Source organism: Semicossyphus pulcher, unplaced genomic scaffold, assembly GCF_022749685.1.
Source record: "Semicossyphus pulcher isolate SPU_LCO1_2020_fin unplaced genomic scaffold, fSemPul1.0.p SCAF_13, whole genome shotgun sequence".
NCBI classification, from domain to species: Eukaryota; Metazoa; Chordata; class Actinopteri; order Labriformes; family Labridae; genus Semicossyphus; species Semicossyphus pulcher.
The window spans coordinates 10,837,361-10,981,539 of NW_027211637.1; the positions used below are offsets into that span (position 1 = coordinate 10,837,361).

At 39.1% G+C, this 144,179-nt stretch overlaps 3 protein-coding genes across 9 annotated transcripts; all 3 read left to right on the plus strand.

Moving 5' to 3' along the window:
• Positions 1–4,349: 4,349 nt before the first annotated feature.
• gnb1a (guanine nucleotide binding protein (G protein), beta polypeptide 1a) lies at positions 4,350–71,731 on the plus strand. Its single transcript, XM_069659487.1, has 11 exons — positions 4,350–4,713; positions 40,306–40,412; positions 42,867–42,905; positions 45,167–45,273; positions 53,473–53,536; positions 54,820–54,982; positions 57,021–57,087; positions 57,567–57,768; positions 64,245–64,461; positions 69,232–69,347; positions 69,660–71,731. The coding sequence occupies exons 2-10, from the start codon at positions 40,356–40,358 to the stop codon at positions 69,336–69,338; spliced, it is 1,023 nt and encodes a 340-aa protein (XP_069515588.1). The 5' UTR covers positions 4,350–4,713; positions 40,306–40,355; the 3' UTR covers positions 69,339–69,347; positions 69,660–71,731.
• Positions 71,732–72,741: 1,010 nt separating this feature from the next.
• Positions 72,742–100,836, plus strand: nadka (NAD kinase a). Of its 7 annotated transcripts, none has more exons than XM_069660189.1 (12): positions 72,742–72,766; positions 74,172–74,348; positions 82,698–82,781; positions 92,067–92,196; positions 92,532–92,640; positions 92,756–92,841; positions 92,936–93,038; positions 93,157–93,302; positions 94,225–94,324; positions 96,292–96,449; positions 98,238–98,320; positions 98,733–100,836. In XM_069660189.1, the coding sequence occupies exons 2-12, from the start codon at positions 74,197–74,199 to the stop codon at positions 98,869–98,871; spliced, it is 1,290 nt and encodes a 429-aa protein (XP_069516290.1). In that variant the 5' UTR covers positions 72,742–72,766; positions 74,172–74,196; the 3' UTR covers positions 98,872–100,836. The 7 variants fall into 7 exon arrangements, with proteins under 7 accessions (XP_069516290.1, XP_069516289.1, XP_069516287.1 ...); XM_069660188.1 differs by lacking the exon at positions 72,742–72,766 and adding an exon at positions 73,174–73,217; XM_069660186.1 differs by lacking the exon at positions 72,742–72,766 and adding an exon at positions 73,209–73,317.
• Positions 100,837–113,284: 12,448 nt separating this feature from the next.
• Positions 113,285–142,781, plus strand: LOC138589195 (solute carrier family 35 member E2A-like). Its single transcript, XM_069659388.1, has 9 exons — positions 113,285–113,532; positions 114,059–114,514; positions 122,086–122,221; positions 123,537–123,664; positions 139,356–139,476; positions 139,550–139,603; positions 139,700–139,772; positions 140,074–140,219; positions 140,841–142,781. Exons 2-9 carry the CDS (start codon positions 114,235–114,237, stop codon positions 141,049–141,051), a joined length of 1,149 nt encoding a protein of 382 aa, XP_069515489.1. The 5' UTR covers positions 113,285–113,532; positions 114,059–114,234; the 3' UTR covers positions 141,052–142,781.
• Positions 142,782–144,179: the final 1,398 nt, after the last annotated feature.

Here is a 144,179-nt window from a genome sequence, read left to right on the forward strand (position 1 = left end):
GGACAGGATCTCAAGGCGCAGCCAGTGGGAGGAGGGTTTTCAGTTTGTGGACCTAAGAATTTCATCTCTGCTTTTTGCAGATGATGTTGTCCTGTTGGCTTCATCAAACTGGGACCTCAAACAGGCATTGGGGCGGTTTGCAGCCGAGTGTGACATGGTTGGGATGCGAGTCAGCACCTCCAAGTCTGAGGCCATGGTTCTCTGCCGAAAAAAAAGTGGATTGCTCCCTCCGGGTGGGGAGAGAGTCTCTTCCTCAAGTGAAGGAGTTTAAGTATCTTGGGGTCTTGTTCACAAGTGCGGGTAAAATGGATCGTGAGATTGACCGGCGGATCGGTGCAGCATCAGCAGTAACGCAGGCGTTGTACCGGACTGTAGTGGTGAAGAGGGAGCTGAGCCTGAAGGCAAAGCCGAAATGAGTTTCCTTCGGAGGGTGTCCGGGCTCAACCTTAGAGATAGGGTAAGGAGCTCAGAGATCCGGGGGGAGCTCGGAATAGAGCTGCTTATCCTTCACATCGAAAGGAGCCAGTTGAGGTGGTTCAGGCATCTGGTTTGGATGCCTCCTGGGCACCTCCCTTTGGAGGTTTTCCAAGCGCGTCCAACTTGGAAGAGACCCAGAGCTTGCTGGAGGGATTATATATCCTGTCCGGCCTGGGAACGCCTCGGAATCCCCCAGGAGGAACTGGAAAACGTTGCTGGGGAGAGGGACGTCTGGGTCACCTTGCTGAGACTGCTGCCACCTCGACCCGGCCCCGGATAAGCAGAAGAAAATGAATGGATGGAACATTGGTTGTAATATTCGTTGTTGCTGATGATGATGATTGTATTTCTGTGAATTATATATCAGTAAGTACTTTTAACAATACAAGTACATGTCTTGCAACACTGTTCCATTTTCCTTGTTAAATTTCTATTTCCCTTATTTATTAAAATTGACTTAAACAGATTAAAACAGAAAACAATTAACACAGTGTCACTAGAGTTTTATTTGAGCTGCGTATCTCTCTTCAAACATGTTTGTTGCGACTAGCCAATATAGCATGTTATGATCGTATTTTACAACTCATAGTTAGACCATTTCATATTTAAAAACCCTAAAAATAATAATACAAATTACACGTGATTGGCATGGCACTCCAGAAATGTGTTCTTACATGATGAGAAAGGTATTGGAAGAGCCTTTGGAATAATGAGATTAGCAGCAGCATTCTTTGCTTTTAATTACCCCTTGTCTTGTAGATATTCTTAATGGTTATTAATTAAGATAAAGATGTCTCTTGTTTTTTGAACATTATGGACTTCAATCTGTCCTCAGGTTAGCACTGCCATCCAAAAGGCCTGCAGACTGAGCCTGGTATTATGCTTTTTTGTAGCACTTACAAGCACCAGGCATGTGGAGCTGACTTTCCAGTTATGCTAGGGAGTACAAGTATATTGTGCACACGTTACTTCAATAGGACTGAAGAATAACCCATTTTAACTACTTTGATTCCTTTTATTTTAAACACTCGCAAGGTTACAATGTTACAATGTCACAACTTCATTTAGCAGACGCTTTTGTCCAAAGCGACATACATCTGAGAGTTAATACAACACAAGCAACGATCAAGACAGGGGGGAACGAGGTCAGTAAGTGCCAAAAAACAGCTTCAAGTGCGATAGGACACTGGTGCCATTGGACAGTGTATAGGGCGTTTTTTGTTTTTTTTATATAATAATAAATAAACTAAAATAATCATCATCAGCAACACCAACAAGATCAGTATAGTCATCATCATCATCATCATCATAAAAACTACATCATTGATGAAAGTAACAATGACCTGTGCACAATATGAAAAAATACTTGCACATTGCTATCTTGCTCCCTTATTCTGATTTTGGTCTAAAAGGAAATGATAATGTTTTATGCAAGAAACAAACTGAATACTTTTAATGTATGTACTTAACATACATTGTGTAAAGGGAGAGAAATAGCATTTTACAATTAAAATTACCTTATGATATTTTATATTTTCTCACATTTATTTTTGGTAATAGTCCTGAAGTTGAATAAAGCAATTCATTTTTTTCTCAAATAGCAGCAATTGTATGAACTTCAGTTAAAGGGGGTATGTGTTGAGTACCTACAGTTGATATGGCTGAAATGAGGCATTTACAGTTTTATTTTTTTGTCCTTTTTTTTTTAAAATCATAAGTATGTTAAACATTTGGGAGAAAATATTAGGAGTTAGTCAATGGAGTTTTCATAATAGATGCCTAACAGTTTGCAACTCTATGAGAAATAGGCCATGTGTGAACAGCAGATGTTAGTAAAGCTTCAAAACAGACCAATAGGCTCTGACCTGTCTCACAGATACATGCTGTAAGCATTTATCAGAGATTGTAGGGGATTATGCTAAATCAGATTACTGTATTCCAACCCGCCTATAAAAACCAAGGTCATTATGAGCTTAGCCTCATGTAATGTCACTTGTTTTATGAAATGTATGAGATCATATTAGGCAATATTTGTGTTGCTGTTTTTCCTCTCTTCCTAATCTGATTTCTCCACTGATCTCTTGCTAATACTGTGAGATATTGCCACTTAAGGTCTCTGCTTTACTGAGGTATATGAAAGTGTCCCTTCTGTCTGTCTGTCTTTATGCAAATACAACCTTTTTAGTTCGGGAGTGTTACTTTATAAAATAGTGAAGATAAATGCTCCACTTTGTTGGTGACCATACACATGTATTCCATTTACAGAGACAGTGACTAAGGCCGTAGTAGCCCTAGTCTCTTGAACGATCTGACTGTGAATCTGAATCTTTCATTAACAATTTTAAAAGAAACCAGAAGATATATGGGCCTGGTCAATAAATATTTTTTAAATCTTAATTGTTGTTTTTCAAGATATTTTTATTCTTTGTGTTAATTTGTGTCATTTTTAATTCTGCAACTTCCTTTTCATTGTTGACTATTTACCTAATAGTTTACCTATTTACCGGTTAACCTGTACTAAAGAAGCTACACAACACATGCATGCAGACAGGCGGGGATGTATCCAAGGGCAACTTAATCTCAGAAGCATTGCCCTTAGCAGATGAGCCCCATTGGAAACCCAGAAATCTATCTATCTCTATCACTTCATTCACACAAATGACTGTCTATGTTAAAATATACATAATAATAATGATAATGCTGGCCCTTACCTATTTCATATTTCATTTTAACTTAGCCACAGCAATTACTGTCAGTGTAATTTGTCAATGAAAAGACAGAACAACAAAACAGATCTACCAAAAACATTACATCCCTGTTTGCCGAACCACAGTAGACAGAACAAAACTCTCTCAGGAGCATTATTCATCCAAAGCATAGTTGATGATGCTTTTGTCTTTCCCCATTGGACCAAGCCCATACACAGGTTGTTGTCTCCGAGGACACCAAAGTGTTCCATGTTTCCAAGAAACGCCTTAACCCATTGAGCACAAACCCCTCCTCTAAGATCAGTTTATCTAGACTAATGGTGATCAAGTAATCTTTGAGCTGCAGCGGTGGCACAACCACAAATCTCCAAAAGTAAATACACACTGATTTCTCAGATGGGACTAGAGACACTGTAAATTATGGCACAGTTAATAATTAGAGAATATGACAGGTGCACAAAAATTCCATCTTTAACTGATATTGACCAATGCCTGGAGACAATGACAGTGACTTGTGCCTGTATAAATTTGACATTAATCATCAAACTACTTGTGTTGGGCCTAGCCTATGTATTTTTTCTACATAGAAATGCCTGTCAGACTCATTCTGACTCTCAATTTTTTTATGATTATTAGTCTACATAATAAAACAAAAGATTCACATGAAGACTTAATAAATTAAGCTCTAATATAGAAATGTACATTTAATAAAGCTGTTTTTTTGCTGTTCATGTTGACTGGGGAAGTAGCATACCTGTTTGTTTAAATTTGTATGTCTAATTTGGTTTTCAAATGAGACAGTTTTGTAACTAGCGGTTGTTGTACTGACATTCGAGTAAACGATAGCTTTGCTATTTCTTTTATGAATTATCACTGGTTAATTGTAGTGAAAGTATCCCCAAGAACCTGTAGGCCTACAGCTATTTAGGCCAAGGCCCCTGTTTCAGAGACACTGGTATAAACAGGGACCATTTTAAATGCTCAGTTTTCAAGTTAAGGATTATGCAGAAGGCTGTTTGATGGTATTCAAATGTTATCTAAGTTTGTAGGTGTCAACATACATGGCAGTATATTTCCTGATCTGTTGGAGTGGTCGCCGACCCTTTGCTGTGCGTTACGACGCTGCCGTAACGTGGGGTTTCCCAGACGTGAGTGCAGGGTTACCGCGCCCATCTCTGCTGTTTCATGGCCGCAGGAAGAAGCGACTGAGGTCCTGGCGTAAAGGAAGAAAACAGAGGGACGACGACAGTTGGAAAGACAATACGGGATTTTTGCTTTTATTTGGCTATTGCGCTGAAGTGGAAGCACCCTCAAACTCTGAAACGTTTATCTGGTGAACACTGCCTCATCTCTGCGCCTCTGTGCCGGTGTGTCTCCCCCTCGGCGGGTTAAAACTGGGTTTGGGGAGTGCCTTTCCTCAGTAGCTAAACTAGCTAAATCTGAGCGCCTGGGCGGAGAGAGGCGAGACAAGGTTTTGCCTTTTCCAGTCAATGTGATATAAACATCGGATACCCTCGACTGAAAGCGGGTAAGGCTGTGTATTGATATTTGAAATTGCGCTTTAGGAAATGCATGAAATGTATGTGCAGTTAACTAGCATGTCAAGCAAGGAAAATGAACGAAAGGGGTTAAACTGGGTTGTGTGGCTCCTCCGTTAGATTTAGCCAGCTACCGTTAGCCTTTTGCTAGCGAGTCATTTCTGTCAATAAAGTGGGTGGGGGTCACTGTTAGAGAAACTAAACACACTGCGTTAACCCAAGTTTCAATTGACCCGAAGAGCGTTGTACTGATATTTATACATATGGGTTCATGAACGTTTAATCCGGCAAGATGATAATTAATGGCCACTGCTCATGTTAATTAGAAGGTTAGCTGGGGATAGCTCAGTTGGTTCGCCAGCAGCCCCCTGCAAAGTCCGGGAATCGTATTCCTTCTCTGATTAAAATAAAAAAGCGGTGTGAGTGAAACCGTGCCAACTCTGGTGAAATGTAATAGCCCAATTATATGATCATTATTTGAATTTGAGGGTCAATCAATACGCAATATTAATACCTTTGCTCTAAAGGTAGATATCGTCTTACCTGGGAGGCTAACTGTTCGCACATTTGCTACTTTTAGTTTATTGTTGACTAACCTAGAAATCATAGTTACATAGTTGCAATCTCTTGCATAACTCATAACACACGAACAGCATTTGGATTTATTTCCTCTTAAGTTGGAAATTTGTAGCATCATGCAATTGACAACGACATAAAAAATGGCTACTTGACCAATATGATCACCACCACCCCCACAATTTCGTAGCCGGTCCATTGAAGTTAACTTTAGCCAGCATTGGCTACAGCCCTCATCTTGGTATCGCTGACCCGGGTGTTAACATCCCGAACATAGCACACCGAACTACTTTTTTCTAAGTAAATATGAACGGGGTTTTTATTGAGTACCGCTTTAATGTACAACTCCTTCATTGTAACGTACGTATTGTCATTGGTAAATATTTACCTATTTCAGAATTTCTCTGCTGTGGACATGTATTTCACGAGTTCTATTTAAACTGTTTTCTTGAGCTAACGGGTTAATTTTGTGAATCGAAACCAAAAAATCATGGATTATGGCTACTCTCTGTTAGGTTCTCGTTTAGTCTGCAAAGTTAGTCATCCCCTCATATACTTAGTGTTGAAAAACACTTTTTTTTAGCTCGATTCTTCCGAAGAATGTGTATTGCATAAAAATGATAGAAATTTGCATCTCTTGACAAGTGACAATACAACTGTAGCTGTACAGCATGGGGGAGACAGTAAGCAACGCTGTGGATCTCATAGTGGCTGGCAATAGTAATTTGGTTTTATTAAGTGTGAAACCAGCATCAGTTCGCGAACACACAGTAAGGCCTTAATTTGAACTTCTTCTTTTAATTGTGTGGAAACGAGATTGTCTAATTGGATTTTGACAATCTGTTTATCTCGATCACGGGTCTGTTGCAAGGCTGTTGTTAGCAGCTTCAGTAACCATGGCCGCTTTGCTGCATAGCATTTCAAGCTGTTGCTATGAAAACGTCAAGCACTACACACGACAAAGCATGAATCTAATCCGTACACCACTTGTATGTGTTAAGATGACGAGAGTAGTTCCGACTTGTTCATTTAGATTTACATATTACGATAGATTGTTTAGCAACTAGACGGACGTGCGGTCGCATGACTTCTCGCTGAGCTCCTCCTCCTGGACCGAGGCAAGATGTATGCCTATCGCCTTGACGAAGTTATGGACCAGCAGCGTTAAGATATGTGTTCTAAATAATACATAATTAAAAAATGCAATATATAGTTGTTTTCTTAAAATCACAGCGTTTCCCCATAGAGCTATATGTTTTTACTGGTTGTCTAAGATGAATTCATTTGCCAGTGTGCCCCCTCCCTCCGCCTCCTCGAATGAATGGGTTCCTGTATTCAAGGCCCAAGCAGCTGCAATGAACAAGATGGCGTTCAAAGCCTTTTTCATCTAAGCTTTTTCTCGGACTGATAGAGACAGCTGCCGAGCATCGGATGGGTCATGGCTTGACAGGCTAGATTTCTTTGATTTCCTCATCGGACAAATATACATAATGTATTTGTTTTGAAAATGTTATAATGCGGAAGGTATTCCTAATCTGATGATGAATCCAGGTACAGGACAACATAGTAGGGAAGGGGTGTTGTACAGCTTCACTGTGAACATGACTACTAGGGGAATAGGAAAAAAAAAACTTAAATTAAATTATATTACATTAAGGGCCTTTTGAAATAGTAGGTAGACATACTAGTTTCCATTGAAAGTTATTTATGCTAGATCATTTAACCTGTACCTTTTTTAATGTTGGCTAGGTAGTTTATTCAGGGTTGAATTTGACCAAATTTGCAACCATGCTTGATTTCCAAATTATGTTTAACATTTAATTTTCAAGTATTGGACTAAAACTCCCAATACTAGTTTTCAGTTTTAGATATCAGTCCAGCGCTTCCAAGATTTTTTTTCAGCAGCAGGGGTAGAGGGTTTTGTTATACCTGGGTCGTGCGTGCATGCACAAACAAAAGTGTTTAAATAATGCCACCTTCCCTGATTTTACCCCCACCACCACCACCACCACCACCACCCTTTTTTTTATTTATTTATTTTTTTTTAAATGAACTTGTCCAACCATCGACTGCATAAAAAGATGAACAACATGACTGCTCCCTAAAAGTAAAGCCAAAACATTTCGAGCGCCCCCCGCTGACTGGCTGCAGTAAGTCATAAAGCCCGCCTCCTCCATGTTAACAGATGGGACATGAGTCTATACTATATAAAATCAAAATACACACCAAATAAATGTTTCTCAAACATGGTTTCTGTCATTATACCTAGTCATTATCATGCTGATGCCCAAGTGTTCATTTTTCTGCCAAGTTAATTTTGTATTAGTTAATTGATGCTGTAAAAAGGATCATCGACAGCTCTGTTGACAAATACGGCTCCTTCAGCCGATCTGTTCCATATTAGCAGAGAAGAGGACAAACGGTGAGAAGAAACATAACTAAAACAATCACTACAGTCAATGAAGTTCCCATATCTGTGAACGTGAGCTTCAGACCAATGACTGTATAGATGGACAACGCGTCTCCATCTACTCCCATTGTACGAAATTGATTCTAAAATAGCCCCTGTGATAGGCGCAGCCATCTTGCGATGGCGACGTCATATGGAGCCAGAGACTGCGCAGTAGAGATTGGCGAGTGAAGCGGCCGTAGCCACTTCCGCTAACCCAAACACACACTTAGCTTACCAAAAAAACAGCAAGGGTCCCGCACGCAGGCGTGTTTAAAAGCATAATAGCTTCTCTGTGTTGGTCTGAGGTTAATGTCACAGGTATGCAAACTTCAATGACTGTAGTGATTGTTTTAGTTACGTTTCCACTCGCGGATCGTCCTCCGCTCTGCTCACCCGGAAGTGATTGGCTGCAGGAGCCGAATTTGTCAACAGAGCTGTCAATCATAATTTTGACAGCATCAAATAACTAATTAAAAATAAACTTGTCAGAAAAATACTTGGACGTAATTCAGCATGATAAGAACTAGAGCCCGACCGAACTAGAGCCCAACCGACATTGGATTTTTGGGGCTGATGTCGATTCCGATATTAGGGAGTAAAAAAAATTCCGATATCGATATATCGGCCGATATATTCACATATGTTCAAAATGTACCTGAAATTAAAATATTAAAATTCCAAATACGAAAATTTATTGTCACATTTGCATGACATACAAAATTCAAATAAAATAGTGGTTCTGTAGCAGCTCACATAGCACTAAAATACAATATCAAATTAAATACAAGTGAGTATAACACAAAAACACACAAAAGTAGGAACAAAAATGATTTTCTGTTTTTTCCACCTTCACACAGTGCTGCTGAAGATAAAAGTCACTTAACACAGACCAACTCATTTGACATATACTGTTAATAATAGTAATAAAAGGTTTAATAAGCAGGATTTTCCATATTAAATATTCCCTATTAATCAACATCATAATCCAGGTGATGTGTGAGCTGGAGTCTGTATCTGCAGAGGATCTGCCCTTCGTCTGTGTTTCTATTCTTATTATTCTGCTCTGTTTGGGGCATTTTGGACTATCTATGGACTGTCTATCGCGGGGCAGTGGTCTGGAGCTCAGCCAACAGTCCGCAGGTCGGGACTCAATCAAAACATAGCATCACGGTGACATGGCTGTCTCTCTGCTCTGGCTCTCTGGCTGTCTGTAGCACCGTAACATCGTAACTTTCTCATCTTTATGAGACGTGAAAGGGACTTCACAAAACGTCTTAATTTGCCGTTCTGCGAATGAGAAAAGTCTGCGCGCGTGTCTCACTGCTGTAAGGAGCTGCAGGTGTGACGGAGGGCGGAGTAGACAGACGCACACACCTGGCAGCAGCGCGACGATGGCTTATTAAAACAAAATCCTGTATCTTCCTGTGAGGTTGTATGGAGGTGTAGACGTGTAAGCTTGTTGTTTAGAGCGTAACCGCCGTGAAACTAGCAGACAATAAAGCTTAAAGCCCCTGTACCTTCATTACTATCGAACTCCAAACTGAGAGCCAGACTGTACACACGGGATCTCGTCTGCGCAGTTTAGATGCGCAGAGGGTAGACATAGCTGTGATCTGAAAGCAAGCTTTCTTTGGCTGATTACTGTGATTTTAACATGAGTTTGTTGTTCACAATGTTTCGTTCTGTATGGGAAAGATCATGCTTCCTAATGCTTCCCTTCGCTGTGTGTGCTGCTCTGCTCAGCTGTGACGCGCACTCTGGCAGCGATAGTGACGTCCGCATTTCCCATCATGCTTGCCGCCTAGTGCTAACAGTGTAGTTTAAGTTGTTAAGTTTGCTATTTATGTTCCAAAATGCCAAAAAATATTTTGTTATTGTTTTTAATGTGTCTGTTTAGAACATATGTTCTGCATATGTTGGTAATTGTCATTTTTGTGCTGGTTTATAGTTGTAATCATGAGTGAGGTCTCTGTTTCATTTCTTGACTTCAGCTGTATTTTATTGAAAAGACTGAGAGCCTGGCTCTCATGCTGTCAAAATTAATATTGCACCCTCTGCTTGTTAGGAGGTGCAATGGCTTTTAACCCATAGCACTGCAAAAATGTAATTAATAAATATCGGAGCATATCGGAGGACAAATGCGCCGATACCGATATATCTGCGAATTGCGAATATCGGCCGATAAAATCGGATAACTGAGAAATCGGTCGGCTCTAATAAGAACTAGCTATAATGACAGAAACCATGTTTGAGAAAAATGTATTGGGTGTGTATTTTGATTTTATAGTTTGACCCATGTCCCACATGTTAACATGGAGGAGGTGGGCTTTATGACCTATACTGCAACCAGTCAGCAGGGGGTGCCCAAAATGTTTTGGCTTCACTTTTAGGGAGCTGTCATGTCGTCCATCTTTTTATACAGTCTATGCTTCAGACCAACACAAAGAATCTGTTCTGTTGTTAAACATGCCGTCTTGCGGGATCTTTGAACGTTTCTTCCCGGTAATTTAAGTGTGTGTTTTGCAACTCCACCCGCTGATCTCAACTGCGCAACTCTGGCTTCAAATGACATCACCATCACAAGATGGCAGTGATGACGGTATTGGGCAACTAGTGTTTAACTTTGGACAATGGTATTGGCCTAACTAGCAGTGATAACTAAGACATTTAAAGTGTAAATATGTAGCATATGAAAATACATTCTTAACAGGCTCGTGGCAGTGATCAAGTGCTATCTATCTATCTTTCTGTCTGTGACATTTGAAAACAGAAGCCTGTCAGCATGTAAAAGGGCTACAGATAGTATTGTGCTCTCTCTGATTTTAAATGCCAGCTTGTAAAGTTTATAGCCTACCATGATGCTGCTCCTGCATTGCACTGTGGCAACTATATTCATCTCAGAAAGCTCCCATGGCTTTTGCCTCATAAATGTAAGTCTTGCAACTGCTCAAAGCTCTTTAAACTACATGCCAAATTCATACACCAGTGGTGTAGTCTGCAATAATAGCGGACGACTCGCCTATCAGGATGACCTGCTAAACAGGTCTTGGAGTTGGATTTGTTAAAAGATCGGATGGCAGCTGAGTTTGATCTGTATCTGAGGAGTACTGATTATCATAAAAGCTGTGATAGCACCATAGTCAGTCCCTCCAGGAACTTGCGAAGTTGTGATTCACAGAATTCACGCAAATTCAGCCAATCTCTGCAACTTTTCCGCAAAAAATCCACCTATTTCCCCCATTGCCGTCAATGTGTACATCACCAAATATTGATCCTCATAGGTCTGCAATGTTGAATAGACATCAAAGAGTATTGTTTAGTGTTCCTTCAGTAACTTCAGAATGCTGCATGCTAGAGACCTAGACTACTTTTTTTATGCTGTGAAGTAGACAACTGTGGCGTTCTGAAGAGGCTCTGGTGCGATTGTCTCTGTTTAATGAGCTACCTGATCCTGCCTCAAACTATAGTCTCTTAAATGAGAATATATGCAGTTAGTCCATAATGGGGTGGCTGTTGCTCAGTTGTCTCTCAATAGGAAGGTTGGGGGTTCGATCCCTGGCAGCTACAGTCACATGTCGGATGTATCCTTCGGTAAGACACTGAACCCCATATTGCTCCCAAAGGCATAGCCTTAGGGTATATATGCATAGGTCCTGATTGGAGATTGGCACTTAGGTCATTGCCATCAGTGTGTGAATGACTGTGTGGATGGGTGTATGTGACATGTAGTGTAGAGGTCTTCACGGGTCTACCGGAACCTGAGGATCTGGGATCCGGCTGGGTTCGGGTCCATGTATTACGTGGTCAAATGGGTCCGGGTTGGGACTCATTCTATAGTCCTTGGTTCCGGGTCTGTTCAACATTATGTGTAATACCCGAATGGATCCGGGAAGACCCGGCCGTGATTAGATTGGAAAGGATTCATGATCAAAGTGCTGTGTGTGTATTCCCATTGAACGTGAGGTTAATAAAGTGGGAAAAAAACTAAATTAAAGCCAAAGACTGTAATGATGGATTTTTATGAACTTTCTTGGCGGAGGATGGATTATATGCATGGCCAGGCACAGGGGAGAAGGCTGCGTCACACAGGTAGGACAAAAAGGTTTTGACAGCTGACTAACAGTCAATTGTTGATAGTACCAGCTGTGAAGTCGGTGCTGATTCGGTCTGTTTCGCCCGGCCGGGGTCGGGTCTGACATAACTCAGTTCAGGTCCCAGCTTTCAAATAATAGACTGGTCCGGTTTGGTCCCGGGTTGCACAATTACGGGTCTCGTAGGGCACATAATTTCGGACCTCTAATGTAGTAAAAGCGCTTTGAGTGGTCTAAGACTAGAAAAGCGGTATATAAGTACTGTCTATTTATGTCATTTTGTGATTATTTTTTCATGTTGAAACCTTAGCTGTTCACTAGGGGTATTGCAGCCAACAATACGTCTATTTAAAGAGAGCTATATCATGATTCCATGTTAACATTCATCTTGAGCTGCACGTTTTAAAAAGTCGGCCAAAAAATACAATTCACGTTTTTATTTTTCCCACCCGCAATCTCGTTTTCACCGCACTGGGTGAGGAGGTGTGAAGGAGGCTCTCGACGTAACGAGTCGAAACGATCAAACCCAACTAATGAGACCGACACTACACAGCTGCACTTAATCTTTTAAAACAGAATAATAAAGTCCATATTTAACAGAAAACGTCGCACCTCAAGTAAGTAAGTAAGTTAATAGATCATGGATGACTATCTTTTTGGCAGATAAAAAAGATACATGTCGGAATTAGTTGGCAAATACTATATACTCACCGCTGGGAGGGACGTGTGAAAGGGCAACTTTTTGGGGTCAGATGGTCCTGAAATTGTCAGGAAAATGTCAGGAGTGCATGTGTGAAAGGGGCTTGGGACTCTGAGGCTGCACTGTGGACATACTAGCAGTAAGGCTAGCAACGGAGTTAGCATTAGCTGCTTTGCTAAAGCAGTCAAACATGCTGCACTGCTTCAGATTTATGGACTGTTGGTTGCTGATGTTACCCACTTAAGATGCAACTACCGTTTTACATAAATCAGTGCCATTTTGAGGAAGAACGTACCAGCAGAAGTGTGTGTCTGTGTTTATGTGTGTGTGTGCCCATGTGCAGTATTCACATCACAGGATGTGCAATATTGAAGCAAATTAAGTTAAATATGTCAAGCTTCTACTTTATTGTTGCTCGGTGCAAAACGAAAACTCGCCAGTTTCTCGTTTTCAATGACTAATCCACAGGAATAGTCCCTCTGATATAGGGCTGCTCAATTATGGCAAAAAACCATAATCACAAGTTTGTTGTCTGTTGAAGTGTAAAATGCTGCTGTTAATATGAATTCAGTGAGTATAAATTGCCACCACTAATAGCACCATGAATTGCGCATCAATTGCTCCCGCGATCTGCTCTGTCTCAAGGTCTGATTCCCAAATCATATTGTGTTAATGATAATCAAGCACAATGACGACCATAAAATATTTCTACTCCATGCAATTTGCTCTTGTTCTGTGTCAGATTGCACCTCCACCCTCTGCTGCACAGTCTCTCATCCTGACAGAGCTCAATTCTGTCACAGCCTACAGATGATGAGCTGAATGGGGAGGGGGCGCGTCCTGCTAGTTTATTGTGAAGTTGAGGCTTGATAGATGTGATATATGTTTAACAAAGATTTTTTTTTTAATCTAGAATGGATTGTGTTCCATTTGCTTTTGCTCTCCACATGAACTGTTTTTCCTGCATACACCAAAGCCTGCTGATACTTGGTTGGCCAATACTACTCAGGCTACAATAATATATTTTTATGTAGAATCTGTAAATGGGGGAATACTGTAGATAAGGACATACCACACTACTAGTAGGTAAGAAGTGATGATGCGAGGAATTAATTTTTGTTTGTCTGTTTTCACAGTTTTGAGTCACAAATAATTTGTTATTTCGGTTTTATTTTAATGTCAAATTCTGCTGTTCTCCTTATGTAAGGGTTCTTATTACTGAATATGTATTCAATTGTGGAACTATTATAAACCTATACCTAATAATCATAAGGGTATAAAGAGGCTTCTTTTACCACTCTTGGTTCAGCAACTCTGACACCCGCATAAATAAGTAGTAATAGCTGCAGGTACGTCACTTTTAAGGTCTACCTACCATTTCTGATGCTTGTCAAATGTATGTTTGATTAGCGTGATCAGCCCGTGAGAGTAACTTTTTGGAATGAAATCTTACCGTCTCCTACTTCCTGTAGCTGTTAAAAGCAAACAGTCTGCGGCACGTCCGGTCCATGAATGGTCCGTTTATGTAGCCACAGCGCTAATGTGCACCGGGACGAGGTGCCGCTGATAATGGGAGTACACACACTTATTGCCACTTCACGTAACTGCCAGTCTGCCTCGATCATCCCGCAGGTGCATCTGTGATGGCAGGAGCATCACGTGCATGTTTACAGTTTACAGGCAGGTGACAGTGACACACAGACTCTGCATGCACAGCGGTCAGTTTACTGATAGCACTATGTGTTATCAGATGGACTTTTCCTGTTGTTCTATGTGTGGTAAACACTACTTTGGGTGTTAGTTGAGCTTTGGGGGAAGTGAATCTCCCTCGCATGTGTACGAAAACTAAAATTTGTGTGTTTATACTAGTCCTTGGTAGCTTTCTGACGCCAATAAGCGTGATCTAGAATGACGGCTGCTCTGCCGCGAGTTCAACGAGTTGTTGACAGCAGTAGCCAAAGTGCCTGCAGTGATGCTGACATCGGATGGAGATTACTGCGAGATTCTGCATAGAAAGTAATTAGTCCTATCCATCGGGACTGTGAATCTCGGGAGGGCTATTATATTGTTTACATTGTGGGTTTGTGGATCCTACTGGCACACCGGCCAGTTACATGTTTAATCTACTGGCCCTGGTGGTGAAAAACTTATGTCGAGCCCTGGATGGGCAAGAAATAGGCTTTACCGTGTGGTTATTTCGTATAGACAAATTATTTGTTAAATTACCGGGAAACATGCTATATCGTGTTTATATATATATCGTTATCGAGATATGAAAAATCCTGTATCATGGAATAGGAATTTGGCCATATCGCCCAGCCCTAAGTACACCCCTTCTTGTGAACAGTATTTGACCTGACCTGAATGCTGGAAGTGTGCAGTGAGTGAGTGGTCGAGCAAATAACAGAGAGCCACAGAATGATGGTAAATGCGAGCGGAGCAGAGAGAAAGGTTAGGAGTAAAGGTGTCCATCTGGCAGCAGCCTTATATTAAACAAGCTACCTGGGGCTACATTCAAAACGCTTGAGGCTCGAGCCAGCACCCCCAGGAACGGACCGCCTTAACTTCCTTGATGTTTGCATGCGCAACTCTCAGCAGAGATAGTAAGAATGGGAGATAAATCGCCCCTCAGCAACTCGGCTCCAGAAAACTTGAAAAACAAGCACCGTGACATAATCAACTAATTATTGACAATATAATCCTTTGGCAACAAATTTTGTCCTCACGTTGTCTTAAGTTTTTGGACCCAGCACAATGCTGTGAAACTGGCTTTGTGTTATAAGGGGAGGGTACCATCAAATCCTGTAAAGATGGACGAGGCATTTCTATCTCCTGTCGTTCAAAAAAGATCCAAAAATAACCCCCAGCGTGGGTGCAGCAGTGTTCGGCTGGTGGAGACACGGTATTGCCGTTCCACCCCTTCCGCTACCCAACACCAACATAAATAAAACAACAAAGATCCCCCCCATAAGCACAGTTAACAGCAGAATAGATTCTGTTGGTCTGAAGCAGACATTCGCAGTTATAAAAGTTCAATGATTGTAGTTATTCTTGTTACGTTTCAACTCGCTGTCCCTCCTACTCTGCTACTCTAGTATAGAATGCTGCAGAAGCAGTATTTGTCAACAGAACTGTCAATCATGGTGTTGGGCACCCGTTTTAAAGCATCAAATAAGTAAATAAAACCAAAAAATCCATTCATCCATTGGACCATAATAACTAGAATAACTAACAAAAAAAACAGAAATCATGTTTGAGTTTTTGATGTGTATTTTAATTTTGTTTTATTTTTGACCCATGTTACATCTGTCAACATGGAGGAGGCATGCTTTATCAACCATACTGCAGCCAGTCAGCCGGGAGGGATTGAGATGTTGTGGCTTCACTGTAGGGGAGCAATCATGTTGTCCATCTTTTTACAAAGTTTTACATGGTTAACATCTACAGACCACAGCGAGCTGTGGATCAAAGTTAAGCAATGTTGCATAATGTTAAGAAACACATTGTTGTCACAAGCAGCCAACAGCTGATGAAAATTAAGATGACACAGTTTGAGTGAACATATTATTTGAATCAAAGCAGACAATGTAGAGTGAAATATCAACTCTTTATGACCAATTTCTGTATAAAAGGCTATGCACACCTCGTGTAAAAATATCTGAAGAAGACTAGCCCACTTTAATATATTGCTGCAGCATGTGCTAAGCAAACTTTTTTTCTAAAATTCCCAGTTATGTTTTTTCAGTGCTGAACCATATATTTAACCAACGCAATTGTGATGTGCAATATTCACATGGCAGTACTTGACCAGCAAATGACCTGAAACACATCATGCTTCTAGTTTTTTGTTGCTTGATGTGAAAGGAAAACTCGCCACTTTCTTGTTTTCCATGACTAATGTACAGAGGAAGTCCAACTGATATCATATTAGTAAAAGCCTGAACTAGAGCACAGAGCTGAACTGATTGCTGTGTATACAGAGTCTCTGTGTCACCTGTGGAGTTCTCAGGTGCTCTAACAGTGGTGAAAAACTGAGTGCACAATACACAAGCCTTTACGTCATGAAGAGTAACCCTTTATGAGACCGGACACTTAGACACATAGATTCACTGACTGCGCAGAGGACTAAGATCTTCTTCAGAAGTGGGTCAAGAATATTATAATTATTATATTGTTGTCAAGGATCAATTATTATTATAGTAATTTTGGCCCTCTCTGAGTGACCTGTACATAGGGATGCAACGTTTAAAGATTTTGATGGTACGATTATATGGTCTGACAAATAATCACGGTTCTATGATTCTTATGCATTCATTAATTTCACAACATTATTGATGTATAAAATCATGTTTTATATATTTAACAATCATGTTTTATATATTTAACAATCTTTAGAAATGTTTATGTGTTATAAATAATATAACATTAACTTTATTGATTACCCTGGTGAGCAGGTTAGCTGCCTCAGCCGTCAGTGAATGAATGTGTGGGGCTTTCTCAAACCACCCCCTGCACCCTTTCTATGTTCACCTTCACTCTGCTTGGTTTGCCACATTAAGTGCAATCCAAAACCCCTTAGGCTGGAGTGGAAGTGTGTTTCTAAACCCTCCAATAGCAAGTCTAAAACAGTGAGATGTTTTGTTCGATGTGGAAGACACTCTGAAAAGAAAATACTGTGTAATTACCCATACCTACGTTAACTGCTTGTGTTAACCAAGATAAACATCGAATAGTATCATACAAATGTTAACATTATACGATTAAGAAAATGTCAAACTTATAAGCACTTTTACAATCAAATGAACAAGTCTACCAGTTTATAGATGTTGTATATTTACAGGGGCTGTGTGAATACAAACAGAGTGAATAATGAATGAATTATGTGGAGTGAATGAGTCTGCGTCACTATTATTTATGTTTCCTGTTATTAGTTGGGTAAAAGCCATGGTAACAAAAAGGTTCTGATTCCATAGGAGTGAGGGGAGCTCGTCCAAAACTTGCAGCTGTATATCATACCCTACACCGCAAGGATTGGTGCCATATTTAGCTGTGAGTGTGACTACAAACTGAGTTCACTCATTGACAGAGTGTGTGCAAGGAGGGTCGGCTTTGAGGAAGGCCCCAAGTAACTCAAGATGAGTAACTGATGTCAGGAATATTACTTGTTTTTAATTTTACATTTTTTGTTTTTTCTCAGTGTAAGATTATTGAATTCTAACTCAGACATGTAAACATCACTGTCACTGCCCTTGAAACATCCTTTAATTGTATTGAAAATATAGGTAATTCCTTTTTTTAAATGTATTTTAATAGAAATGATTAAGTAATGACAACCAACCCATAAGACCATTGATGAAGAACTGAAAAGGAGTATAAATCTGAGAAGAAGAATGTATTAACTTCCACATCCATATTTATGAAGGGATGTTTTTGTCTCCTCCCCTGGCATGAAATCAAGTTCAATTTCCTAGTAGAATTAATCAGTGACTAATTGAAAATATGGAACAGTGTTATTTATGGGCAGAAATATCAACGTCAATAGTATTTCAGTCCGTTACGTTTGAATTTAAATGCGCGTTAGAAACCACTGTGAGGAGTAAACGGGTCCCGCTGTTGTTTATTTGGTTGCCACGATTTCACGTGTGATTGATGTCCTGTGACTCCTGTCACTGTTTTCAGTGCTCTTCTTCAGCGAGGAGAGCGGGCGACCATTAATTTGGTGCGGACATTAATTGCAACTTCAGGACACGTTACAGAAATCTGAAGCAGCGGCGGCAATAACAAAATGTATGTAGCGGAAACACTCGTATGTGTCTCAGTAAACTGAAATTGAATTAAAAAAACTGAATTTGAATTGTGAGACATGAATTAGAATTGTGAAAACTAAATGTGGAATTTGAATTTTCAGAGAAACATCTGTGTTCTTGAATCTTTTTTTTAAAATTTGTTTCTGTAAAAATCCCCCTCATGATCCAAAGGCTCAACATTATGAAGGAAATTATCCAGTTTACCCAATGTGTGTACTTCTGTGTAGTTTGTAACTGAGATGCATGCATAGCTTGTCACCACTAACAGAAAGGTCGAGCCACTGTTTTGAATAGAAAAAGTAAGCAGCACCAGGACTGCTTAGTGACCCACACCAAAGACTGTCACCACTCAGACTGTTTTGCCGAGAGCCCATAAGAAGCCCTAGCGGTGCTTTGCATGTGCACCTCAATACCTGCTCTTCTTTTGATAGTGATTGTTTCTCTGCTTATTTAAATTCTATTCCTTACATTTTATTACCAAAGGGAAAATATGACCAAACCTAAATAATGTGATGTGAGAAGGAAAACACAGTCAATGTTTGTCTTTTCTTCAGTATTTAAAGCAAGAATGACCACAGTCACTTGCGCAGAACAGTGGAGTAGCTGTCATGTGATTCTTCACACACTTGTTCCTCTCTTGGAAGCTTGGAAGGAAAATATGGGGGGAGGGGTATTATTTTTAATGCAATCAAAGGAGTGTGTCTCATGTTTTATGCAAAGTCATGCTTTTGGCTTTGGGCTAGCCTAACATGTCTTTGCTTGTTTTAATTTAGGCCTAAGCACAAAACATAGATCAATGTATGTTATTGTTTGTTTTCTTTTTAACATGGATTTCTTTATTGTTTTCATGCCATTGTATTTACAGATATTCTTCCAAAAGTGTCTGGCATAAGTCTTGCGTTTCTGTTTCTGTTTTTTTGTGTTGTAATTGTTGTTATCAGATCTATTTTAATTCTAGCTAGTTTTGCCTTTTGCTAGTGAACTCTACAATAGTCATTTACTGCAATCTCTAGCACACTACATCATGGAATGTTTCACTAAACAATCAATTTAGCGACACTGTCAGTCTCGTTGATGTTATGTCCCCTATCGTCAGATAATACGAACAGCAGGCATGCACATTCAGGGAGCACTCACAAAATCAGCCTTAGATCCCACAGGGCCTTGCTCTTGAAAGTTGCCACTGCAAGCCTGAGTTGCTCAATTCAGATTTACTGCTCACATTTTTTTTTTGTTTGGCTCTTCCGATTTTTTTAATGTGGCCTATATTATACCCCCTTCCCACCGAAATTAGCGTGTTGACACAGGTTTTTCAGACCCGGGAAGACCCGCTTATAAATGCCGATTGTCTCTTACCCTATTGCAATTGAAGTATACTTTATTCAGTCTCATTTCTGAAAACAGTTTAAGTAAACTGTGAAGATGTTGCGGTGGTTAGGTCTTCATTGTATCTATTACTTATTCAGTGTATTTATCAAACTCAGCGCCGACTAATTTGGAACGATGTTCGAGCGCTGCTTGGACGGAGATGGATGGAATTTGTAGCTAAGATGACTAGAAGTGGCAGAAGTTACCGACAGAGCATAGCATCGCGCCGGAAAGGGGTAGGAGAATCGCGTTCGACACGGGTTTGGTGTTCCCAACAATGCCGATCAGAGCCGAGGCGATAATTACCCGGGTCTACTGCAGAGTAGGGCTTGCACAGAAAAGTTGACTCATCGATGCGTCAACGCCACTACCACAAGTCGACGCCTATTGGGTGATGTTGACGAGTCTTGACCATGTGATTTCACACAGCGTTATTTTTTTCCCCACCCATTTCTGCCAAATAATGTGCGCATGCACACTACAGCCAATAGAAAAAGAAGAACACACAGTACTGCGCCTTAGACCAACAAAAACCTGGTTTAAAGTCTCTGGTGCAGTCTGTCTCTGCTATTTAGAGGGCGCATTATGGACATACATCAGAGAGTTCACAACAGGAGTCTCTGCTCTGTTACACACACGGGACGCACAGCAGCGCCTATAAGGAAAAAGCAGTGTGTTTGCAGATACAGTGAAAAACATTGTTGAAGGGACTGCAAGCTTTTGTTTCCCTTGTCTCCTTAAATTATGATACTGCTTTCTAGTTGTTACCGCTCTGCTGAGAAGTGCTGGAAGACGTGGACAAGCTCACTGCTGCCTCCACACATACCTGCCTCACCTCATGAAGCCCAAAAACTACAGAGACCGACACCAATCCACTCCATCATGCGCGCTCATTCTGACGTATGCTCCATCTAATGCACGCGAAACAGACACACTCAGAAATATGAGGTAAATATAAAACCATACTCAAACATAACTACCTGTGGCTCCGACAATCTTGCCCAGTTATTAATAAACTGTCCAGAGTCAATTACACACACAGGAGACAATACAGCCATGTGATCCAGCAGCAACAATAAGTAAATGAACATTACAAGTAAACAAAGCCTCCCTTTCTTTGATGTTCAGCACACAGAACTTTAATAAACATAAGATCCTGTCTGTCTGGAGATTTAAATAATTAATGCTGTAAACATACACAGCGTTAATGTACGTCTCTCTTCATTTTCGTTTCTGCTGGACAGTAGGATTGCTTTGGCGGATGTAACATCAATCCGTGCTTCGACATGTATCGTACAGTCACCTGGGTTTTTTTCGGTGTGTTCAAGGACACACAGTGGAAAGAAGTGGCCGGGGTCTGGTTTATATAAGAAGAACGACTGAAATCCGCTGTGTAAAGAGCAACATGCCTGCCTGCAGGCGCTCCGGGCCCTAAAAGGGAATGACAGCTGACACTCTCATTGGTTTGATTCATGTTATGCCGAAAACACGCCTATGAATAATCCAGGGAATTAAGCCAACCTCTTTACGTCTTGCGCCTTGGTTTGTGCCCAGATTGAGTGCCCTCTAGCTAGCAAAAGTGGGTCAGACGCGCCCTAAAACACTTAGCGCCATGCGCTTTAGTCTGTGCGCCTTCCATCGTTCAAATAGGGCCCTCTGTGGTTTTTGGAGGCGTGTGTGTGTGTAATGATGTCATCAACGATGTGTCGAGGTCATGTCGACTTTATTGATGGAAAAATCGACCTGCAAAAAATCAGAAATCATGCAACCCATACTGCAGAGTCATTTGACCTGGGTCTGAATGTTGATCGTAACCTTTTCCACTAAACAAAAAAGCTGGGTGTTAGTGGGTTTTTTGAGTGGGAAAAGGGCTTTAGATAATGTTGTGAACTGGCGCTGTTCCTGAAGTGACACGCATGCACAAAAGAACCATAGCAAACAAGGCCTAATTTTGGGGAGGAGGGCAGGTATTGCAGGCAAGATAAATTATTTGTTTTATAGGCTTGCTATTCCACACACATGCTCTGGTATGTCACACAGCTAGTGGTGAAATGGATCGCAGTTGGTCCGTAATGTGTACGGATCATCCCCCACGGGTTTGGCACACAGGTGATTCACACAGGTGTTAAATAGAGTTTTAATTCCACTAAATTGCAGATGCTGACGATAATGCATTGATGTAGTGACAGAAAAAAGTTTTGGTTTAACAAAAGCGAAAAAACGTTAGCTTAGCAGCTGCTGCAACTCTAACTCCACCGCAGTGCTTTACCGAGTGTGAGAGCAGCAAGGAGATGTGCTACAAAGAGCTTTTCAGTCTATAGAGATCCGACCTGTAACAAAAACATTGCCAGGCTTGAACTCCTCAAACACAAACTCTATTTCATAGCGCAGTGCTGGGTTATAAAACTGAAGACATAATCGCAAAATGAAAGCTCACCCTTTGCTGTTTTTTTGAGACTCATGCAAAACGTGCTGCACGCGAAGCAAAGATACACAGAAATCCCTTCAATGAATTGTGTGCATGTTATCTGTTCACTGTAGACTTACTGCTATGTGAAAATTTTATTTTATGACCTCCCTGTTTTATTTTTGCTGCCTATACGAAGCACTTTGTAGCTTGGATTTTGAAAAGTGCTCTATTGATAATCGTTACTATTATTATTATTATTATTATTATTACTAATTTTATTATTACAGCAAACTTGCAGTTAGTGCTGCACGATTAATCGAAATAAAATTGCGATCTTGATTCATACTTCTACGCAATCTCATTTCTAAATGACAATGATCCTGCCACATTTTCATTTAGGACATCAGCTTCATCAAAACAAGCGCTCCCCCTTTCTCCCTAAAAAATGACAACGCCACGCTCTACCACGTGATGCAGAGCAGCAGTGGCTGGCCATAAAAAACCCATGTGAGAAAATGACAGTGTGAGTAAAGTTGAGTGAGGAAACCTTACATTGCCTTACTGTCCTTACTAAGGACAAATAAAATGACAAAATGAATTCAGAAGATGATGGTGAGACCAATAAGATATGGCTCAGCATTTTCTTGTTTTTGTCGTGTTTGGAGTGCTTTTAACGGTCCGAAGCTAGCCAGGGCTCCATTGTTTACACCAGGGATCAGCTGATTCAACTCCGACACAGCGGCGTTATCGTTATCAAGTGACCTGAAATCCCCAAGGAGCTAAGAAGGAAATACTAGGGCTGCAGAGCCGGTAGGAGGCGATGGCTAAGGAACTGTAGGCTCTGTGAACTGTCCGTTTGTGTAACCGCAGCGTTAACCAGCACCAGAACGAGGTGCAGCTGTTAAAAACCACACCGTGTAACGGAGCCTCGATCGTCCCGCCAACATTATCTATAATGTCAGCAACTCCGTTACGCGAGGTGGCTTATAAGTGAGAGTATTCCCGTTAACAGCGTCACCTCGTCCCGGTGCTGGTTAACGCAGTTCACGGAGCAGACGTGCTGATTAAACATACATTTGATCATCATTAGCAATGGTTGATGACATACCATATTAATATTAATAACACAACTGGAGCCCACAAGTCTGTTAGTATTTGTTTTACAAAGAACGTGTCCATCCAGCTGTACTCTCTACTTTTTCATGCAGGCGTCAGTCTGAACCAAGAGTGATAAAAGTAGGAGGGTGGTTTGTTTTATTATCAGCAAATAGACTTAAAAGTCCCAAATAATAAAAAGTATCATTGTTAATTGTTTATATATAAGTTCATATTAGGGCTGTCAATGCGCACATTCCCTTTAATATTATTTCAACGCTCGATTAATGTTCTATTATTATGACCCTCTGCCCGCCCCATAGTTTCAGAAATCAGGAAGCGATGCAGCCGCAATATTGTGGATAGCATGCAGAAACAAACCTCTGTGAGCAGAAATGGATAAAGAAAAGTGCCTTTTAAATGGCAAGTTCAGTCTCAAAGCCCTGCTAGATGGTTCTATGGACAAGACAAAAGTTATTTGTATTTACTGTTGATGTGAATGGAGTTACCACAGGCAGTGTTTCCGCTACATACATTTTTCCGCAGCGCCGCCGCTGCTAGGAACGGTAGTTCGCCCGCTCTCCTTGTTGAGGAAGAGCACTGAAACAGTGACAGGAGTCACATGACATCAGGACGCTCTCTGTCCGCACACAATCATATGCAGTTCTGTAACACAATGTAAACATTCCTACTGTGTATCTCCATATGTCCCTATTGTAAATGCATTGACTGTCGCTGTTTATAAAGCTTATAAAAGGTCCAGATGTCATTTGGTAACGATCAATCGTTTTTATTCCTACCTCATTAATAACGTCCCTCGTGCACACGCGGCTCACGTGCTGAGAGAACTGAATTGCGAGAGAAAACATTTAACTTCTGTGACTTAATTAAACAGACTGCCGATGAAGACAGTCAACACATCAGACAGAGAGACAGACAGAAAGAGGGGGCGGGGCCAGAAGCTGTGCAGAGAGCAGAGGTGCAGGTGTGTTAGGGGACTGAAGCAATGCAAAGTGATCAGATTAAAGTAGTTTGTGAATTAAGGTGAAGAAGAGAGTACAATTAAACTGTGGAAGTAAGAAATAAGCATCTAGAAAGAGGGTAATCCAGACTGAGTAAGTCTACATGTGATGTGCTTCTCACAAAAATCATTGATATATGCGATGATTGCCATGTTATGCTTTCAGCATATTTTTTGAGCATGCAGTACCTTTGAGGTTATTCTGTAGAATATTCTGGACAGTATTTGTCATTGTTTTGGAATGTTTCAATAATAAACATTTGCATAAAGGAAGCATACTTGTTAATTCCCGTGTTGAAAAGAGTATTAAAAAGGTAAAAAAAATATCTCTTTTAAGGTACATTTACAAAAGGTAAAAAATGTGAGATTAATTTGCGATTAATCGCGAGTTAACTATGGACAACCATGCGATTAATCGCGATTCAATATTTTAATCGATTGACAGCCCTAGTTTATATGTATATAACAAAAATGAATGGCAATGTATGCTGTTTCCAATGCAGCCCTAATTCTGTTCTGTTCTATTGTTTTCATGTTCAGTTTTAGATTCATGAAGCGTTTGCATTCCCGTTCTGTTGTCCAAAATTGATGTGCAGGTCTGATATCAGGCACCTTTATATTTTTTACTGCATTTCTTTTTGTATCAGGTGAGCGCAATAAACACTTAGATTGAGAAACAAATTGTGAGAGAATCGTGATCTCAATTCTAAACAAGAAAATTGTGATTCTCATTTTATCCAGAATCGTGCAGCCCTACTTGCAGTGCACTACAAAAGGATCTGTTTATTATTTTAAATGTGTTTGTTCTGAGATGGGCCACACAGATACAGGCATGAAAATTAACAATTTTTTTTTTATATTACTTGTTTTTTATTTGGTGATCTGAAAAATGATCTGATCTATAATTCAAAACAGTGAAACAATCCGACGGAGTTTTGAGATGTGTACAAGACAGACTGGCTGGAGGTGCGGCATCAGAAGGAACAACTCTAGGCTGGAATCCACACCAGCTCTCTCACAGCCTGACAACAGACCATTGTACTTAACTTTATGGTAAATGGACTGTACTTATATAGCACTTTTCTTGTCTTGCGGCCACTCAACGTGCTTTTACACCACATGTCACATTCACCCTTTCACACACACAGTCTTACACTGATGCCAGAGACTGCGACGTAAAGTGCCCAACTGTCAATCAGTCATCACATTCACACACTGTTCAGTGTCTTCCCCAAGGAGGAATCAGTGGAGGAGCAGGTAACGGCTTTCTTTCTTGGCAAAAACATTGATATAGACAAAAACACTATTGAGGCCTGTCGCATACTGCCAACAAAGAACCAGAAGGACAAGCCTGTTGTAATTGTACGTTTTGCTAACAGGAAGCACATAGTTGATCTGCTTAGGCAGGTGACATTGGACCTCATTCACGAACAGTGCGTACGCACAAATCTGTGCTTGAACTGTGCGTACGCACGTTTGACGCACAAATCTGGGATTCATCAATTTGTTCTTACCTAAATTTCTTTGTACTCTGCAAACAAATTTAGAACTCCCTCAGACCATGCGTACGCTCAAGTGATGAAAGAAATGTCCTAGGAAATGTTAACACACACCCTTTTAACTAAATGTATACTATATTAAAACTTCATTTATTGAAAAAAAAAAGGCTTTTATAGACAACGATAATTGAATTTACTAATGTATGGACCAAACGTAAATGCCGTGTCATCCTCATCATTTATTGTCAAATAATTAAAATCTTCAATTATAGCAGTTGAATTAGTTTATTAAGTTTACAATGCCCGTGCACGCTCCGGAACAGTGTGGCTTTTCTGGCCTCCACCTCTGCCACAATTGTTTCAATTTCTGCTGATGTGAAATTTTTCTTTTTACCTTTTGAGGCCATCTTTCACGTTCTTTCAGCTTCTCCGTAACACCGCTCTCTTCATGCGGCACCAAACAGATGTCCTTATATAGAGAAATACAGGCGTGGCAGTATGCTGATTGCAGATCGCGGACACGCTCCTGTCAATTTAGAATGGTTCTGATTTACTAACATACGCACGGTGGTGAGAACAAAATTGGCCGGTACGCACGTGTCATAAATCCGACGGTGATATTGCGCAAGTACTTACTTTTTGCGGAGAGTAAGAACATTTCTGCGCAGATATTAGTGAATGAGGCCCATTGTATGCCCAAATGTATTCTCATTGTATTATATTGGATATGTTGTTCTCCTGGTATTTCATTATATTTCATTACACTATATATTTCATTATGATGTATTCCATTAATATGACATTGCTTTATTATAGATATGCTAGAAATTGAACAAGACATAGATCCAGAACTTAACCTTCTTGATAATATTAATACAAACTGCTGCTATTATACGGAGCCGCAATTTCATACAAAAATTAAATATGAGCATGGAATATCTATCATTCATTTCAATAATAACAACATGACAATTAAAGATATGAATGACGTGGTTGACAGATTCAACAACTTTTTGTAAATGTGGGACCAAAACTAGCAAATGAAATACATTTTTGTGGAAAAGAGATCTGCTGATGAGGACGGTGAAGAGAGAAACCCATATTCAATTATTTAGGCAACTGTAGAAAAAAAGGAAATTATTGATATTGTAAATAAGTGTAAGAAAAAAACATCCACAGATTCGAATGATATTGATATGACTCTGGCTAAGAAATTAATAGATGGAGTCGTTGATCCACTAACACATATATGTAATTTATCATATAAAACAGGTATATTCCCAGATAAAATGAAAGTTGCCAAAGTCATTCCATTATATAAAGCTGATGACAAACATCTTTACACCAACTATAGACCGGTTTATTTACTTCCTCAGTTCTCACAATTTCTAGAAAATATCTTTGTGTCAAGACTTGACAATTTTATTAAAAAGTATAACTTGCTAATGGACAGTCAGTATGGTTTTAGAGCAGACAGATAGACTTCTCTGGCTTTAATGGAATTAGTGGAGGAATTAACAGGATGAACAGAAAATAAAAAGTATGCCGTCAGAATATTCATAGATCTAAAAACAAAAAAGCGTTTGATACAATTGACCATGAGATATTGCTCAAAAAGATGGATAGGTATGGTGTTAGAGGAGTGGCTTTAGATTGGCTAAAAAGTTATGTAGGAAATTTGAGGCAATTTGTACAGATTGGTCATCACAAGTCAAAGTGCGTAAACATTAGCTGTGGTGTCCCACAGGGCTCAGTCCGGGGCCCTAGATTATTTATTTTGTACATCAATGATATGAGTAAAGTATCAAATGTATTGAAATCTTTTGTTTTTGCAGACGACACAAATATTTTTTGTTCTGGGAAGGACTTGCAGCAGCTTTTGGAGGTGGTTGCAAAAGAAATTAGCAAACTGAAATGTTGGTTCGATACAAATAACTATAAATATTGAAGTGAAAATTGAGAATGTGGTAATAGAGTGTATGAAAACAAGTTTTTAAGGGTTATAATAGACCACAAGCTCAGCTGGAAGCCCCATATACAATTTCTGTGCACAAAGGTTTCAAGAAGTATTGGAATATTGGGTAAAGCAAGACACATTTTTGCTCAGGTAACACTTCATACTCAAAAAAGATAGAACAGTGCAAAAAAGAGCAATATGGACAGTAAATCATGCTGGGTATCTTGAGCACACTAATCAACTATTTTTATTGTCACAAACCTTGAAATTTATGGATTTAGTAAAATTTACTACAGCACAGCTTATGTATAAAGTACTACCAAGTAACAGTCAAAAAATGTTTATGGAGAGAGAGGAAGGATATGATTTAAGAGGAAAACTTAATTGAAAGCAGCCTTATGGGGCGGCTGTGGCTCAGTGGAAGAGTCGGTCGTCTTTCAATCGGAAGGTCGGAGGTTCGATCCCCAGCTCCGTCAGGCTACATGTCGAAGTGTCCTTGGGCAAGACACTGAACCCCAAATTGCTCCCGGTGGCATAGCCAACAGGTATGAATGTGGTATCTGATTGACAGTTGGGCACTTTACGTAGCAGCCTCTGCCATCAGTGTGTGAATGTGATATGTTGTGTAAAAGCAGCTTTGAGTGGTCGCAAAGACTAGAAAAGCGCTATATAAGTACAGTCCATTTACCATTTACATTTATGTCCGTACTACTCTTAAAAGCTTGTGTATTTCAGTTTATGGGGTAACCCTGTGAAATAGTTTGGAGGAAGAAACCAAAAGAAGTAAGAACATTGTAAAGTTCAAGAAGAGATATAAAGAAAAACTCAATGATTACAAAATTAAGGAGCTCTATAATTATAATTAGTTAATGAATAGATGTTATTTTTCATTTTGTTGATAATTATATATATATATATATATATAATTATCAACAAAATGAAAAATATACATATATATAAATTTTAGGCTGCTAAAATTTTTTTATGTATGGTATTGTGAGGAAGTGGCCGGATTAGATAAGCATCTGTTTCTTTCTGCTCCTTCTCGCACCCTTTTGTTGTGTGTTATTTTTTTTAATTTTTTTTTTTATTGACTGTAAGATTTATCTGTTTATGTTTGTATTTTCTTTTTATTATGTCATTTTATGTGGTTGATTGTTCAAGATAAATAAACTCAACACAACGATACTTTGACATGTAGGCTGAAGGAGCTAGAGATCGATCCGGCAAGCTTCCGATTGAAAGACGACCGACTCTACCACTGAGCCACACCCACCCTTTAGTGCACATACAACCCCTTAAAGCATTTTTTTTTCAGTTATAAAACCTATTTTAGCATTAGTTTAACACACCAGAATTTTGTAAATGTCTAAACACGAGTTGCCATGTGTTTATGCCCAGCACAGATCTGTGTTCTTTTATTCTGAGTCGGGAGCTAATAACACTGCTGTCTTAAACTAAAATGTTTCTGGTTCAGCTGCTGTGCATCTGTTTGTGGCTGACTCTAGCTAATTTGCCAATTGATTTGCCAATGATTAAATACATAATTCAACTTTTACTGTAGTTCTCTAATGGCAAAGGCTGTGGGTTTTAGTCTAGCGGTCGTTTCTTGCAAAGCTTTCCTGAGAATAGTCTTAATAAGTGTGCTCATCGTGTTCAGTTTATTCCAACAACACAGACGTAAAGCTGAACAATAGAAGAGGCACATCCGCTGATGTGGTCAGACAAACAGCTCCTTCAGAAATGCTTTTTTCTAATGCCAGCCCCTAGCCTATGAGGCCTCATCTCATAAATTGCAAGCATATAAAGCAAATGCGTGTCAAGTATTTTGTTAATGCATTTGTCATACTTATGGGCCCATTTTTCCTGCATGTGGCCAAAAGTTTACATGCCAAGTTTTAATGTCTTATTTGTACAATTCCACACTGATTTTGAATTACATTCCTCCTACAGCTATTAAGGTAAATAGCAAGGGTAGTTTTGTCATTTGAGAAAGTTGCTGTGTTGTACTATTTCATTTTCATTTTCTGTCAGATGAATTGTGCAACAGTATTATCAGAACGATGTTGACTAATGCTCAATCGTTTGTAGCCCTAAGATTTTGCTCTACTTTCAGTGGAGCAAAATAGGTTATGGTGCCTGAGGCTATTAATTTTTAATTCAGCTGTTCTTCTTTTGGGAGTGCTGGGCAGGAAGCGTGATGTATGTTACGCAGTTTAGCGGGTTTGTTGTGGCAATTGACTCGCTCTCTGTGTGAGAGAAGTACCAGAACATTATTGTTGCTGCCACGTGAGATAATTATAAAGCCCCTCTTTATGCCATGATACTTTAAAGTTTACATGGTAAATTGTGATCATTCCACAAATTATTGTTAACATTGAGTGACAAGGCTTCTTTTTAAAGTTCTTTTTTTTAATTGTGCACTTGGTTGTGTAGGTCACATAATAAAATGATGTGACATGATCCACAATATCGACTTTGATGACTGACATGAAATACATAATTAGACTTATGGGGCGGCTGTGGCTCAGTGAAAGAGTCGGTCGTCTTTCAATCGGAAGGTTGGAGGTTCAATCCCCAGCTCCCTCAGGCTACATGTCGAAGTGTCTTTGGGCAAGACACAGAACCCCAAATTGCTCCCGGTGGCATAGCCAACGGGTATGAATGTGATATCTGATTGACAGTTGGGCACTTTACGTAGCAGCCTCTGCCATCAGTGTGTGAATGGGTGAATGTGATATGTAGTGTAAAAGCAGCTTTGAGTGGTCACAAAGACTAGAAAAGCGCTATATAAGTACAGTCCATTTACCATTTACCATTTATGAACGACTGGCTTAAACAGTGCTGCATTTGAGCTGTTTTGTCATACTATCTGAACTGTTTTAATCCTAAAACAATCTACTAAAAAAATACTTGTTTTTGTATTGAAACTCTTGGATTTGACACCATTGTTAAAACATTTTTACAAACAATAATTCAGGATTACAGACGGGAAGAGTAAAGATTCACTTTCTACAAAACAGAAGGCCTCAAGACAGCTACAGGGAAGAGAACACCACATATATATAGCATGTGTGTTAGAGAGAATGACAAAGTGAGAAATATTGGACAGGGCTTTTAAGAAATGTCCTGGAGCAAACCCTTGTTCCAGCCTTCTTTGTGATCGGGTTGTGTTTCAGCTACATTTACCATGCATCACTTCCCCACAGCACTTAAATGGACAATGATCCCTCAGCCACAAATGATACACAAAAAAAAAACATGGACACATTATGGCTGCACGATTCTGGATAAAATGAGAATCCTGATTTTCTTGCTTAGAATTGAGATCACGATTCTCTCACGTTTTTTTGTTTCTTAATATAAATGTTTATTGCACTCATTTACCTGATACAAAAAGAAATGCAACAAAAAATATATAGGTGCCTAACATTGAAGCAGCACATCAACTTTGGACAACAGAACGGGAATGCTCCTGTTTTAAGTGGTTAAAGGTGCTATATGTAATTTTCAGAAAATTTTCAGTTTGCCAATTAGCTCTAGCAGAACTACACTGCATGGATCTGGCATTGTGCTTCGTAACCAAACGGTAATGCAATGATAATGGCTAATAGAAAACAATCGGTAGTTATACACATTTGCTTTGTTTGCTTTGTTCAGCTACATCATTTACAAAATCAACACCATTTGTCATGTTAGTTGTCAAGCTAGACTGACAACACTGATATACACTCTCATATTAGTATGTACGTATTAGATTTTGGTAGTCATAACGTTAGTGAGCATGCGAAGGCTAGCCAACTAGCTCTAACATAAATACACTGCATGACTCTGGCATTGTGCTCCGTAACCAAACGGCAAATTACTCCGGCGAACCAGCAACTCATCACAAGCATTAGCGAACATTAGCCGGGCAGGGCGGCTGGAGATAGCTGGGATGAAGCACTTGTGCTGTGAGAGAAAAAAAACGCTGCACACGGTGAGAGAACGCTGCACGTGGGATTTTGTTTCTATGACAACAATAAGTTGTGGGTCTGTTTTGATCCCCAAAAGCAATCGAAGGTCTCGAAGATTCGCATGCCCTGCCGATGTTTTTGCTGACTCTAGTTTTCCCCCTGACGTTGATCGTTGATTTGGCCAGATGGGCTTCACTAGATAAAACGTATTTTATTCTTGTGTGTACTTCGTGTTGGTGTTGATGTGGGTGCCAGTCGTTTGTTGGTATTATCCATCTCCATTTCACAGCTTGTGTTGTCTTGTGTTGCACACTGTTGACTGTAGTGGTGAAGTATGAGCTCTCAGCAGAGGTATTCGTGAACGCACAGATACGTCACATCCTCTTGTTTCCCGGAAAAAACGTCCCGAGTGCCTTACATGATTGTCATCCCTGTCAATCCCTAGAGATGGGGTGCTGGTTTAGCTCAATTGGTAGAGCATGCGCCCCATATGCAGAGGCTACAGTCCTCGTCGCACCGATCGCAGGTTCGACTCCCGGTCTGCCGATCATTTGGTGCATGTCTTCCCCCACTCTCTCCTCCCAACGTTTCCTGTCTATCTTCAGCTGTCCTATCAATTAAAGTTAAAAAGCCCTAAAAATAATCTTTAAAAAAAAAAAAATCCCTAGAGATCGCCATTGGGGGCGTTTAGGTGCCGAGTGATGTTAGCTCGTCTATCTTATTAACCAGTGATCTTATGTTTCCTATAACGATGGAGGGGAGATACGGTCGGTATCTCCTCTTCCGTAGCCACCGCCTCCTACTGGCTCTGCAGCCTTAGGACCTTGGGGATTCCAGGTCCCTCACCGGCCACACCGCTTTGTCAGAGTCCCATCAGCTGATCCCTGGTGTAAACAATGGAGCCCTGGTTCGCCTGTGCCAGGAAGCGAATCGGGACCAATAAAAAGTACTCCAAACACGGCAAAAACAAAAGAGTGCGGAGCCACATCTTTCTACTTTCCAAAAAACATTTCTTATTGGTTGGTTCTAGGTTGGTAACATTCTTCATCTCGTTCTCACCACCATCAGCGGGGCTTTCTTCCGGATTAATTTTGTCATTTTAGTTGCCCTTAGTAAAGACAGTAAGGCAATGTAAAGTTTCCTCTGAATCGCTTTAACATGGGTTTGTTTTCCTTTTTGCCAGTTACTGCCGCTCTGCATCACGTGGTGTAACGCTGCGTTGTCATTTGTTGAAAGAGAAAGGGGGAGCACTTGCTTTGATTCAGATAATAGTTTAATCAAATACTCTGATCATGCTTATTACCTTGTATGCTGATCAGTGTCTTATCATATTTAGAAACTGCTTATACTGAATATGATTTTATTTTTTGTACACCTTCAGTGCACATTTTGTCTACATTTGTCTGTTAGCATAAGCTTGCTTGTAAGGATGTCCTTTGTAAATGTTATTTTAATGAATCTGATTGCAGAGTCTGATTATGATTCTGGATGGATACTGGCATGTGCAACTGTAGTTCCAGAAACCACAGAGCAAATGGATTTGTAAAGTGTGTGCTGTTTAGGGCTGCGCGGTATATGTGGTAGACGGTAGAAATGATATAAAATTGGCCTTCGGTAGAGATTTGCGCTCTACCGTCCTATCGTCAATGACGTCATCGCACCTGCCTCAACATGGCTGCAAGCACAGAGGCAGCTGAGCAGGAGGAGTTGGTTAAAAAAAAACGGTGCTACGTCCGTGATTTGGACTTGGTTCGGATTTAAAAGATCGGATGTTGAACAGAAAACAATACTTTGCAAGATGTGCCGAGTGACGGTGACGGCAAACAAAGGTAATACGAGCAATTTTATTTTACCATCTGAAGACGAAGCGTGTGCTCGAGTATGCAGAGAGCCAGAGGCTGCGCTCGGCTCAAACACCTGCTTGGTCAACCAACACGGGAGGAAGCAAAAAAGTTTTCCCCCGCTACCCAACAGCAGACCTCCATTGCGCATTGAGAGTACGGCTTATGAGAGAAAGAGCAATCGCTGGAGTGACATAACAAGAGCCATCACAACGTACTTGTGCAAAGACATGGTCCCTTTCTATACAGTGGAGCGCAGCAGGTTTAAAGAAATGATTAAAACCCTTGATCCACGTTACGAACCTCCGAGCCGCAAGTATTTTAAGACACAGGAGTAAACAGTAAAGTTCCGTGTTTGTGTTTGCAGCTTGTGATTTTAAATTTGAAATATGCTGCTTTTTGTTTCTTTTTTACTGAAAAGATGCTAAGTGTACTGTAAGTGTTTCTCTTAAAAATATCTGCAGCTGCAACTTGAGAAATGAAGTGTTCAGTGACACTTTTGCACTACAGAACAAAAGCCTGTTCTGTGTACTTAAAGTAGTGTTATTTAGAATATCTATTTTATTTTTGTGTTCTTAAAGATGTGGAAAATGTAGTGTTTGGTAACTTTTGCACTATTTTGGATTACAGAACCTTTTCACTGTTTTTGCCGTTTGCCTTACAGAAAACTTCTCTTACTTGAAGTACTGTTTACAATATCCACTTTATTTTTATATTATTGAAGAATTGAGAAATTGTTTTTGTTGAAACTGTTTTGCAATATAGAAAACTATTTTGTTCTTCTGTTATATGTTATTTGTGTTCGTTTGCACTATTTTGCACCATAAAGTGCTGGGTTTAATTTTGAGTTTTGAGTTCTGCTTTCTGCACAACAAATGCTCTAAAAAATATTTTATATCTTTGCTTTTTATTATAATTTTCAACCTTAAATTTATACCGCGATATATACCGTTACCGTGAAGGGATTCAATTTATACCGTGATATGAATTTTAGGTCATACCGCCCAGCCCTAGTGCTGTTGCTGTATGCGCTGAATGTTTTGACAAAGGAAAGAGAAATTATCACAACTAGGGAAACACCCTGAACAAGAACACCTCTCCAAGCAGGGTTTTCTTTTTTAAGGTTGAAGCAGCTGGCTGACACAGATGATCAGTAGCTGAGCACTGCCACAGCAAGCTAATGACTTACTTGTGACAAAAAACAGTCCCTTTTATATATTGCTGTACCTCTTAATTTGTGTGTTTCTATGAGCAGCCAATCCACTGAAACCATATTAGCCCTCTGAAGCACTAAATTCCTGCAAAGAAGCGAGTGAGCAGCAACAATCAGATGGCAGGGGGCAGCTGGTATCCATGCAGGAGGGCGTAAATTATTAAGCCTTTCAAACACTAAGTTAGTTCAATACCATAGCTGTGTGTCAATGTCTCACACTCCATCATCTCCTCATCTCACCCGATGTACATGCCATGTCCATATAATTTTTCTTATCACTTGGCATGTTCAAATCTCCTTTTTTTATCTTTAACTATTCCCTGCCGTAACACCTACCCCAGAGAGGAAAAAAATGCAGCTGATGCCTGCAACTATTCACTACATTAGCATTTTCAACTACAGTATTGTTACTTGGGCCTCTGTTTTTTTTCACCCTTATTTGCATCCAGCGCAGTAAGTTTTGTTTATGCAGTTAATCAGTTTGTTTGGTCTGTGTCATTTTAAGACATGTTTGGTAAAGTTTACTGCTGACCATGCGACTGCTCTTGTATACGTTTGTTCAATGACGCAGCTTAAAATACAAATGTGAAAATTGGATTAATGTTTGAGATCAGTGTTGATCCGAGGTGGGACAAGACAAGTGAGAGAAAGGAGATTTTTATAACATTACCTGCAAGTTGCCTTCTTTAGTGTCAACTAGAGGAGTTTACTTAAAGCAAATGAAATATATCAAGTCCTTCTTTAAAGAGCTGGCTCTACGGAACCTAAAAACCCTCGGTCTGAAATGATGTGTATCATGATGGTGGATATCAACTTTCCCTGTTAACCCTGGCTTTCTTCTTGAGGCTTTGTGCACTTTCCCATAAAGGCGGCATTTGACATATATATCATATGACTCTACTTTGACGCAACTGGGAGCGATAGTGTTGCTACTTACTTCAGTTTGTTCCAATAAAAAAGCAGTAATTTATATTTTAAAAAGGCTAAAACATCACTGTTGCTGCAAATAAAGCAAAATATGAATGTTAGCTAAAAATGACTAATAGTGTAAATAAATACATTCATAATTAATATAAAATTAATATTTTACAACATTATGCATGTATGGGCTTCTGATATTTCTAACATGACAACTGCACATTGTAGAACGCCTAAATTATACACATGATATAAAATGAATTGTCAAGACTGCATTTAGGTCTGACATTTAATGAAGGAAACATCCCTTTTAATTTTTGGTTGAATCAAAGTGGAAAAAAAAACGTTACTACACAGCTTTGTTCTGTGGCATAGCTAACATAACATTACAATTCACATGTATTTCCTTAGCTGAAAATCTATATTGCTCGCTGAGAATATTGTCAGGAATAGATTAAGTTAAAGGGTAGAACTTCTAGCCGTTTTGAATCAAAATCCTTCACCATAACCTTAGGTGTGCAGCAAACCAGTGTAGCCAGGTTAAGAGACAGCCAGCTTCATGATGCTGAAAACTCATAATGCTCAACATACCACGCATAACCATAAATGTTGCTTCGTATCACGTCCCTCAGGTCATTCCCATGATTCCTGTACTAATAATTTAGTAGTTCCAGTTTTGTAACATTTCTTCGGGCCAATCTGAACTTTTTTCTCTTGTATAATGTGATGCTGCTGGAGGTTTCATTTTTGAAGCTAACATTAATGTATTGTAACATATTGCTATTGTCATGCATTGATCATGTTCAGACTTGTCATGTTTGTAGGCAACAGTGCGAAAACAAGAAAATTATTGTCCCCAGCATGCAATAATTTTCCATTAGTCAACTTTGTCAACTTCGGCAGCCAAATAAACCTTAACCTAGGAAATAATCTATTTTTGGGGAAAGACACCCAGGGCAAAGTAAGTTCAGGCCTTTTCTTCTCCTTCTCTAATGCTGGGAAGCTAACCAAGCCTTGTTTCCTTTCACCAAGAAGTTATTTAGCAGCTCCCCTCCCAATTGTCCTCTGCTTGTTCACTCTCATTAGTTTAATCTGGCTCTGTCCTCTAGCTTGCTTCTATCCTCTTGTGCACCAGAACATCTCACTGCCTACTGCACTCCTTATGTCATCAGGGTGGAGCCTTTTATCTCTCAGAAAAATCTGCTGTCAAACCCCTGTGGACAACTCCGTGTTTAGTTTTTCTACACACCTGTACATGAACATTATGGTTTTTTTTCTTCTAGTAATAATTGGCAGATTAATCAATAAAGAAAATAATCATGAGTTACAGACCTGGAGTCAACCTGGTTGATGCAACTAGAGACATTATATTGGATAGATTTTACATTTTATACAGTATAGGTAACTATTTTAATAGGGATAAACATCCTTAAAATTAGTTTTATGAAATCCACCAATACACATAATACTTAACAACCCTTGCTCCCTCGCACATTTATTTTTTCATTCTGCGTCGTGTATAAAGAAACATTATCTGGTTAAGAAGCCTCTTACAGGTCTGTATGGTTAGAGTGAATGATGCATATATAATATTTGCCCTACTGAAAGGAGAAATATCTATGAAGTATTTTGTCTGTGTGAAGTGTAATTACACTTCCTCTCTCCTTGTTGCTGTGCTGTGCTTAAAATGTCGGAGCTGATGGGAGTGGCTGGAAAAAGTGAAGTCTGCCTCCCTCCTCCTTTTTCTTCTACTCTCCCACCACCTCTCTAAAAATAGCTGCCAGAAAGAGAAGGCGAAGGGAAGTAGAGGCTCTATTTGTTGGGCTGCCTGTAGTTTCAACACATCCACTATCAATCAACACAAGGGGGGGGAAAGTCATCTATATCACATCTCTAACACTAATACTAACTACTTATATTCCATATCCCTAAAATCTGTGCATTCTGTTTTTTTAAGTCAATAATTAACAAAAGTACTGAATTTAAAAAGTCTGAAAATCTAATTCTTATTCTTCTAAATAAACATACTTTTTTTTTTTTAATCTGAAATGTAGAAACATGAATAAAATGCCTTAATACTTCATTAAGTATTTGAACTTTATACATATTTTAGGGTTTGACAGAAATACAGGTATACACATATACATTGGTATTTTCACTTATTGTGTTGTCATTTAAAGTATATTCAAATTGTTTATATCCCTAAAATCTGTAGTGGTTTTTAAACAACACTATAAAGGAGCAATGGCTGAATGTAACTAATGACCAGATTTTTTTCTTTCCATCCATCCTTCACGTCCACCATTGTATTTTCATAGGTTATATCATATATTTACTTTTGAGAAATTTGCATTTTAACCACTTACTTAGCAAATTGTGTGATCATATATTTCCACAAAAATGACCAGGATGGCTTGATCCCTTGTTGAGCAAATGTACAAGCTCACAAAGGGCTAAAAAATTGTACACCAGGTATAGCCTCTGCTGTGTTATTATTGGCCAGGACAAATTGTGACGAGAGAATGGATGGGGTTAGCATATTTTTAACTTTCACTAAGCTTGTGTGACGAGTGAGATACCTGCCAAGATATTATGAAAATAAAATACTCATAGAATTTGACTCACCATAACACTGAAACACATACTTAATCAACGGTTTGTGATTACAATTAACTGCAGAACAAGCTGTAACATTTGTCCAATACTTCAATGAAACATTTTCCTAATAAAAACGTCAAGAGCCAAGATACAATATTAAGTTCAGTGACTAGTTACAGCCTAACCAACAACCAGCAGCACCCATCTGTCACTTAAATGGACCTGAACTCTACTGATTTTTTTTATATTATCAATGCACAGCTGTCATAATGGGAAAAATAGCTATAAAGATCCCCTTATTGTATGCTTGTTTAATGCTGAATCCATGTGAGCGCAGCTGCAACAAAAACAAAAAGCGCATATGGTGATATAAAAATGATGAGCTTCTTGTTGTCCAGATCGCCCATGTTTTCTTGTTGTGATAGGGAGGTACTTCACATCCGTTGTAAATTCCATTGCGGAGGACGGCAATAAGTTCAAACAATTTTAACTTTGCACGGCAATGCCGTCTACCGTTACCGTTGCCAGCGATCTCTGCCGGCCTCACTACATTTTACCGTCCTGCTCTCGTCCACTAAAATGACATCCGGTTTGCCGTCTACCATCTGCCTGAATCCATGTAAACGCAGCATTAGGCTGAGGAGTTTTTTTTTTTGGCTTTGAAGATGCCGCTTAATGGTGCATTTTTCTAAAATGTTTGAATAGGGCAAAAACATGGAATTAGAGTGAGGAGCAGAGTTATTTTAGCAGTAAGGTTTGTAATAATTTTGAAATGGACAGAATTGTAAGCAGTAAATGTGTTGTGATTGAGATACTTGTCCACTGCAGTGTATGAGTCACTGTAACCTAGACTTAATCAACTTGTTGAACATATCCTTGGTCTTATACACATTTGCTCAGGTTTGCCAGTTTGGTATGTTTTTAGGTTCTTTTTTTGAAAGACCACTGATGGATTACATTACTGCTAACACAGAACACACTTATAGAGTAGGCAAACACTATGGGTTAAGGCACCTTGCTTGGATGCAGACTGGCCAATCAGGCGTTAGGTAGCTGCAGAGATGTCAGGCAGTTAAAGGATAAGGTGTTCCTTCAGAAGGTCTCAACACTCAGTTGGAGAAAGGACCTATATTGAAACACAGAAGAAAGGGAGGTAAGGTGTGTTTTCAGCAAAATGGTACTGTAGTTAGATTGTATTTGACAGGTAATAGGTTGAGTAGTCGTTATGTGGAAATGTACTTCTACAATGGCACTAGAATGGGTGAAAAGAAGAAGGTTCATTCACTTATGTAAGAATAAAAACTTCTCTGGAGTTACGGAAACTGGTCTGGAATGTTTTTTCTGCAGACTTTATGTGAAAACAGTATTTTCCCTTTTTTTGTAAATTGTCTACTTCCTACAGAGTGTGAAAGTTTCAGGGCTAAGAGCGTCAACCAGAGGATTGGGGTCAGCAGGATAGCCACTGCTTTTAGGATCATCAGCAGGTTTTGTCTTAACCCGATTTGGCTGGAGGGAGCTGAATCAACTGTGTCCCAGGATTACAGGGATGACATTGGAGGAGAGTTTAGAGTCCAGAGGCCATAGCATCGGCAGTTTCGTCAAACCTTGCCCATCATCCGAGCAAGTTGGTTTTCCAGTACTCGCAACAAAACCCAAGCTGGTCTCTGGGTCTGCCTCTTTGCATTCTTGATATCTGGACTTTTAATCCTTCCTTCATTGTGATAGTCAGCAGAGGGTATGCTATGGTCTTTATGGCTAAGTGAATTTTTTTTTTTAAATGTTTGAGTTATTTATATGTGCACTAACTGTTAAGGACTGGTTGTTAAAAGCTCTGTGTGGCTAAGTTTTGCCCAGGGGTCTTATTGTTTGGAATGGGAGAAATAACAAATGCAAAATAATCCTTGACCTGTGTACTGGTTGAGCTGTTGTCATTCCCTGGGACTTTGACTTTGCCTTACAGGTTTAATTTAGGGGACAGCTGGATTTTGTTTAAATTTACCCTGTCCCCAAATTTATTACAAAAGATAAAGTATTTAATGTCTTTACACTAATTTAGCCTCTAATTTCTTTTCTTCTGCAGATCAGCAAGAGTCTAGGCGGCGGAGCGAAGCACACCATTAGCAGAGGAAAATGAGTGAACTGGATCAGCTACGCCAGGAGGCTGAGCAGCTAAAGAACCAGATCAGAGTAAGGCCTGTTTTTTAATTTTTCAATTAGTTTCCAAATTCAATTTCATTATATTGTAAATTAAGTTATTTGCTTTATAGACTTGATATTTCACTTTGCAGTGAAGCCTTCTATTTTGATACTTCTTATTCAATTATTGTATAAGGCTAAAGAGAAATTACTGTTGTTTTTTTTTAGTTAACCTGTTGAATATTTTTAATGTCTTGATTTAAGAGTGTGAAGATTAAATCGATCAAATTCACCAAACCGTTTGCCTGCAGTGTTTTAAAACAGCCGCCAGTGATAATATAGGCATGGCAATATTCCATCTTGAGTCGCTGTAGTACATTTGACAGGAGTTAAAGCTGTATGGGCTGACCATTTGCATCATTATGATGTGATATGGAACCCACAAGCCTCATTAGCTGATATGATGCATGGATGACCTTGCTATTTTTTTTACCTGTATTATTCCATTAATGCATAATGACCTATATATTAGTATTAATTAATCATATAATAATTATATATTGATTATTATATTCGTCATAGCTCTTGGATTTAAAGCTGCAGTAGGTTAGATGGAGAAGAGAGCGGACTTTGCTCCAAAATTTGATAGATTACAACCTCCAGGTCCCTCCCCCTCTCTCTCCGCGACGCTCAGTCCTGCCTCCAAAGCCCTCCCCGCAGAGGAGGCTATCATGCGCGTGCAGGCTAACAACCACAGCAACTGAAGGAGCCAGATATACACTATGTAAAACTTGAAATGACAGCAACCTCAGCCGTTGTATTACACCACCAACACCAACGAAGCAGATACACATCAAACCAGCGGTAATCAGTGTTTTTACTCTGAACGGTAATCTACAGCTAATTCTATTTAGCAAAACCATAACAGAAAACAGAGACTGTGGAAAAACAGTGCCAACTAAGCTGTATTTCACTGATGTTGTGAACATTTAGCCATGACAGCACAGGCACACAGAACTATCAGGAGAAAGTCAGAAACGGTAACACTGCCTGACAACTTCACAAAGATATTTTCAGCCACACTGCTATGAAACAACGCTTAACAGAAGCCACATTGAGAACAAGTTAACGTTAGCCCGACTGCAACACCTGCGTAACACAACGTCACACTAACCACAGACATCGTAGCAATGTGAAACAAATACAGCAGAAATGAAGCTGGGGAAATTACCTGTCGAGCAGAACTGTCTAACTCAGCATCACTTCTTTATCCTTTCAGATCCCGTAGCGCTCTCCACCTAAGAAATGTCGCTCCAATGTTTACTCTCGTTTCATTTGTGTCTCGGTCCAACTCTTTCTTTTTAGCTTGCTTTTCCTAATGTTTCTTCTTCGCGTTTAACGGTCCTTGTAGTATAAGCTATTTGGCAATGGAGGGATGGGCAGTTTTTTCATTCCCTATGGTTGTTTTTAAGCCTTTGTGGACACAAACCGGCTGATGCTGCGCACAGTGAAGAAATTGAGCTTGACCGTGTGAGCATGCACAGAGTAGTGGTGCTGGCTGACGCTGCGCACACTGAAGAAATTGGGCTTGACTGTATGAGCATGAGCGGGGTAGTGGTGCTACGCAGCGTGTGATTGACAGCAGACTGAGAGACTGCTCGGCTCTGACTGGTCGTGTGTTTCGGGAGCGTTGGATTCTTACAAATGCCATTAGGGGCGGCTGTGGCTTAGTTGAAGAGTCGGTCGTCTTTCAATCGTAAGGTCGGAGGTTCGATCCCCAGCTCCCTCAGGCTACATGTCGAAGGGTCCTTGGGCAAGACACTGAACCCCAAATTGCTCCCGGTGGCATAGCCAACGGGTATGAATGTGATATCTGATTGACAGTTGGGCACTTTACGTAGCAGCCTCTGCCATCAGTGTGTAAATGGGTGAATGTGATATGTAGTGTAAAAGCAGCTTTGAGTGGTCGCAAAGACTAGAAAAGCGCTATATAAGTACAGTCCATTTACCATTTACCATTAGGAGCAGTAGGAGGAGCCAGAGGAACATGATTTATTTTATTTTTTTTACAGATTATCTCTCTCATGTACTACTGGATGTTTAAAGTGACAGTTTGAGCAAATATGACAAAAAGTTAGTTTTAATAATGTTACCTACTACAGCTTTAAGTTGAAAAAGCCTCTGACATAAAGGAAAGTGTTATCAGGGTGAAACTCTCCTGTTTAAATGCAATTCAAACACCACTTACAATAAAATGAGTTTGTGACAGAGACAAGCTAAACTTTGTTGTTGTTATTTTGTGTATCGGTTATGTAATGTGAATGTTATTTTTAGTGCTGAAATTATACTTTTTTCATTGCAGTTGGGCTTTAGACACAATTTAGTTTATTTTTTGGCACTCAAACTATTGTTGTTTGGGACATAGACATATTGATTCACTGATGTTAAACTAATTGTGAGGAGTTAATAAGATGAATCAGTTATGACTTGGTTGTTGTGTTTCAGGATGCCCGGAAAGCGTGTGCAGATGCTACCCTGTCTCAGGTAAGAAATATGTATTCCTACTATGATTTTCACTCGCCACTATTTTCGATTTAAATGTTTAAAAAATATATATATTTAATAGGGCTGTCAAATTAACCTGTTTATTACAATAAATCACCGTAATTACAGAAAAAAGGTATTAACCCAGATTAATCACACTCTATTGTCTCCCCTGACCTCATACGTCACTGAGCATACAACTGTATACGGCAGCTGTGAAAACATGAAGGAAACACGACACAGCGTCACCTGGCTTTTGATTTTTTATTATTTTATCAATCTGACATCAATCAATAAATCAGTGGATGATCTGCCCTCATTCTCTCCCCCTCCCAAACCTGTCGTGAGCAGGCTCTACACACGCTCTGCAGAGAAACACACAGAGACTGTTAATTAATTTGAGTGGCAGTCTTTTCTTTTGAAAATAAACCTACTTTTATTGCTCTTTTAAAGCTTGTTAAAGGTACCGATGTCATTTAGTCACGATCGATCGTTTTGAGACATTAAAGGGGCTATATGTAAGATTTTACATATATTAATCAATCAAATATAAATTTTGCCAATGTGTGAAGAGATAGTAGAGAAACAGATAAATTGAGACCTTCCCCAACTTCCTCCATTGCCCCTAACAACCTGTGGGCTAATTTTATGTAACACACTCTGGACGATTTTTCGGGGAAACAAGAGGATGTGACGTATCTGTGGGTTTGCGAGTACCTCTGCCTAGAGCTCATTCTACGCCACTACAGTCAACTGTGTGCAACACGAGACCACGTAAGCTGTGAAATGGAGATGGATGCCAACAAACGACAGGCACCCACGACAACACCAACTACACACAAGAATAAAAATCAAAATATGTTTTATCTAGTTAAGCCCGTCTGGCAAAACAGGAATGTGATCAACATCAGGGGGAAAACTAGAGTCAACATCGGCAGGGCATGCGAATCATGGAGACCTTCAATTGCTTTTCGAGATCAAAACAGACCCATAAATTTTGTCATAGATACAAAATCCCGCATGCAGCGTTCTCTCACCGGGTGCAGCGTTTCTTCTCTCACAGCACAAGTGCTTCATCCCAGCTCTCTCCAGCTGCCCTGCCCTACCTGGCTAATGTTCGCTAATGCTGGTGATGATTTGCGGGTTGGCTGGCTTAATTTGTCGTTTGGTTACGAAGCACAATGCCGGAGTCATGCAGTGTATTTATGTTAGAGCTAGTTGGCTAGCCTTAGCATGCTCGCTAACGATATGACTACCAAAATACTATCTAAGTGTGTATGTCAGTTATCTAGCTTGACAAATAACTTTGCCAACTAACATGACAAACTGTGTTGATTTTGTAAATGATGTAGCAGAACAAAGCAAATGTGTATAACTACCGATTTTCTATTAGCCAATATCAATGCATTACCTGCCTAGGCTAAGGTTAGCCAGCCAGCTGTAAGCTGACAACAAGCTACCATTAGCTTGTCTGCTATCGCAGACGATTTGCCAGTTAGGCAACGTGGCAAAACACCGTCGAGTAGATAACATCTGCTAACTCACGCAGAGTCCTGGGGCTGATCTGGCTGGTAATTGAGTAATTTGCCATTTGGTTATAAAGCACAATGCCAGATCCATGCAGTGTAGTTATGTTAGAGCTAGTTGGCTAACCTTAGCATGCTCGCTAGCGTTACAACAACCAAGATACTATCCGAGTGTGTCTGTCAGTGTTGTCAGTCTAGCTTGTCAAATAACTTGCCACCCTAAGATGATATTAACTTCGGTATTATGACAAACAGTGTTGATTTTGGACAACATCATACCGGTCAATGAACACAACTCGTCAGTAAAAAGTAAACAGCCGGTGAGTTCCGAGATTGAGTATGCTCAGTTTCGTCTGTCTTCGGCAATAACCCCAGATGCTCGCTAATGTATGCGAGCGCGTACATGAAGGTTGACTGCAGTTCCCTCAACGGCCGATCATGTCGCTAGGAGCGAGGATTTTCTGAAAGTTACATATAGCACCTTTAATAACATCCCTTTATGAATTATGACTTAATAAGGTGAAGAGAAAAGTACAGTTTCAGTGTGAAAGTAAGATATAACCATCTAGAAATTAGGGAGTGCAGACTGAGTAAGTCTACATGTGATGTGGTGCTTCTTACAAAAATCATTGACTTTTATATCAATGCCACCCAGCAGTGCAAAATATTTGTAATAACACAAGAAACATTTTTTGCATCCTTAAATGACTTTTTTCTCATGTTAACCTTGTTTAGATCACAGCTAACATCGACCCTGTTGGCAGAATTCAGATGCGCACTAGACGGACACTGAGGGGGCATCTGGCTAAAATCTATGCCATGCACTGGGGCACTGACTCAAGGTAATCTCCATCAACTCCATTCTGACCATAAACTAAATATTCATTCCATCAGCCAATCCTCTTGCCTAAATGCTGCAAACAGATATTCTTCATTGTCTTCAAGCAAGTTATATTTGTTTAAGGTCCTGGTCAAATCCAGAATTCAACCATAGCTCTCTCTATCCAAAAACAGGTCTTTTCCAAAGTAATAAGATTAAAATAAATTCAGTGTTCTATCACTTAGACAGTGGGATGTGTATGCACATGAACAATATGTCACGCTTTTTGTAATGTTCACACACTCAGCATAACTTTCAGTGTGTCTACTGTGTTGTGTGTCTGTGTGTGGCTAGATAGCCACTCCTCACTTCATCAGATAGCCTCTCCTATGTCCACCGCAGCACAGGTGAAATAACTATATCTGCACTGAATTTATTTGTCATAAACATCGTAAGCGACATAATTTATATCAGGGTTTCCGTTCGGTCCATGTGTCCTGGACGATTTCAATGTTCCCGACAAATGGGTGAAATTACAGTCAAATATTATCTGCATTTGTTTAGCTTAAGAACAATTGATAGGCAGGTTATTTCAAGGGTGTAGAATTGGGTATGGAAATTAGTCAATTGTCCCTACAATAATTTTGTCTAAAAATGAATACGCGTAATGTTGCACTTTCAACCTGCGGAGTAGTCGTGCATGAGACAGCGATCACTCTCTCACTCTAAACAAGGACTCCTGTCTACAGTTCACAGGAGCGAGTGCACCAGCTGGGCATGAAAAATCTTTATCTTTTACGTCCAACTTGACTATGACCGACTTCTTGATTGGAATTTATACCGAGTGCAGCTAACTGACACTGGTCGTAGCTGCGCCCACTCTTATGATGCCTGTCCATGTGAACAGCTGACATTATTTCAGTGATGCTCTTGTTAACACAGGTGAGATTTTTGACGAGGACAAGGCTGGAGATCACTCTGTCATGCTGATTGAGTTAGAATAACAGACTGGAAGCTTTAAAAGGAGGGTGGTGCTTGAAATCATTGTTCTTCCTCTGTTAACCACGGTTACCTACAAGGAAACACGTGCAGTAATCATTGCTTTGCACAAAAAGGGCTTCACAGGCAAGGATATTGCTGCTAGTAAGATTGCACCTAAATCAACCATTTATTGGATCATCAAGAACTTCAAGGAGAGATGTTCAATTGTTGGGAAGAAGGCTTAAAGGGCGCCCAAGAAAGTCCAGCAAGCGTCAGGACCGTCTCCTAAAGTTGATTCAGCTGCAGGGTCAGGGCACCACCAGTGCAGAGCTTGCTCAGGAATGGCAGCAGGCAAGTGTGAGTGCATCTGCATGCACAGTGAGGTGAAGACTTTTGGAGGATGGCCTAGTGTCAAGAAGGGCAGCAAAGAAGCCACTTCTCTCCAGGAAAAACATCAGGGACAGACTGATATTCTGCAAAAGGTACAGGGATTGGACTGCTGAGGACTGGGGTTAAGTAATTTTCTCTGATGAAGCCCCTTTCCGATTGTTTGGGGCATCTGGAAAAAGGCTTGTCCGGAGAAGAAAAGGTTAGCGCTACCATCAGTCCCGTGTCATGCCAACAGTAAAACATCCTGAGACCATGCATGTGTGGGGTTGCTTCTCAGCCAAGGGAGTGGGCTCACTCACAAAAGAAAGAACACAGCCATGAATAAAGAATGGTACCAAAACATCCTCCGAGAGTAACTTCTCCCAACCATCCAAGAGTTTGGGGACGAACAATGCCTTTTCCAGCATGATGGAACTGTGCTAACTAAGTGGCTCTGGGAACAAAACATCAAAATTTTGGGTCCATGGAAACTCCCCAGACCTTAATCTCATTGAGAACTTGTGGTCAATCCACAAGAGGCGGGTGGACAAACAAAAACCCACAAATTCTGACAAACTCCAAGCACTGATTATGCCAGAATGGGCTGCCATCAGTTAGTATGTTGCCCAGAAGTTGATTGACAGCATGTCAGTGCGAATTGCAGAGGTCTTGAAAAAGAAGGGTCAACACTGCAAATATTGACTCTTTGCATAAACTTAATGTAATTCAATAAAAGCCTTTGACACTTATGAAATGCTTGTAATTATACTTCAGTATACCATAGTAACATTTGACAAAAATATCTAAAAACACTGAAGCAGCAAACTTTGTGAAAAAAAACCAATACTTATATAATTCTCAATACTTTTGGCCATGGCTGTACATCTTACGGATAGTGAAATGAGGAAACATAAATAATAAAGCATGCCGTTGTTTGATGTACATTTTTCATGTCTCCCTCAGTGTTTTGCCCTACTGGCACAAAATCTGAGCTCATCAGCACCTGCAGGGTGGGGACAGTGCCGCGTTTCTGTCCGACACATGCTGCAGTTGAGGGGAGACCTCTTTAATTAATTCAAACAGGACTTGTCTGTCAAAACGAAACCTATCGATCAACTTACTGTCCGATCATGAATGACGTTCTCTCATTTAAATGCCCTTTATTTAAGTCTAATCAAAGTCTAACTGGTGCACAGAGCATAATTTAAAGTCTATTGTAACCTTCAGCTCTAAGTGGGACGTAACGTTACACCCAGGAGTACGCCCAGCTTCAATAACTTCACTAAACTGAAATTTACAATATGGGCTACAGCAGAACATGTCTCATGCTCAAATGGCCACTTTCTGCACTGTGTCCGTGCAGTCCTTATGCATGCACTATCTCTCTCTCTCTCTCTCCGTGTACAGTTTGTTATACATACTAATAATAATGAATATATATGAATCGGGATATATTCAACTGAAATCCCTGATGAGGACTCCACAGGCCGTGGATAAATTCCAGCCACCATAGCCATGGAGTGCTGTCAACACAGCGCTGGCATCTCGTGCACTTGTGGCATCGGTGAGAGGAGCTGTGGCTGATGCTGCTGACGCGTCCTCGTCGGTGATTTCTTTACCAAAATGACCAATAAAGGTTTGGATGGCTGGTTTAGCATATTCCTGAAGCACTGAGGGGATGGAGTTATAATGAATCGGTGATATTTTTTGTTGTTGTTGCTATTCACTTTTCCACAAATGTTTGACTGCATCACAGTTACTCAAACAGACCTAGTGAATGATGAGCAAACAAAAATTGGGTTGTTCAGATTTGAAAGTGATTTAGAGAAATAACCTAGATAAATACAATAGGCTTTATTTGTTCACCTCTCACAGCCTTGAGTGTCCCTTGTTTTCTTTTATTCTGAGCACCATTCTGACTAGAAAGTGAGCACTGTAAAGTATTGCATTATCTTCTCCGAACTGAGACACGGCAATGCATACACACTGCATTGATATGAAATTCATACACCTAACTTTTTTTCACCAAAAAATTCTCAGCACAGACCTTTCTGTCCCTGGCTTGTCTGCTGCAGTGTGCGCCTGTGTTCCCACCTGGCTGTTAGTTAAGATTTGCAAAGTCCCAGCAGTCCTTGGTGTGTTCACTCCTGTTCTTGTTCCAATGTGCATTGGGGCCATCACTGTGGTTACTCCAGTTAGATGAATCCAGATAGCAGAAATGAGCTGCAGAGGTACCTGAGAACTGGGTTTGTAATTTTTAACCTGTGTTTTGTATGCACATAAAATTATGTTAGTAAATAAATTGTCAGTTTCTTTATGACATTAAACACAAAAAAATCAGTACGTTTCAGTTCAATGTATCAGTCCATTTTAGAATTTACACTGTCCATTCTTAGGAATAAGTGGATGCTGAAAAAGCCTGGGTAAATATGCACAGTGTTTTCTGTAGGATTTTTTTCAGCAGTGGGGCGAGAGGGTTTTCTGGTACCTTGGTGGTGCGCCAGTGCCACCGGACACCAGTGTCCCGAGTGAATGACAGTTCCTGACAGTGAGCTAAAAGTTTGATACAGAGCGCACAGCTGATATAGACACGTGGGTTGTTTACAATGCGTAATAGAACTGCATATGATTGTGTCTGGACAGAGAGCATCCAACGCCAGTGATACGGAGCGAACCCTCGCTTGTGGTTAGAACACTGTGTGAGGAGTAAACTGGTCCCGCTGTTTTTGATTTGGTTGCCCTGACTTCGAGTGATTGATGTCCTGTTTCAGTGACTGTCACGTTGAGCTGGAGATGGTTCTGCTCACAACATGTGACAAAGACCCTGAGCCGGAACTGCTCTCCAGGGTCTTGATGATGATGTGGGATGTCAATGGCATCGGTCTGCAGTCGGTGGGTGCTCACTGGGAGCCACTGGGTGTCTTTGGCACAGAAACGAAGCAGGCCGTCTTTCACAGCACAGGGACCCTTTGAAGACTAATACTCATGTTGAACACACAGTGAAATGCTCCACAAAGCTGGGGGGCACAGGCTTTGAGCTGGCTCTGGGGCCGACACCATCGAAGCCTGCAGCCTTGCTTGCATGGAGTCTCGCTGTCTTCTAACAAGTTCAGCTGTGAAGCACAATGTAGAGGTGACAGGAGTGGGGAAGGGCTTGGAGTCGTCAGCTATGAGAGGGCTGTTGGGACGCCAGAGGAAAGGGGTTGAGAAGGACCGTTACCTGAGGATTGGGGGCTGTAAGGAGGAGGTGGTGAAGTAGCTGGCAGGCAGACAGCAGATGAGTCGGAGGGATGGGCAGGAACCGTGTCAGATATGTTGAAGAACAGATTAAGTTCGTCGGCCAAGCTGACTTTAACTCCTCTGCTGCCAGTCGGCCTAAGAGTGATGGTCTTCATGCCACTCCGGACCTTATGTTGTTCTCCTCCTGTAACTGTCTTTGGCCTCCCTGATCTTCACTTTCAGGTCCTCTTGTAAAGTCCTCACCTCCTCCACATTGCCATCTCTAAAAGCCCTCTTCTTTGCGTTCAGGATGGCCTTCATGTCCTTTGTTGTTTTTGGAAAAACAAAGGACAGTACTGCAGCGAACAATACATCACCCTATTTTTAAAAAGTTATATCGTAATTCCATGTGCTTCATTGTTCTCCACCATAGTGTTTGTTCACAAAAATACTTAATCTGCTCACCTTGCTTCTCTTCAGTTATTTCTCCCCACTCACCTTCACCTGCTGTAACTGCACAGCGGCTCTTTCTGTATCTCTCTCCCTATCCATATGCTCTGTTGACATTCATCATGAGCTGCACGTTTTCAAAGTCAACTCACGTGTTGTATTTTTTCACTCATGATCTCGTTTTTACAGTAGCAGGTGAGCCGCGCGTGAAGGAGGCTCGTTATTGTGAGCTAATATAATATAATATAATAAGCTAATCGCTTGTGGATGACTATCTCTTTGACAGAAAAAAAAAGACACATGATAGAATTAGTCGCCAAATATAACTGCATTCCATGATGAAAAAAACAACAACCAATGAAAGCATTTGCATTTGCAGTATATTGTATTTTTATGGACTGGGTGTCTGTGGCGAGGTTTGTGAAAAAAAATCAAGCTGCGCCCAATTAGTTACTTTTCCAGCATCCTGGCCCGAGGGCTTAACCATCGCCAGTTCATCCAGCTACTGGAGGAAAGTGAGACTAAACAAACAGACGTGCTTTACCACTCAGATGTTTGCTGGCTAAGCCTGGGGAAGGTGTACTGTGTGTGGGAGTTGAGAGGAGAGATAGGGACGTTTCTGGTGACTGTTGGTAAAGCTGACGAGTTTGCAGAGTTACAAGACCCAGACTGGATATGTGAATTTGCATTTGTGGTGGATGTAATGAGCCATCTGAACTACCTCAGTCTAACGTTGCAGGGGAAGAATTTTGTTTGTGCACAAGCTTTATTCATATGTGCAAGCATTCAAAGCCAAGCTTACCTTTTTTTCCCGACAAAATTACAATGACAATAAGTGCTTCACACATTTCCCAATGCTGGCTACCCTGGATGTGCCACCCTGCCACACCGACAGATACACCACTACTCTTACAGACCTCCACACCGAGTTCAACCGGCGTTTCTCTGACTTTGCTAAGATTGAAGGAGAAACTGGAGCTGGTGTCCTCTACCCTTTCATTTGACAGCGATAAGGCGCCCCCAGATGTGCAACTAGAACTGATCAACACCCAGTGCAACCCTGTTTTGAAACTAAAGTTCATTCACTCACTGAAGGAAACGCAGTCAGAATCTTGTTTTGTTTGGCTCCACTTATGTGTGCAAACTAACTTTTTCTGTGATGAACTACAACAAGTCACATTACTGATAAACATCTGTCCTCTGTGCTGCGTATTTCAGCATCAGACATGACACCAGACTTTGATAATCTTGCAAAGAGAGGTGACCGTCTTGGTTGTTCCCACTAGGTTAAATAACATGGGTAGGCAATGTTTTTCATGGCACACACTGTCATTAATAAATAGTTATTCACAGTTATAATTCATTCTCAGAGGTTAGTTACAGTTACACAAGTACAACAGAACAGAAAATAAATGAATGTATTCATGCATGAGACAATGTGTTTTTTTCATAAATAATTGACATTCAGTGATACAGGTCTGTACTGCAATGGCATTAAAGCTTTAGGTAGTTACACAAGTAAAAACAATCTCACACAGTTACAAAAGGTATAACAGAACAGAACAGAAAATGATATGAGTTAGGTTAATTAATGAATACATTTATTTGATGCAGTTATGTACTCTAATGGTAAATATTAAATTCTGATGATTGCAAAACAGTCCACCTTGAGTCCATATTAATAACAAAGTACAATTTGTCTCATCAGTGACCTCTGCAGGGGTGCATATCAGACAATGTAGGATACAAGATGTAGGCTAATTTAAAAGCTGATACTGCATATAAGTGGATTGTTATATGTAAGTACATGTAAGTATATGTTTTTTCATCTTTTTGTAAGCTCAGAGTACACTAGATTAACACATACATACAACTCCTATTTTCTATGTGTTGGCCATACTGACTTGTAACCCACAGGTTTGTACGGTAGGCACTAGGCATGATGGGTGTGTCACTTCTTCCGCCTCTGTTCTTACCCTGATGTGCCCATCACTCTAGAGCAATGGATAAAGGTTATGTGGTCTGATGAGTACAGATTTACCCTGTCCCAGAGTCAAATCTTTATGCTCCCTAGCAAATTGAAGCCTTTTCTTCCAATTAGCCAAGTGGTTTTATTAAGGCTACACAGCTGTTTAGTCCCAATCCCTTGAGTTATCTTGGCATTGTGTGTGTGGAAATCTGACTTTCACTATTAAACATAGCCGTGAGTTCTGCTGTTGATTTTTTTACAATTTGATTTCACCAAACGTTTAAGTGATCACTGTTCGCAATCATACAAGATTTTTTTCCGACCTCATTTCTGCCTTGAAGAAGATGATTCACCACTATCCTTTCAGGTTTGAATAATGCGTTGGACAGTTCTTAATACAATTTTAGTAGTTTCAGCAATCTCCTTAGTTGTTTTCTTTGCTTGATGCAGGTCAACAATTTCCCCCTTACAGAGTAACATCTTTTCCACGACCACAGGATATGTCTTCCGACATGGTTGTTTAAGAAATGAGAAGCTACTCACTCCATCAGTTAGGGTTAAATAACTTGTTGCCAGCTGAAACATATTAATCACAGCAGTAATTTTCCAATGGAAGGCTTTTACCTATTTGCTTAGTTAAATCCAGTAGTTGACCTTTTTTTTTTGGCCAGGCAGTGTATAAACATCCTCAACAAGACCCCAATTTTCCATCCATACAGTAAATGAAGACAGCAAATTAGATCTCCTGACTTAGTAACTGTAGCGGTCAGTCGTCATGGTTGTTTTTCAAAAGTAAGTTGTCCAGTTTGTTTTTTCAATTGTCAATAAAACGAAGAACACGTACGGAAAAAAAACAAGCCTTATTAGTGGGAGATGAATAAAATGTCCACAAATCAGGAAGAAAAATTATGAATATTATGACATTTGATTTAACAGCTTATTGGCTGCTAAAACAAGTTATGTGCTGCCATTCTAAAGCCAGCCATTAGAATAATGACTATGGCATACAAGGTTAACATCCTCTAACACAATTGATCTCTTCAAGTGGCTTATGTGCTGTGATAAGCAATTGTGAATGGAAAGCAAATTTTCAAATCAAATTCCTCAATTTCGTACTTGTATGAATTGCTACTTTTTTTCCGCAATTGTTCAGCAGAACAGAGCAAAGATGGGGCTCCAGTACAATCTGAAATTGTTCTGTATTTTGACCTTTCTTATCTTTCTATTCATCAGGCTTTTGGTCAGTGCTTCCCAGGACGGCAAACTCATTATTTGGGACAGCTACACCACAAACAAGGTAAAAACACAGATTTTTCTGATGGCACTAGCTTGATTTGCAGTTACTGCTAAGAGAAGTTTAACTTTTCTCATTTTCCTGCATTAGAAAAGCAAACATAAAAAATATCAATACTTAGAATCTCAAAGTTTGACGTCCATATTAATAGTCACTATATTACCCACAGTAAATGGCGCTTAGCAAAGCCCTAGTTTGGAGTCCCCCGGCAGAGTACAGACATGGAAGCAAAGCTATCAGTCAATCAATAAATACATTTTTATTTATATAGCACCAAATCATAGCCAAAGTTATCTCAAGACTAAAAAAAGTACGGTCTAGACATGCTCTTTTTGTAATTTACAGACACATAGCATTAATCCAACATATGCAAGTGCTTGGCAACTTTTGGCAACTGTGGCAACAAAAAACTTACTTTTAACGGGCAGAAACCTTGAGCAGAACCAGACTCATGTTGAACAGCCATCTGCCTCGACTAGAAGTGCAGAGAAAGTGGGATAAAAGGAAATGCAAAGAGAGAGAGATGGACAGAGACAAACAAACAAAACAACAATAGATAAAACAGACTTATGGCTACAATGCTAACAATAATGGTAAAAAAAAAAAAAAGTGTAATGTTATATAATATTTAGTATTACTAATATTAGCAAGAACAGTTAATTGTAACCGTTGAAGTCAACAGGTCTATTATTTCCATTAACAACTATAATAATGATAAAGCTATGCAACGCTCTAGACCAGGTCAAATACAAAACATATTTTAGCCTGCTAATGAAGGCCAACCTAAATTGATCAGTTTTAGGTAAAGCCAAGGTTAAAATGCCTGTGATACAGTATTGCTTAAAGTTCCTCATCACCATGCCTTTATCTTTAAATCTAAAACTTAAATCAGGCAGGAGGTGTAAGATGTATCTTCACACCAGTGCAAAACAAAGTGGCAAAAAACACACTGGAACTGATACAAAAATAAGTCGAGGAAATCTAAATATGAAAAAATGTGTCAGTCAGGAATTCGATAGACTTCCAATTACCTAAAATAGTCGTTTGGCAAGTGGTTGTCTAATAAAATATTTGTTGTCTCTACTTTTCCATCAAAGTTTAAATGAGCAATAAGTGTATAATAAATTAATTCACAAATGTTTGACAGTGTTAAATAAAGCTATTGTTAGTGTGTAGTGTGCCATTGAAAGGGTAAGTACATATTGGGAACCTTTGAAACATGCCCTACCCCTTTTCCCATCTGTCATTGCAAACTGTTTAGTATCACAACTTTTCCTGTCTTCCAGGTCCATGCAATCCCATTGCGCTCCTCCTGGGTAATGACATGCGCCTATGCTCCGTCCGGGAACTACGTTGCTTGTGGAGGCCTGGACAATATCTGCTCCATCTATAACCTGAAGACACGTGAGGGAAATGTGCGTGTCAGCCGTGAGCTGGCAGGACACACAGGTAGGCTGGATACATCCATTACCATGTATATAAAATAATTAATAATAATTCATCTGTAAGCATAGTTTTACATACTTTTGTGGAATCTGTCCATTAGGGAACTGTGTAAATCACAGTGAGCTGACACTGGAGAGATAATCCAGAAATAATAAACCTTGTAATATATCATCCAAGTCACCAAATTCAGTGAATAATGTTATGTGGTGGACAAGTTATGAAGTAATTTTTACAAAGCAGTCAATGAGGCCACCTCCAGTAATACTCTGGCGTACACAAAAAAGCAAATTGATTTAAATTCAGTAACCCTTTATTTCCAAGCTACTGAAAAATGTTTCCCCTAGAATTTTCTTTGAGTTGGAAAAGATTCTGTATGCTTTGGGACGATATAAAAGGTGTGTTTTATACTTCTGCATTAAAACTTCGCCTTTGGTATGCTGTAGCCATGACGTGCACCTCCTCAGAAATGTAAATACAACAGCACACACACTCCTTTCCCACATTTTCTGACACTGTCCTATTATATAAAGCCAAAGGCCAAAATTTTTTTGTATTTTTAGCCACAGTGGCGCCGACAGCCATAATCCCTGACGCACTGTGCGTATATTTTATTATAATTTTTTCTTTGAACATAAAACTGTGACAACAGAAGATAAAATTATGTTGCCAAATGATGAAATCAATCGCCTGCTTAATACCGACTTTTACTTGTGTTCCTCAGCAATATCTGTAATGGTAGGCTGTTTAATACTACAGTATATTGTAGGGATGAGCATTTGAAGGCACATAAATATTAGAATATTCTATAGTGTCACTCCACATCCCTCCACTGGCTCCCAGTTGCTGCTCTCATCAAATTCAAAACCCGGTTCATCCCGGTCTACACTCCCTCCCGCCCAATACACTGCCAATAAAAGGCACCTGGTGATGCTGCTGATGATTATTATAAAGAAAATTAAATAAAAATAAAAAAAACACATTGCCTGTCAGCACCAGTGTCCGGTCGCACTTGAAGCTGTTTATTGGCACTTACTGACTTTGTTCCTTCCTTGTTGCTTGTGTTATATTAACTCTTTGATGTACGTTGCTTTGGACAAAAGCGTCTGCTAAATGAAATTGTAACGTTGTAACATTAAACAGAACCTTGGACCTAGGTAGCATTTAACATTCTTGCTGATAATTACTTATACTATGCTAAGCAGTAATTCTAGAAAGAGTTTTAGTCACATGCTAAGTGAAATGTTTGATTTCATTGAATAAATGTTGGATTCACTTAAAAATCAGTACACTTTCTGATCATGTTTACCCAGTCAGTTTGCACTTCTGGGTAGAGCATACAGGAGTAGGAGGAGTCTTCCATAATGGTGACTGTGACTGACACTACAATATGCATGAGGACGTACCCACAATACAAACAAAAAGTGGAACAGAATTTTTATGTAATTTGAGGCGAGCAGTAAAGGGTATAAAGCAGAGAAACTCCAAACAACATGAACGCCCTCGCCCACTTGCTCACTCTGAGTAGCCTGGACAATTACCTGCTGCATCTGCACATCACGCTGACTTCTGGGGGGCTGTCAGGAAAAAGTCTGTTTTAAGTTTCGGTCTTTAGATTGGATCCTGGTGAGCAGGCTGGCAAATATGGCATGCTCTGCCAACAGTTTATGATTTTGTGTTTTAAAGTGTCAAAACACAATCAAAGTACTCAAAGAAAGGCCCTATGTAAGTGTATTCTGTTAAACATTTTACCTTTTACCAATTATTGGCTTCTTATTTGCCGCTGCAGGCCTCTAAATTATCACTGCAGGCTTGTCATTGACCAGATCAGTAGCTGGCCTTGGCAAGGATAAAGTGACCACAGACTACTAAGTAGCCTTAAGTATGACCTTTACTCTGGGCTATAGTCTCTGGGGGTGTAGTAATAAAGAGATTGCTCCCGCTTTGCAGACTTTAAGGTGACGAAGCCTCTTCTTCTTTATACTGTACAAACAACAGTCCGTTAAAAATTTGTTATTCAATCAGTGTGTTTGATTACTGTCAGGTTACCTGTCCTGCTGTCGCTTCCTGGATGACAACCAGATTGTCACTAGCTCTGGAGACACCACCTGGTGAGTTGTAATACTGCACCCAATGCAGCTCAGTACAACACTACAAGATTATTTTTCTTGAAGAGTTAGCTCAACAACTCCCTTACACAATAAAGCCAAAAACTGACAATTTTAAACTGCATATATTGTATTAGTTGCAGGGCTATTATAATGCAAGGTGTTCCTACATTTAGTACACTTCTTGTTTGTTTGTTTTTTTGTTTGTTTGTCTGATTGTTTAAAACGTCATAGCCTTATTGAATTTTAAGATTTACTTTGGCAATGTCTGCCATAACTGCTGAGCTACAGTTAAAAGCCAAGTCTGACGAAAGTGCCAAGTGCTAGGTCTGCTTGGGCTAGATAGACTTCATACAACCCCAGGCATTGAACAACGAGTTTTTTTTATTGAATTACACTTGCATAGAGTAAAAGTAAAGTGCTTTAGATATGATTTGTATATTTCAGCTGTAAATTGACATGGACCTTTCTGCTTTCTGCAGTGCTCTGTGGGACATTGAAACTGGTCAGCAGACAACTACATTTGCTGGCCACACTGGCGATGTCATGAGTCTGTCTCTGGCACCTGACACCAGGCTGTTTGTCTCTGGAGCCTGCGATGCCTCTGCAAAGCTCTGGGACATCAGAGAAGGAATGTGCCGACAGACTTTTACTGGCCACGAGTCAGACATCAATGCAATCTGTGTAAGAACACACAAACACACTCTTTTACATACTTAAAGCTTTAGGGTTTTAAGTCTCAAGTCACTTAGGGCATGTCCAAATCAAGTCTGTAAGAGCAACTGTGGTCATTAAGAGCACATTCAGGTAAGGTCAAAAGTAATCTGCATGTTTTTAGTATCATCTAGAGCATGCTTTGCTTTTGTCATGTTTGAAGGATGCAATGCACAATTGGGACTGATTATTTACCTTTACTTTCATCACTTTACTTCGGAAGCTACATTTTGTTTTAATCTTTCACTTTTTTTCTGCTTTATTGCTTTATTATTTACCAGTTACTTCAGATTCAGATAATTAATCCAAAGTATTTGTTTAAATATATTATAATTTGATTATGTTATATATTATCATGTATCAACTATTGTTGTCCTGGGGGTAAATTCAAAAGCCACCCAGCAGTATGTTCAGTAACATATAAATATATATAGACAATTTTAAATCTATTTAAATTGCACCTTTACCAGCTGCAAAATTTAAGAGATAAACACATGAATGTACCAATAATTGCACAATGAGTACAATCCCATGCTAATACTTTTGCACCAAAGTAACATTTCAATGCAGGACTTCAATTTGTAACAGTGTCAGTGTGTCCGCTACATACAAAATGATGGCCGCCACTGCTTCAGATTTATATAACGTGTCCTGAAGTCACAATTAGACGACTCTGCAGAGATTTCCGCTCCAAACGAATGATCATTCGTCCTCCTCGTTGAGGAAGAGCACTGAAACGGTGACAATGTCACAGGACGTCAATCACTTGCGGAGTCTTCGCAACCAAATAAAAAACAGCGGGTCCAGTTTACTCCTCACACAGTGTTAAAATGGCAAGCGAGGGCCCACTCCGAATCGCTGACATCAGACGCTCTCTGGCCAAACAGAATGCAGTCCTATTACGCAATGTAAACAATCCACGCGCCTATATCAGCTGTGCGCTCAATTTCAAACTTTAAGCTCCCTGATGATCTCCCTCCAGCCAGCTGCCACAATATTGTAGTGAAATGAGGAGGTATTGTGTGTCTAACTTCTTATTTCAACTAGGCTACATAATCAGCGGCACATTTTGAGCTGACCTTTTTAGCTGTCAGGCGCCCAGTTCCTATTTCTGTCACTTTGAAAACATCGCAATGCACGAGAAGCAGCTGATTAAGTAAGTTGAAAGATACCCCCCTCATTGTGGAGTCTCCAACATGCTCTCCGGGCCCTGACTGGTAAAGCCTCCAGATATATAAGCTACAAACAAAACATAGGCTATATGAAAAGTATAGAAAATAGGGTGTTTTGTTTACGTTGAACAATTTTTAATATAAAAACATTTCATGGTTCCAACATCCCCAAAGTTTTACTGTTTTTCCTTTAAAATATTTTACATAAATTCATGAATAGGCCTCATAACCTATGATATAATCAGGTTGCGATTAGTGAAAATATTTGAGGGGGTTGCTTTGGACACTCGTGAAAATAAATCGTGAATAACCTCATGGAGATTGGAAATATATGTGTGGGGTTTGGATTAGGACCAGTTGACCTTGAGACTGTCACCGAGACAGACAAAGCGGCCGGTGGTGTGTCATTGCGTGTCACCAGGAATGCGTGCACTGACTGATAGTCCATTACAAATTTTTATCTTTGTTTACATTATACTGTAGATTGTTCTTATGTTGTTTTAACTGGATATCTTTTTAAATATAGGCCTATTTTATTGTAGGTATTATTAGTAAAGTGGCATTAATCACTTTTCCTGCAAAATAGCCTATGCTTTTCAGTTCAGATCAATTATTTGCAAGGAGGCAAAATGCAACTGGATGCAACATGCAAAATAATACCCTGCCCTGACATCTGATCGGAAACATTCTAAATCTGGGCCATTCACAGCAAAGCAACGCACACAGACCCAGATATGTGTTTTAAAGTTTGTTTGTTTTGCAGTCATTCTGTCATTAACTCCGAACACTGGAGTCCAGTGGCATGCACACACCACCCTGGTACAACAAAACCCTCTACTCCCGCTGCTGAAAAAATCTAGGAAGAAACACTGAAGAGTATTTCAACAATGTGATATTTCTTGTTAAGACTAAGTAAAATACATGACTACTTCTTCCACTGTCAATTACTTATTTATTTATCATATTTACAGTTAGATGCCAAGTCATCAGCCCTCTGAGTTCCAAGTCACTGATTGCTAGCTTTCAGCGGCATATTAGGTTAACACATAATCCATGACCAGCAAGCACTGTTTTAGCAATTACTAACTACCCTTACATCTAACTGTTAGCCAACCAATGTAAAACTAAACATACCAATTTTTTATGTCAGGGATAAGTGCTGGTCGTCACTCCTAAATCCCATTTCATAATATCTTGAGACAAATCCATCATTCCAGCTCTGACAATCTAAACAAAAAGTGAAGCCAAGGCAAATCAACACAACAGAAATGTTACAGCAATTTAACAGTAACAAACTGAACCAAAGCCAACATGTTTATATTTGAAACAGAGAGGTCACACAAGCTAACCCAAAATAAGGCCCTGTGAATTCTGCAGTCATCATATATTAATTACTTGTTGCCAACTTACCTTATCCGTTTGAGTCATTTTTTTTTAGTGAAGCAATCTAGTTTGGGGAAGCAAGATTTGTACTTGAGCAGTCAAGGTCCTGTGATTTGTCCACATTATATTGATATTTATATTGTAAATTAAATATACTTAAATTAAGTTTGCAATGAGAATAAAAGACAGTTGTGACAAATCCATCAGGTGTTCTGCTAAATGCATCGACGCAAAGTAAGTCTGCCATGTGATTCCATCTCAGAAAGACAAATTTGTTTGACATATCACATCTACTGATTCATATATATTGGTTAATTAACCTTAAAGCAGCTGCAAGTGAGGTTGTCTATGTTGCCTCAGAACTGGAGATTGAAAAAACAAGTAGCATGACATTGTCTGTTTCATAAATTGAAAACAGCATTAAAATAACCTAAAAGAAAACCTACAACCGAATAGCTGTTAAAAAGCATATTCTGCCTTTTACACTATATTGTTTTTAAGTATTTATATGAAGTTCTAGCCTTTCACTTGATTGCTGTATCCCAGAACAGCAATGGTTATATCTGGGTTGGTGGTGACAGAAGTCAACATTGTATGGAGTCAAATAATGGTCAAAAAGATTTTAAACTTGTAAAATAATGTACACAAAAAATGTCATAATCTGCAGTTGTATTTCATGTTTTGTGTGCATGGGGAAAAAAATTGCATGTAAGTATCTTAATTTGTGAATGCATAGGAAATTTGTGTCTGATTTTGTGAAATCTCACGGTTAAAAATATTGACACAAATTTTAAGTACACTTACAGAGTTTCTCCAGCTACAAAAGCTTTTTACACGTGTAAATCTTATCTGTGTCCACACACAATATTTCTACACCTGCAAAAACTTTTTTTCAAATTCACAAACTTGAATGTGTGAGGACACAAATATAGATACTTTATGAGCACCTTTTTCTCACTTGCACACAGAACATAAAGTACAAATATGGGCTGTGAATTTACAGTACTGTGCAAAGGTTTTAGGCAAGTGTGAAAAAATGCTGTAAACTAAGAATGCTTTAAAAAATGAAAGTGTTAATAGTTTATTTTCATCAATTAACAAAATGCAGTGAATGAACAGAAGAGAAATCTAAATCAAATCAATATTTGGTGTGACCACCCTTTGCTTTCAGAAAAGCATCAATTCTTCTAGGTACACTTGCACACAGTTTATAAAGGAACTCAGCTGGTAGGTTGTTCCAAACATCTTGGAGAACTAACCACAGATCTTCTGTGGATGTAGGCTTCCTCAAATCCTTCTGTCTCTTAATGTAATCCCAGACAGACTCAATGATGTTGAGATCAGGGCTCTGTGGGGGCCATACCATCACTTCCAGGACTTGTTCTCCTTAACGATGAATATAGTTCTTGATGACATTGGCTGTATGTTTGGGGCCCGTTGTCCTGCTGCAGAATAAATTTGGGGCCAATCATACGCCTCCCTGATGGTATTGCATGATGGATAAGTATCTGCCTGTATTCCTCAGCATTGAGGACACCTTTAATCCTGACCAAATCTCCAACTCCATTTGCAGAAATGCAGCCCCAAACTTGCAAGGAACCTCCGCCATGCTTCACTGTTGCCTGCAGACACTAATTATTGTACCGCTCTCCAGCCCTTTGGCGAACAAACTGCCTTCTGCTACAGCCAAATATTTCAAATTTTGACTCATCAGTCCAAAGCACCTGCTGCCATTTTTCTGCACCCCAGTTCCTTTTTTTTGTTGCATAGTTTAGAGTCACTTGGCCTTGTTTCCATGTCAGAGGTATGGCTTTTTGGCTGCAACTCTTCCACGAAGGCCGCTTCTGGCCAGGCTTCTCCGGACAGTAGACTGGTGTACCTGGGTCCCACTGGTTTCTGCCAGTTCTGAGCTGATGGCACTGCTGGACATCTTCTGATTTTGAAGGGAAATAAGCTTGATGTGTTTTTCATCTGCTGCACTAAGTTTCCTTGGCCGACCACTACGTCTACAATCCTCAACGTTGCCCGTTTCTTTCTTCTTCAAAACAGCTTGAACAGCACATCTTGAAACCCCAATCTGCTTTGAAATCTTTGTCTGTGAGAGACCTTGCTGATGCAGTATAACCACCTTGTGTCTTGTTGCTGTGCTCAGTCTTGCCATGGTGCATGACCTGTGACATGAAACTGTCTTCCACAACCTCACCTTGGTAGCAGAGTTTGGCTGTTCCTCACCCAGTTTTAAGCCTCCTATACAGCTGTTTCTGTTTCAGTTAATGACTGTGTTTCAACCTACATGTGAAATTGATGATCATTAGCTCCTATTTGGTATAATTGGTTGATCATACACCTGACTATAATCCCACAAAATCCCTGACTTTGTGCAAGTGTACCTATAAGAATTGATTTTGATTTTTCTTTTGTTTCGTTCACTTATCATTTTGTAAATTGATAAAAAAATAAACAATTATTTATTATTTATATTTTTGAAAGCACTCTTAGTTTACAGCATTTTTTACTCCTGACTAAAACGTTTGCACAGTAATGTATGTGTGGAAATAATTTTACAAGATCAAAATCTTTGATCATTATTTGACTCCATAGATTGGAGTAAGAGTTGAGATTCGACATCTGCCCACTGTACATGACCAATTCACCTAAACTCGTGTCTTCCCTGCTTTACTTGTCGGTTGATGACATTAATTCAGGAGTCTTTTCATTTCAACCAGCTCCCCACAAGGGTGTTTTATTTAACAGTATAACAACTTTTTCTTAAGATGCAATATAGCAATGAGCTGAGCTGATAAAAAGTGGCACAGGCAGCCTAGTCCACGTCGCCAAGTATACCAGCATGCTTTGAGTAGTGAATCGGCCGTGTGCAATACAAAATGAATGGGGAAGAATTCCCACGCCTCAGTTCTCTTTCAGTCGGAAAACAGCCTAAGAACTGCACTTGCATGCAGATGTCGGTATACAGAGATTAATAAAAAGTTAAATCATTGTCGGATGACTGACAGATAAAAGGGTTCCGCCCCCCTTTTTTCTGCATGCAACAAAAGCCTGCTAAAATGTGATTGGTCAATACTACTCATATTGCAAAGGTAATGAATGACCTTTGTGTGATTTAATACAATAAAATTAGAAATATAGATCATGAGTGACAAAGCAAGAACAAAAAGGTATTTATTCAAAAATAAAAGAGACTGAGTCTCTTTTCAAGATCTAGCCTTGTGCCAAGTGGTCACAAGGGTCAAAGAAAGCAGTTGGGTATATTTTGTCAGTCTAATCTCATCTCTTCGTTTTTACAAACTGCACACACATTGAGCAATGCAGCAGTAGCAGCATGGCAGGCTATAAACTTTACAAGTTGATTCTTAAAATTATTACAAACAACAAAATAAACTTGGTAAAGGCAGAGAAGCATGATTACAAAAGGAAAGCAACTTTATACTGTACAGTGTGAGGAAGGACTGCTCCGGTACTGTCTTTCGGCTGCTCTGATGCTCTCGACTCGACTGTCAGTGATGTTATCCTAGCATTAGTGAACCAGAGGGTGGTACAACCTCCCCAAATGTTGTCCAGTGTGTTGGAGTTTTTGGATGACAGTGCTGTAGGCAGCCAGGTAGACAGACGCTCTATGGTGCACTGGGACACTATATCTGAATATGAGCGGAGAGCACACTTTTATACTCTGGCTGTTTGGAATATCTTTCTGAGGCCTGTGTGATTTGAAAATATCAGATTTCCAAAGTGACTTTAATGCAGTATGCAGTGGGATTTTTTCCCCTCAAAAGTGTGCAATAGCCCCAAAAAAAGGTTATTTAAACACTTTTTTTAAAGGATATGTGCACAAAAGTATGATCACTGAAAAATTGATCTTGACCTCTGTTGCAGTTCTTCCCGAATGGCAATGCCTTTGCTACGGGTTCAGACGATGCTACCTGCCGGCTCTTTGACCTGCGTGCTGACCAGGAGCTGATGGTTTACTCACATGACAACATTATCTGTGGTATCACCTCCGTTGCATTCTCCAAGAGTGGCCGCCTTCTGCTGGCCGGCTATGACGATTTCAATTGCAACGTCTGGGACACTTTAAAGGCCGACCGTGCAGGTAAACCATCATACACAGATACACATACATGATATTTGTTTTGCTGATTTACTTTTAAGCGCAAAAATTTACACACATCAAAAACATTTCTTGTAAGACACTGGACAAGACATATTTCCTGTAAATTACCAGCTCTTCTAGGTGAAAATCCACCCAATAACACTTTTTCTTGGAAATGAAGAATTGATAGTGTTTACCACTTCCAAATTAGTTGGCTTTTTGTGTTATATAGTAATTGTTCTCAAGGCAATTTTTTTAATTGAATATTAAAGTAAATAATTTCAAATCTGCCCCATTAGTGTTGCATTTTCAGCTGTCCTACTTACCAGTAGTAAGGAACAGATTTCAATTATCAGCCTTGTCTTGCCTTTTGTTTTTGACATAAAAAAGATATTAACCCTTCAGCCTCGGCTGAATTCTTCAGAAATCCTCAATACGATGCCCTGTATAACTACAGTAACAACATCTTCAATGCAAACAAAAGAACAAGTTCAATTGGGTCAAGTTTATGAGAAAGTTTTTTTTGCACTTTTGTATTTCAGCTATATTCATGCTAGATTAACTCTATGTATTTAAAGGATAGTTTAGGTTTCATGAAGTGGGGTTGTCGTATAAGGTACTCATCAATAGTAAGTGTACTATGGCTGCACGATTTTGGAAAAGTGATATTGCGATAATTTTTTTGTTATGCGATATTTTTTGTGATATAAAGAAATACAGGAAATTATACCAGATTAAAGCAGTGTGTTTTTATGTACATATTAACGATCATACTTTTTATTTATAATGTGAAATCAGACAGACTTTTGTTGTAGGTTAGTGATGGAAAACGAGAAAATTGCGAGTACTCCGTTTGCACCAAGCAACAATAAAGTTAAGTGGATAAAGTACGTGGTAATTGAAAAGTTGGCAGAGGCATAAAATAGGGAGGTGGTCATTTAAGTCTCATACTTCTTTTATATCAATATACTTTTATTATTTTTTTTAAATTGTGTAATTTCCAAGCAGCCACCTTCAGTGATGAGAATGAAGTCCATGCAGAAGTGCAATAAACTGCAGTTCCACAAGTGTACACTTGAGGCTGGCTCCAAGAAAAAAACATTAGGGTGCATTATTAAAATAATCCAAAAGGCAACTGGACTTGGTTGAAGTTATTGAAGATGTTTCATCTGTCATCCGAAATGCTTCTTCAGTTCTAAACTGACTGGTGGACAGAGCCAGAAATATAAGCCTCTGTAGGTCATTAGTACGCTAATAGATGTGTAATCAAGGGAGAGCCGTTAACCTGGGCTGGTGACCTAATGGCAACTGTTAGTACCCTGTGGTGTTGATAGGTCGTTAGGCTCACATGAGTGTGATTTCAGCTGTTAGGGCAGAGAATTCAACACTGCATTGTATGTGGGTAATTGGTTGTGTCTTTGGCCACCACCTCTGTTAAGGGATGGTTTTGGTCCATTAGGATGCATGTTAAAATGGCCATTTCTACAGCAGAAATAAACAGCTATTTTTTCTTTATATAACCTGTTAACCCGTTTTAATTATATTAAGCCTTGAATTTAGGGGCCGGATCACTTTAGAGACAGGAAGTTGACTGGCGGTCTGCTAGACGACAAAACAGCCACAAAGTCACTGAATGTAACTTCTCTGCCATGTTTGTGTTGTTGCTGCCCTTTCGGGATTTTTTCTGGAAAAATTCTGATATATAATATGGCTTGCTCTGTGATTTATGCACAACCCTTATAATACCTCTTGAATTGCCCTTTGCCACAGAACAGCAGAATAGAGATTGCTACTGTGACAGCAGTGTATATTTATAGTATAACATTCACTGCATGCTTAGTCTCCCAGTAGGTAGACAAAACCATTGCCAGGATAATCAGTTACAGTTCTGGATCAAACCAACCTGTTTCCTTTCTATAATTATCATAGATGTAACATACGAGGCACTAGCAGTACTGATGGAGGAAATAAAACTAATAATAATAAATAATAATAATAATAATAATAAAAAGAAAGCAGTAAGAGTGGCTCCTGTTTTGGAAGCAAGAACAAAGGATGATACAGGTTGATACAGTCATTAATACATTGACCTAAATAAAGGATGGGGACTTCTCCCTATTCTAGACCTGTAAATGTTCAACACTGACCTATGAACCTACAAATTCATAATGTTAACACTCAGACAGCTGCTTAACACGAACATTCTGGTTGATTTGTTTTCAGCAATCAATCTCGCTGATTTTAATTTTTGGTTTACTTTCATCTAGTAATAAATCCAGACCACTGGCTGTTTTCAAGGTTTACATTAGAAGGCAAAGCATACGATTAACTGGTCTGTCACCTGCGTGTCAAGACAGCTTAAAGTCCCATTCAGGATAGAGCCACTTTTAATTTAGACTATTTGGATGTTTGGGCTCTGATTGCAAGCTCCAAAGAGCGGGCAGCAGCACCACTGTTGCTAGTATTGCCCCACATTCAAGCTCTCAGCTTATCAGTAACTTTGCAGAAAAGTTTGCTAACCTGGAGTCAGCAGCTTTCTTTCTTTGATTGGAAATAGGATCCCTTTCCAGCCTAGTAGGTCCGTCAGCCACGTTTCACTTCTGCCTCGTTCAATTTCAGTTGGGACAGAAACTACGGACTCTTACAGATTATAGGCATGATGGAATCTATTTTTACTGAAGGGCAGCTTGAGCTGTTAAAAATGCGATGGGTTACAATACTGGACTCTAGATGAGCCAGGATGCAGGGCACATTTGCTTGGTGGTGAGTAGGAAACTAACAATAACCCCTACCTCCTAATGGCTTTTCTCCTGTGGAGAGAACCAGAATTGCTACACCACAGGTCTAATTTATAGGGAGGTTGTCTTTTTGCAAGGTGGTATCTACACATGCCTCCTTGAGGGGATAGAGGGCTCTGTGCGACTGTTCAGTCAAATCTGTAAAACCTTTCGTACTACAGATTTATGTGCCTTTTAGATCTGTAAAACATTTTCGGTCTGTTTGACTGATAAAAAGCAGTAATAGTCATCAGCGGTGTCAGGACTGTGCTGTACTTGTTTCAGTACTTGATTGTGGAAGTTATGAAGTTCCTTCAGGCTTCGCCCTCTTGTCATACGTTGTTTAAAGGGAGTCCGCCTAGTGAGGCCTTTGGTGAAATCCAGCTTTCCCTCATGGGATTGGCATCTGTGCTTTAGATCCTTTGTGGCCCTTCTTTTGAGCCCGTTGAGTGTGAAGATATGAAATTTCTTTCATACAAGGCTGAACTGCTTCTTGCTTTGACCTACTTAAAGCTAGTAGGCAGCCCTTATGCTTTGTCTGTGCATCCATCTTGTACCCAGTTCACTTCAGATGGCTTCAAGACAACATTATAGTGGAATGGGGCGTATTTGCTTAGGATTATCCCTGCAGCATATATAGCTCTATGGCTTTTGAGCTCCTTAAGCTTTTGTTGCCCGTCTTTTGCATGCAGAAGAGGATGCATTCCCTGCATAAGAGTCTACATAGACCACAGTGATTACGGTTCGGTGGCTACTCCGCTGGGCATGAATACATGGCCCATACTGAAATGAACAAAAGTGTTATGACTATAACTTCTGTTCCCTGAAGTAAAGGAACAAGATACAACACTTGGTTGACCCTTATACAGCTGGGCTCATGAAGAGATTATCTGAAGGATGACTGATGACAGAGGTATATACGTATGTGCAGGTGGGGCCATCTGTTATCACAGATCATCTGCCTTTAAGGTGTGAATAAAAGGTGTCTTCAGCCAGGCTAAGCAGGGGCGTGGTATCACATACTACACAGTATGTGTTGTACCTCATTCTTCTTCATCAGATAACAGAAGTTATAGTCATAACATGTTGTTTTCTTGTTTTCTGATCTCAAAAGGCTCTACAAGGCTCATTTTCCAAATAAATCCAAAATTTCCCCCCAAAAAATTAAGCCCACAAAGCCCTGTGCCTGCTTTCAGTTTTGTAAATGTTGATCTCTTTTACTACTTCAGAGTATATCACTACCACGTGATAAATGAATTGTATAGGCATACAAATTACTTTGATGTAGGCCTACATGTCTTTCGCTGTATTGCAAGCACTTGATCACCCTTTTCACAAGCAGCCGCAATTGACATCATGCCCCAGAACTGAAGATTACAATAAAGAAAATCTAAGTTGTATTACATATATACACCAGCATTGAAATTTTAAAAAACAAATCGATTTAATGATTAATTCATAATTTTGCATACTGATTTTTATGTGGCAGACTTTTAAGGGTTATGTAAGGGCCACCTTTGTAACTTGTAATTTGTGCAGCTCTTTGTGGTTTAAACTAGACATATCATCAACTTGCTTCACCTATCCCTTTTGTAACCTTTTTTCCTGTGTCACCCTTTATGAGCAAGACCCACAGACTAGGGCTACACAATATTGGAAACTGATACTGTGATATCTTAATATATAGCCAATTTAAGCAGTTGCATGCACTGTGTTTTTGTTATACACGCATACAATAAACATTTATTATGTTCATCATTTTTGTACTATTGTGGGACACATTGGGCAAGTCTATCTTTCCTGTAACAATCTATTCACCTCCTGCAATGTGACTATTGCCCATGAGCAAACTGCGATGTTGATGCTGTAAATAGTAATAGTTTAGATATTATGAACTTACAGTACTTCTAATGTCCACTTATTTGGTTACAATGTGGTGTCTATCAGACAGAGCAGGTTTGTTGGTGTATCCTAGCCTCTGGTGTCTTTGCAGGAGTCCTGGCTGGTCATGATAACCGGGTGAGCTGCTTGGGTGTGACTGACGACGGCATGGCAGTGGCAACGGGGTCCTGGGACAGCTTCCTCAAGATCTGGAACTAGTATCTGACGGTAAAAGAAGTACTAATGGTAACAATCTTGTGAAGTGTAGGCGGATGGTTGGCAGGGGCTCTCAGATTGGAGCTCTGAGGGGACCTAATTTTTAGTTTGCATTTACTGCCATCTGGGGGTTGGCCATGAATGTGAAACATAAAACATAGTATGCACGTAATATGACATCAGCTACACAGCTACAGATTTTGAAGTGATGTGACATTGAGATACAGTGAAATTACAAGTTCATAATTTTACAGTCTTCTGGATAATGTTGATTTTGCTGAATAACGAGACTCAAATAATGAGTTTATTCTTGTTTGTTTCAAGGTGGCATCTGGACTCCAAAGTTGAGCGGAAGACCATTCCAACCTTACAATGTTCAATTTTATTGCATATCCAATCTTTAAAAAAAAAAAAATCTTTTCATGATACTGACTCCGAACACCCCTAAAAACTTTCAAGGGCAAAAATTATCTCTTTCCTTCTTATTTAAAGAGCACAATTATCCGTCACTCATTCAGCTACAGGAAGTAAAAGGTTTGAGGTATTTAGTAGTTACAAGATGGAAATTGTGCATTCCTCCATGAACATGGTCTGGTATTGAAATAAGTGTAAATACCAACACCACGCTAAAAAGCAAACTTGTCTGCATCCTCATTATACAAAGTTCTGACTGAAGGTTATCGCTTGACAGTGATCTTATTCTTTATAGCTTTTTGGCCATGTTTATTTTCGTTTCTTGTTTCATGATTATTTTTTTGTTAAAGATGTAGATCAGTGAATTGTCAGTTAATGTGAGGATCAAAGCATTGTTTTTGTTTTTGTTTTTGTTTTCTTTACACATTTTAGAGAATGTTTTTAAGTTTAACACAAAAAGTTTCCTCCAAAACAAGTCATTGTATATCCAGATTTATCCCACTGGAGAAAAAAGCAAGATAATTGAGCTTCATCAAGGGTTCTCAAGCCACTTTTGGCCCTTCTGTATATTTAGTCTCATGATACTTTTACTGTTCCTCCTTTCCATTGTAGTCCACAAATCTTCTTTGTTTGCACAAAAATTTAACTTTGCATATTTAGAATAATGTCTAAAGAAAAAAATTAACTAACCAAGCACATGCTGTTCATGATAATGAATCCTCATTTTTAAAATGAAAAACAAAACATTTTAACCATTCTTACACCTTTTTTGTCTGACAACAGAATATAATAATTAAATGAAGATAAACGCAGTGGATCATAGTCTACCCTGCCCCCCTTTTTTATTCATGGATTTGTTTTGTTTTCCCTGAATTTTGTTGCCCGTGGTTGGGACCGGTGATGTGATTTGTTTGGCTATGGAGGGCTTTCTTCAGCTACCACCACTCTAGCCAGGTTGCAATCCGGACACAATTTAGTTTTAACAGAGGTGCCCATTCCTTGCTTGGAAATGCAGTTACTACTCTGTTAATGAGATGTTGTATAAATCAATGTTTGAAAATAATGATATTGAAACTTTTTAAGTTAAAAATGAAAAAAAAAAAGAAGAAAAATTTTTTTGGTTGTCTGCCATGGGTGGGTTATCTCTTAGAATCGCATGCTGTAGAATTGCTTAAAAAGGTGCATATGGAATTAACTCATTTGATGTTTTTCTTTTTAGAAAATAACCTGTTGAATATATCAATACAATGGTATTTATATTTTTGTTTTTCCTTTATTTTTTTTCTTGAGGCCGATGGGTGGGTGGGGGGTGGGGGGGCTACTCCGTGCATACATGATTCCACTTGATGGTTCAGAGCTATGCACTTGAGAAGCAAACCCTGCAACATCAACATTTACTTGGTCCATACTTGGGAGGGATTCCACAAATTAATTAACGTAAATGTTAAAATTTTACACACATGCATTTGTACATTCATTCACCTAAACGTACACAATCTCAAATGAATTTTCATTCCTTCTGTAGCAAAACAAAATTCCACTTACAAATAAAACATTTTATAACAGGTTTTTTTCTGTCCTTTATTAAAAAAAAATAAAAACATATATCTTGCAGCATCTGAATGGCAGAATTTTCTGTTGTTCTCTTCTTGTAAACAGAGACGCTTTTTCTTTAGCAGTAGTGACTTTTTTTTTCTTAATATTTTTTTCTCTGCAACTGTACAAAAAGTGTGCTGTAATTGTGCGTTAGGCCTGGAGTTGGCAAAAAATAAAATGAAATTGAAAAAATTTAAATAAATGAAATTCCCATTCCTTTTCACTCTCTCCATTGATTAACTGTAGAGCTCTGCACCCCAACTGTTCCCTTTTCACCTTTTGTATTTAATTTTAAAGTCAGTGTACAACCGAAAGCTGGATGCAAGATAGAAACTATATTAAAATGTACTGTTATTTAAGATGTAATAAAAAGCAGTTTGAGAAGATCTACTGTGTTGAGTGTGATTTACTTAGGGAGTTGCCACCAAAGCTACAATGTTGCAGATTGTTTGGTTTCCTTGTAATTATGTACAAGTCTAATAAACAATTTCTTATCCAAGGTTTATTCAGCCTGACTTTCTCTACAATCATTAGCACAAAATTTGTGCAAATGTGTGATAAGATAGCCATGCAGTGTGTAGTGAGTTCAAAGGGACACTTATAGTCCTAGATAAAGGACACTTGTTTTGTGTTGACCTTTCTTGTGTATGCTAACATCCGTAAGCGGAGAAGCTATGCTAACAAGTGCTGGTCACGACTAATGATACCTACACTTTTCTTGGCTACCAAGTGTGTAATAGATTGAATTTGAAGCTCTTTTCTAGTTTTTAACCACTCAGAGTGCTATACACCATTTCCACATTCAACCTTTCACACACAGATTCTTATACTGATTGCAAAGGCTGCTATTCCTTCCTTTTTATAGACTCCTTGCCAGACCAGTTGGATGTCTTTCAGTCATGTGTGTTCATGGATACGCTCCCTGATCTTCTGTGTCGCCCTCTACGTACCAGGAAAGAAATGCAATATGAGAGTTTCTACAGATTGAACATTTTTTTATTTTTTTTATTATTTAAATAAATTGTACATTACTATGGTGTATCAGGGCTATTGTTTGTTTTTGTTTTTAAAAATGGGGGAGGGAGTTTCTGGGGTAATAATCCCAGAAAACCTTGGCAATCGAAAAATTACCACAAAAACTTACGAAGTTGTGCTTACGTCGAGTAATTACATCGCTTCATTTCTGTGTTTTCAATTTAAGCACTGTTTCATCCTACAGTGTCATCATACTTAACATTTCTATGAAATACGGAAAAAGCACGAGCCTCACTCAGTGAAACCCATTTGCAAATCCAGGATATGCTCCGAAGGGAAATGGCCTACAGATAGTCATTTCCTGTATCTGTGTCATGTGATTTCCTTCTCTTATAAATTGTTTTCGTATGGGGAAAAAGAGACTACGTCCATCTAGGAGACAGGAAGTGCGTACCATTGGCTAGGTCTTTTGTTGAAGTGCTTATTGTATATTTATTATATTGTATCGGTATATTGATTATTACAATAATAACAACTGTTATTATATATTTTCATGGTTATTCGTTTCTACTAAAACATATGTTTTAAAAATAAATTGTTCACATGTGAATTCATTTGTAAATCAATTTAAGGTTTATTTGAAAGTCTGCATTATTATAAAATAATGGATGTATTTATTATTATTTTAATTACAGTGCATAACAAGCGTATATCTAATCACTTATAGACTACGTAATTAATGTATCATAATGCGAATGCTTTATTTGTTCCTCCAACACATCCCGGAAATTATGAGGCCACTTTAAGTTTGGTAAAGCCGTCCAACATGACATCGGGGAGGAAGGAGCCTGTAATTGGTCGGTCAGTATGAGGAAGTGATAAGCTGACTGTTGTTAAGTAAGATGGTGTAACATTATTATAATGGAGAGGCACTGATACTACGGCAGTTTGCTGCACTTCACAGTTGTATCGTTCCCTATAGCGTTGTGGGTTAAAGGTAGTGTTGGCCACAGAAGTGGATTACATTTCGCTTTGTGCTGAACATGCCTAACTCTTAGCTTAATTTACTAGCTTACTAGCTGAACACTACTTTGGCTAACTCATATTTAACTTATAATATTCTATAATTCTACAATATTCTGTCTGGATTTGTCATTTTTCATTCGCTTAATAGATATGTATGTGGTGTATTTAACCATGATCAGTCTTTCAGTAGCGAATCATTTACAAACCTAGCTAGCCTGAATGCAAACGTCGCTGCTAGCTTCACTTTGTCGCAATGTAATCATTAAATTGTAGAGTCGTTATGGTAAGCAATTTATTCAACTGGCCAGCCATTGATACCCTCATATGATGGATCTCGTAAAACTCTTAATATAACATTTATTATTTTGACATAATTAACTCAGCGAATCTGCGGCTTTTACTCTGTACATAACTTTCGTATTTATCACAATGTAACTGACGTTATGGCACTTTATTAGAAGTTGATGAAACGTTAGACATCTGTACGGACAGATTGCACGAAATTGTAATATTCGACGAGGACTTGTTATTAAACCGATAACCTAAGTTGGAAGTTAGCAAAAATATTTGCGACCTTTTGTATTTTGAATTACAGGCTGGTTCTTATTTATCTACATATACTATATCTTAAATATTAACTATAAAGTGCGTTTTAATAAATGCGTTCATTTAAATTACACGTTTTTCCTGTATGGGATTTGATGCAGCATTTGCCATGCAAGGGAGAGTGAATCAGGCGTCTATCTGGGTTACTTCGTTGACTGATGATTGCATGTCTGTTTACATTTTACTAAGGCTTCATCAATAATTAAAGTGCCCTGTCAGTTTACTTGTAGCCTGCCTGTCAGAGATGGATGGTGGAGAAGAAGTGCGAGTGGAAGCTGCTCCTTACTGCTGCTCCACTTGTGATGGAGGGGAGATATCCAGCCACAGCCTGGCTCGACACAACAGGAAAACCCGCAGTCTGAGCACCTCCTCAGCCAGCAGCTCCTTGGAGTACAGGTATGTGTTTAACATACACTAACACAGTAACACAATTTGTTGAGGTAACAACCCAACCTGTTATTATATTAGGAGAAATAAGCAACAATAATTACATTAATAGTTAAACACACTACCCAGAGGTTGTGTTAGACTTTCTGACTGACAGGGTCATAAAATTTCCCTCATAATGTGGATTTACCCGTCATTTTAATTTTGATTTTTCTTATGATAACGAGTTAAGATCTATTAACAGCATTTATTTTAAAAACAACTCAATCACAAATAATAACATTTAATACGAAGATAAGGGCATGGAGAGAAAAGATGCATACCGACCCTGTGGTCAATTTTCATGTCAACACCATTCTAAGCATATTTTTCTTTTTTCCTGCAGTGACACCAGAGCACACTAAAACACCATGGCCAAGTGATAGAAAATAATAATAGCAAGTGATCTTGCACTAGGGCTAGATTAATCAAATTTTAATCTCAATTAAAATTGAGCTTCCAACAATTAAAAAAAGCCAGCGCACCCCTTTGCCTCAGAGTGACATTTTCCCCGCCCACACCCACTCGCAAGTCAGGCAGGCTGTAGTCCGAGCCACGATGACGGAGAGAGAGCCTTTGGTCAACAAGAAAGGTTAAAGTAATTCCATTTTTTGGAAACACTGGTTTCAAATAGTCTGAGGAGGAGCAGAAAAATACTGTGCAAGATTTGTTAGATGGTGGTGTCTGCACCACAAAGTAACACTACCAATTTGTTTAATCACCTGAAATTCAATCACAGAGTTGCTTATGACCAAACAATAAAGGAGTGAAACCCAGTGAAAGATAAAGTACGGAGCCCCTGTGGTGACATCTGTAATAATAATAATGCATGGCCACAAGATAATAACTTGGACAGCCACGTACTGACACTTCAAACATCCACAACAATTCTACAACTATTTTTCTGTAATTTATACAGTCTGTAAATATTACTTTGACATTAGGTGACTATTATTGTTATAACCAGGGCTTAAATCAGTACACGGCTGTCCGAGGCATAACCCCCGGCACATACGGCCACAAAACTGTCTGGGCTATTACGCACGACGCGGATGAGAGTGTTTGTTATCTTGACAAGCTGCTCTTGGTGGCTTACTTAATGGAGGAAGCTTTGTTATAAACGGTTAAATGTACAGTATCTCACAAAAGTGAGTACACCCCTCACATTTTGGCAAATATTTTATTATATCTTTTCATGGTACAACACTGTAGAAATTACACTTTGCTACAATGTAAAGTAGTCTGTGTACAGCTTGTATAACAGTGTAAATTTATTGTCCCCTCAAAATAACTCACCAAACAGCCATTAATGTCTAAACCGCTGGCAACAAAAGTGAGTACACCCCTAAGTGAAAATGTCCAAATTGGGCCCAAAGTGTCAATATTTTGTGTGGCCACCATTATTTTCCAGCACGGCCTTAACCCTCTTGGGCATGGAGTTCACCAGAGCTTCAGAGGTTGCCACTGGAATCCTCTTCCACTCCTCCATGACGCCATCACGGAGCTGGTGGATGTTAGAGACCTTGTGCTCCTCCACCTTCCATTTGAGGATGCCCCACAGATGCTTAGTAGGGTTTAGGTCTTTACCCTCAGCTTCTTTAGCAAGGCAGTGGTCGTCTTGGAGGTGTGTTTGGGGTCGTTATCATGTTGGAATACTGTCCTGCGGCCCAGTTTCCGAAGGAAGGGGATTAGGGCTGAACGATTTTAGGAAAAGATCTAATTGCGATTTTTCTGGCAGATATTGCGATTTCGATTTGATTCACGATTTTCTTTGAATCAAGCTTCAGTGCAATATTCACAATGTACAGTAACATTTGTAAACATGACAGAAAATTACATCATACCATTAAAACATTAAATGCCATTACTGTAATGCAAGAATGAAAACTAAAGTTAAGAATTGATTTCAAATGTATTTATTAACAAGAAACATGCATGTACATTCTATAAAGTCCTTGACCAATGGCAGTTATTACAACTGTAGAACTGAAAGAGCCATCTTTGACTGTCTTAACTTAAAGTAGTGCAAAAAATCCTTAATTGTGTTAAGTTAAAAAAGTTAAATAAAATACAAAACAATCCCCCCCCCCCCCCCCCCCAAAAAAAACAATGTTAATTAGTAATAAGAAAAACAAAATTCAACAATTACCAAATGATCTTGCCCAACAGCCTTACACTCAAGTAGGTATAGGTCAAGGTCAGTCTTTTATGGCTCAAGGGAGCTAGCTTATCAACATCTATAGCAGCGGTTAAAGGACTTTATTCAACCCTATATTAAGAAACCTGGACTATCTTTTTACAGTAAGTGAAATTGTAAAGTAATGGTAATAAAATGAAACTTACTAAAATAAAATTACCCTACCTCTTCCCTTCTGAAAAATAAGTCAGACATTAAAATAGGTGGGTCATTCATTTATGGCTCAGCAGCACCCAAATATTGCACATCTATTCTGTAAACAATATAGCATTAAACATTATAGCAAAAATAGCGAATATCTTTTTTAAACAAAGGATGACACCACAAGTCAGGGTGAAGTGCAGAATCTCAAAAGTACTAAATCAACAATATTACTTGCTTCAAGAGAACAAAATAAATCCAAGAAAGCCATATTACAGACAACAGTAAGGAAATCAATGATCAAAAGCACATAACACAGTATTCATCATCTACTATTGATGATAAATCATCTTATTATAATATATTATAATATTAATTATTCAAACTAGGTATTTGTAAGGGCTTCAAAGAAAAACAACATTAAGAGAAAAACTATACTGACTATACTGAAGACAATACGCACACATCATAATAAATCTGTATGAATGAATAAATTAATAAACAAACACACACTCACACAAACACACACTCTTACACTTACTAATTGCAAGATGCAGCCTGTGTCCAAAACATTGAAGTCTGGTCCATTGATTAAGTTCCATAGCTTTGATGACGTTTGCTGCATTGTCGGTTGTGATGCACGTCTGGTCCTCTTCTTTCAGACCCCAGCTTGACAGACTCTCTCAATCCCAGGGCAATATTCTCTCCTGTGTGGTCAGTGGGAAAGTATGCTGTCTGCAGGCAGCGACTTTTCAACTCAAAGTTGTCATTTACGAAATGCACAGTCAAACTAAGATATGGCTTGGTCATTCTGCTTGACCACATGTCAGTAGTTGTGGCATAATACTCCATTTTTCAGCTCTGTTACCACTTTTTCTTTACACTCCGCGTACAGCTGTGGGATGGCAACCTGGTTGAAGTAGGTGCGGGAGGGAATCACATATCTTCTATCCAACGTGCGGAGGAGGTTTTTAAATCCGTCTTTGGTGACCGTGTTAACAGACACCATGTCCTTGGCAATGTAGTGTGTTATGGCAGTCGTTATCTCCCGGTGTCTTCGGCTGCTCTTATCATACGGAGTTACACTGGCAAAAGATGCTGTAATTGTAGTCTGTTTGCTACTATGGGCCTGCGTATCATTTTCGCTAGACTTTTCGCAGGACTTTTTCGTCATGCACTCGTCATGCAAATGCCCGTTGTGATTTATCAAGTGCCGGTATAAATTGGTTGTGTTTCTGCTGGATGTTGCAACTTTAGCGCGACATTTTTGCAACTTTTGCATAGTACCTTTTTCTGGTGCACGTCTGCAGCCGACCGACGTGCTGTTTTTCTTGGGGATTAAATCCGCTAACTCCGCTTCTGGTCCACCTGAAGCCATTTCAGAAATTAAGGAGCAGGTGGAGCAGGTTATACTGATTGGTTAGCGTGACCTGTCCACGAGCAGCATGTCGCTTCTGATTGGTGAGCTTGGCAGGATGGTAGGGAGACGGCGTGTATGTGTAAAATAGTTGACACAACAGATCCTGGGTCAGTCAGGAGCACTGCAAAAAAACGCAGCTTTGGCGATCACGTGATCGCGTTGTCTGAAATCGCAATTTCGATCAGAAAACAATAAATCGTTCAGCCCTAGAGGGGATCATGCTCTGTTTCAGTATGTCACAGTACATGTTGGCATTCATGGTTCCCTCAATGAACTGTAGCTCCTCAGTGCCAGCAGCACTCATGCAGACCCAGACCATGACACTCCCACCACCATGCTTAACTGTAGGCAAGACACACTTGTCTTTGTAGTCCTCACCTGGTTGCCGCCGCACATGCTTGACACCATCTGAACCAAATAAGTTTATCTTGGTCTCATCAGACCACAGGACATGGTTCCAGTAATCCATGTCCTTAGTCTGCTTGTCTTCAGCAAACTGTTTGCAGGCTTTCTTGTGCATCATCTTTAGAAGAGGCTTCTGGGACGACAGCCATGCAGACCAATTTGATGCAGTGTGCGGCGTATGGTCTGAGCACTGACAGGCTGACCCCCCAGCCCTTCAACCTCTGCAGCAATGCTGGCAGCACTCATACGTCTATTTTCCAAAGACAACCTCTGGACATGACGCTGAGCACGTGCACTCAACTTCTTTGATCGACCATGGCGAGGCCTGTTCTGAGTGGAACCTTTCCTGTTAAACAGCTGCATGGTCTTTGCCGCCGTGCTGCAGCTCATCTTCAGGGTGTTGGCAATCTTCTTATATCCTAGGCCATCTTTATGTAGAGCAACAATTCTTTTTTTCAGATCCTCAGAAAGTTCTTTGCCATGAGGTGCCATGTTGAACTTCCAGTGACCAGTATGAGAGAGTGTGAGAGAGATAACACCAAATTTATCTCACCTGCCCTCCCCATTCCCACCTGAGACCTTGTCACACTAATGTGTCACATGACACCGGGGAGGGAAAATGGCTAATTGGCCCCAATTCTGACATTTTCACTTAGGGGTGTACTCACTTTTGTTGCCAGCGGTTTAGACATTAATGGCTGTGTGTTGAGTTATTTTGAGGGGACAGCAAATGTACACTGTTATACAAGCTGTACACTGACTACTTTACATTGTAGCAAAGTGTAATTTCTTCAGTGTTGTCCCATGAAAAGATATAATAAAATATTTGCAGAAATGTGAGGGGTGTACTCACTTTTGTGAGATACTGTATATCACATCTACCAGGCCTCAACTTCACAATCAGCTGGTGGGACGTGCCCCCTCCCCATCCAGCTCATCATCTGTAGGCTGTGACAGACTTGAGCTCTGTCAGGATGAGAGCACAGCTCTGCGCAGCCAAGGGTGGAGGTGCAATCAGACACGAAACAAGAACAAATTGCACGGAGTAGAAACACTTGGACGTGTTTTCGCATGATTATCATTAATACAATATGATTTGGGATTCTGACCTTGAGACAGAGCAGATAGCGGGAGCAATTAATGTGCAATTCATGGTGCTATTAGTGGCCGCAATCCATTCTCCGTGAATTCATATTAACAGTAGCTCATATCGATTTTAGAACATTTTACAACACAACCCAAGTTCCCACAGACGTGTCCTATGACCAGTTCTTAGTTTATAATTAATAGAGCAGTGAGGATACATTCAGGTGACGAGCGGATGCGGCGACATCCATGCGCACTCCTGGCCACAATTTCTTTCCGTAAGGTGTCACCAGAGGGGCTCCGTTGTAATGTATTTGTTTATTTTCAGTTGAATAATGATTGAAGTTTGAATATGACATACTAGAGAATATAGCCATGTGATCCAGCAGCAAAAATAAGTAAATGAACATTTACAGCCTACCTTTCTTTGATAGTAAGCACACAACACTTGAATAAACTTAAGATTCTGTCCGATCCTGACAGCGTATCTGAAGTTACGCTGCTGTGCCTCATGCGTAAATGTACACAGCGTGCCTCTTACTTTTCATTTTTGCTGGGCAGTGGGATTGCTTCAGTGGTTTTAATATCAATTTGTGCAGTGACATATATCATACTGTAAACTGTGTGTTTTGCATGTGCAGGGGCACAGTGTAAGGCAGGGGTCTCCAACCCTGCTCCTGGAGAGCTACCTTCCTGCATGTTTTAGGTTTCTCCGTACTCTAACACACCTGATTGAAATGTTTTGCTCATTATTAATCCCCTGAGATGCTTTAGTTAGTTGATAACGAGCAGATCTTTCAAATCAGGTGTGGTAGAGTACAGACAATCCCGGATCCCATTGGCTATAGTCCGAGAACATATAGCCTCTGGGGACACCGGTGAACGTGCCGGGCGGTAAGCGATAATTGACTTCCCGTCAAGACTTCCTTTGCGTGTAAGGAAATAGGTTAATGCTGTTGATATCACTTAGCGCCATGCGCTTTAGATCGTGTGCATTAGATAAATGTATATAAATAGGGCCCAATAATAAATTAATTATGTACACTCACCAACAACTGGACAGGGGTTTCTACACATGGTTATTGACCGTGCTGTGTGAGAATTATTCAATGGTATGGTGGATTGCCCTCAGGATTCTAATCTGTCAAAATAACAGACAGCCTTCAGATTTTTCGATCATTGTTCAAAAAATTCTGTCAAAGACGGAAAATATTCAGTTAACGCGACCCCTGACATTCTTCCACTGACCATGTATTAAATCAGCTTGTATTCTAAATCCTGTCTAAATGGGAGTTTTTACTGATAAGGGCCCTTATAGACCTTCAATCAATACATTTTTGGATAGATACAGAACAGAGCAAAAACAACAACAGATAAAACAGGGTTAGGGTTACACAGTTATATCATGTACCAAGCACAATGACTTAAGTTTTGTATGAATTAAGCAGCAAAAGCATTTCTGGTCTTACAGGTCTAAATGTAATTGAAGCATGCTTCTAGTTTAGATAGCTGATTGATTTAATCTGGCTTCATTGATAGGTATAACTTAGTATCAATCAATCAATCAAATTTTATTTGTATAGCCCCTAATCATAACCAAAGTTATCTCAAGACATTTTACAAAAAGAGCAGGTCTAGACCATACTCTTTGTTATGTTATTTAGAGACCCAACATGAATTTACCATGAGCAGCCCTTAGCAAAATTCGGCACATTGACAAGGAAAAACTTCTTTTTCACAGGCAGAAACCTTGAGCAGAACCAGACTCATGTTGAACAGCCATCTGCCTCCACTGGATGGGCTGAAAAGTGGGATAGAGGGAGATGCATGATAGAGACAGGCAAAGAGAGCAACAACCTACTATTTTTCTGTTACAACCACAACATATGTCCTTGCTACATCATCATCATCAACAACAACAACAGGTCACACATACTTATGGTTACAATGCCAATAATAATGGTACAAAAGTGTAAAAGTTAGCAAGAAAGGCTGAAATGAAATCCTATCTTAGGGATGTAACAAAAGTGTACAACAGTTCAAATGACTCATAGTGTGTCACCAAGATATGTTGTTCTGCGTTCTGTAAGAATCCATGTTTGTGATGTGCAATGTAATTCACATTAAAAGAGTTAATTCAATTTGATCATTATCTGTTGTTAATATATGAAGAGATGAAAAGGACAAAAGGATTGAGATAAGACATTTTGACTTTGACAGAGCAGTTTTGTACCTGTAAGCTTTGATCAAACAGCTTTATAATTCATTCTAGTTTCACGTAATAAGTCACGCAGTACCAGAAACTACATCTCAATAATATGTTACTAAGATCATTCAAGCAGCTGTAAGGAACTTTCATTTAGTTGTTTTTGGTGGCCCCTTGCTGTGTTAAATTCAAACAAAGGCTCTTTTGGTCTGCGTGATGTAAACCCTCACAGCACATTTGATGAGAAAAAGAGGGATCCGATCAGCTGTTTGGGTCATAAAGCAAACACAAACTAGAATCAAACTTTATCTTCACTGTCCTATCGAATAAACGCACAGGCCAGGAATTGAAGTATTGATTAGTAGCCATCTAGAGTCTATTACATGATACTGTTGGTTTTCCCCCTGTCTTCCCCAATTTCTTTAGTCATAAGCTGCCACTACATTGCATCACCAGCTAAAAGTTTCCTGTAAATGATGGAAATGAAACTCCAGATAGGTCGTGCGATTATTTTATAGATCACAACTGAACAAAAAAAAATCTGGGGGTCCTCTGGCTCACCTGTTACAGTGTGTCCCCAATGTACAGAGTCTGAGCCTTCACTGCAGTCGCCCCATGTTCAATTCAAGCCTTCAGCGCTTGGCAGCGTCTATCATCCTCTCTTTCCCACATTTCCTGACTCTCTACAGTGTTCAGTATCCAAATATTATCTATTAAAATTATTTTTTTTACAGTTCAAAAAATCTTTTACTTGAAGGCCATTTTGAACATCTTTAAAGTGTATATATGGCTTTGGTTGCATGCCTGCCTGGCTGCTTCAGTTGCTTGTACTAAAATATTTCTCTCTATCATCCTCTCTTTCAGGAGAACTCAGTCACTTCATGGACCAAGCCCTGTGACCACATTTGGCCCAAAGGCATGCATGCTCCAGAATCCACATGCAGTAATGTAAGTTAATTAGTGCAAAGTGATTCTGCATAAGGAGTGTTGATACCCCTGGATATTCTAGTCTAGTCTTTGTGACACCAAAAACTGTGACAGCCACTTGAGTTGCTTTAAGATCTTATATATATTCATCAATCACATATCATTTTTTAAGCAATGTGTGAAGGGATTGTAGAGGAACTGATAAATTGAGACCTTGCCCAACTTCCTCCATTGGCCCTAACAACCTGTGGACTGACTTTTATGTAAAGCACTCGGGACGTTTTTTCCGGGAAACCAGAGGATGTGACGTATCTGTGCATTTGCGAGTACCTCTGCCGGGAGCTCATTCTACGCCGCTACAGTAGAAATGGCAGCAACCGTTCACCAGGTTGTTCAGTGACATTTCCGGTTTACCCTTAACTCACTCACTCCTTCCTCACTCTCACTCGTTCATGAACAATGACGGCTCCCATTGCATTCACGGGTCTTCTCATACAATCATCATGATATATAAGTTACTTGGCCCAACTATATTAAAAAAAAAAAATAAAAAGTAAAAAATATTTCAAAATAAAACATTCTTGTGTTATCTCATCTTGCTGTTGTGTCACTGTTTTATTTTCGAGCTGTTGTAATACAGCTTCTAGTATTGTACTTTACTTTATTTCTATACTGTATGTCAGACACATAGGTCCTCGTCAGTACAAAAAAAACACAATAAAAAACATAAAGGACAAAGACAACAACTTCATTGTACTTTACACAAAGTTATTGACCAGTCGGTTTGCTAAAAATAGTTGATATATTAACGTCGAACTTCCATTACAAAACATGCCGACCTTCTACTAATAGACGTAATTTTGTTTGTGTTAATCTATCAGTGCTGTAAACATATGTAAACTGCTGATGTGTGCAAGCCTGAAAGATATACCCCCGACGCCTTAGTTTGTCGTGGTCAAGGATCAGAATGACCTGTTCGGACTCATTTCGTTCACGACTGAGCGATGACCCGGTCTCGTTAATGAATGATCAGTAAGTCATTCGCCCCCCCCAACTGTCTGTCTGTCACTGTTAACAGGGACTGCAGTCTGCTGTATAGTTCACTTATTTCACACAGAGCTGCAGAGGATTATCAGGCCTCATGATCAAACTAAGTTTTATATCATGTCATCACTTCAGTCCCCGATGACCCGCTCCCTCCCTCCCCCTGTGCCAGTGCTCTCCCCCTCTCAGCGCTGCGAGTCTGCATCACATTTTAGTTATATGATGTTTTTTAAAATGTAATGAAGGTGAATGAGGCTCCTTTAATATTCACTGGGCTCCTTGTATATTCACAGGGCCTAAGGCTGATCCTCCCAACACTGCTGTTTGGGGAAAAAATGAATGAACGATACTAAAACAATTCTATTCAAAATATCCAACAGGCCTGTACCAATTGATAAAAATATCACTCATAACTCATGCACAGCTTATTTGATGGTCTTGAATATCATTTACCACAAAACTGGCCCATGTTAGCTGACTTCGACTTGGTTTTCTAAAAGGAAGAACGCAGGGATTGGGAAGCCGTGGCCCGCGAGCGGAGCAGAGTGAATGAAAGGAACAAATTGAATGCATGAAAGTGAACGGATCATTCCGTTCACTTACAATACATGTACAGTTGTGTCTAATATTGTGTACAAGATAGACTGACTAGAGGTGGCAGAAGGACCAACTTCGGTCTGGAGTCTGGAGTCTGGACTCAGTACCTGCTAACGTCTTTCCAAACATCAAATATTTTATGTTTAATTCAGGCTGTATTCAGTGAATAGCCCAAGTAACAGCCGGACAAAATCCCGCTGTACCCAACTTGTGTGCATTTATAATCTTATAAGGGTTTATTTCAGCAAGGAAACATCTGTTACATTAGGTAACAGAAAGTTATATGTGTCTTAACACAGTGTCCAGTGTGTTTTTTCCCTTGACTGGTTGTATTTTAAACAGAGCTTGAGAGAACAAAGCTAACTTTCTGCTAACTTTTCTGTTTCACCTGGTCACTGCCCAGTAAGTGTATTGAGGTAAAGCTAGCTCATAACGCTAACAATAGCTTTTAACGTCACATTTTACTGAAATTTACTTACTAATGTCAACTAATGTTTTTCAAAGTTAAACTGGATTCAATCAACCTGATCCCAATACAGACTTGCCAAATCCAAATTTCCAGTGCTCGAAGGTGGCGCCAAAATCCACACAAATAAAAATGGCTTTAAAATACATTTTTAATGTTGGATAATGACAGATATTGACAACCCTAATGTATAGTTTATCTACTATGTCTCTGTAGCAATACACCAATTCAACTGAAAAATCTTTTTTTTTTAAAGGTCAGCAGTATAAACTACACTGTACTGTTGAATTGGTTGAACAATTGAAAATTTTGTTGGATCAAAGTAATCCCAATCCTACTCAAGTTTTGAACCAGCAAACTGGAGGCTTCATCCAGATAAAACCCAAACCGGATTACTTGATCCAGTCCTATTTAGAAATCTTTTTCTTTTGAACAACTGGGGCCTGGATAAAACGTTGTCAAACAAAGGTACTTTAGTGAGAGATGTTGTAGTAAGAGATTAGTTGATGGAATTTGTCTCCCAATTAATCTAATATTTAAAGATACAATCTCGGTTAAGTCACTATCTATCACCGAATGAGTTAACACAATGGTGATTGAGCTTGTGGCCAACTGATGAAAGCTTTTGCATTTGCAGTATACAGTTTTAATATGGACGGGGTGTCTGTGGCAACATTCACGGAAAAAATCACAAGCGGCGCCCGGTTAGTGATGCGTTTTCCATCACCCAACAGTGGTTGGTCTGCCATAGATGGTAGGCAGAGCTAAGTGGCTCCACTTCCGGTTTCAGTAAGCATTGCGAGGAAAAGGTAATCTCATAGACTGTATAAATAATAGACGTAGTGTCAGTGACATCACCCATAGGTTTCAGTGTAGCTAGCGGTTATAAGCCATAGACTGTATAAATAATGAATGCGCTAGTTTAGCTTTGTGTTTCCGACAGAGGAGATTCTGTTTGTGACTGTGACTGACTGCAGGTGTTTATCAGACTTAAAAAGTAGTGGACTTGCTGCTTGCTCGCCCAGTGAGAGAGCGGCAAGTGGACACGTAACGGTATAATTAAAATAACCGATCTTTTCAACACTACAGTCCGCTGTAATCTCTCCGGGGAAAAGCCAACAACTTCTGACTCCTATTTACTGGCCGACGATTAAATAAATAAATGTTTGATAAACACTGAACAGGCTAACAAGCCAGCTAAAGCAAGCATAGTAGCCTGCTACTTAGTGCTAAAAATATAAATAAATAAAATAAAAATATATCAATACAATAATACTAGCATTTAACTCACCGAAAAGCTGGAGCTCAGTCTTTTTGCTTTTTGCCAGAAAGTTCCATAAACACACAGAGAGACGGATTATATGTCCAAACTTTGAATAAAAATAATCCCCAAAAGGCTCCAACAACACAAACAGGTGCAGTTAGGTTAGGTGACTGTGTGTCTGTGTTGACGTCTTGCAGACAGACAGCAGGATCCACCTGTCAATCAAGCGAGCCAGCCCCTAAAATTAAGGCTTAATGTAATTAAAACAGGTGTGTTATAAAAAATGTCACCCCCCCATACATTTTTTTGTACCAGGCTGTAAATATATTTCTGCTGTACAAATTGGCATTTTCCAACCTGCTGTAATGTTATTTCTTGTTTTCTGGAGCCAGACTCAAGTGGCCACTCGAGGAACTGCAGTTTTTTGCACTTCCGCATTGGCTTCATTTTTCAACACTGGAGTTTGCCGCTTGGGTAATCTACTTGGCTGGAGAAACAAAGAAAAGATAAATGACTACAGATACAACTTCAAAAATAAGTGAAAATCCAATAAAAAAGAAACAAATTCAATGCTCAGATGAAGTCAAACAGTCTACAAGCGAAAGCGAGGAAATCAAGAGTTAGAACTATGACAGAGGGAGCCAGCTGTAGACGTCTGGTTAAATTGGGAAGTGTGCTCCCGCAATTCCAATTACCACCAGTGAGTGGCGCTCAAGAACATGAGAACTATTGACTTTTATTTGTTTACACCATATGAGAGATGTTTTAGTTAATTTTATGTGTTTGTCTTCCTCTAAATAATATCACAAATAGTATGGCCTAGACCTGCTCTATTTCTAGTGTCCTGAGATAACTTTTGTAGTGACTTGGCGTTGTACAAATCAAAATTGATTGATTATTTGCAAGCCTGAAGATGCGTTTTCATGCACTGAGCAAAAATCTATACCTTGTTTACTATGTAATGCAATACAATATGCCAATGCTTGTCACTGAAGAATGATATCAGCACCCTTCTGACAGTTCAGCTTATCAACAGAAGCTGAACAATGAACGTGTCCACCACCTGAATCTATGGCTTAGATGTTTTTTTTCTGTAAGTAGAGTTATGAAAGAGCCTTGTCAGAGTCAGCCTCTTGACCTAGTCAAGTAAGTGGCTTACAGCACAGCAGCAGTAATTGAAGGATTGCCTTCCTCAAAGCTGCTAGACAGGTTAAAAGTAGCAAAACCTGATATCATTCTACAACATAAATCTTAGGACGTAATACTTGTATGAAGACATACCTACACTGAGAAATTCTGTGCAATTATGTTAAATGTTAAAATATTAAAAAGAAGAAAAAGTATTTTTGCTTTAAATTTAAAGCAGTTATATTTTAGACCATTCAAACCGAAGAGACTTCATATGTGCTATGTGGCTTGGTGTGGTTGCAAACCCGCTAAGAATTGGTGGGCAAAGCCTGATTGTTTCGTATGACTTTAGGTATTATTGTTGGAGAACACTTGTAGTAAGACTACAAAGAAAATCTCCACCCGTGACAACGGTTCCCGACACCCCTGACACACCCAGAAACAAAACACACTAATGATAAGTAGTTTTTGGCCAAGCTTTTTCAGAAGATTATGCTCCACATGTTGTCTTTTGATTTAAATCTCCACTCTTACAATTGTTGACAATTAACATATCAAACTGCACCCAGATTCTCTTTGTAGCTCATGTTGTAAACCTCCACAGAGCAATGAAAAATCATGCCTATGTGTGCCTATTTGTCATAAAAGGAACCAGAGTCATTCAAACTCGCTTGCTTCATTTTTGTTTTTATTTTGTTTACCTTTATTGCTGAAGCACCCATTATCTATGGCAGGAATACACTTATTGGCATTTGAGAAGGAGGCCCAGGTATTGATGAAGTCAGGGTAACTATGTAAATTTCTTATAAACTCTATTGGTCGAACACTGCCAGGTGCAGCCTATGGTCGTGTGTCCGCCCAAGAAAGAGAGTGAAGAGAGCAGGATAAGTACTAAGCTAACCCACCCAGACAGGTGGGCTTATCAACAGTGGGAAACCAGAGTCTGTGGTGCAAAACGCTGCAGAGACCTGGAGCCTAACCATGAGCTCTGACTTGAATAATCCTGAAATGGAAAACTCAGAGTTTGTTAAACAGAATTATTTTAATCAACTTTGAGTAAGTACCTCTGAGATAAGCTTGTGGGAAAGAATAGGCAGTGGCGCCTCCATACTATGATTCACTGTGAAAAAGGGTAAGTAAAGAGTAGAGCCTCAATTTCAATCCAGTTCAGCTAGAAGTATTAATGCTAATAATGCATACCAATGAGATTTATCTTTTAATGTAGAAAGGAGTCACTAAGTTAACACTATCATATTCTATTAAGCATAGGCCATGCACTCATTCATGAATTATTACTTGAATTTTCTGAATGATAAAGAAGGGCTACTGGAATCCTACTGTATAGTAAGTTACATTCAATTTTGAAATATTTTAATTTAGCTTTAATCTGAATTTAAACAATGAATTAAATACTGTTAAACACACTAAGACTTTTAAGTAGAGCACCTTTAAGCAGATAATCTTAAACATGTACTACACTTTAAAAAAAAATCTGAAGTCTTTTCAGCTGCACAATATTCATCCCCACTTAGAAATATTCACATGTCCGTCAGCATGACATGCTAACAATGATACAAATGTTCCATCAGTAAGACCAAAAACAACATAATACATATTAATTGATCAGTGTCTTAATTGTCTGAAGCTTCATACAGATTTAATTTGTAAAAAGTGACTATACAGAAATGTGTATTAAATGTTTTAGTGCAGGGGAACTGATTGAGAACCTAAGAGCTGCATTATTGTCTACAGAGTGACAGTATTATTAAGGACAGAGTAACTTATAATTTAGCTAATTCAACGCTAAAGATGAAACCAACATATCTAGGGATCTTCGTCTCTGTGCTCTAACTAATAAGACATTGTTACAGCAGAATCGCAAAACAAATATCTGACCGGGATTTCAATGTGTGAGGAAATGGAACAGCGTGTCCGTCAACTCATTCAGGCTTAACAGGAGAGAGAAGAGAGAGGAGACAGGGAGAAACTTAAGAGTTGAAGAAAACCTACCAGCGAGCAGGTTTCAGTCACAACATATGTCACCAAAGTAACAGACCAAGAGTTTAAGGGATGTCTGTTTTTAGAACTGAAAACACAGGGTTTCTCTAATCTCAATTTTAACAAACCCACAGTTTTCACTGCTTGCTGAAAGACAACCTTTGTTCAATTACAACATCCTGAACATGCTATTCAACGTGCAGATATAGTTCCACGCAGACAGTGCAGAAGACTACTCCTTGATTAAGGGTTCTCAAACCTAGTCAAAAATAATGGATAATGTATCCGGGTTCACTTTACTCTGGTGCTGAGTTGATCAACAATTTACTGCTACTGCTGTTAAATTTCATTAGCAAGTATAAAAAAATACATTATAGAATAGATAGAATTTATACACATATATAGAGTTCTTACTTTCTAGGTGTATACGTTCTTGATGTATATTTATATAAATAACGTTTTATAATGTGATTTATTTTATTCTATTGCAAATGTAGATATTTGTATTTGTCCTATGTGTGCATAGCATTATGTGTGTGTGTGTGTGTGTGTGTGTGTGTGTGTGTGTGTGTGTGTTTGTGTTATATTTTATATTTTTGGTAATTGAATTAAGATGATTATTAATGAAGCAATATACAAAGTAATACAATTCAAAATTAAGTTGGAACAGCAGCTTTGAATAGCTTTAGAAAGGCTCATGGCATTGTTTTTTTCAGCCACACCTGTCTAAAAAGAGAGGCCCTTCCCTGAAATGGGTGAGTTCAGTACAGCAGAGTGGGTGGAGACTGAGATGAAGTCAACCTTAAGCTGTGTGAGAGCTTTAATACAACAGCAGAATACACCAGGAAGGTTTAGTGTTAAGTCCTCAGTGGGACAAATATAGCTACAGTGAATCCAGCCGAAGGAGCTGCAAGCTTATCCTGTAGCCCAACCACAGTGAATAGTTGAATCTCACCCCCACTCTGCCTCTCAGACAGCCTGTGGCAGGACTGCTGGTCGGTGAGAAGTGAACCAACTCAGTTGCTCCAGCTGCTCTACAATGTGTGGCATTCGAGGAAGTTGTTAGAGGAAGAATGAGTTTTTTGTCTGCGCAGGCCACAGGGACAGAGCTCCGTTCTCCAGCTGAGTCAACCTGAAGCAGCATCCTTGTTTCATGTGGACAGCCATGAAGTTTAATCAGTGCATTCTTCAGGACACTCCTGGAAACCACAACGAAAACAAAGTGTGGAAATGGTGAGAGGAGCCTCTGGCATTCCCTTTCTCTTTCTTAACGTAAAGAACATGTTTAAAAGCTGATATTTTAAATGGCAGCACCAGGCAGTGCATGGTTTACTGCCAAACAAACTGGTTGACTTGCTGAAGATGAACTTCACTTGAGTGAGTTTCTGCTGCTATTAAACTGATGTCACGTGAGAGCCATGCTTCTTAAGTTTACCCAAAGTAGAGAGTTATAGTTTGCATTTTGGGGTGTTTTTTGAAAGAGAAGAGGGAAATTTTGTATTAGTGAAGGCTTGGGCTGATAGATTTGGAGGCTTATGTGATGTCAAGTATGAGTTGTAATTTAGTGGTTTGTTTTAACCATGGTAAATGGTAGTTGTAACATTTGTGAGTGGCAGTATGTTATCATAGGCTGGATGTTGCAACGGCAACGACTTGGTCTGGACAGAGTGGGAGGTTGAATTAAAGGGGAAGGTCAGGGAGTAGATGCTTTGAGGTGGTCAGGAGAAACTGTTCAATAGGTAACAGGTATCGCCTCTTCAAATGCTAATTTAGTTTTTGCTTTGTGTCTTGTATTTGTGTTTATACCATGCCTGCATACCTTCAGTTTTCTAGTATTATTGGTACATGTTAGGTTTAATCTGTTGTACTTAATTTAGTAAGTCTTTTACTATGTGTTGATTTTTGTCTTCAGCTGTTGTACCTTTTCCACAATAACCCGTGCAGTACAGTGCTATGTGGTATTAGTAATTACTGCCTTTGTACATTATCTGTGGCACTTTTAAGACTGTAGATTGTGGTCTTTTATTAGTCAGAACTTGTTTTATGTATAAGGACAAAGTTTAATGAACCTTCATTAATTGTCCAAAAGTAACTAACCGAAGTTAGCTCCCATTTAAGTCAGGAGAAACGTGCGCCTTTCCTCTTGAAAGTGTAATATTATTAAAAATCTATTCTATCGTTTTTGTTTTGTTACAGATATCTTCCAAATTTATTAGGATATGTGTTTGTTTCTTGCTTAGGCTCCTCATATCTTAAAAATAAGTGGTCTCCAATACATATACAGATACATTTCTGATTTTTGATGAATTCTTTTTTTCCAATGCTTATTAGAAATCCTTATTGGGGCAGCATGTGTGGTGTAACCCAGAGAACTAACAATTCAACACAATTTAATTGTGATCATATGACTACAATTGTGTCATTAATCTTTGAATATATAAAAATGTGTATGTTTTCTATTTGCTCTATTTTGGTCATATGTTTTGATGTTAACTATGAGAGATTTAGTAGATGGAATAATAAGATGTGCCGATGTGGTACATTACAAAGTTTTACAACATACTGTAGATACAAATATAAACTATATTTTAGATAGAGAGCTAGACCTTGAGCCTGCAACTCTAATTAGATAGATACTATGAAGTCCGGGTTTTGATGAGTTTTGAACAGTTGGATGCCATAGAAAGGTCGCTAATGTTACATCAGCCTGGATTTGAATCTTCAGTGCTTAGTTCTAAACTGGCATAAGGGAAAATACTTGCTGTTAAGTCTGTTTTGCTCCCTGAGGTTTAAGATGTGTGTTTTTCAGGCACATTCAGGACCCCGCCAGCCAAAGACTAACGTGGAACAAGCCACCAAAAAGTGTCCTTGTCATCAAGAAGATACGAGATGCCAGTCTACTTGAGCCCTTCAAAGAGCTCTGCATTTTCCTCACCGAGGTAAGACCGCGTTTCCACAGTGCTTGCCACAGACTTCAGATGAACATCTTTGGCAGCATTTTTGGCAAGGAAGGTAGTGAGGGATCAATGTTAAACTACTGTGGGTGTTTCTGTCTTTTATTTGGCATCATTTTAGTCACGTAAAAGAATCATACATTTTTATGAAAAGGCTATTTTTTGTGGCAATTAAAGAAGTCCATGTCCCTTAATTTTTTTCCCTTTAAGCCAACATTTATTTTCATCTGTGAAAATAATGGCTATCTTTAATGCTTTTTAGTATTATGCAGTAGCAGTTGCTAATCCTGTTGGGGGTGGGGTGGGTTTTTTTGTTGTAGGTGAAAAGCATGGTTGTTTATGTGGAACAGAAAGTTCTTGAGGACCCAGCTATTTCAGGCGATGAAAACTTTGACGCCGTTGCTAAGAAATTCTGCACTTTCAGAGAAGGTATGAAAACCAGCCTTTCCTTTCTCTTCTATATTCTTATTTTCTATATTCTTATTGACATAAATATAAATATTTTCATATTTATTTATTTATTTATTTTATTGATATTTTCCAGACTTTGACGACATCTCAAATCGTGTTGACTTCATCATCTGTCTTGGTGGAGATGGGACTTTGCTTTATGCATCTTCACTCTTTCAGGTATTCAGCCAGGTGTTTTAAAAACAGCTGCTGTGTTGTCTTTTTTTCCTTTACTGGTATGGCATAAAAATCCTTTTCATTTGTTAACTTGTAGGAGAGTGTTCCACCAGTGATGGCCTTTCACCTGGGGTCCTTGGGCTTTTTGACACCTTTTAAGTTTGACACTTACCAGTCTCAGGTCACTCAAATTATTGAAGGTACTGAATGCACAGACCTCTTTGTCAGCCTCCTTCTCTGTACAGCATAAATACTGTGGTGTTTCAGTTTTCATTTACTTAAAGGAACTTAAAATATTTAAATATTCATTGCAAATAGGTAATGCTGCCATCGTCCTGCGAAGCCGCTTGAAAGTCCAGGTGCTTAAAGAGAGCTGGGATAAGAAGGCCAGAGTGGATGAGAATGGCATCATCCTGACTAATGGGGACATGGATAGTAGTCGAAAAGCCCTGCAGTATCAGGTAGTTGTAACTTGAAATGAGTGAAACATTTAAGCTTTTGTTTAAAGGTTGTTTAAAAGAACTCTCAAATCATATTAGATCAGGTTTTCTTAAAACCCCCAGAATGTGTTGTTCAAAACTTTTGGATTAGATTGGGATTATTGTGATTAGGAAAATCTGGATTATCCTGACCGAGCAGAGGGATGGATTTAGGCTGGATTTTATGTACAAAATGTAATAAATTGGTCAAACAATAAAACGTGTTTATAATTTAGTTTATAATATTTTTGTAATTATTATATTTAATAATATTATTAATATTAATAATATTTTAATATTTTTTACTTATATTGCTGTATTTCAACAGTGACATAGCAGGTAAGGTAGACATTAGGGTTGTAAAAATCAGATTTTGTATTTTTGGATAAGCTGTAAATATCAAACATACAATATTTGATTTAAAGCAACTCTGAGGAACTTTAATTTTGTGTGGATCTTGGCGGCCCCTGTGGACAAGGTTTGTGGCATTTCGTCCCATTTAGAGCACTGGTAATCCAGATTTGCTAATCCTGAAAAGTCTGTTTCTGGATCAGGTTAATCCAATCGAGTTTTACTTTGAAAACCAGAACAAGAGTAAAGTGGAATAGCTGATACTGAAAAGCAAAAAAAAGGGATTTTCAAATCCAGTTCATTCTTCAGATTAAACGTATGGAACAACTGGGCCCAGGTTTCTAAAAGCAGGTACACACACAACACATAACCAAGTTACTTAAAATAAGATAATCCTTTATTGATCCCCAGGGGGGAATTCGGGAAATTAATGAAACCCATAACAACCAGGTCACTAATTGCCATTTAAGTATACCTATTGACATGTCAAGAAGTATAGAGGCATGAGTTTTGGCAAATTGGGGATCACAATAGTTAACATTTCAATATGTTTCAGGTTCTTAATGAAGTGGTGGTAGACAGAGGTCCTTCTTCATATCTCTCAAATGTTGACCTCTTCCTGGATGGACACCTCATTACCACAGTGCAGGGAGATGGTGAGTGTGAGGACGTGTGTTGACGCTCAGTGGTCTGGGAATGTGGGGTCAGTATAGAATCACCATCATTTAACAAGTCAAGAATCAGAGAGAGCTGACACATACATCAGATCAGGGGTGTATGTTGATAAGTCTGCCAAGCGTGTACTTTCACTTCCTGGACTGAGTGATATGTATCACTCACAAATAACATCTGTCTGAAATCCCAAACATAACAATCTGTGGAGAGAGCTGCATCTGGCTGATATTCACACATTTGTTAAAGAGGGCCTACATTTAAAATAAAGTATACTTATTCAATATACAGCAAAATATAAATGATAGAGGATTCTCCTCAATCCTGTATCATAATATCTTGTGAAAAATCAAGTAAGCCAGCTTTAAATGCACAAAAAGGGGAACCTAGGCAATTCAACACAACAGTAATGTTAGCCAAATTCTAAGTAATCAAGTATCAATCTTCTCCTAGACTTTTTGGGGTTAATTTTAGACACAGTCACAGTTGTCTTACACTCATTCATTTTTGTTACCAAATGGTTGGTGAAATGGTAGAAAAATACAAGGATAAAAAAGGCACCACTAACCTTGACAATATTTTCCAATAACAGCCAGTTTAACTGGACCCAGGCATGATGCCTGCAATGTGGTTCCTTCTCATTATTACAGGTCACATCTACTGTTTCATATCTATTGTGAGTGGCAGGAATATTTTCTATTAAGTCCTCTTTTAACCTGGCTGGATCACAACTGAAACTTCTGATGCATACCTAACCTGCTCTTGAGGAGGTTGCACATGTTTATAGTTTGGGTTTTAAATTGGCTGTGAATATGGCTGCCTTTTTAGCAATTAATTTCCTCATGATATTCTCTAAGATATACATTATATACTGTAGATTTTATGGTGAGGAAATCACAAACTACGTTGGTAATGTCACAGAACAAAGTTGTAACATAAATACAATTAATGAAAGAATGATAAAGGAACAGCAACTACAAACCACTTTGGATTATGTTTTTATTCTTGATTCTGATTTGCTGTTGTCAGCTTTACACTGCTGATATTGCAACGGATATAAAGAAAATTAGAAAATTTATTATCAATATTGGTGTTTATTATAAATCATCTTTAATCATTAAAATATATTAAAATTATTAAAATATTAGAATATTTTACTTTAAATTGAGAAAAAAAACAACAGTGATTTACACATATCCTTTATTATGGAACAATATCCCTGCTGAAAATACAAGCAAAGATCAGCATAAAAATGATTCTGGTTTGTGTCTGTGCAGGTTCTATTCAGGTCATGGTAATTCTAAGCTTAATCCAAAAGGCTTATATTTCTAGCTCCGTCCACCGGTCAGTTTAGAACTGAAGAAGCCTTTTGGATGAGAACTTCAACCAAGTGCAGTTGCCTTTTGGATTAAGTTTAGGATTCTGGTTTATGCTAATCTTGTCTGATGCTAGTTTAGTTGATGACCAAACATAGCGGTGCTGGCAATTTTGTATAGAATTCAAATGATTTCCTGTAGATAGAGTATTTATATTTAAGAACAAACCTATGCACCACCCTTGTAGTAAATGTTTTGTCACGCCTGGCTTAGTTCTGCCATTGGTTTCACTGTGAGGAGGTTTATTTATTATATTATTTTAGATTTAGTATTTAGCCTCTCTTTTTGTTTTGTATAATCACGCCACCAACACTGGGAAAGGAAAAGACCTGAGAGTGTGAATATACTGCAACTTGATAAAATAAAGATACAAAAAAAATGTTTTAAAGTTTATCTTTATTATTCTTTAATGCAGCTGCCACTTTAACATCTGAAAGAAATGGCATACTGTTAGGTATATAGAACAGAATAGTAACTTTATAACTGTATTTAAGAGAAAGTTAGGCTGCCACCTGTTGAAGTGCTGCATTTGTGAGCATGAAGTTAACTGTGCATGTGTCTCTGTGTCTGCTCAGGTGTGATAGTATCTACACCTACAGGAAGCACTGCGTATGCAGTTGCAGCAGGAGCTTCCATGATCCATCCAAATGTCCCTGCCATTATGATCACCCCCATCTGCCCACACTCACTCTCCTTCAGACCCATTGTGGTGCCTGCTGGAGTCGAACTCAAGGTATTTACAATGACTCGATGTCTAGGATGTCAAAGCATTAGCTAAATCTGGTGAATCTATACAGCATGTCATCTTCCTTCTTAACACTAGAACTGCCAAGCACTTGTGGGGTACTAGTTTCGTCATCACTTTAGGTGCATGCAAGGACAACATTCACCCAGCCCCCCACAAACAAAGCCAGGTAGATGATCTAATAACAGGTTGCACCTGAGATCCTATAAGCATTGTAAAATGTGCTATTTAAGTGCTAAGAAATAATCAAAAAAGATGGTGCAAATGTCTTAAAAAAAGAACAACAAAAAGCACTGCCCCTGCGGTCTTCTTTGCGCATGTCTCTCCATCCCTCATGATCAATTTCAGCATTTGTATTTGGGTAAAAAAAATAATCAGAAATGAAAGTGAAAATAATCCCGCTTTTTGTCGGGCTATAAAAGTTGTGTAATAATTAAAGTCCACTGTCCCCCAGTGTGCTGTATGCGCTCTTTCTGTCTCACACAAACTCACTCTCTCGGTCTCTCTGTCTTTCTCTCTCTCAGTGAGGTTCAGAGGCAATAAGCAATATCCAAACCGATGACAATAATTACTTTGGGGTTGCTTGCCACGCTTATTTACCATATATAGCTTTTACTAAATAAAAAGACCGCTCACCGCTGTTTTGAGTGCGTCTCAGTGAGAACCATATGTGTAGGCAGCCTACATGCACTGTGCGCACCACCAACAGTATGCTCTGTTGGCACAGTGCCATTGACGCCCTCTCCGGCACAGTGCCATTCGCGCCCTCTCCGCCCTCTCCAGTACAGTGCCATTCGTGCCCTCTCCGTTCTCTCCAAAAGAGAAAAGGGATCTGTGCTTCTTGGTGTGCGTCTAAGTTTGGGCCTTTTTGCGGTGAGGAGCTCGGGGTGTCTCAACAGGCGGGACTGGGTCACACTCGCACTCCGGTTCTAGCTCCAGTTCTGGCTCCAAATCAGACGCATCACTTCACATTAACTTCAAATTCAATGTCTGACCCGCCATCAGAGTTCGCAAAGTCCATGTTCTGTAGCATTTTCAATGCTGCATTTATCTTCCTTTGTCTATTTAATTTTATTTCATCATTATGACAATGCAGGCATGTGCAGGATAGGTATTTAGGAAAAGTCATGGCAGGAGGGAAACGTGTCACACATAATGACGGAATAATTCAAATTTGCTACCAGAACGCCAAATGACGTCATCTCTGGCAATTCTAATGTTAATCCATTAGCACATGCACATTTTACTACATCAACTACACCTCTTTAACTTGTACCTTGGACACAGGTTGAAATTAATATTGATGCATCTATATGACCTACTATAGCAAACAAGACCATCAGTGACAAGGATGCCTATTTCTATGTAGTTATTTCTAATGCCTGTTACCGCTGCCACCGGGTTTTTGTCACACAACGTGATTTACATCACGCAGCCGAAACAGTCTTGGATTACATTTTCCACAGCAAAGATTTATGGTGATGAGTCATATGTTTGACTGTTAAAAGAAAAAAGGATGAGATTTTTGGTCAGAAACAGTGTTAAGAAATACCGCTTTGTCCACTGTGGTTGCCAATGATACAAAATGAAAGTTCCTCGCAATAACATACTGACCCCTTAAATTATTAAACAAGTGTAAATTCCAGCTAAAAACTTAGATATAAGTATGAATAAAGATTATTTCAGTTGAGCTTTGATGGTCAACAACCTGTTTTGTCTAAACTGTGAAAATTAAACCCTTCTTTCTTTATTTTTTGCATTCTTTTTATTTTTTAGATAATGCTGTCACAAGATGCCAGAAACACAGCCTGGGTGTCATTTGATGGAAGGAAGAGACAAGAGATCTGCCATGGAGACAGGTTAGTCCACATAGCAAGCTGTTTATCACACATCAGCCATGCAAACAAAGAACACAGAGAGAAGTGAAGCTGAGAAAATAAAGCAAAACAAAACCAACATACTTGCATTCTTTGTTTTGTAACCTGCTTAATGGAGAAGTGTTTCATGTGCCACAACCAACTTCTTCCATTATGTTACTTATTCAGAGACAATCATCTTCCTGGTTGTTGAAATGAGCTGTTTGTCATTTTGAGCTATTGAAGCAAACAAATGTCCAGAGTTGCATCAGAAGGAAGTCTTGTTACAGCATCTGGTGTCAAAACTTCCTCATTTCTTTTTGTGATTGCAAATACCTGGACTTTTCTCTCCTTTTTCTGCCTTAAGCTTTCGTGACCCAAAACCATGTCTTGTTTTTTTTCATCCCTTTTCCAGTATTACCATCACCACTTCCTGCTTCCCTGTTCCCTCTATCTGTTTCCGGGACCCAGTTAACGACTGGTTTGAGAGCCTTGCACAGTGTTTACACTGGAATGTGAGAAAGAAGCAGAACTACCTAGATGAGGAATTCTGAAGCCTTTCCCTGATCTTCAAGGTCTTCTCCAATCTCCCCAGGACTCCCAACTCTTGGTTTGAGCCTGACCATGTTCTGCCATTTTGTCGATGGAAGATCTCTCCAAATTGCATTCAAATATGTCTGCCATTTTAACGCTACCCTTCACGTGTATTTAAATTATGCCATAGAATATTGTGATAAAATCATTATTAGCCCAAAGAGCACAGAATTTATCTTAAATTGCTCTATTTCTATTTATTTCATAGTAATTTGATAATAATTCCTGTGACAATGGAATTTTTAAAATGTCTCTTTTTGTGACATTCGAGATTCCATTTTAGCCTGCCAGCTCCAGCAGCTAGCTAAAGCAACAATGTCAAAGTAACAATGTATCAAAAACCTCTTCCTGCTGAAAATAAACACAATGCACAGGAACAAAGACTAACTAATACTTTTCTATAGGTCAACAAGGGTAAAAATTTTACCTAACTACCAAGCTAACCATTTAAGTTGGCTTGTAAGCTTTGATTAGTTCTTCGTTTTTGGTACTTACTTAAATTTAAGTAAAAGAAAAATAGCAGTAAGTTGGTTAATTCATAGTTATCTTGGTAGTGGGGTCTTTTATTAATTATAGATTTGCTTGTAGAAAGAGATCTATCCATCTCACATTTGAAGGGCATTTTGAAATAAAAAAAAATACACCTAACTTATTTATCCTACCTAAGGATTATTGAATGGACTTTGGCCACACTTTTGTTACAGGACTGTCTAAGTGTGTTTTCTACCTGTATGTCATCAAAATGTAATCATTTGGAGTCAAAATGCAGTTTGTAGAAAGGTTTTCTGACTATTAATCAAAAGGAAACGGTTGGGATGACTTTGGACAAAAATGGTCAGATGTGGATAGCAGATATTGCAGTAGTCTGAATGGGTATTATCAGGTCTGTTATAGCACTTTCTAATCTTTAAGATTAATGGCAGGGACACATATACTTCTTTATAAGCAACAAAAACTAATATTCTTTGTGGAGTTCTGTTAATCAAATCAGGAAAAACTGATGAGATGCCATCAATGAATGACAAATTATATTTCACACAATTTTCAGGTTCATCAGGGGGAAGAGCAAATTTACAGTACATCTACTTGGCAATAGTGCCACATGTGTACAAACTGTGCCTTATACATTGGTATAATTAATGTATATAAATAAAAATTTTAAAGGTTTACATTATTGTATTCATTTTAATAACAAACCTGCAAAGATCTGTGATTTCTGCATTTTCAACCACATGTTGACTGTTGTCTTTGCAGTATCACACGAAACTTCCTGTCTTGAATTAGTACCACAAGGTGACATTAATTCAAGACAAGGAGATCACAGTTTAGATTTGCGTCTTTGAAATTCTGTGTTTTAAAATGTCCCCTAAGCCATAGATTGACTGTGTAGTTTTCATAAACTAATGTTTGCAGGCTGTGCGTGATTTTTTAGTATGTTGACAACTGGAATTATTCAGCAACTTTATGCAGCCAATCTCATCAGTTTGCAACAAGTCTTTCACTGGGCAGTGGTGCAAGGCTTTGCTGAATACTTTCAGTGGGCCTACCTTACATATAATATATACATTGTAAATTGGCTCAGAAAATTGTGATAAAAAAGAAAGAAGAAAAGTGGACCAACTGAGTTCTAGAAGGCAGTCATTCCTTTAACTCTGTTTTTGTACATGTAATGTAATACTTGAAAAACATGTATTTGTAAAGCCGATATGATAATTAACCAGTTTACAATGTATTATTGCTAAAAATAAATCTGTTTGGTACTTTTTTTTTTTTTTTTTTTTAACTTTTTTAAGGTCTTCAGTTTTTTGTTTTGTTAAGTCTGTTATAGAGACACATGGTCTCTCTTGAGAATGAGACCACGCGTCTAGTGAGATTACCTGTCTAAATAAAGGCTAAATGAAAATAAAATAAAGAAGCAGTTCTGATTCTCTGACTTATTTTTTCAACAGTTGATTCAAAATGCATTTCAGGAAAACTTGAATATTCTAATTTTTAGATGAAGGTCTTAACTTGTGTCTAAACAGTAAATGGAAACTATTATACTGTGTTTCAAAAGTTGGTCTGAGCTGTCAAGACCAAGTTCTAAAAAAAAAAAAGGCTAGGCTCTGGGAGCCTCTTAACTGACTTTTGTATTTGTAATTTTGTTAATCTTTCTATTATGAATCCTGATATATTTTCATGGGCTCTATGATAAGAACATTTAACCAGAAAGTGTAGGAGAACATTTAACCAGAAAGTGTGTTTTCCCACTGGTCAACATGCCTCACACATGAAATCAGTCTTTGGGTTCAGCATCGTTTTGTGGAGGAAGCCATACAATTTTTAAGAAACATCCACTTAGTGAAGGAAAAAAGTTAAAATATAGAAAGCAGAAGTTATCAAAATAACTCATGTTCATCTTCTTAAGTGTCAAATCCAAACATCAATCTTGTTTTGTTATTTTAAAGGATGACTTAGGGATTTTTTCAACCTGGACCCTATTTTCCCACGTATTTGTGTCTAAGTGACTAGTGGAGACAACAATTATTGAAATCTATCCAGTTTTCAGGGAGGGAGCACCGGCCGACAGCCGCGAAATGAGATACAGTGTAACTAAACAGGGCACCGTGCATACGCCAATATACAGCCACAAAAAACCGCTTGTTTTTGCTACTGACAGGCTCAGATCGTTATGATAAGTGTCTGACAAGACTGTGGCAGCCATGCTGCTACTTTACCTAAATGCTCTCTGCGGTTGTCTGTAACCAAGTCTCGCTCACGGAGAAGTCTCGCGCGAGACCGTAGTTGTTGCAGGAAGAAGGAGAGAGGAGGGAAGGCCTTTCTCATTTATCTATTTTGTGCCTCCTCGTCTCCTCGCTCCTCGGTCCTCCTGCCTGTGACCCGGAAATCGATCTCAGCACGCCATCTTGAAGATGTCTCAATTCATAAAATGCATCTCGAGGAGAGAGGATCGAGGATCGAGGAGGCTTGCCGGAGGAGCTATGACCGAGGATACACCGGTGAATCCTTTCCGGATGTCTTTTCGGCACCCGTGACGTAAAAAGAGGAGTGAAACACAGCTGGAATATACAAACCAGTGGTTTGTATAGGCACTGCATTGAAACCAAGGCAGGAGCCTTTTGCTGCATATCTCTGCTACTGGTACACCTGTTCCGTCTGAGCAGGTATTCTCCGCGGCGTGTCTCACATTTAACAGAGTGCACAACAGACTAACCCACAGCATGTCCACATGTTGCTATTTCTTCATCAAAACCAGAAAATAAATTGTCTCCTACAAAACAAGGACTGGTGTAGGCCTGGACTTTTTATTTTAGGTTTCCACAGCCTGATGTTCATGTATTGACTGTTTTTGAGCAGAAACAAAACAGAACATTTCCTGCGAGGCATGGCAGGTAACTTATTAATTATTTAAATATGCAGACACGCCGTCAGGTCCGGATGTTGGAGGATCTCATGTTTATTAAATTTCTGTGTGCTGACCATCAATGAAAGGTCGGCTGTAAATGTTTATTTACTTATTGTTGACGTATGCTTGATCACACAGCTGTATGCTCACATGTGTGCATAAAACGGACACTGGACACTGTGTGTGTGTGTGTGTGTTAAATTAAAAAAGAAACATATATGACATCCGTACATTCGCGTGACATTATGCCACGTTGTGAAGTTAATTAAAGGTAACTTGTCATAAACACTGTTCTGCTGACAGAGATCATAAAAAACAGCAGGCTGTAACAGACAGATGATGCAGCTGTGCCACATATCACATTTAATTGACGTTGCTTTTAAATGACGGCTCTGAAGCAGGGATGTCTCATGTTGTTAAATGTCTGTTGCCTCGACTCCTCTCTCCTCGTGTCTCTTCCTCGCCTCCTCCGCTCGCATCTCCGGTGGGAGGGACTAAGACGCGAGGAGAGGAGTCGAGGAAAGGACTCGAGGAGGTACAAACTGAGAAATGAGAAGAGCCTAGAGAGAAGAGGAAGGCTGCTTCTCATGTCTCTTAAATTGCATCCATGCTTCCTTCACTTGCGTCTTTCACTTGCGTCTTAGTCCCTCCCACCATAAATGCATGGAGAGACAGGAGGAAACCAAGAAGGGAGAGGAAACGAGGGAATGTTTTTTAAGAGACATGAGACGTCCTTTCCGATGAAGCGTCACGTGCTGCGACGTCCGTTTGTGATGATCGCTTCAGCTGATCACTGCTGGATCAGATGTCAGTCTGCTGTAACAGCTGTTTGTGTCTGCACACATGTGCACTGTATTAATTCTAATAAAACACACACTAACAGTTTTTTATCTCTGTAACCTGTTAACCTGTAAATGTAACGCACCATTAGTGTTTCACCAGGTTTAGAAAAATTCAGTACCGTCACAGCCTTAGTCTGCTTACTAAATATTTTATGTCCACTCAGTGCTACAGTCCATAAATGGAGATCTATACTTGTAGTCTCCTTCCATCCTTTTTGAAATAACCATAAAATAATAATAAAAATGCCTATTAGTGGCACTAATATATTGACATACATTGGCCACATTGAGGGGGAAAAAATCTCTAAGATTCCGAGAATAAAATCATAATTTTACAAGAAAAAAAGTCATAATATTACAATAATTAAGTCATAATATTACGAGAATAAAGTCGTCATTTTAGGAGAAAAAAAGTCACAATATTACAAGAATAAAGTCGTAATTTTAGGCTATGGTTAGCCTGTATCTTATTTTGAAGGGTAATATTAGAAGAGCAGCCAGTCGCCTGCGCTAAAATGACTAATATCACAAGTCATTTAAAAAGAAAATCACTTTTCACTGAGTCCTGATAGTTATGACAAATTGGTGCTGATGTTCCGAAAAATTAAGTATTTCGTATTTGTGAAACCTTTACTAATGTATTGATATATAGCTGTTTTGTGTACTTGCACATATAGGCAGGAGACCTCCCATGTTCTTGCGAGGTACATGTTTGCTATGCTTCCATGCTACTGGGTGTGTTCAATAAATACAGCTCCGGCTCAAGTTGTGTTAAGCCTCCTGTGCAATCATTTATAAGCATAACTTCACGAGATGTTCACTTTGAAGTTATTCTTCACACGTTCCTCATTTTAGTGAAGGCGGCTGGTTGCCCTTCTGCTTTTTATAATATTTAGGCTAACAACTGTCTAAAATTACAACTTTATTCTAATAAAATAACGCATTTTTCTCTACGTAATACTACGACTTTATTATCGTAATATTACGACTTTATTCTCGTAATATTACAACATTAAGGTCGTAATATAACGACTTTATTGTCGTATTTTTACAACTTTATTCTCGTAATATTACGACTTTACTCTCTTGTGACTTTATTCTCATAAAATATCGTCTTTATTCAAAATGACAAGTGTAGAATGTAGAACAAAAGTAAAGTATCCATTTGATTTAAATATTGACTTAACTCATGATATTGTATGTTGTGCATATCATTGTCTCTGCATCCTGACTGCCACATCAGGCACGTCTGCTCCCAGTAGTATCATCCTCGGCTTGGGAGTAGTATTAGCTTGCCTAGAAAAACCGATTACACAAAGAAACTATAAACTAACATTATGAAAATATTACACAAGACACATTCTAATCAATCAAAAGCACACATATCAACATTTTTTCTTAATGTGGCCCTAATACTCCATCGTAGAAACTATATTACTGTTAAAGGGAAAATAGAAAAACAAACATAATATCCACTATACAAAGATATATCAAGTATTTTCATAAAATATTTAAATGCAGTCTTGAACACCTGATCATTTCCTAACATTGTCCAGGTAGGCTGCATGTGTGAATGCAAATTAGACATTAAGTCAACATTTTCCTGGCAGCCCCCTTGTCAAAAGTGACGGCCAGGGAGCAAAGGTGAAATTGTATTACTCCTAGAGCATTCACCACAACATAGTGGGCATGTTGATGACAATTTTCACGTTAAGCATGGTTTTGCTGCTTTATACTCTTAACTGTTTGCCTCAGGTGTCAGTGTTTTGTTTTCCTCTCTTGGGTCTCTTTTGCAGAAACCTCCTTATACGTGTTGTAGGCTAGTGATACTCACCCAGAAAAACTTACCATTACAGAAGACTCCTCTTCCTGCATACTGCATTTGTTTGCATTCATTCATGAATTAAACAACAAAATTTGGGCTGAAAGTCAATTGTTGTTATTGTTATGGCTCACATGCATAGACTAGGTTAAGCTATTTTCTTTGGTAATTAATTGTTAAAAATGCTCCTTTAATGCCATTAATTATTTAATTGGATTCCAGAGTCATGGCTTGGACTCTGCAGCTACTTGACTTTCTCCTACTTTCCTCTAACGCTAATAAATTACAATTTCATTTTTAGAAGGCATGGTTTGTAAGGGGCGTTTTTGCAATATTGGTGAACACTGCTTGAAGGCAAAGAGTTATCCCAAGCAATCCATTACTTGCTGATGTCACCTAGTCGTGGAACAGAAAATAAGTTGCAGCATACAGGTTTACTTTAAAGCACTGTGCTGAAGTCATTTTTTAGGTACTCTAATACCTAAGAGACCTAGGGAGAAGCACCTAAAACATTTTAAATGTCACAAGGAATAGCCTCAAGATGTATTGAGGCCTCCAACGTCAATGTCAACAGCCTTGATTATTTACCAATATGAGGACACTGGCTTCCTTTAAAACTCAATATAGTTACAGCCACTGTTTGCTTCTGAATGTTGATATGTGTGCTTTTGGTTGATTAGAATGAGTCTTGGGTAATATTTTCTCATTAGTTTATAGTTTCTTTGTGTAATCAGTTTTTCTAGGCAGCCCGTAGAGCAGCAGTCAGGCAGGCTAATACCACTACCAAGCCAAGGATGATGCTACTGGTAGCAGACATGTCTGATGTGGCAGTCAGGATACAGAGACAATGTTAGGCACCTAACAACATACATTATCATGAGTTAAGTCAAATGGATACTTTACTCTTGTTCTACATTCTAAACTTGTCATTTTGGCCCACAATTTCATCAACAAATGAAGAGAAACTTGTTTTACAATAGGCCCATATACTAGTTCCTTTTATGAGAATAGCACCAACTGATCAGATTTGAAAGCAGCCACAGCATGTGTTGTGTACTCAGTGTGGGATGTGGCATCTCACTCAAGAAGTAAAACTTGCTCTCTTGCTCTTCTCATTACTATTTTTTTCCCTCTCCATGTTCCGATCAAATAAATTTGTCAGGACATGTTCTCTGGATGCTGTTCGAAGACTTTCCAAAGACACATGGGAAATCTCTAATGTGGGTTGATGAGGGAAAACTGTGTCACAGCAAAGGTAAATTAAAACATCACAAGGAGGGCACTAAAACTTACACAATTACAATTTTGAGTCAAATGCACATGTACCTTAGCCTCAGGATCAAAGGTCACTGTGGAGAAACAAAGAGTGCTTTTCATTATGCTATAACACCTCTCTTCTCCCGTTACCTCGAAATTTTGAATTGGGAACATATGTTCAAGGCGGTCTGACAGCTGATTGAGCTGTGCAGGTCATCATCAGTAACTGACGTCACTTCAGATTGACGCTGTGCACCTCAGGATTTATTATTTGCCACCTTTGGCCTCTTTCTCCTTGTTTCTCTTCCTTGCATCTCTCTTTCAAATCCTTCCTGGGAGGGACACAAGGAAGACGTCAGATAGGGATGCGAGGAGACACCTAAGCAAAATGAAAAGCAGCCAGAGGTTGAAAAGGAAGTAATTCCTCTGAAGGCTCTCCCAGGCCCAACCCACAGGAATACCATCATGTTGGACACCTATAATAGCAGTCTGGTGCAAAAGACATGGATCTGTCAAAATGGTTATTTTTGTTGTTGTTGATGAGTTTGCTTATTGTGGAAACTAATAGTAGGTACTACAACATATGTTTAACTCACCAACATCTTGTTTCACAGTAAGCTTGGACATTATGAACTTCAACAATTTCACAAAGATGTTCAGTCCAGAAAACAACAACATCAAAGTTATCCAAATAACTGGGCTAAGCCAAAAACACAGAAACTTTGTCGAAATTATTAGGAAATAACCTGGAATATTATAATATTGTATTTTTAAGCTTAAAGAGCTAAGACAAACTGGCAACAACTGACCATAAGGGCACAATAACTATATTTACAGGGAAGGAAGGGTGTAGAGGGGGAGTACATTGCAGTGGTTTATGAAAATAAACCAGCGTTCAGGCACCAAGGAAGTAAAGTATTGTTATATTTCTAATACAACTCCAGTAGTTCTGAGGCTTGGTCTGACAAAATAAAAATGAAGATGTGGTGAACTCAAGTGAAGAAAGAATATTTTCTCCAAAATGGGTTAAAGAAACACCAGGGATCTGAACATTGAATTCATCAGTAAATAATTACATAATCATGGCATACCAAAAGGTTTCATGTGTTTCTGGTGCAATTTAGGACATAACCAAAAATTGTTACTGGACCGGAACCATCTCTCCTGTAATCTGATTTGATCAGTTGACTGATCAGTCTGTGCCTATAGGTGCTTAAAATGGAGGAGCACTTTGGAGCACTACCCAGAAATACAATACAAGATTTGCACGACTGTATCTGTTGTAGTTAGCTAGGATGATTTTGTTGATTGGGGGGGTGATTTTAATACCCAAATAAGTAAATTCCAGTTTTGCCACCACAAATGGGGTTAAAATCAGAGGGTTGTGCCTCTCCTTTTCTGCCATAAACATTATTACAGATTTGTTGTTGTTTATTTTGTAACCCAAAAATATGCCGAAAGCACCATCCAAATCAAGTAAGGAAAGTAAAGTTTGTTTCAAGTTTAAGCAGGCCTGTTCGATGTTCAATATCTTCTACTTTTATTCCTGAAATGCTAATGTGTTTACGAACAGACATGGTTAGTGGCTCAAAAGCTAGAGTGAACAGCAGGGAAGATAAGGGACAGCCCTGTCTTGTTCCTTGGTTAAGTTTAAATGGGGTTGACATAAACTCGCTAGTTAAAATTTCTGTTTGTGGATTACAGTAAAGAAGCCGCACCCATCTGAGAAATTTTCCCTCAATACCGAACCTTTCTAGAGCTTCAAATAGATACCGCAACTTTATCCTGTCAAAGGCCTTCTCTGCATCTAATGACAGGATAGCATTATCCAGGCTACAAGTTTTCTCAACACGTAGGCTATGTTCAGCAGCCATCTAATGTTTTGAAACCCTTGCCGTTAAAGCAGATAGCCTGAAAAACTTTAAATCTGAATCTTGTCTGTTTGTGACTTGAACTTCTGGCGTAATTTAGATTTGAAGCAAGATTTTGACAACTGTTGGGCCTGCCATAATGAGGATGCTTGTAAGCTCCTGGTGACAATACGCCTATTGAGGGTTTGCATGGTATCTCTTGGTAGACAAACCTAAACAGGACTCAAGGTTTTGTGAATAATCAATGCCTGCCAGAGACTTCCAAATTTAGCTGATAGATAGATAGAATGTAATTTAAGGTTTCTTAAATTGCATCCAAATTGTCCAACTCCTAAATTATCAGCCTCATTTAAAGGCATCTGAAAACAGAACCAGACCAGTTCTGACAAATTTGAGTTTTTAACTTTTTTTTCTTTTCTTTTTCTTTTTTTATTATTGGTGTCATTTATAACTGAGTGAACAAATAAAGGCATGTAAAACTTTAAGAAATCCTTTGGAGGGAGTTTTTGTTCTGGAGTGAGTGGTATTAAATCAAAAGTGAGAAAGGTTTTCTTCAAAGGAGTCCGTTACGCCCCCGAGGTAAGCCCATGAGATTCACACTACGGCGACATTACTGATTTATAGACACACACACACACAGGGCAGAGAGCACCTTTAGAAAGCCCCTTCTTGAGCTATGTTAGGCATCTATGTTTATTGAGGCCTTCATAGCTGTTAGGATTTAAATCATACAGGGGTCCTACTAACAGGGCTCTCATACGGAGGAAGATAAAATCTTATGGGTGTTTAGGCCAGTGAATAAAGTCAGATAAGGGGGCTTTTTTCCTTCAGCCCCCTCCCCTTCCCGCGTCTCTCCCTTTTGTATTTTAGCCTTAAGTCAGGGATGAGGCCTTAGGGTGGGAGAAAGACGTGTAGGGGTTTCACGGTAGGGACCGGACCAAGGGACAGAGAAACTAGCCGTATTTTTCCCTTAGGGCTAAGGGCCCGCTAGCATAGTCCCAGTAGTGATCCGTGAGCACTACGGCGACAGATTAATGAACATGTCGTCGCCGACGGGAAAGCCTCAGTTTTTGTGACGCCTCTGAGGGCGTCCCACTTTAGAAGGAGAAGAAAAAAATAGGAACAATTTTTTCTTAAAACCCCCCTTCCCCTTCCCTATTTAGATATTAGAACATGCTTCACCATCCCTGTACAAATCCATTCTGGTCATAAAATCCTTATTAAGAAGAGAAATCAGCATATAAGATCCACATTTAGTTGATGGTTTTCCAGGTTTTAATAGTAATGTGATTATTACAGTGTTCCATCAAACGATTATTGGTACATGTCCAGCAGAGGTGATATTAGTTTAATTTTTGAAATTATATTTCAATTGGAATTCCATCAGAACCAGGAATTTTCCTCTTTTCAAGCTGTCAATAGCCTTAGACAATTCTTATGCCCCAAGGTCCATCTCTAATGAACCCAGTGATTCTCCATTCAAGGGGGTAAATTCTGGTAGTCCAAAAATTATTTTTGTAGATGTGGAACTGAATCTGAAACATTTTATCTAGCTCTCTGTTTATGGAGCTCCGCAATAAGCTGGTGGTAAGGATTTTGGAAAATTTGACTTTCAATTTATTTTATTTTCTGTGGGTGTGAGTTATCTATCCCAGTGGATCAGTCCAGCTCTGGTAAGAGTGCACAGTTGAAATCACCCCAGATGATAAATTGGCCAGGCAGAGCAGCTAATGACAACAAAAGGTGTCTGTAAAATGCTGAGTTATCATTGTTTGTTCCATGCACATTGACACATTGATTAAGTCTTACTGATAGAATTTGCCATTGAATGATAAGATATCTTCAAAAATGGTCTTCAGTAACACTAATAAGCTGAAAAGGCACCGATTTATGTATGAGAGTGATTACCCCTCATGAGTGTTGCAGAGTAACAACATGATCACCATGGTGATTTAGCCAGGTTAAAAGAGAGCCAGCTTTGTGACATTGAAAACCCTGGGTTAAGGCTCAACAGACCCGGCTAAGTCTCTAATCTTGCTTCGTAGTATACCCCTCAGTTCAAAGCAGGGCAAAAACATTGTCGTCAAGAAAGGCCACTCAAAGTTTTGGCTCGCGCAGTCAAGGTGTTCACACTGGGTGCATGTCGGTCTTATTCACATTAGAAACGGGACCTTAAATAACATATGGCGAAAACAACTGTATGAGCCGAGATAGCTAGGGGGAGAGAGATCGCATCAGAGGGGTGTACTACAAAGCAAGATTTGAGGCTTAGTCTGTTGAGCCTTATGTGTTATGTGTATAAGGAAACTTCTGGAACTTAATGTTACGCATGTAAAGACAGAACGAAGTTGTGCAGGTACAGTAGTAGCACATACTGTATGCATCGCATCACAGAGCCTGTGCATTCAGTAAGTGATGAATATGACATGACACCCCCCTCCAGTCTCCCTCTTCTTGTTTTTTCCTGTTTGGGTTAAATTCCATCAGATCATCCATACAGTAAAAGAGTGACAAAAACACAACAACTTAGGACACTGTTTTTTTGCATGCATGCATTTTTCATGAAGTGAAAGTATCCAACCTAACTGCAGTTTCTGACTATACTACTGAAATCATATGCATCATTGTTACAGTGTAACAGTTGTTTAACGTAGTGATTCATGATTTTGTAGATTCCCTGGGTTGGATATAATTCAGCGCATTTATCATGGCACAAATAGCTCAGTGTCTTTGTCATGTGGATTCTCCCCCATTTTAAAATTAACAGAGGTATATAACAAGAATGGCCAATTTCTCACTCTTCTTAGTTGCAGCAGAATCGCTCTCACTTCTTATGAAAAATTACGATATTGAGCAATAAAGTGCCATTAAGAATCAAATAATTATATGTTAACTGCCAGATGACAACTTTATTTTTGAACAATCTCGAGCAGGTTGCAAATATTTTACAGATTATCGACTTATTTTTCAAAGCCTCTGTAACTGAACCTAAAATGGACGAGTTATTAGCCTTACATGACTGCCATCTTGTGACGGAATATGGTATCCCCATATACAGTCAAAGACTTAGGAGTGGATGTTACAAAATACACTTGGGTGAAACTTTGAATATTTGGAACAAAATGGATGAATGCAAAGGAAGGAAGGAGGGTAAGGCATAATTTAAAGTAGAACTTTGTATCTGTCAAACGGGGTAAACCTGTGGAATAGCTTTGATAAAGAATTAAAAATGTGTTGTTCACTTAGTACATTTAAAAAGACGTTAAAAAAATAAGGTGATAAACAAATATAAAAATAATGTATGATAATTATTTTTTAAAGATTTAAACAAATGGTTGTGTCTTGTTTTTGCTTCTTACGTGTTTGGTATGAAATGCTTAACTTTTGTATTGTTTTGTTTTTTTCTTTTTTGTATGAAATGTTTGAAACTTTGTTCTGCTTTGTTAAGGTATAACTAAAACTTAGAAGTTAAATGCCCAACAGAATATATAATGTAAAAAGGGTAGGTATAATAAGCCCAAGCTTCAGCCTACACCATTTCGGTCGGTTTAAAAATGTATTTATTTAGGTCCATATAAGTTCTATGTATTATTGGTGGGGATAAATTCTTAATATTGAATGAAATAAATAATAAAATAAATAAATAAAAATATCTCTTTTTTTTAAGGTCTGTAGTGTTGTAAAACTGGATTTTTGACAGAATGTTGAGTTTGAGTCTTCATTTAAACTATTGCAGTCAATGGAAAGAGATCAGTCTGTCACTTTGAGAGCTATCAAAGTTCTTAAAAGGTAAACCTCAGATCCTCTAAATTGTCTTGATGAAGTATATAAATACTATGAAATTCCTTTTTCTTGATAGCTAAATATTTTACACTAGTGGGAATTCTGCCTTTTCTATGCATTAACAGCTGTTATCACAACCCAGTTGAATGCCTTATTCTTTGAAGCCACTTCTACCTATCCTAGCTCAAGATAGATAGATGTCGATTATTGATTTCACACAGGGGAATTGTGGTGTTAGAGCAACAAGTTATCCAGCAGAAAACTATAACTCCTGTTGAAAATAAAATACACAAAAGTATAAATAAATCTATATAGTAGGGTGATTTCAGGGTGATTGGGATTTTTTTTAAATTTCCGTCTTGTGTTAGCTTTTTTTTACCATGAATAAGAAAAAAGAAAAAAGAAAAAAAAGCCAAACACATGATACATTTATGTAATACTGATGTTACCTATCCATTTCAGAAGAAAAGAAGGTTTTAACATATGCGGTTTTACATATATATATGTACATTTTCTTTTCCCTGTTAATCATTATAAAATAAAATAAAATAATTTTCATGTTCATTTCTGTAAAACCTTATTACTGATGGTTTAAAAATCAGTCCACAGTTTATATAAAGCTGCCTTTCTATACTATACAAACTCCAGCTAGTTCATAAACATTTTGTGGTTAAATAGGGGCCTGCATGCACAACCAAAAACAAAAGAAGAAACATAATATTAATAAATACATTTATTAATATTACTGATGTTGTTGCAGTAGTACATCACATCAAGTTTCCATCAAAGGTGGAATATAATAGCTTTAAAATATTATGACCTTATTTTGAAAGCTAGCAAAAGCTTATGTCCATTTCCTCACCTCATACGTTACAGGGTCAACTTCGTTTTTGATGCGTGCCTCGCTCACTTTCTTGATGTCACACCAATGAGGGCATGCAATTTTGATAATTGATATATGGTATGACAGCTAGAGCTCAGAAACCTAAGAGCTTATACCCCAATCACCCTTAACTCACCCTAAATATACCCTAAAAATAACACTAGAAGATAGAAATATGTACATCAAGAAATTATACTATATTAAATATATACATAAACATATGCAGGGAGGTAGAAGTGTTGATGTATAAATACGCCAACAGTGTGCTTCTTGAATGTGCTGAATTTGACCATGAACAAAGTTACGGTAGGCTATCATCCGTGGCAGTTGTGTCAAGTTGAACTCAATCTCACCGGAAATCGTGTAAAATAAAAGCATATTCTTATTGACAAATAGAGGTTTTAATTTGAAAGTTTTTACATGTATTGTGTGTTATTTCGGGGGCGCTTGACATAGCAAATGCACAGTTAACAGCCACGTTTCGAAGTCAGGTACTCGAACATGGGAAACTTAGCAAGATAGGTTAGTGTTTGGGTCTGTGTGCAGTGGGTGTAGTCAGTTGACGTTCCCTCATGTTACGGCATAAAGTGCATGAGTTTTTAGCTTCCAGTCCTCTGCATCCCATGTTGCCACAAAAACAGCGGCTAGCCAACGTCTTTGTACAACTTCCTCTTTATTTGGAACTTGCTGCTGTCTCGCATACCGGCTGGGCTTAGGATATTTTTCAGTCCTAATTGACACATTCGATTAAAAAGAGGTAAGAGTTCGTCGTCTTTCAATTTGAGTTTGCATAATCTTACCGTCTTGTGTTCATGCGTGAGAAGCTAGCTTCTCCAAACTTACAATCCGTATGCCTTTTATAAGACTACGTTTCCCTATCGCTGGCAGTAAAGATCAAAGCTCGGGGCTATTGATAAAAACAATAAATCGCTTTAAAACTTTGCAGTGTAATGTTGAAACAGATTCTATCAGAAATCCAATCGAGGACCTCGTTGGATTCACCTGTTCTCTTTAGAAATCTACTCTTTCATTTCAGAAGCTTTGCTGATGTCATTGCGTAATACAAGAATACAGAATCAGAGTAGAGTTCAAGAAATATACTGATGATGCAAACCATTTGTAACGTAGAACAACATACTTCAACAAAGTATTTTAAAAGCTGTAGCAATTAGCCTACTAAATATTAGTATGTGACGTAGAATTACGCTATAGTAAAATGTGAACTTCTATGCTTTAATTTTTTCAAGTTTTGTGACAAAAAAATGATTTATTTACCTCTTCAGCTTCTGCAGGGCAGGTGGCACCAGGTTGGAGCATTCTGATCATTTACTGCAAGAGGAGCGGCTCATTTGCTGGACCAACTAAAAGATGGACTAACCATATAAAGTCTCATCAACCCCTTAACTCACTATTAACACCTACCTGTTGGGGCCTTGGGGTCCCTCAGGCAGCAAACGAAATGCCAGGTGGCAGGCAGTCTGCCAGGCATACAATGTGGCGCCTCCTGTTGCCATTCCGCAACCGCCAGGAGAGAGTGGTGCTTGCCCGCAGCGAGAGCCTGCCTGGGGAACAGGTTCTAAAGATCACAGTCACAGAGACTACTGTGATTGAGGCGGAGTCAGGGGTATGGAACTGGCGCTCAATGACCTACCTGGGCCTCTGGTACTTCTTTAGCTTCTGTACCCTGTTCCTTAACAAGTACATTTTGTCTCTGCTAGAGGGGGAGCCCAGCATGCTTGGTAAGACAGAATTATATACCTCTGCTTCTAATGATAAGAATTACTTAAAAAAAGCATTAACTTTTATGTTATTGATTTGTTTGTTTTTGTGATTTGTAAAATCGTACAGGATTTTGCTGGCAGTATATTATCACTGTTGAGAATTTTCTAAATCATTCTATGAGTCTTAAGATTGAAAGACACGAAAAACAAGTTGTACCTTTTAACTAGCTAAATTATGTTATGATTTCCAAAACACAATGGGTCTACTCAAAAGGAGCCAACGTCAGTAAATAATATTGAAAATGGGCATATATCCTTGTCCTCTTGCACAAAAGCTTCACTTACAATGTGAGGAAAGCATAGTTACTGTCAGTAGGAGCTCTGTGCCCACCACTTGCCTGTTAAAATTTGAGAGACATCTTACAGCCACTCTCAAATATGATCAATTATTAACATATTCTAAAGCAAACCTCACCAATTAATCCTGTAGGGAGCTGAAGGAATAAACAGACCAATGAGTGATCAGAAACACTGATGAGGCTTGTTTACACCAGTTACAAGTTAATATACAGTTGTGCTCATAAGTTTACATACCCTGGCAGAATTTGTGATTTTTTTGGCCATTTTTCAGAGAATATGAATGATAACACAAAAACGTTTCTTTCACTCATGGTTAGTGGTTGGGTGAAGCCATTTATTATCAAACAACTGTGTTTACTCTTTTTAAATCGTAATGACAACAGAAACTACCCAAATGACCCTGATCAAAAGTTTACATACCCCAGTTCTTAATACCGTGTATTGCCCCCTTTAACATCAATGACAGCTTGAAGTCTTTTGTGGTAGTTGTGGATGAGGCTCTTTATTTTCTCAGATTCAGATTCTTCTTGGCAAAAAGCCTCCAGTTCCTGTAAATTCTTGGGCTGTCTTGCATGAACTGCACATTTGCGATCTCCCCAGAGTGGCTTAATGATATTGAGGTCAGGAGACTGAGATGGCCACTCCAGAACCTTGAATTTATTCTGCTGTAGCCAATGACAGGTCGACTTGGCCTTGTGTTTTAGATCGTTGTCATGTTGGAATATCCAAGTACATCCAATGCGCAGCTTCTGGGCTGATGAGTGCAAATTTTCCTCCAGAATTTTCTGATAACATGCTGCATTCATCTTGCCATCGATTTTGACCAAGTTTCCTGTGCCTTTGTAGCTCACACATCCCCAAAACATCAGCTATCCACCTCCGTGTTTCACAGTAGGAATGGTGTACCTTTCATCATAGGCCTTGTTGACTCCTCTCCAAATGTAATGTTTACGGTTGTGGCCAAAAAGTTACATTTTGGTCTCATCACTCCAAAAGTTTTGAGGCTTGTCTCTGTGCTGTTTGGCGTATTGTAAGCGGGATGCTTTGTGGCATTTGCGTAGTAATGGCTTTCTTCTGGCGACTCGACCATGCAGCCCATTTTTCTTCAAGTGCCTCCTTATTGTGCATCTTGAAACAGCCACACCACTTTTTTTCAGAGAGTCCTGTATTTCAGCTGAAGTTATTTGTGTTTTTTTCTTTGCATCCCGAACAATTTTCCTGGCAATTGTGGCTGAAATTTTTGTTGGTCTACCTGACCGTGGTTTCGTTTAAACAGAATCCCTCATTTTCCACTTCTTAATTAGAGTTTGAACACTGCTGATTGGCATTCTCAATTCCTTGGATATCTTTTTATATCCCTTTCCTGTTTTCTACAGTTCAATTACCTTTTACCGCAGATCCTTCGACAAAAATTTTGCTTTCCCCATGACTCAGAATACAGAAACGTCAGTGCAGCACTGGATGAAAGATGCAAGGGTCTGTCAGGAGCCCAGAAACTCACTGACCTTTTATACACACACACTGATTACAAGCAAACAGATCACAGGTGAGGATGGTTACCTTTAGTAGCCATTCAAACCCGTTTGTGTCAACTTGTGTGCATGTTATCAGGCCAAAATCTCCAGGGTATGTAAACTTTTTATCAGGGTCATTTGGGTAGTTTCTGCTGTCATTATGATTTAAAAAGAGTAAACACAGTTGTTCGACAATAAATGGCTTCACCCAACCACTAACCATGAGTGAAAGAAAAGTTTTTCTCTTATCATTCATATTCTCTGAAAAATGGCCAAAAAATCACAAATTCTGCCAGGGTATGTAAACTTATGAGCACAAATGTGTATATATATTAATATATGTCTGTGTGTGTGTGTGTGTGTGTGTGTGTGTGTGTGTGTGTATATATATCTATTAGAGGTCGACAGATTTATCGTTTTGGCCGATCAATCGGCTTCGATAGGACTTATTACAAACTATCCTCATCGGCTGATCTGGGCTCCAATAGTGGCCGATAGCTGTGCAGCCTCAGTCAGGGACGTACATCGCGTGCATTCACCTTCTCCATACGTGACATACAGGTAATGCTGGTACCTGAGATAATTAATGAAAGTTCACTTTATAACACAGCTTTAATCACAAATTATTAAGTTGTTTATAATATTGCATTATTAATGAATTAGACATCATCATTAATTTTAACTGCTTTTCTGCCGATCTCATGCTGCTGTCTCTGTTTAGCTAGCAAATCATATCTGATCATTTGAGGTGCACTTTTGCTAAAAATGTAAGTTTGCGGTTGCAACTCCCGAGGATACTCTTATCAACTGTTTATTTAAAAAAGGCGTTTGCATAAGGCTGCTGTAGGAGTAAAGCATGTCACGACGTCAACACAAAATGTTGTGAACAGCAATGTGTAGGTAAAGTTAAAAAAGGAAAAGAGCGAGAGACTGACACAGGGGCGATAAATTAGCTTTTTTAACAAGATCCTTATGGTAACTTCTTTGATGCTACTTGACTTGTGGCTGCTGATTTAGTGTTTTTGTTTTTTTCTCCCAAATATATGCCAGAAAGCTTCCGTGATGATAATAACCATTAATTTGTAACTTTAGTAAAACTTTATCAAAAAGGTTTTATTAAACCAGCAACTTTAAGAAAACAACTGAAGTAAAATTATGAGTAAAGTGCAACTTAAATCATTCCTTTAGATTTAAATAAATATTAAATACATACATATACAGTACTGTGCAAAAGTTATAGGCAGATGTGAAAAAATGCTGTAAACTAAGAATTTTCAAACCAGCATCAATTCTTATAGGTACACTTGAACAAAGTCAGGGATTTTGTAGGAGTATAGTCAGGTGTATGATCAACCAATTATACCAAACACAAGCTAATGATCATCAATTTCACAGGTAGGTTGAAACACAGTCATTAACTGAAACAGAAACAGCTGTGTAGGAGGCTTAAAACTGGGTGAGGAACAGCCAAACATTGCTACCAACAGTTTCATGTTACAGGTCGTATACCATGGCAAGACTGAGCACAGCAACAAGACCCAAGGTAGTTATACTGCATCAGCAAGGTCTCTCCCAGACAAAGATTTAAAAGCAGACTGGGGTTTCAAGATGTGCTGTTCAACCTGTTTTGAAGAAGCACGAAGAAACGGGCAACGTTGAGGATCGTAGACCTAAGTGGTCGGCCAAGGAAACTAAGTGCAGCAGATGAAAATCACATCAAGCTTATTTCCCTTCGAAATCGGAAGATGTCTAGCAGTGCCATCAGCTCAGAACTGGCAGAAACCAGTGGGACCCAGGTACACCCATCGAGAAGTCTGGCCAGAGGTGGTCTTCATGGAAGAGTTGCAAGGCCATGCGACTCAACTATGCACGAAAACATAGGAACTGAGGTGCAGATAAATGGCAGCAGGTTCTCTGGACTGATGAGTCAAAATTTGAAATATTTTTCTGTAGCAGAAGGCAGTTTATTCGTTGAAGGGCTGGAGAGCGGTACAATAATAAGTGTCTGCAGCCAACAGTGAGGCATGGTGGAGGTTCTTTGCAAGTTTGGGGCTGCATTGCTGCAAATGGAGTTGGAGATTTGGTCAGGATTAATGGTGTTCTCAATGCTGAGAAATAGGCAGATACTTATCCATCATGCAATACCATCAGGGAGGTGTATGATTGGCCCCAAATGTATTCTGCAGCAGGGCAACAACCCTAACATACTTCCAGTGTCATTAAGAACTATCTTCAGCGTAAAGAAGAACAAGAAGTCCTGGAAGTGATGGTATAGCCCCCACAGAGCCCTGATCATCAACATCATCGAGTCCGTGTGGGATTACATTAAGAGACAGAAGGATTTGAGGAAGCCTGCATCCACAGAGGATCTGTGGTTAGTTCTCCAAGATGTTTGGAATAACCTACCAGCTGAGTTCCTTTATAAACTGTGTGCAAGTGTACCTAGAAGAATTTATGCTGTTTTGAAGGCAAAGGGTGGTCACACCAAATATTGAATTGATTTAGATTTCTATTCTGTTCATTCACTGCATTTTGTTAATTGATGAAAAATTAATTTCACACCTGCCTAATACTTTTGCACAGTACTGTGTATATATATATATATATGCAAGTCGGCCTGAAACCAGTGATTGTCTTTATGCCACTCCAGACCTCCCTAATGTTGTTCTGCTGGAGTTTTTGCTCCAGCTTCCTCCTGTAACTGTCTTTAGCCTCCCTGATCTTCACCTTCGGGTCCCTTTGAATTGTTCTGGACAGGGCCAGCGAACTTAATCTGTTCAACAGATTTGACAGGGCCCCTAGGTAAATGGAGTAGGAGCATGTCAGCAGTTTGGAGATGTTTCACAAAAACGATTATAATAAAAGGAGGGCGGACTGCAAACTATGCACTGTGCAACTGTTGAGATGAGGGGTGAAAAATAGCTCCTCTAACACAAGTAGTTTAATAAAATCCTTTTTAACAGACGTTAGGAGGCGAGCAGATATGACACAGATCTGTGTGTTTCTCATGCTCTGTACCTGGTTCAATAAGGTTACGATCTGTCTGTATTTCTGCACACAGTTACTATAAAGTATACGTCTCCACATGTGAATGATACGAGCAGGAGCCTGCGATCAGTTCATCATAGTTTATTATAATGCAGGATAATGTCGATCTGTGTGTTAATCACGCAGATCTTTCTGTCTGTTTGTCACTGTTAACAGACTCCAGTCTGCTGTGTAGTTTATATATTTCACAGATAAACACAGAGCTGTAGAGAAGCATCAGGCTTCTTGATCATACAAAAAGTTTTATATTGCTTCAGTCTGTGATCACCTCCTCTCACCCTCTGTGCTTGCGCTCTCCTTGTATTAGAGCCTGACCGATACTGGATCTTTACACCGATGCCGATTCCGATATTAGGGAGTAAAAAAATGTATGTGTATATGTATATATGTTTATATAGGTAGTGAGAATATTCCTGTGGAGGTGACAGCTGAAGGCAGTGTCTGAAGCAGCCACTCTGAGTCTCCGGTGCACACTGAGGGCACAGTCGTGAGCATTGCACTTAATTAAGACACAATATCTTTATTAAAGCTAAAAATCATACTTGCTGCTATAAACACAGCATTAAAAGATATTAATAAAAACTATTGATGCGCTGTTCTTCAACTCTTTAACGCTTTATCGATTTCTACATACGAGGATTCAGGAGACGGTCTCTCTTCTGCATTCTGGGGGGGCTGTGAAGGTGAGACAGCGCTGATCAAGACTTTTATTTAATATTTGCTTATATATTTTTAATTTTTAAGGTGCTTATGGAATACGTCTCGCTACAAGACGAGTACAAATAACACTGCTGGTATGATGTTTATGGTGACATGGCTCGCTCAATAACGCTTGATGTTTAGTGACATAAAATGTTTGAAAGGTATCAATTTACAACCTGGCTTCAGTTCACTACCTCACCATCTGCAGTTCCCCTGTCTCCAAAATGTTCGTACACATGGGTCAGAGCTGCCGTGGAGGACCGCACATTTTCCCGTCAAGTTAGTTTTTTATATATCCCAAAGTTTGCTTTGAAAGTGGCGTACACCGCCTTTTGTGCATACGCTGCGAACATTGATGGACAGGTTGATTGTTTTACTGAGTACATCGACTTCTGTAGAGACACAGTCATACCTACAAAGACTGTACGCTGTTTCCCCAATAACAAACCCTGGATCACAAGTGACATAAAGGCAATCCTCGACCAGAAAAAGGAAGCTTTTAGAGATGGTGACAAAGAACGGCTGAAACAAGTGCAACATGAGTTGAAGAGGAGACTGAAGGGTGAGGTGTGGAGAGGAATCGATACCATCTCTGGCTACAACAAAAAGAAAAGACAGCCAATAGTGGATGATGTTGAAAGAGCCGATGAACTCAACCAGTTCTCCTACAGGTTTGACAGGCTACTCCCCTTCTCACACCTGTGTCTCCAACCTTGTCTGTCACTGAGACAGGTGTGAGGTTGGAGCTCGCGAGACTATGCCCAAATGGTGTGTGTCCAAGGCTGCTTAAAGACTGTCCTGCCCAACTGTGTCAACCTCTCTACAGGATCTTCAACCTGAATCTACAGCTTGGGTGGGTTGCGGCTCTGTGGAAAACATCCTGTATTGTACTGGTACAAAAAATAAAATATCTGGCTGAACTAAATGACTACAGGCCGTTGGCCCTTACTTCGCACATCATGCAAACCCTAGAGCGGAAGATTCTATGCCTACTGAGGCTCGAGGTCAAAGACAAACCTGATTCCCTGTAGTTTGCATACAAAGAACACATTGGAGTAAGTGATGCTGTCCTCTACATGCTTCACCGTGCCCCATCTCATCTGGAGTCAGGGTGGACTCTCTGGGGGATGTGGTGGAGAGATGCACAACGAAGAAGGTTGAGGCCATTCTAAACAACACAGATCATCAACACCTTGATGGACCAAAGATACCACGGTGGTTGACGGCTCCTCTCTCTTCGCTTCAGGACGGAGAGATATTGAAGATCTTTAAGTAAATGGTAGATGAGATGCCAGACAAGTGAATTTCCCTTTGGGGATCAATAAAGTTATTGTTATTGTTATATTTCAATCACCATATATCCACTTCTCAGCATTTAATCTTTAAATTAATTTATTGTATTTACATAGTTTTTTTCTTACTTCTATTGCTTCTAATGCTTTCTCTGTGTCAGAGCAACTGTAATGTGGGAATTTCCCCCCGGGATTAATCAAGTTTTTCTGATTCTGATTCTGATGTATGTATGTATGTTTGTGTAATGTCCATATATTCCACAGTAAAAAGTACAATACTGTCGTATTTTGTAATGATTTTATTATTTATTATCTATCTTAGGGTGCTTTCACAACTAAAGTCTGTTTGTTTGATCCAAATCAAAGACCAAATTGTTACAATCTTAAATTTTGCCTCGAGTTTGGTTTGTTCACACCAATGACTGTATATATAGATGGACAACGCATCTCCATTTTGACACATGAATGTGAAGTTTTAGTTGAGTTACACCCTTTTGCAATTTAGTGTTTTGATTTATGTATGAACTGTTTTGGGTCAAAAAATCCTCAGTGCTGTAAACTTAAAAAATGTTTTGAGAAAATAACAGAAACACTTGTTCATGCTGACATTTGTGCTGCAGGTGAGAGGTGAGTGGCAGTGGCCTTATTTTGTCTTCTTCTGTATGCTTCCCAGGTGCCGTTCAAATGCTCTCCACTACTGTAATTGGCTGTCTAAAGATGTTTGTGCCCTGTTGCCTGTACCAGCACAAGTCCAGAACCGAGTATCCTCCCAACTTCATCATGATCATGCTGTTTGTTGGACTCATAAGGTGGGCCTCTATCTCTAAAAGACAAGGAGTAAATGTGCTCTGAAAAGAAGTAATAAATTTAGCAGTTTTAATAGATGGACCTATCAATTTCATACATGTTTGCCACGGCTCCTAATTTAAAGGATAACACTATCAGCATGGAAGTGGCACTTTGTCATTTTGAAGGAGACAGATACATATACAGAAGTTTTGTTTTACAATGTTGTTTCACACAATATGCAAATTATGTGTACATTTTGTAACATAATGATGTTTTACGTAAAATGAATGAAATAATTCCTAATGTTTTGAAAGTAGTTTAGTCTTGGGGTCCCAAGGGAACCCAGTTAGTACTTAAAGTATGTTGGTAGTATTAGCCTTAACAGATTATTAGAAACAAATTTATATTGTGCGTGTTGGCTACTAAAGTACTGTAATCAGTGCCTTGTGAAATGTAGCATGTTGGACTTTATAAAAAAAATATTGTTAGGGTTAGGGTTATTTTTTTGGTTCAGTATTTAAAAATTAGTCTCAAATATTTTTCTGTAACAAGCAGCAAAAAGGTAGCAGTGTGATGTGTGACTTTATTTGCTTAGCATTGTACATCCTGCAGTTTGACTGTTACACATAAACACTACAATATATTTTTTAGCATGTATGGGTTTTTCGCAATGACTGTATATATAGATGGACGACGAGTCTCCATCTTCTCCCATTGTATGAAAGTGATGCCAAAATACTTACCAGAAAAACAGCACGGATCCTGCACGCTGGCATATTTAACAGCTTTGTTGGTCTGAGGTCAACGTTCACAGGTATGGAAACTTCAATGACTGTAGTGATTGTTTTTTGTTTCCTCTTGTGGATCGTCCTCCACTCTGCTAATGCAGAACAGAACGGCTGCAGGAGCCGTATTGGTCAACAGAGCTGGCAATCATCATTTTTACAGCATCAAATAACTAATTAAAAATAAACTTATCAGAAAAATGAACACTTGGAGGTAAATCAGCATAAGAACTTACTATAATGACAGAAACCATGTTTGAGAAAAATGTATTCGCCGTGTATTTTGGTTTTATAGTTTGATACTCCCACCTGTTAACATGGAGGAGGCGGGCTTTATGACCTATCATGCCACCAGTCAGCAGGGGGCGCTCGAAATGTTTTGGCTTCACTTTTAGGGAGCTGTCATGTTGTCCATCTTTTCATACATTCTATGGTTTTTCGTTGTATGCTGGGGAACACAATGTTGTAAATAACCCATTAGATACTTAACAGGAGCATCTAAGAAAGTACATTATTTAAATTAATGATGGATTCTCTTTCAATGTTTCAGGTTCACCACAGTGGTTCTGGGTTTGGTGAGCCTGAAGAATGTGGCAGTGTCTTTTGCAGAGACAGTGAAGAGTTCAGCACCCATTTTCACTGTCATCATGTCCAGGCTTATTCTTGGAGAATACACAGGTAGCACACTGATGAACAGTATGTTTGTATGAGGGATCTTGCTGTAAAGTTACAGGATATCAGGGCATTCACATTAACCCCACATTAACAGTCACTTCAACTCTTTGTTGACATTAGTGAATGAAATGTGGTCTAACCAGTTGGACTACAAAAGGGAAATAAGGACCATCTCTGTTAAGGCCACACAGTGACATCGTACCATATGGTAAGGTATAAGTGAAAAATAACGTGTTGAATAAGAGTGAGGCAGAGCGTGGGAAATCTGAAACCTGACTGAAGAGGTAGTAGAAAAAGTTGTTAAGTTAAATTGTTAAAGTTAATTTGCTCCAGCTGCCACAATGGTTACTCTACGTACATGCCATGAAAACTTGTCCCTCTTCCTCACATGTCCTTAATTCTGTAAGCTTCCAAGTGACAGGAGGCCCAGGCCAGATCCCTGTAGTCCCATTTTCTCTCTCTCTCTCTCTCTCTCTCTCTCTCTCTCTCTCTCTCTCTCTCTCTGTAAGTTTCTTGCTAGCTGTGGTTTTTCCCTGAAGGTCAAAACATAATATTTCACAAAAAGCACAAAAACTTTTCACAGAACAAAATAACAATTTTCAAGTTATTCTCACTTCTCTCATGTCTCTTCCTTGCATCTTAGTCCCTCCCACCAGGATGCATGGAGAGGAGCGAGGAAACAAGGAAATATGTTGCAGGAGAAATGAGACATTCTTTCCTTGAAAAGCGTAAAGAGGCCTTTGTTCCTTTTTTTTCTTTATTTCTTTATTGGTTTTTCACATTTAACAAACATAAACAGACATAAACGGAGTGCTTTTAGATTCAGGTAAAATAAGAAAATAATAACAATGAAGGGAAATAAAATTAGGAAAATAGAAATAAATGCATCCATAAACAGAAGATAAGTAAATATTAAATGAATTCATGAAATATTCAACTATGGTTATCAAAGATCAAAGATCAAAACCAAGCACATCTGGCTGGAGGCTCTGGAGGTCCATAAGAGGCTCCATATTCTCAGAAAGATATCCCCCTTATTTTTTCCAATATAAGTGCGCTGTTCCAGTAGTAATGTTTCATTCAAAATTTGTTTGGACAAGTTAAATGTTGGAGGCGTTTGATTGTTCCAATTGAGCAAAATGCATTTCTTTGCTATGATATTATGGCGATCCTCTTTGTGGATATTGGGTCTAGTGACCTATCCTGTTCTGTACCAAAGAGGTATCTTGTTGGTGTAATGTCCAATGGAACTCCTAAAACCTTGGCAGTCAGGTCATGCATCTCCTTCCAAAAGTGTTCCAAAAGTGAAAATATGAGTAATTGACCCTGTGCATATAGTACAACGATGGCATCTAGAAAATGAGTTAGGATACATGTTACTGAAACGGAGTGGGGTAAGGTACATTCTGTGCATAAATTTGTAATTCTGTTCAATAATTTTATTACAAGACAATGAAGCAAAGACGTTCTGCGTCCCACTGATCATCACTAAGACCACGTCTCAGATTTTCTGCCATACATTCTTAAGTGGGGTTAAGGAATCACGTCTTCACTCTAGTCCGCAATCACCCGCTCCCTCCCCCCTCCCTCTTTGCCCGTGCGCAGCAGCTCTCACCCTCTCTGTGTCTGCATCACACTTTCTTTCATAGGATGTTTTATATGATTATATGATAAGTCTAATGAAGGAGACTGAGCCTCCCTGTTAATTTGCATACAGAGTGGGAAAGTGAGATCCGATCACAAGTGGTCACTAAAGACGCATTTGAGGTGCTCCTTAATGCTAGGTGTGAACTGCAGGCTTAGAGCTGTCCACTTGTGATTGGATCACCCAGGAAAGATGCTTAATACCAACCATGTGAACAGGGCCTGATCTTCACCCTAGTCTACCACTATTATTGGCATTGTAACCATAAGTATGTGTCTGTTGTTGTTCATGTAACAAGGACATATGTTGTTGTGGTAACAAGAACATATGTTGTTGCTGCTCTCTTTGCCTGTCTCTATCCTGCATCTCTTTCTATCCCATTTTCGGCCCATCCAGTCGAGGCAGATGGCTGTTCAACATGAGTCTGGTTCTGCTCGAGGTTTCTGCCTGTTAAAAGGAAGTTTTTCCTTGCCAATGTGCCGAATTGCTAAGTGCTACTCATGGTGGATTCATGTTGGGCCTCTCTTTAAATAACTTAACAAAGAGTCGGTCTAGACCTGCTCTTTCTGTAAAGTGTCTCGAGATAACCCTGGTTATGATTTGGCGCTATACAAATAAAATTTGATTGATTGATTGATTGATTGATTTATACCATGGTCTTTACACTTTGAGCATGGACTTGCCAATTGAGGGTGGCAGGTCTGGATTGAGGCTAAGGACTGAAGTGATTACATTAACTTTGATCATGAAGCCTGATGCTCCTCTAAATTCAACATATGAAGTACACAGCATATGGACATACTGTGTGACAGCATGTGGAGAAATGTATACTTCATAGTAACTGTGCATGGAAATACGGGACAGATTGCAACGTAATGGACTCAGATCTGTGTGTGTCTCTCATGCTCTGTACCAGTGTCCTCACTGCGCTGCATTATTAAACTCTGATCACTTGATTTTTAAACTGTGATAAAATGCTCATGGATATATCTCTGATCAGCGCCGCCTCTCCCCCTCATTGGATCAGGATTGTCCCGTATTAAAAACTTAAATGCAGTCTCCTTACTGAACAGACACGATCCGTCTATTTCCGTGCACACTGTGTAAATTTATGTTTACACATGCTGGAGTAACATGAGAAATAAATAAAAATTAAATGTTTAAGAGACATAGCAGAGCAATGTTCAATCAGACAGGAATGAGAGGCGAGTGGTCTTCCATATCTATGTGATCGTTGCCGTGGATACAGAGAGTGGGCAGTGCTTAATGTGGCCCAGGACCCATGTGCTTTTACACTATCAGACGTATGTGGATTAGAGATAGACCGATATGTTTTTTTCAGGGCTGATTCCGATACCGATTATTAGTAGTCAAGGAGGCCGATAACCGATATTTGGAGCCGATATTCATTTGCAGTAAAAGGGAAAAATTGGTGTCAAAATTTTGAATAATACAAACTCCAACACCTAACTTTGTTTAAATGCCTTTAAGCATATGTTTATTAAACAAACAAACAAAAAGCGCAGGGAGTTCCCAGGGTCAGCAGCATCTCTTATAAAGTTAACTGAAAATTTAAATAAATAAATAAATAACTTCCTGAAGTTTTATAAAGTAAATAAAACAAGGTTAAATAAAATTTGCAAAGAAATGAACTTTTTCTCCTCTCCGCCGTGTGTGTGAGCACTCTGCATGCACAGCTTTCACTGCTGATTGGCTGTTACCCGTGCCATGGCTCTGCATGTATCCAATCAGTGCTGTGGGTGGGGACAATGCTGGAGACAGAGTAGTGACTGCAGACAGAGAGGCGCGGCTGCATCAGAGCCAAAATAACCCAGTTTTAAATTGATCTCTTATCGGCCATCGGAGAAAAAAAAAAAAAAGGCCAATGCCAATATGCGTCAAAATAGACCTAATCGGCCCGGCCGATAATCGGTCTATCCCTAATGCGGATAAATTCATCCCAGACCACCTCTGTATGTGGCCTGAGTGATCGGATCTGAATGCGTCCTCAATCCATCCTGGGACCGTTCAGAGCTGTAGTTAAGGCTGTCCACTTGTGATCCGATCAGGAAAACCACATGATAATACCAGGTGTGTTAAGGGCCATAGATTTTAACAGAAGACCCACAAAACTTCTTTACATCTTGCCAAGCCCGAAGAGTGTTGTATATTACATAAGTTCTTGGTATTGTCTGAAGTGCATTGATTTTATTAATAAAGAGGTAAAGGTAAAGAGGTCAGGGAGATAGGACAGCAAAGCTCTTCTTCGATATCTGTCCAGTGAGCAGTTTTGCGCATTTTTTTAAACTTGCAGAATTTTTGGCGATATGCCTCAGGCACCAATTCATATGCCCTGAGCACAGCGGTTTTAACTTCATCATAGTTCAGACTTACTTCAGGTGACAAAGATGCATAAACCTCTTGAGCTTTACCAGTAAAAACACATTGCATAAGTAAAGGCCAGACCTTTTTAGGTCATTTTAATGTGGTGGCAACACGCTCAAACAAAGCAAAATATTTATCTATGTCCTTCTCACTAAAGGGAGGGACCAAACGAATGCATCTGTTAATGTCAAATTCGCCTGCTTTAACCTCAAACACAGTGGGTGAAGACTGCTTCAACTCAAGTTCTTTTAAACGAAGCTGCGCTTCTACCTCAATTTTGCGAAGTTCTAATTCATTATTGAGTTCTTTCTCTTTAATTTCTAGTCGGCGCATTTCGACCTCTAACTCCTTCAGATGGAGTCGTTCCCCCGGATCTGATTTTCCGGCAGGTGAACTCATCACTGCAGCACCTGGGTTACAAGGCAAAACTCCCTTTTCATGCAAAACAGACCACAGCTCAGATTTTATCACTTGCTTCTTAAGATATTTATTTATAGTGATACCAAAATGATCTGAATCAAAACAAACTGTTCTTTAGTACAGCGATGAAATATATCGAGACTAGGTTGTGCCTCAAAGTCCTTAATATTGACAATGCCACAGCACAAAGAAACACACGTCAGCATCAATTAACACGTGCAGGGACAAAGTCACAATGACACAGTTTACCGATACAAGTAACTGTGGCAAAACAAAAAACAGTTACAACGCCGCGGCCAAAAAAACAAAAATATACAAAGCCCGCAGTACTACACACACTGCGTTTTTCATCAAGCCGTTAGTGTGAGAAAAAGAGAAAAAAAAGTTTGGACGAGCCCCCAAATATGTTACGGCCTCTCGAACTAAGAATAAGACAAAACGAAGTCTCACAATGAGGACCGCAACATATTTAAAAAGGATGCCACACAACAGTAGGATGTTTGAAAACCCACAGGGTTTTAATTTGTTTATTTAATAAAGAATCAAAAATCATCACTACGAAAATAAGTGATAAGGGAAAAAAAAGGAGCTGGAGACCCCGGCCAAAATGAACAAAAGTGGACAAGTACTGGGCCAGCCACGCAATGGACCGTCGCTCCCAGCACCTCCCCCTAAACTACCTAAACTGGAAAAATCATCATAAAACAAAAGACGAAATAACTAGACTACCGGAGATCTCCAGCCCGAACTAAAACAACAAACTAAAACAACAAATATAGCCACCATATTATGGTACTGTACTGTGTTATCATGCATGATGGGGCAAAAAGCAAAACCACGTTTGACTCCTGATTTTACACTGAGATTTAAATATGTCAAATGAAAGAATTGTTGTAGAAACAAACCACATATTTATTATAAATAGCAAACACTAAAAAAAAGACGTCCCATCCCCCAAACCCTCTCTTTCACGCACCCCATCTCCACACACACGCACACAAAATTATGGAACAACAATTAATTGAACACAACAAAATAAATAAGAAAAATGATGCCCAAAATTATTAATCAAATGACTCCAGTAGTGCAAAGAATACAATAATGAATAAATACAATACAAAAAAAAAGAATAAAATACAAATCTCTGCCCTTTTCCACTAAATGTCTTCCAGCCACTGCTCCAGTGGCATCCCTGCATGGGTCTGACAGTAGATGGTATCAAGAAATTGGCTGTGGCCACTTTCTTCGGTGGCTACACTTTCTTGGGAGGCTAAAGATAATCAGAAACATTAGTTTAAAGAACATAACATCAACAATCTGCACATGACAATTTGATATTAGTTTAAAATACCTTCTTAGACATCAACTGTGTTAACCAAGGCAACTGTTGGTCTTTTCTTTTTTACCGACAACTGGATTTGACACAAAGAAGCTAACCACAATGACGCGAACGATCAATAGTTATATATGGATGACAATAGTTTTATGGATGGCATTTACCTTGAGATTGAGAGCTGAAATTCCGCTTTGAGTTTGAGTTTGCCGCCGCATCCAGTGCAGACCATTACCCCATAGAAAGTTGGACTTGCTTGGCTTAGATTGGCTGAAAGCAGGAGGGGGGCGGGAGCTGGAAAGCTGAAATCCTCTGAGCGCCACTGGGAAAGATGAAAATTCTGAAATCCCTGTGACGCAATTGGCTTTCAAAGCTGAAATTGGGAGGATGCAATTGGAGGCTCGGAAACAGTCGGATAGGGGTCAGGTGCCGCTACAGACCTGTGGGCTGCTGTTGTGTTATTTGTACAGTATGTCATCGAGCATTTCTAATGGTGTTCAAATGTAAGTTTAATCAGCGTGATCTGCACTGTGACAGTATCTTTATGAAAAGAAAACTCACATCTCCTACTTCCTGTTGGCACACAAAACCTCACGCCGTGTGTGTGTGCTGCGGCTGTAACTGTTAAAGGAAACACTCTGCGAGGTTGTGTGTGCATCCAGGAAGTAGGAGACGCGAGCATTCGTGCTCAATCCATTTGCAATGCAATAAAGCACAATGAAAAACAGCACAAGTTGAATCTCCTCCGTGCTAACAGGCTAACTGTAGTGTTGGTGTGCATAGAGAACACATCATGACCATTGACAAACTTAGACCTGTCTGATAAATAAGGTTTAAACTAGGGCTATCAATCGATTAAAATATTTATTCACGATTAATCGCATGGTTGTCCATAGTTAACCTGTGATTAATCAGAAATTTTTTACCTATTGTAAATGTACCTTAAAGATATATTTTTTAAAGTTTTTAATACTCTTATCAACATATGAGAATGGCAAATACCATCCAGCTTTAATCTAGAATATGTTTCATGTCTATTTTTCCTATGCAAGTTCAGAATGGCATAAAATTTCTGGGCACTGCCTCTTGTGGTGTAACATATTTTCTCAAGTGCTAAATGATGTGTGAAATCATTTAACCATGATTTAAAATTTGGAGGAAATTTCTCTTTCCATTTATACAATATCAGCTGACGATCCAGGAGAGATCCGAAGGCTATCATAATTTTTGCCCGGCGGTTGAGGTGTACGTCAGGTGGTACAACTCTAAAAATTGCGGTAATAGGAGAGGGTTTTAAAGATATTTTCAAGACATCTGTAAAGAGTGTGAATATGAGTTTCCAAAATCTGTCTAGTTTTGGACAGGACCAGAACATATGTGAGAGGGTGCCCGGTGCCTGTCTGCATCGGTCACATGTGGAGTCAGCAGAGGGAGTTATTTTAGACAATTTGACTTTGGACCAGTGGAGGCAATGCAAAACCTTGAATTGAATCACAGCGTGTCTTAAGCAAATAGAAGAGGAATGTATCTAGTCTAAAGCTTCTTCCCAGATTTTCTCAGAAAGCTGTATGCCCAATTCTACTTCCCACCGATTTTTCAACGAAGTCAGAGGTTTCAAATCATGAGAACTAAGTAAGGAATAAACCAGCCCAATGGACCCTTTGGAGTATGGATTGAGTTTTAAAATAGAATCTAGGAGAGAGCTGGTTGGTTTGGACGGGAAGGAGGAAATGGACGTTAATATAAAATTACAAAGTTGCAGAAATCTAAAGAATTGTGAGCGGGGAATGTTAAATTTGAATGTTAGCTGATCGAAAGATGCAAAATTATTGTCAATAAACAGATCTTTTATCGTAGCGACTACTCCCTCAGTCCAGATGTTAAAAGCTTTATCTATGATTGATGGTTTAAATAGATGGTTTTTCGTTATGGGGGCATAGATTGAGAGTTCTCTTAGGGAGAAAAATCTTCTAAACTGTGTCCATATCTTGAAAGGATGTTTTACGATTGGGTTTGAAGTGTATATAGATATAGGTTCAGGTAGAGGGAGTTTTGTACTGAGGAGTGCCCTTAAGGAAGTACCATCAAACGATAAATTTTCTAGTTGTAACCATTTGGGAGCTGTAGGCAAATCTGGGGACTCTTTCCAGTAAAGTATGTTCCGTATGTTCGTCGCCCAGTAGTAGTATTGAAAGTTGGGAAGGGAAAATCCACCATATATGCGATGGCGCTGCAACATATTTTTACGTATTCTAGGGATTTTCTTATTCCAGATAAATCCTGATATTAGTTTATCTATTGATGTGAAAAATGATTTGGACAAAAGTAAAGGGGCACACATTGATTCTCCCTCCTAATGACAAAGGTAGCAAACCCCAGCGTTCCAGATCTTGTTTTAAATTATGCAATAATGGGGGAAAATTAGCTTTAACGATATCTTTAAACTCATACGTGATCCAAATTCCTAAGTATTTGAACGTGTATTTACCTTGAGGGGAAAGTGGTCAAGTGTTAGTGATTTAGTGGCAGCATTAATTGGCATAATTTCATTTTTTTGCAAATTGACTCTGAACCCAGATATTTTACCAAACTCTCCCAGTATATTTAGTATGACTGGCAGACAAGTTAGGGGGTTGAATAAAAATAAAAGTAGAGTGATATCCTATGTTCTAAACCATTTCGCCATATTCCCTTTATATCAACTTCACCGCGCAATGCCACCGTTAACGGCTTGACTGCTATTGCAAAAGATAGAGGTGATAGCGGACATGCAGGAGTGGAAAATAGGAGGAGAGGTTATTGTTTGTGCAGATAGCTGCTGTTGAGGATGGGTATAACACTCTTATCCAGGAGATAAATTTGGAACCAAAGCCAAATTGCTTGAGGGTATAAAATAAGTAATCCCACTCCACCCGATCAAATGCTTTCTCAGCATCGAGGGATATTAATATCTCTGGGGTATTGGGCGGAGCGGGGTCATAAATTATATTGAATAGGCGTCGTATATTAAAGAATGAGTAGCGGTTTTTAATGAACCCTGTTTGGTCATCAGATATAATGGAAGGTAAAATAGTTTCTAATCGGTGTGCCAGCATTTTAGCTAGAATTCTACTGTCAACATTTAGAAGAGAGATAGGGCGATATGAACCACACTCCAAAGAACTTTTATCTTTTTTATGAATAAGTGAAATGACTGCCTGTCGCATTGTTGGAGGAAGTGAAGAAGTATCAAAGGACTCCTCAAATACAGAAAGTAGAACAGGGGCAAGTTGGGTGGCAAATTTTTTATAAAATTCACTTGGAAACCCGTCAGGGCCAGGAGATTTCCCTTTTTGCATAGAGTTTGTGGCGTTTACAAGTTCTGCTACAGAGAACGGTTTTTCCAGATCAGTGGCAATGTCACTATCAATAGTGGGGATCTCTAATTTCTCAAAAAATTTACTGAACAAAGACTCATTCTTGAGAGATTCTGTATTATACAGTTTTGCGTAAAATTTGTGAAAACATGAGTTAATTTCTGAATGGTCCTTGTGTCTAGAGCCAAATTCATCATTTATCTCAGCTATAATTCGGTCTGATGATTTCTGATGGAGCTGGTGGTCAAGGATTTTCCCGGCTTTTTCACCAGATTTGTAGGATTTACTTTGCATTTTGGTAATAAGGTTTTCAATATGCTTCGTTGATAGTAGGTTAAATTCTGTCTGGAGAGCCAGTCTTTTTTTAAATAAGTCATTCGATGGAGTAGAGGCGAGAACTCTATCTAAATTTAAAATATCGTTTGTTAACTGTTCAAGTTTTGCGTTATGACTTTTTCTTAGTTTTGCACAGTATGAAATAATTTTTCCCCCTTAGATATGCCTTCATTGACTCCCAGATTGTTGATGCAGACATTCCTGGGGTCTGGTTATGTTTAAGAAATGTGGTTATTTCAGACGATATAAAATTAACAAAGTTTTCATCAGAAAGTAACAGTGAGTTGAGACGCCAGGGACGGTAGTTGGTATGAGAGGTTGGCAAAGTCATTGATAAGGGGGCAAGATCCGAAATGATTATTGCTTGATATTCACATTTAGTTATTACTGGTAGAAGTCTTGAAAATAGTCAATTCGTGAGTATGTTCCGTGAACGGGTGAAAAAAAGGAGTAACTTCTAGATTTAGGATTCAAGAAGCACCAAACATCAGTTATTCCATTTATATTGAGGAATGATTGGATGGTAAGAGCTGTTTTAGATGTGACTGAGACATTGGATGAGCTACGGTCTAGATTAGGTGACATTGCACAGTTCATATCACCACCTAAGATAAGATGGTGAGTATCCATGTTCGGAAGTTGAGAGAAAAACTTTGTAAAAAAAAAAGAGCTGTCATCACAGTGCGGGGCATAGACATTAGCCAGAATAACCGGTGTATTATAAAGTCTGCCTACCACAATTATGTAGCGACCCGAGGAGTCCGTTTCAACCTTCGACATTACAAATGGGATATTTTTGTTAATATGGATGGCTGCACCTCTGGACTTATGATGGAAATTTTAATGATATAACTGACCAATCCATCCCCCTCTGAGCCTGAAATGATCAAAAGTATGCAGATGTGTTTCCTGAAGGTAGGCGATACCTACGTTAAGTTTTTCTAGGTGAGATCATACTTTTTTGCGTTTAACAGGGTGATTTAAGGATTTTACATTCCAGCTAACAAAGGTTACATTGCAACCAACTGGTCCACTTGGTAAGGCTAATGTGGTCATTGTCTTATGTATTAGCACAAAAAGTTATAGCCATTCTGCAGCAGGATAGGTTTGAATTTGAAAGCTGACAAGATCCCCACATAAGGAAGAGACAAAGAAGGAGGAAAGAAAAAGGAGAAAAGAAAAAAAAAAAAAGGAGAAAAGGAAGAAGTAAACTAAAGAAAGACAGATCAGGTACATTTGTTTCCCAACCCCTAACACCTATTAGAATGAGGTGGTACCCAAACCCCTTGCAATGGTGTTCACACATTTAAATGTTTACAGGGGGAATGCACAAACCTTACTGGATAAGCTCTGCTGATTGATTTCAAATAATGTAAGGTACATTGATAATCATATTGATACGTATTATGTATGAACACTTCCACCTAAAGGCACGCTTCCTTTTGTAGATATCAAAATCAAAAAAGCTCTATTAGGAAAGTAGTAATAGCAATAACAGTAAAAAATAAAAATAAAAACAGTGTTGTCGTGAACTAAGATTTGAGCTATTCACTGAGAACATATAGAGAAAACTATCCTGTAATAGCTCTATGTAAACAAAAATTGTGTCACATACTAATTAAAATAAAGTATCCAAGCAGGCATAAGCAAGAGAGGCACGAACTAAGAAGAATAATAACACAGATGACTAGAAACTATACACTTAGGACCCGTAAAGTGTTCTTCTAATTTATGTTGTTTCTTCTTGTATTCTTTTTGCATAATTATGTTTTAGCAACTATAGATATTAGTCAGCCAAGAAGATATCAACATCTTCAACTTGAGTCCTTGGTCAGTTAAGTGATAGTCACTGTGTGTGTTTATTACTCACCAGGAGTGATAACATCAAGAACAAGACCCCTATGATAAACAGCTTTCTCTTACTCGTGATCTGTTCAGACCCTCTCTGGTAGAATGTTAGTCTTCACGTATGCCAGGGCGTCCTCCGGGTTTTGAAACTGCTTTTCAGTCCCATTGTGTGTCACTCGTAGTCGCGCTGGATAGATGTTTTCCCGTCCTCGTAGCAGACGTTTCACTTCCATAAATGCTGATCTGGCTTGCGCCATGCTCGGGGGGTAGTCCGGGTATATGTAGACGGGAGCCCCGTTGAACTGAAGAGGACCAGATTCACGAGCACGGCGGAGAACTTCCACACAATCTTGATAATAATGTAGCTTCGCCACAATGACACGGGGTTTATCAGGTCTCCTTGCCTGGAGACCCCGATGAGACCTGTCGATCAAGGTGTTTTTATACCTGTTCAGCACTTTTTTCAACAGGCTGGAAACAGCAGATGGGGAACTTGAACCAGGAGTCTCCGGCACATTCAGGATCCGAATATTAGGACGTCTCATCCTTCCCTCCATGTCAAGGCATTTTTCTCTTAAATTGGTTACCTCGGTCTCAAGTTTGCCCACTGTTATTTGCAGTGAAGTCACGTCGTCCGAGCATGATGAAAGTCCGCGTTCCATTTCAGATATTGTTGTTTTCATTGTGTCAAGGTCAAAGCGAATTGTAGCCGTGCTGTTAGCAACCTCCGCTTTCACCGCCTGTACATTGTATCTGACCTTTTCAAGCTCTTCCGCCAGCACGGTTTTCACCTCCGACTAAGTAACATCACAATGTCCTTTTTCAATGAGTTCAGTATTTCGGCCTTCATGTCTGCGGTGTCCGCTCGGTCATCAGGTTTAGGAGAGTCCCGTCCGCTAGCATCCGAGGAAGCACTCAAGGTCGCGGCTTTATGCCCGGTGGCGAAGGTTCCTCCGGTGAATTTGTATTTCCGCCAATTGTTGGCCATTGGCGCAGTAATGGAAGAGAGACAGTTTAACCAAAAGGTCCCAAAGTAGCTTAGAACATTAAAACGTAGCCTTCTGTGGACGTGGAGTGCCTAAATATAACTTTTAAATTTAAGTTTGAGCAGAGGTTATCAAAACGCAGCCTACTCCATTGTCCGCTCCCTTGTTGCACTACTTTTAAACAAACAATATGTGAACAGTTTTAAGTGCAACTTTAAATAAGAATAAATGCTAAATAATACAAAAATAAAATTTACCCAAAAATTTAAAATTTACCAAGGGCTAACTGAATAAATATGCTATTACAAAGTGCAATCACAAAGTGCAACTCAATGGAAACAATTACAGCTTATACAGAAAAGGCAATAACATTAGGCTTAGGCCTACATGCTTTTGGCAAGAAACACCTGCCTGTCAACATTTTCTAGCTTGAGAGACGAGCGAAGGCAGGTTACTACATTTCCCCCAGCGCTAAAGACCCTCTCTGACGGGGAACTTGTTGCAGGAATGCACAAGTACTTTTTTGCCAGCTTTGAAACTTGTGGGTAGAGTCTCTGATGTTCCTTCCATCAGTCCAGCGGGTCCTCTTCACTGTTAAGGCTGGCACACTGTAGGTAAAACTGAAGCTCAGAGGCTACAGCCTGCTGTTCCTGGTGAGGAGAGGACCCTGTTGTGGTTGCCCCAGTGACCTTGAAGAAGCTCCCCAAGGTCTTCTTTTTCTTAGATGTACTGGATGCATCCTCTGCACTGTCTGCAGTCCCTCCACATGGATCAGTTGTGCCCTTCTCCTTGAAAAGTACATGATAAATAAAATAAGAAATAACAATAACAAATTCAGTCTTATGGAACATATTTAACATCCATATTCAGATTACAGCACATCAATGACCTTTTAGCACATTTTAATCCACTTAATATCTTGAATTTATTATAAATTCTGTATCTATGTATCCACAATTATTACTAACCATGCTTGCAGAGGTAGCCATCTCTGATATGAGTCTGGCCTGGATTGGTGCAATCCTGTCCTCACTGACGTATCTCAGCTTGAAGCGTGGATCGAGAGCAGAGGCCATGACTAGCAGTTCTTGTGTCTCAGGATCCTTGTATTTTTCCTCCAAGTAAGTGAGGATTTTGGTTTTGATGGTGTTGATCAGGCCTGGAACACCATCACTTACTTTGAGGATGGAGGAGCTGAACAGGTGGAGGACTGGCTTCACAAACGAAACACTGACATACTTCTCACTGGACAGTGCATCAGTAAACTCAAACAGAGGGTGGAGGGCTTTGTTGACGGCTTCCAGGATGTCAGTGTCCTGCCATGTTGGGATGAGGTGTCTTGCTTTTCAGTCAGAAGATAAGACTTGCGAAATGGCCCTCTGCTGCACCAGGACTCTTGCAATCATTGCCTGCCTTGATCCCCACCTTGTGGGGCATTCCATCTTCAGCCCATGCTCTGGAAGCTTCAGCTCCTTTTGAGCCCGTGCTAGGTCCTTTTTACGCCTCCAGCTGTAGGAGAAACTGCTGACAAGTTTTTTGCAGATCCCTACTGCACAGTCAATTTGTGGATCTCTCATTGCATTCACTATAAAAGAACATAAGACTTGTGTTAAATTAAAACAGAATAAAACCTTGTATGCATATTCATGTGTTTTTTTAAGATGTTTTATTCCAATCCCTTTTTTTCATTTTTTTATGTTATTTAACTTGTCAATTTAAAAAAAAAAATATATATATATATTTACATACCGTATTTCCTCAAATAGTAGCCGGGGCTACAAAAAATTTGTTTGGGACCAGACTACGAATAGGGGCAGGCAACTATTTGAAGGAGGCTTCTAATAATAATAAAAATAAATCACAGCCAAATTTGAAAATACAAATACTGTATTTTTTTATATAAACAGCAGAAATATTTATGTAAACTTTTCTTTACAGTAAAATTGTATATTTTCAATATAGTATTACATATAAAGTACTGTATTATTTACAGTAACAAACTTTAGTTTAACAGTAAAACACCGGTACATATTTTGAATATGTTATTACAACTACAGTACTGTAGCCTAGCTACAGTAACGAACTTGCAACTTGCAGCCTGGCCCGTTTGACGTCAACCTCCGCTTCAAGTTCTGCCTTCTGCTTTTTCCAAGCTCTCACTTGCCTGAAAAGTGAGAGCTTTTCCCCCAGTGGTGGGTTGTGTTGTTCGAGGAACATAGACTTAAAAGTCCCCAAATAAATGAAAAAAAGTATGATTGTTAATTGTATGGACATGAAAACATAGCATAGCATTTTTTATATCGAAATAAATGTAAATACTGCAGAAGTTATCAATAATTATTATTATAATTAGTTTATTTTGTGTTTTGACCATTTGTGAACTCTGTTAAACTCTCTCTTTTTGTTTGCTATGTCATCATAGGCTACAACCAATTTGTTTACAAGAGCACACATTTCTAGCATCTTACTTTTGGTCTCAAAGTACAGCAGATCTATCCCTCAGTATACATTCATGTTGTATTAATGTATCTTAAATAACTATGTGTTGTCATATTACCGTCACTAACCATATATCTTTCCGGGAGTTTTTGAGCTCCCTTGTCTCGTAGGTTCTAGGGTATCGTTGCTGCAGACCCCATACTGCTGTGTGAACAATTTAAATTGTTAAAGTGAATCTTAAAGCTGCTTGACTCAAAGCTTTACTTCAACTGTTACAATTACTGTTATCTATATTATTGTTGTTGTTGTTGTGGTTGATGTAACAATAACATAATGTTCTTGATGTAACAAGAGCATATGTTGATGTGGTTGCTCTCTTAGCCTGTCTCTATCCTGTATCTCCCTCTATCACCCATTTTGGCCCATCCAGTCGAGGCAGATGGCTGCTCGAGGTTTCTGCCTGTTAAAAGATAGTTTTTCCTTGCCACTGTTGCCAAATGTTGCTAAGTACTGCTCATGGTGGATTCATGTTGGGTCTCTCTTAGTAATATAAAAAAGAGTTCGGTCTAGACCTGCTCTGCTGCTGAAGTGTCTTGAGATAACTTTGGTTATGATTTGGCGCTATATAAATATAATTTAATTGATTGATTGATTGATATGTACATTTTGATGATAGCAGTAAAGCTGAACTCAAGAATTCTCTTAAACTTCCTCTGTCTTTCATAATTTTTACTCTAACCGTATAATTTTAGCCCGAATGTAGGACACTTAAGATTAAGAAATGTAAATATTAAATCATTCAGTATTACTTTGCAGTGAGCTTCAATATGTACTCTCTGAGCTGTGCTGGAGCTCTATCCTCTCCTTGCAGAATGTTGCTTGGTATAGGCATCTGAGTACTGAGTACTTGCAAACTTGTGTATACTGTTTGTTCTCCAATCTGCAGGGATGTGGGTGAACCTGTCCCTTTTCCCTGTCATGGCCGGCCTGGCCCTCTGCACAGCCACTGAGATCAGCTTCAACATGCTAGGTTTCTCTGCTGCTCTGTCCACCAACATCATGGACTGGTACTTAATCACTCAAACCTGCTATCCTGCACACAGTGAGATACTTCATTTAACCCTCTCTCTCTGATCTCAGTTTGCAGAATGTATTCTCTAAAAAGCTGCTTAGTGGAGACACATACAGGTTCAGGTAAAAAGACTTGAGAACCCTCCTATTTGTAATTTTAACTTATTTTTTACAATCAAACCCTTCTTATAAATTCTCAGATGTTTTTCTTTTTTACAGCCCTTCGGAACTGCAGTTCTATACCAGTGCAGCTGCAGTAATCATGCTAATACCTGCCTGGGTGTTCCTGTTGGTACGTCATATACATAATTATTATTAATTTAATTACTATAACAGCAAGGGTTTATTTCAGTATCTTGTACCTATATATTATATATATGAGTTTGTAGTCATTTTTGGATTAAATTTCCTAAATTTATAAAAAGACAAAGTTGCAACCTTTACAATCATAAACAGGCAGGAATATACTATAAAACAGAATTAATTATTACAGTATTAATTATACATATATTAATTACAAAACTGGATGTGGCAGGACTGAAGGTCAATGTTGAGCTTGTTGATGGTAGTAGTGCTCCGTCTGATGTTTCTAGGATATCCCAATGATCGGGAAGAGTGGGCAGAGCTTCGTCTTTAGTCAAGACATTATCCTGTTGCTGCTTTTCGATGGCACCCTGTTCCACCTGCAGAGTGTCACTGCATATGCTCTCATGGGAAGGATTTCCCCTGTTACGTTTAGGTAAGACACAAGCTCAAAACTCATTAATAAAGTGGCTCTTAATCTGTGCTAAAATTTTGCCTACTAAAGGAGCTACTAAAGGATCTATGCCTAAATTCTGACCGTATTGTCAGCATATAGCAGCAGTTTGGTGATGATTGCCCAATTGATATCATTTTGTGAACAGAAGCCTTTACACCAGTCTACACAGTACTGTGTTGGAACCAGTCTTTCCTATTCCCCTGAGTTTTTTAATTTACAAGCCATGTTTTTGCAAACAGACTTGCCCTGCACTAATTGCACATTTGAATAACATCACAGCCTTCGAACTCTTGACACTTATTTACATGAAATCCCAGTAATGTATTTTTTTCTGGGCTATTGGAACAACCTCAGTTGTTACCATTCTGTCATTCTGTATTCACAGTTACTTGGAGCACAGATGTTGCTCATTCTAATGCAGTGATTTTCTAACTGTGAGTTGCACTTTAACATGAGGGCAGTGGAGGATAGAGGTAAGCTAAAACTATCCTCATCCTTGAGTTAATGCTAATGCCACAAATTGTTAGAAGTTGGAAATCATAGGAAAGAGAACAAGCTCCTAAAAAATGCCATTAGTAACAACCCACATCTTTTCCCCAGTGTTGCCAGTACTGTCAAACACGCCCTGTCCATTTGGCTGAGCATCATCGTGTTTAGTAACCAGATTACCATCCTCAGCGCCACTGGTACCATCCTCGTGTTCATAGGGGTCTTCTTGTACAACAAGGCCAGGCAGATCCAGAGGGAATCTTTACAGGCCATGGCTGCTGAGCAGAACCACAAGCCAGTACTGCAGGACGAGGACTTCTAAGCCCCTGTCTCAATGAGGGATCAGAACTTGAGATATATCACAGCCTGAAAGGATCAAACAGTTCAGATCCTGTCTGCTAACCTGTTGCTGTCAGGACAGGATAGTGGCTATACGTTTGTTCTTTGCCATGCACATATTACAGTCGAAGAGGTGTCACTCCTGTTTTTTCATGTTCCATTTTGTGTCAGTGTAATGTCTTAAAGCTTAATGTAAACTTTGTTCACTGGCTTGATAAGATAAAGGTCCGTATCTGTTTGACTAAATGGTAAATGGGCTGCACTTTTATAGCGCTTTTGTGACTAAGCCATCACTCTTCCTATGTAAAAAATATATGTGCATCAGGCCCTGTTTACACCTGGTATCACCATTGAGGAAGCAATCTTTTTTTTTTATTTCCAATGTGATTCCAAGGATGTGAAAATGTGCTTTATGCTTTAGAGAGAGAAATACAAAAATACAGGACATATAATTTGTTTTTTTTCTTTTAGTAAAGGAGAGTGAATGTATTTTTCAATATGGGATAGTCATATACTGAGGAGGGAAGAGGGTGACACCCTGTGGGCAAGAAATGTTATCTACGAGCAGTTCATCATAGTTTAATGCAGCGCAATGAGGACACAGTTGATTCAGAGAGGAGACAAGCAGATGCAGCCAGATCTGTTTGTCATGCTCTGTCTCTTACAGAATAAAGGGTGCAATTTGTCTGGTATTTCAGTGCACAAACACTATAATGCAAACTACACTACGTCTCCTGCTTGGAATGACATGAGTGGGAGACATGAGCCACAAGCAGTTTATTATATTTTATAATAATGCAGTGCAGTGAGGATTCAGATGTGATGATCTTTGTGTTAGTCACACAGATCTTTTTGGATGTCTTTTCACTGTTAACAGAGACTCCAGTCTGCAGTGGAGTTTATACACTTTACTGATAAACCTGAACAGAACTGTCGAGTAAAATCATGATAAAATAAACTTTTATATCAAGTTGTCATTTGTGTCTTTATTCTTTATTTTTTCCCTCCCCCCATCTTTCTTGCCCACATGAGCACAGCTCTCTTTCTGTCTTTTGCTAGTCAATTTTTTTTTAATGTTTTGATGTTTTTGATCTTTTGGAGACACATCATAATGCAAAGTGTGAACAACTGTACTTAGAGCTGTCCACTTTTGATTTGATCACACAGAATGCATGATAATACCAGGTCTAAGCACGATCCTAGTCATTCTCAATCCATTTATTTGTCTAACATTGAGGCAAGGAGACTTAAGAAAAAGCTCAGGGTGTCCTCAATCTTTTCCTTAAGCTTTTGTAAGAAGTGGCTTCTCTTTGCTTTTTTGTCGGTCATTTGCATTTCAGAGTGTCCTTCCTTATCTTCATCTGGAGTACAGTAACTGAGCAATGTATACTATTGTGAATGTCTATAAAGCATTTATTCTGTTATTTTAATATTGTGATGGTGTAACCTACACTGTATGGCATTGCATCAAAAAATAAGTTTTGAGAAAGCCAACTGCTCCAAATTGGAAGCAGGCTTCATTTTTAAATGTGTTCAGCATTTAAAGGCTGCTTAGTGCATTCTATGAATGCTCATCCTCATGCTCATTATGAACTGTTTGATAACAGCCCAGTCAATCCTGAACAGGAAAGGGCACTCACAAAATAAATGAATCAATCTTGTAGTTGATGTTATTTTTTAACATACATCAGCTGTTTAGTAATGATATCATAAGAAACGTTGGCACAATAAAAAAAAAATCACTTTTAATCAAGTTACCTTTTCGTCTTCAATGAGTCTCATTTCAAGTCTGAGGTAAATATGAATTTTCTCCCACACATTCCCTTCATAGAAAACATTAACATTAAGTCCACATTTTACCAGAAAAAGCTGCACAGTGGCAATAATATTGTATTACACTGATCAATCTTACCCTGATGATGCTGCTTCAGTCATACAGCCTCTCACCTCTGACTCTACGTGTGTACCTTCAGGCATGTTGCCATACTTTACTCAGGGTCAATGTAGTAGAAACTGCATTTGAAATTTGACTGAATCACATAATTGGAAATTGAATGTATTAGTTTGAAACTGAATTCCAGTAAACTTAAAACTGCATGTAATGTTCAGAATTTGGATACAGAATATGTGAATATTCAAATTCCACATTCAGTTTTCTCAAATTCAGCTCTTGAAATTCTATTTTGGTTTACTGAGACACTTCCGGTTGATGATGATCACTATATGGAGCTTCTGGTAGCAAATACCAGAGCTAATGATAGTTAGTTATATTATTAGTAATAGTTATATTATTACTTTTGGTGGCAACAGACATCTGCTATAAAATTAAAACGTTCATAACAGAAAAATATTGTAAAACATCTTCTCACTTGTGAAACGTTATTACCCGTGGCTTAGTTTTGGAATTTCAGTTTTTTACACAGGCAAAAGCTATGATTTTTGTTGTCTCAACGGTGTTCTGACCATAGACTGAGTAAAAAGATGGAGGACTTGACAGCTCCTCACAAGTGAAGCCAAAACATTTCGAGCACCCCCTGCTGACTAGCTGCGGTATAGGTCATAAAACCCACTCCTCCTATATCAGATGGGACATGGGTAAAACCATAGACTGTATAAAAAGATGGACAACATGACGGCTCCCTAAAAGTGAAGCCCAAACCTTTCGGGCGCCCCCTTCTGACTGGCTGCAGTATAGGTCATAAAGCCCACCTCCTCCATGTTAACAGGTGGGACATGGGTCAAACTATAAAATCAAAATACACGCCAAATACATTTTTCTCAAACATGGTGTCTTTCATTATAGTTAGTTATTATCATACTGATTTACGTCCAAGTGTTCATTTTTCTGATAAGTTTATTTTTAATTAGTTATATTTGATGCTGTCAAAATAATGATTGACAGCTCTGTTGACAAATTCGGGTCCTGAAGCCAATCGGTTCCGGGTGAACAGAGTGGAGGACGATCCGCGAGTGGAAATATAACTAAAACAATCACTACAGTCATTGAAGTTTCCATACCCATGAACGTTAACCTCAGACCAACACAAAGAAGCTATTCTGCTGTTTAACACACCGACGTGCGGGATCCTTGCTGTTTTTTCGGTAAGTTAA

Excerpts from the sequence above, each read along its gene's own strand:
- nadka (XM_069660189.1), top strand. The coding sequence starts at position 74,197 with ATGGATGGTGGAGAAGAAGTGCGAGTGGAAGCTGCTCCTTACTGCTGC. Across the intron at positions 82,782-92,066 it reads CAGAATCCACATGCAGTAAT|GCACATTCAGGACCCCGCCA; the intron begins GTAAGTTAATTA and ends TGTGTTTTTCAG. Across the intron at positions 93,039-93,156 it reads GGTCACTCAAATTATTGAAG|GTAATGCTGCCATCGTCCTG; the intron begins GTACTGAATGCA and ends CATTGCAAATAG.
- gnb1a (XM_069659487.1), top strand. The coding sequence starts at position 40,356 with ATGAGTGAACTGGATCAGCTACGCCAGGAGGCTGAGCAGCTAAAGAAC. Across the intron at positions 40,413-42,866 it reads AGCTAAAGAACCAGATCAGA|GATGCCCGGAAAGCGTGTGC; the intron begins GTAAGGCCTGTT and ends GTTGTGTTTCAG. Across the intron at positions 53,537-54,819 it reads ACAGCTACACCACAAACAAG|GTCCATGCAATCCCATTGCG; the intron begins GTAAAAACACAG and ends CCTGTCTTCCAG.
- LOC138589195 (XM_069659388.1), top strand. The coding sequence starts at position 114,235 with ATGCCAGGTGGCAGGCAGTCTGCCAGGCATACAATGTGGCGCCTCCTG. Across the intron at positions 114,515-122,085 it reads GGGGGAGCCCAGCATGCTTG|GTGCCGTTCAAATGCTCTCC; the intron begins GTAAGACAGAAT and ends TATGCTTCCCAG. Across the intron at positions 139,604-139,699 it reads GGAGACACATACAGGTTCAG|CCCTTCGGAACTGCAGTTCT; the intron begins GTAAAAAGACTT and ends TCTTTTTTACAG.